General features: G+C 44.4%; 2 protein-coding genes across 2 annotated transcripts; one reads left to right on the forward strand and one right to left on the reverse strand.

Moving 5' to 3' along the window:
- Nucleotides 1-10,092: 10,092 nt before the first annotated feature.
- On the reverse strand, nucleotides 10,093-64,472 carry LOC148474913 (NACHT, LRR and PYD domains-containing protein 12-like). The gene is made up of 13 exons (XM_088457984.1): nucleotides 64,435-64,472; nucleotides 46,047-46,224; nucleotides 40,793-40,844; nucleotides 40,145-40,435; nucleotides 28,776-28,814; nucleotides 24,974-26,663; nucleotides 22,617-22,715; nucleotides 21,138-21,305; nucleotides 18,818-18,988; nucleotides 16,753-16,923; nucleotides 14,439-14,609; nucleotides 13,245-13,415; nucleotides 10,093-11,970 (listed from the first exon to the last, which is right to left on the reverse strand). The coding sequence occupies exons 3-13, from the start codon at nucleotides 40,812-40,814 to the stop codon at nucleotides 11,802-11,804; spliced, it is 3,162 nt and encodes a 1,053-aa protein (XP_088314110.1). The 5' UTR covers nucleotides 40,815-40,844; nucleotides 46,047-46,224; nucleotides 64,435-64,472; the 3' UTR covers nucleotides 10,093-11,801.
- A 23,984-nt stretch (nucleotides 64,473-88,456) lies between these two features.
- On the forward strand, nucleotides 88,457-112,696 carry LOC148474914 (NACHT, LRR and PYD domains-containing protein 3-like). The gene is given in 9 exon segments (XM_088457987.1): nucleotides 88,457-88,478; nucleotides 88,827-89,117; nucleotides 89,919-89,957; nucleotides 99,062-99,422; nucleotides 99,424-100,749; nucleotides 105,182-105,280; nucleotides 106,139-106,306; nucleotides 108,928-109,098; nucleotides 112,528-112,696. Coding segments are annotated over 9 exon segments (2,646 nt in total).
- Nucleotides 112,697-144,179: the final 31,483 nt, after the last annotated feature.

The raw sequence follows: 144,179 nt of genomic DNA on the forward strand, positions 1-144,179 counted from the left end.
AGAGGAGGCTTGGAAATCTCCGGCAAAAGGTTTCAGCCTCAAAAGAGGTTGACTTATGCTTATCCATTTGAGGATAATTTCTCTAAATGGGAAACTTCTCAGGTGGATTCTCACATTACACGCCTGGTAAAAAGTGCGACTACCTATGCCGTCCATGTCATCCTTAAAGGATGTTACGGATAGAAAGGTGGAGGTATGTTTAAAGTCCACTTATTCCCTTTCAGGAGGGGCTTCCAGGCCAGCTATGGCCATCTGCTGGGTGGCCAGGGCCATGGAACGGTGGGCGACCTCTGGAAGCGTCCTTACCTTTGGATGTTACCAGTGAGCAGATTGAACTGGTAGGTTATCTCAGGGATTCAGCCACATATGTCAATGAGGCTGCTTTGGATGTTAGCCTCCTAACATCCAGAATTTCAGCTGTGGATGTTTTGGCACGTCGCTCTCTTTGGCTGCGGTCTTGGAGGGCAGATGCAGAGTCTAAGAAAGGGCTGAAGTGTTTACCTTTCAATGGAAAGGTCTTGTTTGGTCCAGACTTGGACAAAATTGTGGACATGTTGGCAGCTGCGAAGTCTACGTGTCTCCCCTCAGCCCCGGTTCCTTCGGGATCTGGGACCTTGTCCTTTCGGACCTATCATCCTCAAGGAAAGTCTAAAATCCAGTCATTCCCTAGGCCTACAGGAACCAAGAAGGTTGCAAAGCCTAAGAAACAGGCTTGGAGCACTAGACGACCGGCGGCCAAGCCTAATGATAAGCCATCAGCCTGACGGGGTGGGCCTGCCGTTGGGGGATCCCAAGGTGGGGGGACGACTTCTTCAGTTCGCCCAGTGCTGGTGCCAGGCCACCACAGACACTTGGGTAAGGGAAATGGTCTCTCACGGGTATGCTCTCCTTCCGCAGGAGACCTCCTCATCAGTTTTTCACTATGGGACTTCGGGCACACCAGAACAAGGACTTGGAACTCCAGAAAGTTCTGTGCTCCAAGCGGAAGTCATAGTTCCGGTACCGGATCCTCAGAGGGGAACGGGCTATTATTCCAATCTCTTTCTGGTTCCAAAACCAAAGGGTTCTTACCGGCCTATACTCAACCTCAAGTCCCTGAACAGATTTCTCAGAGTTCCTCGGTTCAAAATGGAAACACTGCGGTCTATTATACTGGCTATGGAACTTGGGGACTTTATGGTTTCCCTGGATATTCAGGATGCATAGAGATAGGTGGTCGGAACATTTGTGTAATATTAGAAAAGGTTTCGATAAACACTCAGTATCACAGCATTTTAAAAATATTCATAATTGCTCAGTATCTAATATTAAATCGATGGTAGGGTTAAAAAAAATTAATGGTAACTGGAGGCCGAAATGAAATCTATTTATGATTTTAAAACGCTAGAACCTAAAGGACTTAATAATGAATTTGAAATTAAGTGGTTCTTATAATTTTTAATGTCTTTTTTTAGAATTTTTATTGCCATTACCTTGTATATATGTTTATAACCATGTCCCTATGTTTTACATGTTTTATATATGCGCTGCCATGTATAGGTTTTTATATATGAGCACTTTATCATTTGATCACTTAAGTACTGTAATAGTTGTAGGAACAAGGTTCCAAAGGAACTATATGTTATCATTTGTGTTCCCCATGGGGGACGCCTGGTCGACGGACTTGGTTGGCCACATGTCATCCGTATGTTATTTTCATAGGGAAGTTGTTGGCCCTTTCTATTTGACCACGTGATGTCTGGTAGGAAGTGCGCTCCATTCAATTTGACCAGCTAGTCACGCTAGCCACGTGATGACCCGCTGGAAGTGGATAGCGATGTGCGGTCACATCAGGGGGATGATTAGCACGCAGGGTGAAAACTGTCTGACTATAGATAAGCGCTCCACCGGAGGTAAATTTGAGTACTTCGGGTAGTTTATCAGCTGGTCACTGTGACGCAAGGTCACATCCGGTATACACAAGTGATGGCCATTAGCACACAGCTGATGGGATAATTACCTCTCAATTACGGAAGGGGTGTGTTTAAAGGTATTTAAAGCCAGCAAGTTCATCACACAGTCACACTTTGACAAAGGCAATTGGCCGAAACGCGTTAGTGTGATTGTGTGACTCCAAGGACCGTGGCCTGTTTGGGGACTGCATCAGATCTAAGAGGTATCATATAGATGTGGACTTCTATCCGGATTGGAAGTCCATTGGGTATATGCTGTTATCACCTGCCTTGGTCTGAAGGCTCCCTCTGGTACATGAGCATTTTTTTGTGTATTTGTGTCATAAATAAAGTTTGTTAAGATTTTACACTATGGGATATCCCTTTGCTTAATTTTTTTGAGGGACAACGCCTATCCACGCAGAATCTCGGTCTAGGAGAAATTCAGTTGATTGGGAATTTCAAGGAGAAACATATATTTCAAGTCCTAGATGTGAGTAAAGAATATCATATTTCCACTTTGATGAACCAGACCCACTGATCGGTTGATTTTCTCTTTTTTTGGAGGAAAAAGTGGAAGATATGTTAACATTGGATTGAAGAATTTGGAGACATATGGACCGTGTGATGTGATTATAGTGAACATTTATTCACATATTTATACCCTAGAGATTTTGCGCTTGGCACTTTTTGTTTATCTCATTTGTGTATTATTGTGGTGGGGACCACATTTATGGCTTAAGCAGCATTTTCCAGAGTTTGGAGCGCAGTTTTTATTTATTTTTTTAGTTTCACATATTCAGGATGCATACCTGCATATCCCGATTGCTTCGACTAACCAAAAGTTCCTCAGGTTTGCTGTGCTACAACAACACTATCAGTTTCAGGCCCTGCTGTTTGGCCTGTCTACGGCAACAAGGATGTTTACCAAGGTAATGGCGGCCCATCTGCGGATGCAAGGGGTCCGCCTGTTACCTTATCTCAACGACATTCTGCTCCTAGCCAGGTCTCCAAAGGTGCTTCTCCACCATCTCCAACTGGCAATCTCTGTACTGCAGTTTCACAGGTGGTTAATCAACTGAAAGAAGTCCTCCCTGACTCCCTCACAGAGGATGTTCCATCTCGGAGCGCTGTTGGATTCTCAGCAGCAGAGGATCTTTCTGACCAGGGACAAGATCTCCACCTTGCAGACACGGGTACGTAAATGCTTGCACAGTCGCCGAGTGTCAGAGTTCACTCAGCAATGCAGTTGCTGGGCTCCATGGTGTCGACGTTCGACATGGTGGAGTATGCCCAGTTTCATTCCCGGCCTCTGCAGACTCTAATCCTCTCCAGGTGGGACGTATCTTCTCATCGGATTCGGACGCAAACACTGGTGCTCTCCCCAGCAGTGCGTCTGTCCTGGTGGCTTCAGACGGATCACCTAACTAAATGGCGTCCTTTCTGGATTCCGGACTGAGTCCTGACAACGGACGCCTGTCTCCGCGGTTGGGTCGCAGTGATAAGTCCACACTTCCTCCAGGGAAGGTGACACAGGAGGAGTCCGCCTTCCCAATAAAGATATTGGAACTTCGGGCAGTCTTCAAGGCTCTACACAAGCCAGACTCATACTACACGGAAAACCCGTGCAGGTACAGTCGGACAATGCCGCAACTGTGGCTTACATAAACCGTCAAGAAGGAACTCGAAGTCGAGCAGCACTAACAGAAGTGTCTCGCATTCTAGCATGGGTGGAAGGCAATCTTCCAGCCATATCGGCGGTGTCCATACCAGGAATACTAAACTGGGAAGCGGATTTCCTCAGCCGTCACGGCGTGCATTCAGGGGAGTGGTCTCTTCACCAGGAAGTATTTCAACTCCTAGTGGACAAGTGGGGTCTTCCAGAGATAGACCTCATGGCATCTCATCACAATCGCAAGCTGCCAATGTTCGGGTCCAGAACAAGGGACACCGAAGCTCTAATGGTAGACGCTCTGTCGGTCAGGTGGACCTTCCAGTTTGCTTACCTATTTCTTCCGTTCTCCCTGCTTCCTCGAGTGCTTCGGAAATTCAAAGAAAACGGAACGATCCTACTAGTGGCTCCGGCTTGGCCCAGGCATCACTGGTACTCGGACCTTCAGTGTCTTTCCATCGACACTCCGTTAAATCAATGTCTGGACCTGTTGTCTCAAGGTCCTTGCCTTTACCCGGACCTGGGTTGTCTGTCTTTGACGGCGTGGCTCCTGAGACATCCCGCCTAAGATCAAAAGTTTTCTATAGCTCTGGTCAACACCATGCTCAGAGCACGGAAGCCGTCTTCGGCTAGGATTTACCATAGGGTATAGCATACCTATTTTCATTGGTATCGGCCTAGGGGTTATGACCCCCAGGTTTTCCGGATATCCAGAGTGTTGGCTTTCTTGCAGGCGGGTTTGGATCTTGGTCTCTGCCTGGCTACGCTGAAGGTGCATGTTTCTGCCCTTTCTGTTTGGTCCAGGCGCAGGATTGCTCCTCTTCCCGATGCCCGCAACTTTATGCAAGGTGTTCTTTGTATCCAGCCTCCCTTATCCCCTCCAGTGGCTCCTTGGGATCTGGCTGTGGTCCTGAGAGCTCTCCAAGGACCTCCATTTGAACCCCTGGGCACAGTGGGTTTTAAATGGCTTTCGGCTAAGACTATTCCTTCTGGCTATTGCTTCAGCTAGGAGGGTGTCAGATTTGGGGGCTCCTGTCGCCTTCCGTTTCTGATCTTCCACCAGGACAGGGCGGTGCTTCAGACTCGCCCTGGGTTCCTTCCCAAGGTGGTTTCTAGTTTCCATATTAATGATGAAATTATAGTACCGGCCTTTAATTCACCTGACTTATCAGTAGGTGAGGCCTCATTGGATGTGGTACGGGCTCTCAGGATTTATGTGGACCGTACCAGCTCCCTTCGGAAGTTGGACTCTTTGTTCGTTCTTTATGGGTTCCACAAGAAGGGTTGGCCAGCCACCAAGCAAACTTTGGCTCGGTGGATTTCTTTGCCGATTTCATAGGCTTATGCTCATGAGGGCCTTCCAGCACCGCTCTCTGTTTTACGGCTCATTCTACTCGGTCTGTGGGTCCTTCGTGGGCAGCTCGCTGTGGTGCCTCAGCTGTTCAGCTTTGTAAGGCAGCCACGTGGTCCTCTGTCCATACCTTTGTGCGGCATTATGCATTTGACACCTTTGCCTCTCAGGATGCTTCCTTCGGGAGGCGGATTCTCCTTTCTGCACAGGAGCATCCCCACCCTTGAAGGGACTGCTTTGGGACATCCCCAAGGTCTCATGTGGAGCCCTATGGACCCTGCAGTTGAAAATAAGAGATATAGTAAGAAGTTACCTTGGTTATCTCTATTTCAACAAAGTCCATAGGGTCCACAGGACTCCCACCCTGATGCCTCTGTGCTTAAGCTAGGTTGTGTTTTGGTCACCGGTTTTCCGTCTCATCCGGTGTGAGTGTGTGAGTATTTGATCCTTATGTGTTCCAGACTGTCGCTCTCTCTCTCTCTGTTTCTCCTCCGGCCATGGGCTTGTTACATAACTGAAGGTGCCTTGGCCTGGGGGCGGGTTATAGGAGGGGGACCATGATGCATCCTGGGAGGCAGATGTTTAACTATGTGGTGCCCGACGGCAGAGCCGTCTCCTGTGGACTCTATGGACTTTGTTGAAATAGAGATAACCAAGGTAACTTCTTACCATATCTCTTATTTTCTACCATATATCTTATTTCTTTCAGTTTTTTGGATCAACTACTCTTCTCTCTTGTCCCAGCTTAAGCTGGGTACACACTTTTTCGATTGCAGGCTGATCGGGTAAAACTGTCCCGAGCAGTCTGTCCCCAGTGTGACCCCCTGCCAGCTGCCTGTGATCCGCGTACACACTGTGCAGACATAGCACAGTGTGTACGGGCTTCTATGAGATCGGGAGGTCGAACCGATAAACATTAAACAGTATATAAGATGCGATATTCCGACCGTTGCAGGAGCGTTAAAAGCCATTTATCGGCTAAAGCTTCTGCATCAGGACAGCGTACACACCTATACAATCCAATGGCTATTCTCTCGATATTGGATGAACTGCCCAATGATTGTATAGGTGTGTACCTATACCTCGCTGATTGGAATGTCTATAGAGACTGGCAGAGCCTCCTGTTGATAGGTAAACAAGAGCTACAATAGCTTCTCATTATACGATAGAGAGGTTTGACTGGACTGGTGATCTAAATATCACTGAGAAGCAACTACTTTGGTTAAAACAGTCTAATACATTTCTTTAACCTTCACATTTTCAAATACAAGTGTCTGTATAGTTACATTAAACGGGGTATACTGTAATAACAGGGATGTTGCATGATGGCAAAATAGCATTGCCTATGGCAAACACATGACACAATAGTGACTAGGTTACAAAGTCCATGTCTGAGGCATAACACTACAAAATGGTAAAGTCTATAAAAGGAGCAGGTCTATAAAAATATCTTGGCTTTTAATACAATGAGGTACAAGGTATGGAGGCCGGAAGATTACTTCTTGTGTCATCACAACCCATTCAACAAATCCAGGCACTTGCTCCTCTGAAGAACTTGAGACCCAAAGGGCACATGAAACGCTCCACCGCTGAAAAACAAGACCAATCGCAACAAGCCAAGGTGTCTTGGTCAGATTCCGCTATTACAACTGTACATAGCAATACCGATATGCTCTCCTTGATGTACAGCTAGCACTGCCTCAAGGTATGTATCGACATATATTGTTAGACTTGGCTCCCTCAAGAACCACACACAAATATTTATATTACCTAATCACCTTGTAACCACAGGTTTACAAGGTTATTGATTAGGCGTTCTCGCTTTTGTGTTAAATATTGAAATGCTCAGGTTATCCAGTAACTTGTTCGCAAAGCAGAAGTATCTGTAAGTGGTTTAGACAGATATACTTTACTTAAACTGAAAACCTAAGGAATGTGACCACGGAGAAAGAGGGCCACATAGGATATTTGATTTTATATTTTATTTCCAAATTAAGTAATAAGTTTGGTCAAGTTACGTATATTCACATAAGAACTATTGGATCCTCCAACAAGAGATCCTACTATGGACCAATCAATCAGATAAGCTGTGACCGAATGAGCTCACTCGATGCCCGATCACAGATTGGGTTTGATCCCCACTGGATCTTGGGGTATCAGGGATTCCCTCTTACCGTTAATAACTGCCTGTTACTGACTCTGCCCACTGTGCCATGGGCATGTAACGTTGCCACCACCAAACTACCATCAGCATTCGGAACCCTTCTTACATACAACCAGGCTCATACCCCCGGCACCTGGAACCGCTTATGTTGTGTATGTGTTGACTAGCTACGGCTGCACCTCCTGATTGGTGTCGGCTGATTCCTCCTGATCCCTCGCAATACACCAGGCTCTACACGTTAGCTGGCAGAGGACTTGAGCTTGGAGGCAACTGAGCTCAATCTAGAAACATCCGTTTTGCGCAATTCTGTTGGTTGCAGGATTCAGATGCAGTTGTAAGGTGTTTATTGCTCGATAGTATTGAAAAACCTTCCCCTCAGCTTCAAAGTGGCACAGCATACAGATGTTCAAAAGATACATACAGGGCTCACATGCCCTTTTATGCCAATTCAATACACATTACCACAGGAGGTAAGTCCGCCCTGTGGTTTTCAATCAACTTAAGTGCATGTGCCTTGCATGCCCAAGGCATGCTCACCTTTAACATTGTTCCCTATGGACAGTGGCGAGTGGTCACTCCCCTGTGCCTGAGCCCACTTGCAGGGTTCAGCGACGGCTCCGTCCCATCTGAAAGGGACAAAGTTTTCTCTCTGAAACGGACTTCCAGGAATCGGCTAAGGGACCAAGCCTGCCGTCTCTCCAGAGGTGGGCAAGCAGGGTTTCCTGGCCACGGAGGGGAAGCTCTTTTTGGAGCTCATTGAAAACTATTAGCTACTGCAATAGCCAGCTTCCTATGCATCTCCTTATACCACTCTAAGGCATGAGACTGCATAGGAAGACATTTTATTTCTCTGGAAGGGGCTGGAAGATCAAGCAGCCCACTGAGGACTCTGGTTCCCCTGGGACTTCCAGGGAAACAAAGGTGAGTGCAATTTCCCTTTAAATTATACACTAACTTAAATACATTTATAATACATTTAAGCACATTTTAAATTACACCATGTTATGATATTTACACCTAGCCTGTGCCCTAGGCTTTACCTACCTACTGCAGCAATGTAGCTTGGGAGCTGCCATCCCAGCTCCGTGCTGCCCATACCTTTTGTAAATACATTGAATATATTTTACACTTTCTGTCAGTACCCTGTGCGGTTCTCATACCCCTGCAGCACTGCAGCCACAGGACTTTGGCTGTGAGCACTTCGTACTGCCATCTCAGCGCTGGGGCTTCAGGGAGCCAACTCTCCGTGTCCCCTCAGGTGAGCACTTTACCTTGGAGTGATGGGGCCCCGGGAGCTAAGCTCCGACCCACAGCGCCGTGCGGGGGGGCGGCTAGACCTGTACACTGCTTTCCTCCCACACTCCAAAAATTTACTGGTCAGTTAATTGGCCCCCAATAAATATTAATCCTAGTGTGTATGTGTGTGAGCATGTGGTAGGGAATATAGATTGTAAGCTCCATTGGGGCAGGGACTGGTGTGAATGGCAAAAATCTCTGTAAAGAGCTGCGGAATATGTGTGCTATTAAAATAACTAGTAATAAATATGTAAATATAGTTTGAAACCAACATAGGCCCCAGAAAAGTCCAGATTCAAAGTCTCAGACTATCACGCTAGCTGCTCCCAATGTGTAATTTTCTTTTTGTGCATCTAATAACTGAAATATGAATGTTAGTTTTTGATGGGAAAAAAAATTCTACCATGTGGCGATGATACCATTTATATGGTCTTTTATTCACCAGAATTCTGTATGCTGCCCAAGGTAGTCTTCAAACCATGAATTTATTTAACTGCTTCCCTGCGCCTCCTATATCATATTCCGTACCTCAAAAACACATAGATGGCACAGTATTAAGCCCTATCGACAGACTCTGGGCCTGATTCAGACCCGGTCGCAAGCGCTGAGCGCTCACAAACGGGTCGATGGTGGCCCAGAGCGCATGCGCACGACGGAGCCGGCTCCGTCGTGCGCATGCGCGAGACCCGGATAGCGACGGGCACTCCGTCGTTCCGGGTCTTGCAACAAAGGGGGCGAGCTGTCAATGTTGAGTGACAGCTCGCCCCCTTTGGTGGGCGGGCCGGGGGGGTGGCTGCACAAATGGAGGCGTTCCCATGAGAACGCCTGTCGTTTGGGGGTGGCCCCACTGACATCACAAGTGATGTCAGTGGAGAGCTTCCGGTTCTGTTAGAGCCGAAAGCTTTCTGGGGCTTGCGGCCACGAGACCCTACCACAAGGGTCTTGTCGCAAGCCCGATGGTCGTGATGGTCTTGACCATCGCGACCATCATGGCCGCTCGCTGTAGCTGTGGATGGTCACCCACAGCTATGCAAGCGGCCAGGAGGCCGTTATAAAAAATAAAAGCCCGGCCCTGATTCAGAGCGAGCGCTCTGTCAGAGCGACCGGGTCTGAATCAGGGCCTCTTTGTGCTGATATTGGGTGAGATAGTGTAACTCACTGCTTGTTGTGGAAACGCGTTTCGCTGGTCTCTGTAGGTGCTGCTTCCCCTGGCTCCTTCTAATGTGGGTGCGGGTAGCAGATAAAGTAGTGCACCGACTAATGTAATAACAAAACAAAATGATTACTTTATTCAGATCAAATAAATCTGACCAGGATACAGCAAATAAAGTAATGTATAGGCACATTTTAATGAACAATTGAGCATTAATAGCAAAGTGTAAAAGTAAATCAGGAAAAAGTAATGAGCAGACGCCTGATATAAAATGTTGCCAGCTGTAGTTTCCTCACCGCGGTGTATAGTTGAGCAGGGTGTGTAATGTGAGGTCTTAACCAACGCGTTTTACCTCATCCAATGACTTTAAAAGAGAAGGTTTAGGGAACCCAAGAGAAATAGAGAGATGGCGTTCTCTCGCACTGCCTCTCTAGACATTTTTTAGATAGATACAGTGGTTATAAAGGTGATACGGGTACAATCCATAGGGAAAAACCATCTTTTAGTAGATGGTCTCCAAATAATTTGTATTTTATTGTATCGTTGTTTCAATTTGCAATGTAACAGTGATACTTGTCGCAGTATACTAGTGAGAACTGGCTTTGATTGCTTAATTTCAAATAATAGAGCTTTCTATAATACACAGGAATACTACAACAGCTTTTGGCTGCTACTTAATTATTGAGTGGAGTGACATATGAGAGGAAGGTCTCCAGATAGTTAACTGGGAGTGATATTAACTACTATGACTAAACAAGAAGACGAAACGCGTCAGTTTGGGGGAATGTCATGCAGTACAATTCTAAGACGGTTGTCCATTGGCACAGCTTTGATGGCAATTGATGTGCTATGCTTACTGAAAAATTTCAGACCCAAGTGAAGTGGCTTCCGGATTGGCATGAAGTCAACATGATGAGAGGTACTGTTCATTTAAAATACCCAATTAGCTGTTTAGAGCCATTAACAGACTACCTAAGATTAAGGGGGTCATTCAGACCCGGTCGTTAGCGCCGATGCGCTCGGACTGGGTTGATGGCCCCCCACAGAGCATGCGCACGATGGCGCCGTCGTGCGCATGCGTGAGACCCGCTACGACCGACAGCGCCGGTCGTAGCGGGTCTCCATCCAAAGGGGGCGAGCTGTCGATGTTGATTGACAGCTCGCCCCTTTTGGAAAGCGGGCCGGGGGGGTGGCAGCCCAAACGGGGGCGTTCCCATGGGAACGCCTACCGTTTAGGGGCGGCCCCACTGACATCACTAGTGATGTCAGTGGAGAGCTTCCGGCTCAGACAGAGCCGAAAGCTCTCCGGGGCTTATGACAAGGGAGACCCTACCCTAGGGTCTCGTCGTAAGCCCCAATGGTCGCGATGGTCTTGACCATCGTGACCATCACCTTGGGCGGTCGTAAGGCTGTGGGTGTTAGCCCACAGCCTTACCACCGCAAAGGAGGACGTCTTGAAAATTCAAGATGTCCTCCCCTCATTCAGACCGACCGCACGCTCTGTGCGACCAGCTCTGAATGAGGTCCTAAGTCATCATAGCAGAAGAAGCATTGAGATAACATATTCCTAGGTCTGCTACGCTATTTGATTATTATTGGAAACACTTTCATTTAAAGAACCCAAATGTGTTCTATTTGGAATTGGACTTGAACTACCATATGAAACCAAGGGGTTTATGTATCAATCAGTGAAAAGCGTGGAGAAATGGACCAGTGGAGAAGTTGCCCACAAGCAAACCAATCAGCTCCTACCTATTATTTTATACACTGTACTTGATACATGCTACTTCAAAGCTGATTGGTTGCTGTGAGCAACTTCTTCACTGCTCCATTTCTGCAGGCTTTTCACCGCTCAATACATAAACCCCTTTTTTGGGAACTGTTCCCCTCATAATGTGCCATGAGTTGGTGGTCCAGAATCAAATCAAATTATTTATGGTCAAATGTGATAGGCAAAACCATTGCCGGTGGCTGGCAATCATGAAATATGTGGCATATAGAAGCACAACCCTGCCCACCATCACATAATAGCACCTAAGGGTGACCGGCGAGCACAACTAACTTAATATAATAATTTTTGCTGATTTTCTTAATAAGTAACTTTGGGCATAGGGGTGCCGCAAAAATTCTGCTCATACTCTAGCGTGCTGTGATTCAAGAAAGCTTGGGAACTACTGATGTAACACGTTCAGTATAAGTACACTTTTGCATAGAACACGTTTAACGAATGACGCTCAGTCGTGCAACACAAGCTCCAGGGGTGGCCTCACAACCTCCGCTAGTATTACTTCAGCCTCCTCCAACATGTTCCCCCTCAGGTCCAGTCTGGTCAGGGAGCGGTTTGTAGTAAGAGCAGAGCGGAGATCATCACAGCAGGATAAGGTCAGGCCGCAGCCCCAGAGCCTGATGGGAAATAAGGGATCTGGGTTAGGTAATTTCTCATCACTTCCTGATTTTATAACCAAGAATAACACCATATATTGTAGATAAATGTTATATATTTATTTTATACTGTAGGTGTATGTAACTGATAATGTGGTTACTGAATATAGAGGAGGGTAGGTGGATGTGTGGAGGGATAATGTCTCCTTAAGCTGGGTACCCACCAGACGATATATTGGACGATTTGTTGTTTTGAGGCGAATCGGAACGACAAATCGTCCGGTGTGTACGCACTATTGCGCACAACGTTCATCATATCTTCAGATCTGAATGTAGTGTGAGACCAACCTGAAAATCCAGGGTATAACAGCATGCTTCTGGATGCGACGGGGGAACGATATCTATTGGGTGGTCATGCACCAGATCGTGCAATGTGTACAGACCGCACGATATACCGTGCCATCGCTGGGTACACAAATCATTAGGGTGTACCCAGCATTAGGGCATTGATCAGAAAAAGGTAATTTGGTCTCAGAATAACTTATAAAGTCCTCTGAATGACTTTCCTCGAATTTCCGACGCTTCTATTATATTCCACTTTAAATTTGAATAAAGCATATATCAAAGTTAGGAATTTCTTTATTGAACCAAACCACAAAGAAAAAAAAAATTGTGTTTTGTGTGTTTTTTAGCTGGTTTTTAATGTATAACAACATAAAGTATGTGCAAAACAAACAAACAAAAAGACAATCAGCACATGGTAATTTTACCAATGATAGCAATACGGTGCCAAGATCTTTTTAATAAAAAATAAAATCTAACCAGAGAGGTCTTCTGGTAGATGGGAATGGCTCGGCACCCTAATGCATCTGAGATATTACAAATAATTTTCTTTACATAGTGGCGTCACTAGGTAGGAGGGTGAGGCCGCACTGGGTGACACCATCCAAGAGGATAACCCCAAAATAGCAGACTACCAAGTAAAATTTGTGCTGCCAATTTGTCTTGTTCACACACAACAGACCATGGCGTGAAAAACAGCTGTGGCCGCTGCATCATGACAGATTAAGACTCATTCGCACACAGGTGCTATACAAGTGTCGTATATCAAATTAATCAGTTTCATTAAGCAGTTTTGCAGCAGCCAGTTGCGTCCAACACATATGAGCAAAAAAGCCTCTTAGCGCAAATCACATGGAGGGATGTTTTGGCGCGACTGCGGCAATAGTGCATGAGGACACTTCTGTATGTCTGATACCCAAAGGGATAGTTAAAAATACAAAGACAGTTCTTACGCAAGATCTTGTAAGATGCAGTCCGGGTGTCTAAATCCCTCACACAGAAGTCTCATTCCACAGTCCTGCAGGTCGTTCACTGACAGATTCAGCGAGATCAGAGACCGGTGGGTAAGGATAACGCAGCGGAGATCATCGCAACAGGATGAGGTCAGACCACAGCCACATAAACTAATGGAAGATAAGGATTAGGTCATTTCTCAGCATTTTTAAACTTACGCACTCAGAAAAGTCATAACCTGAAAGAATAAAAAGTATAAAGCAGTTACAATTGTTGGTGCACATTTCAGTTGTTAGGCTGTAGGTACACATCACTGAAAAGCAGGGCCGTAACTAGGACGGTGCAACCTGTGCCAAGGCACAGGGCACAGCAGGGCAGGGGACGCTGTTGGGGCCTGTCAATCTTCCTGTTTATTATTATTCTCACTTGTTGCTTCCTCCTCGTTTATCCCCAGCATCTTCTGGCCTCCCCTATCTCTTCCCTGGCCCTTCCCCATGAGGCCATCGCCCTTTTTCAGTTGAACTATCTGATGTGCCTATTTAAAAAATGGGGGAGGGGGAGTGCCAAAGCTCTCTCTGGCACAGGGCACGAAAAAGTCTAGTTACGGCTCTGCTGAAAAGGTCATAGATTTATTCAGGATGAATGAGGGTGGGCGGATGTGTAGATGAACACTGGAATAAATCTAAGCAGAGCCTTTCAAAGCAACTGCAGCTGTCTGGGCTGCTGAATTTAAATGAGCAATTATATTCATTTGCAATATCTAGTCCATACCAGGCTTGCTCTGTACTGAATATAATTGCCCCTTTAAATCGAGCGGCTGAAATGATGAAGACTTGGCGGCTTTGAAAAATGCACAGTGCTTCTAAATCGGGGTACACAAGGCATCACAGCATATTACAAGGTTTATGACATTAATTTATTTTTAGTTCGTTGTTTTGACCTACAGTATACTTATAACAGACAAACGTAGGGGGCGATTCAATTCAACGCAAGGTGAATAGTGGCGGGAAGGAGTTCCCGGAGCTATTCAATTGACACTACGTTACAAAAAGATATAATTATTCGTGCCTGGGGTGATCTTTTCTACCTCTCTGGTGCATCAGCTGGTATCCTGTTGGGGTGTTACATTACACACCAAACATGAATAGAATGTTTCTATGACTTTGCCTTGTGCCGTCTATGTCAGATCTTACCAAATTTCTTGCAGGGTACAGTCTGGATGTCTTAGTCCCTCACACAAAAGTTGAATTCCCGAGTCCTGCAGATCATTATTTGACAGGTCCAGTCGTATGAAAGACCGGTGTGTAGCAATAACAGAGCGGAGTTCATCACAGCAGGAGAAGGTCAGATCACAGTTCTCTAACCTGATGAGAGATGCAGGATCTGCATTAGGTAATTTCATATCATTTCCAGCCTCACACTTAGCCTGACGTCGTAATTGAAACAATAAATCTGTATCACGTAGATACAGTTGTCACTGTATATTTCAATTATTTGTGTATATTTATGCATATTTATAGTATTTGTTACTCTGAATGTTATTGACATACTGCATATAGATAATGGTAGGTGGATGTATGGCTGGATAATCTCTTAGAGTGCTTATCCATAAAAGATTATGGGACTGATACGACCGCTTTAGCATTTTTGCTGTAGTCGTGCCTGCGACTCTATGCTAATACTAGTATCAACCTGTCCACTGGTTTACTAGCGTGCATCTGAATGAGCTAGGTCTGAGACCCTCTCTTACAGGGTCTTTAGACGTAACAATTGCACTTGGTGAATTTTTAGGCGCAACTATCAGCTGCACCATCGTAGGTAGGGGCAGACTTTCCATCAGAGTATGGCTCCCAATGTGAACAATTACGCATCTGAGTTGGGAACCACGTCACCGACACGCCCGCGTCACTTCCATAACCCACCCATGAGACAGACAATCTCCATGCTTCCGCTTAGCCGCCACCCAGGAACGTCCGATACATCTGTAACGCAATTCTGTGACCATACGTCTTAATCCTAGCTGCGACTCTGGACGCAATGCGCAATGTGACCTAGACGCAAACACAGAAGCAAAAAATTGCTTAATGGGGTCCAATGTCGACATAGCGGGCGTCTCATAATCCGGCCCTGCGTGGCCTCAGAATGACTTTACATAAACTGCAAGTGTTTTTATTATTAATCCCTTTAGAATCAAATAAAGTGTATATCCAACTGAGAGAACATCCTTAAAAGCATTCAGCCACATATGTAAAATGTATAAATGTAGTAAGGACATACAAATATAATATGATATATAATATAATAATATATAATGTGATATTTGCCTGAGCATTCACCAATCAAGACTTGTAATCTGCTGTCTTCAACCCATATTTGTATCAGAATGATGTTACACCCAACCTCATTGGCTGGTTTTCAAACCACACCAATCGTAGTAGACTTACCATTATCTATTGTCTTGCTAAGTTTTACACTCACCCCATATATTACAGGTTGCACCATCATTGACTGTCAGCATAGTAGATATTACATGGTAAGTAATTGAATCTGTATCTAGCTTTCTATTTTCCCAGCTGTGTAGGTAGAGAAGGATTTATTACCCTACAGGTGTGTCCTTTCTTTCTCTTGCTTCAGTTGCGCCAAATAGACCCTCTTAGCGCCCCAGGCGACTTGGCCTTGCCGAGCGTCTTTTTCGCTCAAAGTGTGCTTCTTGACCATATAATTATAGCACATAGAACTGACAACACGACTACATTGCTAGCGTACACTGATCATATAATCACACATAGAACTGGAATCCAACAAAGCAATGGTCTTGAAGCCTAAATTATCAACCCATACTTGAAATTGCAGGGAGCTGATTCACAATATCAACAGATTAATAATATTTCATTGATAGTGAATAGGAGAATGTAGACAACCAGCATGGATACACCCTCTGCAAGGAGCCTGGGACCTGGAGTTTTTCACAACTTTTGGATTCTTCTTATGGAGCAGACATTCCACTGTAAAATGATTAGAGCTAGTACAATACTTACATAGGTGTAACTCTCTTCTGTGAGACTTTTCCTGTACAGTTAGTAACCCACGCATTCCACCATTCTGCATAGGTTTTAATTTTAGAACTTCTGGTCTGGATGGAGAATGCTTAGTTACAAGGAGTGAGCTGGATGGGAGTGTAGGGCGCTGACTCTTGCCCATTTTGTTTGTGCTGCTCTGACAGCCGAGAGCAGATAATAATATAATAATCCATAAATTCTTCCAGGCACTGTGGTGGATTCAAACGAACCACCTCATCTTTGAGCCAGAAGTAAGACTACTAATGGGCAATGGTCGCTAGGGAGAAACTTCATTTTATAGGAAGTGGAGATGTAACTGTAATGCTCTACCCAAAACCTTGGGTACAAGATGGAGTAGAAGTTCTCCAATGTACATGGGCATGACAGGAATGCTGATCTATGTCTTATACGGAGAGCACAGTGATATAAATACTAAGACAGCTCTTACCGAAGTACTTGTACAGTACAGTCCGGGTGTCTCAGTCCCTGACACAGAAGTCTCATTCCCTCGTCCTGCAGATTGTTCTCGGACAGGTCCAGTGTGATCAGAGAGCGGTTTGTAGCGATCACAGAGCGGAGATCATCACAGCAGGAGGAGGTCAGATCGCAGCTCTGTAACCTGATGAGAGATGAGGTCATTTCTTATCATTTCCAGCCTCACACTCAGCCTGACGTCATCACTGACAGAGTAAAAATGTAGTTGATAAGTGGATGTAGGTATCAGCTGTAAGTGTTTGTAACTGATAATGTTATTGATTTGCTGAGTACAGATGACGGTAGATGAAATTGCACCCCGGTTTTGTTAGAATATTTATCAGTAAAAAGGTCATGTGGTCTTATAATACCGTACAGATCCAGATCTAATTACATTCCATGTATTGCAGTTGACGTGCGGTGAGGTAAATGGCTGGGGAGGCACTGGCTAGTATCACAGCCAGATTTACAGATACATATATGAACCAAAGGTTCATGTGGGCATTATACAAAGGTGCAGCAGTATATAGTGCTGGAAATTTGGTGCATTTTGATCAGGGATGTGCAGAAATGTAGACAGGGGAGGCAGTGCCTCACCTGCCATACCATTTTTACTCCAGAGTTTTGACTATAAAAATTATTGGAATAATGCAAAGAAGATATTTATAATATTTTCTTTACATTTTTCTTGTAAGATTTATAGTCAAAACTCTGGAGTATACCCAAGTATGACAGGGAAGGCTCTGCCTCTCCTGCCTCACCTGACCGCACATCCCTGAGTTGCAGGTTCAACTTGCTGAATTTTTTCAATATACTTGTATTGCATGGTTATTTGGGTTACTCAGCCTCTCTCTACCTGTCCTTTTTCACAAACAAGGTATTTTCTCTCTTAGAACTGTCACTCACTGGAACACATAGAACTGCCACGTAAAGCAAGATTGCGGTTGTGTTCATCATTCTCTGTAAATGCAAGAGACTGTTGTGTGTGAAGATCCCAGGAGATTAGCAATTTCTGAAATATAAAAAGCAGCCTGTCCACTCCATCTGGCACCAACAATCATTCCATGGTTTAAGTCACTTGGAGCATATTAGTTTCCCATTTTGGTGTGTGGTCTGAACAGCAACTTAACCTCTTGACCATGACTGAATTCTTTTAGAGATACTGGCACATGGTTGAGTGATGGGATATTTGTGTTAACGTGAAAGTGGCACTGAGTGTGTATAGGTTTCTTTATATAAACAAAAGTCATTAATCCACAGAACTCTAATTATCTGCAGTGTTAGAGGGACGAGATATCATTATTTAAATGAAGAATCACCTAGAACACCCTAAACTGTCTTCTATGTAAAGACAGGGAATGTTAGTTCCACAAATTGCAATATATCTTAAGATGGGCAACTGTATCAATGTCTTCCCATCTTGCCAATCCTAGAGAAATCGCACAGATTTTACACATAAGATATATTTTTTATATGGGTTAGGGACTATTTTTCCAAAGGTTTACAGAGACATGACTTCCCCAAAGCACAGCAATTAAGAGACACCTTTATATATACTGCATAGAACGTCCAATGTCTAGCACTCCTCTTGAGAAGAAACCAATTATTGCCTTGGTTCCTTTCCCAAGTTGTAGCATAACATACCTCACCTTCAGATGGCACTTACAAGACTCCTCCACAAGATAGTAATCACTTAACCTTTAGTTCAAGTTTTCAGTTTAATAAGACTTTCTTCAGGGATCCCGGAAGAAAGTTTTATAAAACTGAAACCTTAGTTTAAAGGTTGAGTAATTACTGTCTTATGGGGAAGTTCCCTGACTTTTTTTCTGCCCTCATCTCTCTACATCTCACCTATTTCTCTCTCTTAAAATTTTAGCTAGATTTTTTATTGGTAACTACGAGCAACATCTCCACATTTGTAAACAAAGCAAATGTTTATTTTTCCTTTGTGCGGCCCACGGTATGTTGTACTATGTTGTACTATGTTCTCCTGCCTTGCACTGACTGAATAGTTATGTAAGTGCTAAGACAGCGCTCACCTAAGTTCCTGCAGGGCGCAGTCCGGGTGTCTCAGACCGTCGCACAGAAATGTTATACCGCAGTCCAGCAGGTTATTCCACGATAGGTCCAGTGAGATCAGAGAGTGCTTTGTAATAATGAGAGAGTGGAGGTCATCACAGCAGGAGGAGGTCAGTTCACAATCCCGTAACCTGATGGAAGAGGGATCTGGGTTAATTCATGATTCATAATTTCCAGCTTCACGCACAGAATGACGTCACAACTGAAAGTATAAAATGACGTAAAGTAGTTACAGTTACATGTGTATATTTCAGCTATTGGTCTGTATGTGAAGGTCACTGATAATTCTGTTATCGAATTACTTAGTATAGATGAGGGCACAGGGCAAAAGAGGTCCTCTTCTGGCCTTCCATGTTGGCTGACCTAGACCGTGTCATGGCTGCTTGTGCTCCTTGCAATCCCACTTTGTGCTCATCAAGCCAAGGAACATCTCACTCTCCATGAAGTTCCTGATCTTTCCTGGTCCATTGTTGCAGCTGACATCTTTGATTGGAGGGGTAAAGAGCACCTTGTATTAGTGGATTGGTACTCTGGATGGTTTGAGGTGGACTATTTACAAGCACCCCAGTCATCAATAAGCTAAAGAGAGTCTTCTCGGTACATGGCTTCCCACAAGAACTTCACATCTCAATGTGCCATCACCCTCAAGGCAAACAGCCCTCAATACCCACCATCAAATGGGCATGCTGAAAGGGCAGTTTGCTCTGCAAATCACCTACTCGAGATGCGCTGAAGAGATGGTTCATACTAAGGCCCTGATTCAGAGCCGGATGCTCTGACAGAGCGCTCGCTCTGAATCAGGGCCGTCCTTCTCTTTTTTAGAGCGGCCTCCTGGTCGCTCGCATAGCTGTGGGTCAAGACCATCGCAACCATCGTGCTTGCGACGAGACCCTTGTGGTAGGGTCTCGTTGCCGCAAGCCCTAGAGTGCTTTCGGCTCTAACAGAGCTGGAAGCACACCCACTGACATCACTTGTGATGTCAGTGGGGCCGGCTCCAAACGGTAGGCGTTCCCATGGGAACGTCTCCGTCTGGGCAGCCACCCCCCCGGCCCGCCCACCAAAGGGGGCATGCTGTCAACATCGACAGCACGCCCCCTTTGTTACGAGACCCGGAGCGACTGTTTGGCTGTCGCTTGCCGGGTCTGGCGCAAGCGCACGACGGAGCCAGCTCCGTTGTGCGCATGCGCACTGGGCCACCATCAACCCGCTGGCGAGCGCATAGCGCTCGCGAGCGGTTCTGAATCAGACCCTAAGTTAGTTATAGTTCCGAGGAGCAGCAGTTGGACGGCCACGGACGCAGGAGCGGGGCTTAGAGTAAGTTTTTTTTGTGTGTGTGTGCGCGGCACTATTACCGGGGGCATTACTGCAAGGGGCATTACTATTGGGGGCATTGTTTCTAAAGGGGGCATTATTGCAGGGGGCATTATTTCTAAAGGGGTTTTACTTTTAAAGGGGTCATTACTATGGGGGGATTACGTCTGCAGGGGGCTTTACTGCAATGGGCATTACTACTACAGGGGGCATTACCACTGGGGCACTACCACAGGGGACATTACTACAGTGGGAATTACTAATGGATGCATTGCATGGGGACACTGCATAAGGGGCACCACTCCTGGGGGAACTGCATAAGGTGCACCACCACTGTGGGCTCTGCATAAGGGGCACTACCACTGTGGGCACTACATAAGTGGCACTACTACTGGGGGCACCACCACTGTGGACACTACATAAGGGGCACTACAACTGTGGGTACTGCATAAGGGGCACTACCACTATGGGCACTGCATAAGGGGCACTACTGCTGTGGGCATTATGTGTAAGGGGCACTACTGCTGTGGGCATTATGTGTAAGAGGCAATACTACTGTGGGCATTGTATAAGGGGCACTACTACTGTGGGCAGTTTGTGTTTTAGAGGCACTACTACTGTGGCTATTGTGTAAAACTGGCATTGCTGTGTGTCATAACATGAATAAGGGACACTACTATGTGGTGTAATGTGAATAAGACTGTGCTACTGTGTGGCATAATTTGATTTGGGAATACTATTGTGTGACCGCGCCACTTTCTTCTGAGACCACGCCCCCTTTTTTGGTGCATGCGCTGTGAAAAGCTCTTCCAACACTTCTCTACGACCACTTTAAGCACTGTCCCCTGCGTCTGCGGCATTGCATACTTTCACACATCCACTGCGTACAAAGGCAGCGGCGGTGGCATTAGTGGCCATCTCCTAATGAGGCCCTGTGTACAGTCATGTGAACACAAAGATCGTTCTTACACAAGTGTTTGTAGGGTACAATCCTGGTGTCTTAGTCCGTCACACAGAAGCTTCACTCCCCCCTCCAGATTATTCCAGGTCAGTTCCAGTTTCACCAGCGACCGGTTTGTAGTAGTGACGGAGCGGAGGTTATCACAGCAGGAGGAGGTCAGATCACAGTTATGTATCCTGATAAAACATGAGGGATCTACATTAGTTAAGTTCTCACCATTTCCACCCTAACGCGCAGCGTGGAGTCATTATCTGAAAGGACAAGTGTGTAACGTAGATAAAATCGTTATCATTGCGCTATAGATATATGTCGCCGACGATGATATTCAATTAGAATTAGACGGAAGTTGCTCTGATCATTACCGGACATGCTGGAAAATGCAGCACTAACAGGCCCTAGTGTCATGCTGGCCACACGTTGCCCGATTATCGTTCCAACTAGTTGGACCGATGCTGCCAAACTCCAGCCCGAAACAGTTGTTCGAACTCGTTGGCAAGATCAAACATGTTGGACTTCACCAAATCGGTTGGAACGATAATGGTTTCCATGCAGGGAGAAAGTTGGACTCACCCCCTTGCACAGTGTAAGAAGTAGGTGGAGACTTGTCACCCTAAATCTGCGTGTTGAAAAAGAAAAGTGAAAGAAGAAAAAAATGAGTGGAGGTCCCCGTCCCCACTTCTTAACCAGCCCTGGTCCTCACGAATCACCAGGCCAGTTATCACCAGAGCTGGTTTTCCCAGGTGGGTCGGACCTGCAAAAATCGTGCAGGACCCCTTCTTGTGTATAACCAGCCCTGGTGCCAATAGCACTGAAGCTCTTCCCCATACTCAGGTGCCGGTGGGTATGTGGATAATAAATACTTAATAGACAGAAGAACCATTTTGTCTTGTACGAACGGTAAGTCTCAGCAGTGCCTGCATGGCAGAGCAATCTAGCACTTGGAGAACCAAGATAAGTCTTTTAGAAGAATCAATAAGTCAAAGCCGTCATATGCTATAACGACAGACAAAATGGGATGGGGTCTATATATCGACAGAGTTGTCGACGTGATCACAATGAATGTAAATGTCGGCAAGTGAAATGGTGACTTTAGGGTGACGGGTTATGGACAACCCGATGCAACCACAGTTTTGTGACACTAGCCGCATACTGAAATATTAGTCACAATCGCCGGAACATTAGCTGCAGGTTAGGGTACTTCCCTCTGCCACAACCGGGGCAACCGCACCTTATTTTCACGTTGCCAATTTAAGCAAAAATATTATATTCCGTTTTAAAAATGTGGGTTGTGATAAATAACACAAGGCTCTGATCTGTGGGCAGAGGTTTATAGGCCGCTGGGGTCACATTTAAATATAAGTATCTGGACACATACACAGTAAGACATAGAAGCGTGAGCATGAAAAAAAATCCAACCAGGCCCCAGGTTACTAGACCTACTGTGAAAGGTTCTTCGTTCATCTTGTTCTACAATATCATCTACTTACTCCAGTTCCTCAATCTGACAGTGTTTAAACAACCCGGAAAAGTTGGATCCTGTCTCGAATCCGTCTTCCTCTTTATCGGGAAATCTGCATCCGGTGAAACTGCCGAGAACACAAAGAAGATTTACTTCAGGAAATCACATGTTCAGATGAAAGGCCTCAATGCACCCGAGCCGCAATTCTCATTCTGCACGCGCCGACCCGATCAGCCGAGCGGAAACCGAAACCAGGGACATCAATGATCAGGATTCTGTTGGCGGATGGGTAAAATTCAATATGTTAAAAATCCCCATCTTGCTGATTCTGACCATTTTACTGGTCGGGGAATCGAGATTTTTCAACATGTTGAATATTCACTATTGCACGACCCCGACATCGGCAGAACGGGGAATTGCTGCAATCCGTCACAGATGTATGGACCCCTTAAGACTTATAGGATAGGGAAGGGAATATTGCTATTTGTATACCACAAAGCAATACCGCAATCTTGTTACCAGGGCCATTGAGACATCCATGAGGCACGGGTATGGAGGGGGCATGGCCAAATCTGAGATGTGTGGCCACACCCTGTACACACTAAAAAAAAAAAATTGCCATTCAAAAGGCGTTTGTCAAGGGGGACATTTTTGCTCCTCAGCGGCTGGCCCTGACTCCCACTGTGCCCCGCAGCCAGGCTTGGGTAATTAGTACCCCCACTTGTTACATTACCTATTCCATCTTCATTAAAGAGATCAACCGTTAACATCCAAGATCACACAACTAATAATTATACACCGGATCACAAATTGCAGTCATACATATGTTTATACTTTTATAATGTTCACCTCACATACACTTAAGATATAGAGCTCCGTTATCTGCGCTATAATAAACCACACTGCATTAGGCTAACTAGTAGACTACTAATCCAATACAAATGACATGATCCAGTCCTCCAAGACAACGTTATATTACGGTAATCACAGTTAACCAGTCGAAGAGACACAAGTACCACTGGCTACTACGCAAACACACACTCCAGCCCTAATCCATGGCTCACAGAAGACACAGCACTGTTACTATAGGGGGGTCTATCTACTAAGCAGATAAAGTACCAACCAATCAGCTCCTAACTGTCATTTTTCAAACACAGCCTTTAAAGTGACAGTTAGGAGCTGATTGGTTGGTCCCTTATCTCCATCCACTTAATCTTTCTCAAAGGCTTAGTACATTGACTCCAAACTCCCTATTGTGGTTCCATACTTTGCTAGTTGTGTAAAGAACTCCATTCGCAACATGCAGAAAGTTTAAGAGCATTTTTTTTCCATATCTCTGTAGCGGTGTTTCCTAACTTCGGTCCTCAAGGCACATTAACAGGCCAGGTTTTAGTGATATCCATGCTTGAGCACAGATGGTTAAATCAAAATAACTGAGGTACTAATTAAGTCACCTGTGCTCAAGCATGGCTATCCTTAATACCCTGGACTGTTAGTGTGCCTTGAGGACCGTGGTTCTGAAGAGTTTGTGTGTGATTGATCAGGGTTTCTGGCTTTAGTGTGTTTAACACCTATATGTCTGGGAGGAGACCCGTGTAGTATGTGGCTGTAGTCTACTGAGTGGCTGTATTCCCAGGCGTTTAGCAAATGGTTATTTTGGTTGTCAACACTATGGGTTCTATTTACTAAGCAGTGTTAGGAGTGAAAAGTGATAAGAAAGTGATAAGGTGCCAGCCAATCAGCTCCCAAACAAAGGCTGTGAGATGACAGTTGGGAGCTGATTGGCTGGCACCTTATCACTGTCTTATCACTTTTCACTCTGTCTCCTAACACTGCTTAGTAAATAGCCCCCTATATCGTGTAAACTCAACTTGTTCAGATCTGGTTTGGTATAAATTGACGAATCCTATAAGACCGAATTTACATTCAAATTTATATTACAGGTCAATTCCATATTAAATGTATTTTAGCTAATATTCCCCTGCAGTACATCTAGCACAGTTTACACCCTCATTGAAAGCATGGAGAAGGGGAGATTCAAAAGCGCATTTCTATCTCTGCCAATGACGTGACGAAGCCGCGACTCTCCTCCATTCATGTCTGACACTGATCCAGCGCGGCTACATTATAACGGTTTTATAGGGAGGAAAGTTCCATTTTCATTCATTCATCTCATCCCTCTTTACTCTGTCAACTTTCTATTAGATGAATTATCTTCCTACAGATCTCCAAAATATTATTTGTGACCTCTCATATACAAAGTGTGGTAACCTCAATAATACTTCATAGTAGTTCATTAATGTTAGCATCAAACTGTTGATTTACTTCTTAAACCCCTAAAGCTCCTGCTGTAACCTTGTTCTCAGTAATACGGCAAATACTCACCAAAGTTTTACACACTTAGAAAGTGCTGGAGCAATAGCATCCCGAGCATTTGGTCCTATTATGTAGTCATGAAAGGAAACAGTATATTTGCTTGTGCTTGTCCCCAGGCAGTAGGCTACAGCTCGGTACCCAATGTTCTCCTGGTCACTGTCTTCTCCGTAAAGACCTTTAATTTGCATATTGAGGAGGTGAGATATCATTCTCTCCACATAGTGCCTATCCTGAGTCTCATAAAGGCAGCATAGTATCTCATTGTGGAAGTATGATGGACATCTCTTCAGCCATTCCTCCAAGATGGGTTTTTCTCCAAAGGAAATGGGACAGCCAATGGTCCTCTGAGCCTCCTGAATTTGTTTTTCACTGGAAAGGCCAAATAAGAACCGTAGAGTTAATTTCAGATGGGCCTGATCTTCTGAAGCCTTCAGTAAATCTGTCACTTTCGTAACTGTTTCCGGGGTTTCATCTAGGACATAGTAGAGAGCAGCGAAAAACTCCTGCACACTCAGGTGGATGAAGCTGTAGCAGCTAAAGATGTCAATGTCCCTTTGGAAGATGCTCTCATTCAGAAACACAGACTCCAGCTCCGACATAGAGATTCCATGTCTTACAAGATCCGACTCATCAAATATAATTCTCCTGTCCCAAACTCCTTCATTGGCCAAAGAACACAGCTTCTTTATACATGTGCCTATAGGCTGGGCAGAGTTCCTTCCATGAAACTTTGTTAGACCCTTTAGGTACAACAGGTAAATGGATGTGGTTGTCCTAGACTTAATTACACGTAATTCTCCTCTTAGTTGTTGTTTTATTACAGTACATATAATCCAACAAGTAATAGGGACAACACACAAGGTGAACAGAGTAGGATTGTCCTTAATTGCACTAAGAGCCAGGTCCGCTTGTTCTTTGGTTTCAAAGAAATGATAGAAATATTCCTCACGCTGATTCATGGAAAACCCCAGAATTTCCACATATCGGGGACTTTGAACAAAGCCCTTCAGCTTCATCAACGAAGATGATCTTGTGGTAATGATTAGGGAGCTGTCTGCAAGCAGCGTTTTCCTAAACAGACTGTTTAGAAGGATTTCTTTGGGGACCTCCTGAAACGGATCATCACAAATTTCCGTATCCTTCATCGGAGCCAATTTTAATTCATCAAACCCATCGACGATGAAAAGTATTCTCTCAGAGTCAACGCAGATTGACCGCAACAGATCAGGTGAACATTTCAGTCCACAAAACCTGGATAAATATCTCGCCAGGCTTATTTCAGAAGCAATGGCATTGACCTCTCTACAGTTGATATAAAAAGCAAAATGAAACTTGTCTTTATAGAGATTTCCGGAAGCCCAGTCCAGCATGATCTTCTGGGAGGTCATTGTTTTTCCGATCCCAGCAGGTCCTTGTAGAACCACAGTCTTGGGAATAATCCCATCATCAAGTGGCTGAAATAGAGCTTGTATACTGGTTGGGGAATATTTATGGGAAGATCGTTTATCCGTAATCAGTTGATGCTTTTGGCCTGTAGATGTTATTTCATGTTGTCTCTCCACTTCATCCCGATGATTCTTGACCAGTAAAAGGCTGGTGTATCGTTTCTTCATGTAGAAAGCCTCCCCAATCCTTGCGTTGCTATCTTCAATGCGATGGTATTCATGTACCATGTCATTCGCGTATCTTATTCTGCAGTCTGTATAGAATTTAAAAGTAAATATGTTAATAATAAGTTACTCTTAAAAACCATAGAGATATGTTTAGATAATTGTAAAGCTCATAGCTTCAGTGAGGCTTTGGGCAACAAGTACTTTATATAAAAGTCATTCCATGAAAATACTGCGTCGTCGACAGAAAATAAGAATAATCTGTGGCTGTGTTTTTGTTACCAAGTAATAGTCACTTTATAGTGTTGAAAATTGGTATGAGGGACAGTGGGCAGGACTGTAATCTGTCCTGTGCTGGCCCCATCCCTCGAACATGTGACATTATAAATAACCCCTAGTGACGTCCTTGATGTTGGGTCCCGATATAGACTTATCCGTCCATACTGATTATGGCCCTCATTCAGAGGAGGTCGCAAGAAGCGATCGCTCTCTCTGAATGAGGGCGGCCACTTCTATTTTTTAGTGCGGCCTCCTGGTCGCAAGCTAAGCTGTGGGTTACCACCGACAGCTTAGCTAGCGACCAGGGTGATGGTCGCGATGGACCATTGGGGCTTGCGAGGAGACCCTAAGGTTGGGTCTCGGCAACCACAAGCCCCAGGGAGCTTCCTGCTCTGATCGAGCAGGAAGCTCCCCACTGACATCACTGCTGACAGTGCGGCCGCCCACAAAGGCATGCGTTCCCAAAGGAACGCCTCCGTTTGTTCAGCCACCCCCCGGCCCGCCTACCAAACGGGGCGAGCTGTCGATCGACATCGGCAGCCGCCCCGTTGGTAGGGAGCCCCGGAGCGAGAGCATTTCTCTCTCGCTCCGGGGCTTGCGCGTGCGCAGGACCAAAACATCGACCCAGTTGTGAGCGCTTGCGACCGGGTCTGAATGGGGTCCTATGTCCTCTGGCTTCCAGGTTATGGACCCATTATGTTGGTGCAGATTTAGCTGATTAAAGAATCATCACCGCTCATTTGCTTATATGAACAACAGATCCCAGGCTAGACCGTCCGATTACATGATTTATAGTCACTCGAGAGACTTAAATGCTGCTACTTGTATAGCACAAGTCTAATAGGTGATTAGACACAGATTTATTACAATAGCCCACTTGGCTGTGCTTATTTCTCTTTGGCACTTGGCAAGCTATGTTGTCCCAAAAAAATGTGCCCATTATTGTTATACGGCTGATTTTTATATTATGTATTGATCCTTTTTTTTAAGGGTTATGTCTTTGTTTCTATTAACGGTAGCTTGATATCCAACAGTAATATGAATAAACTGAATAAAACATAAAAGGGAAGTGACTTCCTTAGGCAGAAATAGATAAGGCACCGAGCTGCAGCTTTTGCGACTACTGTCTATACCCTAGAGGACCAGAGTCCACCATGAATGAATGAGAAATCTCCTGTCTGTGCTGTAAACCTCACCGAGGCTGGGGTACACGCTGCACCATACAAGCTGAGTGAGAAGCCGAATAACGTCTTGAATAGTACCCATTGTACTTGGTGATAGCGCAATGGGGGTTATGGCAGAGTGTGTGTGACTCTGGCTATGTGGGCTGGATAGGACGCAGTCTACCTCAGCGTCCGCCCCATTGTAAGGTGACTGACTGGTGTGTATAGGTAATGTTTCCCCGACCCTACCCCTGTCAGGAATACATCATGGCCTGTGACCCCTCCTCCAAGTCAGGTGTGGATAGCGGCAGTGCGACCGCTGTGTGGCAACGCAAATCGCCAGCAACTGTGTCTGATGCTCTTCCTCAGCCCGCTAATACCCCTTTCATGCTGCCAGCAAATAACCCAGGTTACTGCACATGAACCTTGCAGCAACCTGGGTTCCTGCGCAGTGTGAAAGAGCCCAGTTGATATAACCCGGGTCGAGCAACCCAGCATTTCAAATCGGGTAACAAGCAGGGTTGAACACACAGGTCCCATTCACTGCGGCGCTTGAAGATGATCTCATCTCCAAGCGCTGGCTCAGCGGTGATGTCATCGACCTGGCATAATTGCCAGGTTGGGCTGCCAGTCTGAAAGGGGTCTCAGCCGGGTCGCACCCGGAATGGACGTGTGTACAAATCTCGGGAGCGACCCGGCATTTGCTATAGATACTTTTTTGCTCCTTGTTATAGCATGCAAAGAGGACACTTTACTGACCTTCCAATGTGATAGCTGAAGTCATCTCCTGTAATTTCACTGGAAAAATAGGAGACAGAGAATGTACTCAGTACAGCAGGTCACAGTTATAAGCAATCACTTATTTGTACAGTAGATGGCGCCACGTGCTCCCTGCTGTAAGATATACAGACATGAATCGTCTGCAAGGAGGTTCTGTGACCATATAGAGGCGCAAGGCGGCAGGTTGAGTTTTCCTATTGAGCCCTGAAGTGATAACATCAAAACTGACTATACAGATATATGTTATTTATATGCATAAACTGATGGACAGATGTGTGTTACACTGTGCATATAGTGATTACTGTAAGAAACACCTATGTACAATTAAATAACAATTTGACGGATCAGTAATGACAAGCTGGAAACTGTATATAAAATCCCAATGTCTGAGATTAAAACCCCACCCGATTTATACCTGCGAACCCTACACAAAGCCAAACCATTGCGATCGCAACGCAAACTCAGCACTACAAAAGGACACCCACTTTACCATACGCACATCTCAAATACTTATACAGAATAGTGAAACCATCTGTACAATCGAGTACCAACGCAGACCTTACTCCGATATTGCTAACAGCTACGTATGCTATGGGATAAATTTACTAAGGGTCGAGTTTGTGTGAGTTTGCAATCTCACATGAGTTTAGGCATTTTTTTCATCTCGCAAATATACTAAAGACAAACTGGAGTGAGTTTGAAGTGAGTTCTCTTTTTTCACCATTAAAACTCATGTGAGTTTGCAAACTCGAAAAAACTCACCATCGGCCAAATTAGGAAGTACTTTAGATTAAAAAGATGCAACTCGCAAATTTACTAAGATTCGAGTTTCCAATCTCGTGTGAGATTGTGGCAAACTCACTGTGAAATAGAAGTTTTAAACACTCACCTCCTGAGCTGCGAGTTTGGCTGAAACATACACAGATCATTGTGTTTTTTTTTTTTTTAACTTGTTTAAGTAGTGTTAATCGTTTAAAAAAAAAAATGACGTGAGGTCCCCCCCCAAAAGACTAACCAGCCCCGGACTTGCCAGCCTGTCCTGGTACCTAAAATTACGGGGAACAAAACGAGTAGGGTTCCACCGTAAATTAGGTACCAGCACCAGGCTGCAGGGCCAGTCTTGGTTTTAATTATAGGGGTAAAAAATTTGCATAGGGGTACCCCTAAAATTAAAACCAGCACTGGACCCTTTCTAGCGGGGGAGCTGATGCCACAGCCAGGGGTGCCCTTTCACCGGGCCCCACAGCATAAGCCCTCACCACTAGTCATCCCAGGCCAAGGATCCCTGGTGAGTTGGGGACCCCTCCAATAAAGGGGACCCTCTCCAGGGCACCCCTGGCCTAGGCTGATAGCCCAGGACTATGCCCGCCACCCGTGGGTGGCGGGTTGATAGTGTAGGTGTAGTGTTAAAAATTGAATTAACAACATTGTCTTTACAGTAGAACTGCAGGTCCCAGCAAGCCTCCCCTGCATGCTGGTACTTGGAGAACCACAAGTACCAGCTTGCTGGGTATTAAGAGGCCACTGAGACCTGTAGTTCACCTGTAAAGAAACACAACACACACCGTGAAAATAAAGATTTATTACTTACATACATACTACACACAAATACATACCTGCTCCCAGATGTTCACGTCCCCTTCTCTACGTAAAGTATCCAATGGTTCTATCTGAAAAAAAGATCCAATACTCACCTTTTGTCCCACAATGTTCTCCGCAGTATTCCAAAGAGGGCCCCAGAGACACTGTAACAAGACGCTACAGCATATTGTTACAGTATCGCTAATGACAGCTCCGGCCTTGAGCTATCATTAGTGCTGGGGCGTCAGCCAATCAGTGGCGGCTTCAATTAGTGGTCGCTGATTGGCTGGGACCCACGTGAGCTTAGCCAATGAGCGGCTCCTCCATGTGGGTCCCAGCCAATGAGCGACCACTAATGGAAGCGATACTGTAACAATATGTTGTAGCGTCTTGTCAGGGCCGTAGCTAGGGTAGTGCGGCCGGTGCCATCGCACAGGGCAGGGGGCGCTGTTTGGACCTGTCAAATTTCTGTTTATTATCAGTCTCACTTGTAGCTTCCTCTTATTTCATCCCCAGCATCTCCTGGCCTCTCCTATCTCTTCCCTGGCCCTTCCCCATGAGGCCATGGCCCTTTTTTGGGTGCATTATGAACCTTTGAAAAATGAGGGGGGCGCCAATGCTCTTTCTGGCACAGGGCACCAAAAAGTCTAGTTACGGCTCTGCGTCTTGTTACAGTGTCTCCGGGGCCCTCTTTGGAATACTGCGGAGAACATCGTGGGACAAAATGTGAGTATTGGATCTTTTTTTCCAGGTACAACCATTGGATACTTTTCTTTGAGAAGGGGACGTGAACATCTGGGAGCAGGTAAGTGTGTGTGTGTAGTATGTATGTATGTGTGTATGTATGGATGTAATAAATCTTTATTTTCACGGTGTTGTGTTTTTTCACACATTTCTTTACAGGTGAACTACAGGTCCCAGTGGCCCCTTCATGCCCTACATGCTGGTACTTCTGGTTCTACAAGTACCACCATGCGGGGGAGGCTTGCTGGGACCATCAGTTCTACTGTAAAGATGATGATGTTAATTAAATTTTTAACACTACACCTACACTATCAACCCACCACCCACAACCCAGGGGTGGCGGGGATAGCCCCGGGCTATCAGCCTAGGCCAGGGGTGCCCTGGAGAGGAGGTCCCCTTTATTGGGCTGACTAGAGGTCAGGGCTGATGCTGCGGCTGGGGGGGCCCGGTGGAAGGGCACCCCTGGGTGTGGCATCAGCCCCCCCGCTAGAAAGCGTTTAGTGCTGATTTTAATTTTAGGGGTGCCCCTACGCAAATTTTTTACCCCTATAATTAAAACCAGGACTGGCCCTGCAGCCTGATGCTGGTAATTAATTTACGGTGGAACCCTACTCGTTTTGTTCCCCATAATTTTAGGTATCAGGAAAGGCTGGCAAGTCCAGGGCTGGTAAAGCTTTAAGGGGGGACCCTATGTCATTCTTTTTTTTTTAATTATTAAACCCATTTTTTACAGGTCTTAACACACAAGCAGCTTACACATATCTCACTGATATGTGCAGGCTGCTTGGAAGAGAGAAAACACTGCAATCTCGGGTGAGTAATCTCACCTAAACTCTCCTTAAATTTACCTCTAAACTCTCCTCTAAACTCAACATTTTGGAAGAAAAAACTCCACCTGCTGCACCATCGAAAAACCCACTTTCAGCTAAACTCACTTCTTAGTAAATTTTCGAGTTTGATAAGGGAAAACTCACCTGAGTTTTGATGAAGCAAAGTGAATTTAAAAACGAATAAACTCGACCAAGCTTGAATCTTAGTAAATTTACCCCCTATGAGTCCTCACACTGCATATGGCTTCGCAGTGGATAATTTATGCACGCCCCTGAAATGGTGTGCGAATGCACTGGCACGCCTGCTTTCGGCCGACCAACCCCCGTAACCACCCACAAAGGGCACTTCCTGTCAATCACTCTGCGATGGGTCTGCATAGCCTCTGCCATCGCAATCCCAATCGCAGTGGCTGGTTCACGCACGTGCACTTTGATGCATAAGCATGCGCAGTACGTAACAATCGGCCATTTGCGTGCATATTAGCAACTGCGATCCTTGCTGAATCAGGCTCAGAGTTCTATGGATTGAACCACCCATGCCCCTATTAAATACACCAGCAGTGCCCCGAGTCATCAGACTAATACTATCCCTATTAATTACACTAGAATACCTCAATTGATAATGCAAGTACTATAGTGTTTTCTCTGTTACCTCTCCAGAATTAACTGCATTAGTATTATCCAAGAGGAAGTGCACAGTGATTATCCTGTGTGTGACATTTCCTCCTGCAGGCAGTATAAGAGGAAGTGCACAGTGATTGTCCTGTGTGTGACATCTCCTGCAGTCAGTATAAGAGGAAGTGCACAGTGATTGTCCTGTGTGTGACATCTCCTGCAGTCAGTATAAGAGGAAGTGCACAGAGATTGTCCTGTGTGTGACATCTCCTGCAGTCAGTATAAGAGGAAGTGCACAATGATTGTCCTGTGTGTGACATCTCCTGCAGTCAGTATAAGAGGAAGTGCACAGTGATTGTCCTGTGTGTGACATCTCCTGCAGTCAGTATAAGAGGAAGCGCACAGTGACTGTCCTGTGTGTGACATCTCCTGCAGTCAGTATAAGAGGAAGCGCACAGTGACTGTCCTGTGTGTGACATCTCCTGCAGTCAGTATAAGAGGAAGCGCACAGTGACTGTCCTGTGTGTGACATCTCCTGCAGTCAGTATAAGAGGAAGCGCACAGTGACTGTCCTGTGTGTGACATCTCCTGCAGTCAGTATAAGAGGAAGGGCACAGTGACTGTCCTGTGTGTGACATCTCCTGCAGTCAGTATAAGAGGAAGCGCACAGTGACTGTCCTGTGTGTGACATCTCCTGCAGTCAGTATAAGAGGAAGCGCACAGTGATTGTCCTGTGTGTGACATCTCCTGCAGTCAGTATAAGAGGAAGCGCACAGTGATTGTCCTGTGTGTGACATCTCCTGCAGTCAGTATAAGAGGAAGCGCACAGTGATTGTCCTGTGTGTAACATCTCCTGCAGTCAGTATAAGAGGAAGCGCACAGTGACTGTCCTGTGTGTGACATCTCCTGCAGTCAGTATAAGAGAAAGTGCACAGTGATTGTCCTATGTGACATCTCCTCCTGCAGTCAGGATAAGAGGAAGCGCACAGTGATTGCCCTGTGTGTGACATCTCCTGCAGTCAGTATAAGAGGAAGTGCACAGTGATTGTCCTATGTGACATCTCCTCCTGCAGTCAGTATAAGAGGAAGCGCACAGTGATTGTCCTGTGTGTGACATCTCCTGCAGTCAGTATAAGAGGAAGTGCACAGTGATTGTCCTGTGTGTGACATCTCCTGCAGTCAGTATAAGAGGAACTGCACAGTGATTGTCCTGTGTGTGACATCTCCTGCAGTCAGTGTAAGAGGAAGTGTGCAGTGATTGTCCTGTGTGTGATATATCCTCCTGCAGTCAGTATAAGAGGAAGTGCACAGTGATTGTCCTGTGTGTGACATTTCCTCCTGCAGTCAGTATAAGAGGAAGTGCACAGTGATTGTCCTGTCTGTGACATTTCCTCCTGCAGTCAGTATAAGAGGAAGTGCACAGTGATTGTCCTGTGTGTGACATTTCCTCCTACAGTCAGTATAAGAGGAAGCGCACAGTGATTGTCCTGTGTGTGACATCTCCTGCAGTCAGTATAAGAGGAAGTGCACAGTGATTGTCCTGTGTGTGACATCTCCTGCAGTCAGTATAAGAGGAAGTGCACAGTGATTGTCCTGTATGTGACATATCCTGCAGACAGTATAAGAGGAAGTGCACAGTGATTGTCCTGTGTGTGACATCTCCTGCAGTCAGTATAAGAGGAAGTGCACAGTGATTGTCCTGTGTGTGATATCTCCTGCAGTCAGTATAAGAGGAAGTGCACGGTGATTGTCCTGTGTGTGATGTTTCCTCCTGCAGTCAGTATAAGAGGAAGTGTACAATGATTGTCCTGTGTGTGATGTTTCCTCCTGCAGTCAGTATAAGAGGAAGTGCACAGTGATTGTGTTGTGTGTGACATCTGCTGCAGTCAGTATAAGAGGAAGTGCACAGTGATTGTCCTGTGTGTGACATCTCCTGCAGTCAGTATAAGAGGAAGCGCACAGTGACTGTCCTGTGTGTGACATCTCCTGCAGTCAGTATAAGAGGAAGCGCACAGTGACTGTCCTGTGTGTGACATCTCCTGCAGTCAGTATAAGAGGAAGCGCACAGTGACTGTCCTGTGTGTGACATCTCCTGCAGTCAGTATAAGAGGAAGCGCACAGTGACTGTCCTGTGTGTGACATCTCCTGCAGTCAGTATAAGAGGAAGCGCACAGTGACTGTCCTGTGTGTGACATCTCCTGCAGTCAGTATAAGAGGAAGCGCACAGTGACTGTCCTGTGTGTGACATCTCCTGCAGTCAGTATAAGAGGAAGCGCACAGTGATTGTCCTGTGTGTGACATCTCCTGCAGTCAGTATAAGAGGAAGCGCACAGTGATTGTCCTGTGTGTGACATCTCCTGCAGTCAGTATAAGAGGAAGCGCACAGTGATTGTCCTGTGTGTAACATCTCCTGCAGTCAGTATAAGAGGAAGCGCACAGTGACTGTCCTGTGTGTGACATCTCCTGCAGTCAGTATAAGAGGAAGTGCACAGTGATTGTCCTATGTGACATCTCCTCCTGCAGTCAGTATAAGAGGAAGCGCACAGTGATTGTCCTGTGTGTGACATCTCCTGCAGTCAGTATAAGAGGAAGTGCACAGTGATTGTCCTGTGTGTGACATCTCCTGCAGTCAGTATAAGAGGAACTGCACAGTGATTGTCCTGTGTGTGACATCTCCTGCAGTCAGTGTAAGAGGAAGTGCACAGTGATTGTCCTGTGTGTGATGTTTCCTCCTGCAGTCAGTATAAGAGGAAGTGCACAGTGATTGTCCTGTGCGTGACATCTCCTGCAGTCAGTATAAGAGGAAGTGCACAGCGATTGTCCTGTGTGTGACATCTCCTGCAGTCAGTATAAGAGGAAGTGCACAGTGATTGTCCTGTGTGTGATGTTTCCTCCTGCAGTCAGTATAAGAAGTGCACAGAGATTGTCCTGTGTGTGACATCTCCTGCAGTCAGTATAAGAGGAAGTGCACAGTGATTGTCCTGTGTGTGATGTTTCCTCCTGCAGTCAGTATAAGAGGAAGTGCACAGTGATTGTCCTGTGTGTGACATTTCCTGCAGTCAGTATAAGAGGAAGTGCACAGCGATTGTCCTGTGTGTGACATTTCCTGCAGTCAGTATAAGAGGAAGTGCACAGCGATTGTCCTGTGTGTGACATTTCCTGCAGTCAGTATAAGAGGAAGTGCACAGTGATTGTCCTGTGTGTGACATTTCCTGCTGTCAGTATAAGAGGAAGTGCACGGCGATTGTCCTGTGTGTGACATTTCCTGCAGTCATTATAAGAGGAAGTGCACAGCGATTGTCCTGTTTGTGACATTTCCTGCAGTTAGTATAAGACGAAGTGCACAGCGATTGTCCTGTGTGTGACATTTCCTGCAGTCAGTATAAGAGGAAGTGCACAGCGATTGTCCTGTGTGTGACATTTCCTGCAGTCAGTATAAGAGGAAGTGCACAGCGATTGTCCTGTGTGTGACATCTCCTGCAGTCAGTATAAGAGGAAGTGCACAGTGATTGTCCTGTGTGTGATGTTTCCTCCTGCAGTCAGTATAAGAAGAAGTGCACAGAGATTGTCCTGTGTGTGACATCTCCTGCAGTCAGTATAAGAGGAAGTGCACAGTGATTATCCTGTGTGTGACATTGTGTCCTGCAGTCAGCATAAGAGGAAGCACACAGTGATTGTCCTGTGTGTGATGTTTCCTCCTGCAGTCAGTATAAGAGGAAGTGCACAGTGATTGTCCTGTGTGTGATGTTTCCTCCTGTAGTCAGTATAAGAGGAAGTGCACAGTGACTGTTCTGTGTGTGACATCTCCTCCTGCAGTCACTATAAGAGGAAGTGCACAGTGATTGTCCTGTGTGTGACATCTCCTGCAGTCACTATAAGAGGAAGTGCACAGTGATTGTCCTGTGTGTGACATCTCCTGCAGTCAGTATAAGAGGAAGTACACAGTGATTGTCCTGTGTATGACATCTCCTGCAGTCAGTATAAGAGGAAGTGCACAGTGATTGTGCTGTGTGACATCTCCTGCAGTCAGTATAAGAGGAAGTGCACAGTGATTGTCCTGTGTGTGATGTTTCCTCCTGCAGTCAGTATAAGAGGAAGTGCACAGCGATTGTCCTGTGTGTGACATCTCCTGCAGTCAGTATAAGAGGAAGCGCACAGTGATTGTCCTGTGTGTGATGTTTCCTCCTGCAGTCAGTATAAGAGGAAGTGCACAGTGATTGTCCTGTGTGTGATGTTTCCTCCTGCAGTCAGTATAAGAGGAAGTGCACAGTGATTGTGCTGTGTGTGACATCTCCTGCAGTCAGTATAAGAGGAAGTGCACAGTGATTGTCCTGTGTGTGACATCTCCTGCAGTCAGTATAAGAGGAAGTGCACAGTGATTGTCCTGTGTGTGACATCTCCTGCAGTCAGTATAAGAGGAAGTGCACAGTGATTGTCCTGTGTGTGACATCTCCTGCAGTCAGTATAAGAGGAAGTGCACAGTGATTGTCCTGTGTGTGACATCTCCTGCAGTCAGTATAAGAGGAAGTGCACAGTGATTGTCCTGTGTGTGATGTTTCCTCCTGTAGTCAGTATAAGAGGAAGTGCACAGTGATTGTCCTGTGTGTGATGTTTCCTCCTGCAGTCAGAATAAGAGGAAGTGCACAGTGATTGTGCTGTGTGTGACATCTCCTGCAGTCAGTATAAGAGGAAGTGCACAGTGATTGTCCTGTGTGTGATGTTTCCTCCTGCAGTCAGTATAAGAAGAAGTGCACAGAGATTGTCCTGTGTGTGACATCTCCTGCAGTCAGTATAAGAGGAAGTGCACAGTGATTGTCCTGTGTGTGACATTGTGTCCTGCAGTCAGTATAAGAGGAAGCACACAGTGATTGTCCTGTGTGTGATGTTTCCTCTTGCAGTCAGTATAAGAGCAAGTGCACAGTGATTGTCCTGTGTGTGACATCTCCTGCAGTCACTATAAGAGGAAGTGCACAGTGATTGTCCTGTGTGTGACATCTCCTGCAGTCAGTATAAGAGGAAGTGCACAGTGATTGTCCTGTGTGTGACATCTCCTGCAGTCAGTATAAGAGGAAGTGCACAGTGATAGTCCTGTGTGTGATGTTTCCTCCTGCAGTCAGTATATGAGGAAGTGCACAGTGATTGTGCTGTGTGTGACATCTCCTGCAGTCAGTATAAGAGGAAGTGCACAGTGATTGTCCTGTGTGTGATGTTTCCTCCTGCAGTCAGGATAAGAGGAAGTGCAGAGCGATTGTCCTGTGTGTGACATCTCCTGCAGTCAGTATAAGAGGAAGCGCACAGTGATTGTCCTGTGTGTGATGTTTCCTCCTGCAGTCAGTATAAGAGGAAGTGCACAGTGATTGTCCTGTGTGTGATGTTTCCTCCTGCAGTCAGTATAAGAGGAAGTGCACCGTGATTGTGCTGTGTGTGACATCTCCTGCAGTCAGTATAAGAGGAAGTGCACAGTCATTGTCCTGTGTGTGATGTTTCCTCCTGCAGTCAGTATAAGAGGAAGTGCACAGCGATTGTCCTGTGTGTGACATCTCCTGCAGTCAGTGTAAGAGGAAGTGCACAGTGATTGTCCTGTGTGTGACATCTCCTGCAGTCAGTATATGAGGAAGTGCACAGTGATTGTTCTGTGTGTGACATCTCCTGCAGTCAGTATAAGAGGAAGCGCACAGTGATTGTCTTGTGTGTGATGTTTCCTCCTGCAGTCAGTATAAGAGGAAGTGCACAGCGATTGTCCTGTGTGTGACATCTCCTGCAGTCAGTATAAGAGGAAGTGCACAGTGATTGTACTGTGTGTGATGTTTCCTCCTGCAGTCAGTATAAGAGGAAGTGCACAGTGATTGTCCTGTGTGTGACATTGTGTCCTGCAGTCAGTATAAGAGGAAGCACACAGTGATTGTCCTGTGTGTGATGTTTCCTCTTGCAGTCAGTATAAGAGCAAGTGCACAGTGATTGTCCTGTGTGTGACATCTCCTGCAGTCACTATAAGAGGAAGTGCACAGTGATTGTCCTGTGTGTGACATCTCCTGCAGTCAGTATAAGAGGAAGTGCACAGTGATTGTCCTGTGTGTGACATCTCCTGCAGTCAGTATAAGAGGAAGTGCACAGTGATAGTCCTGTGTGTGATGTTTCCTCCTGCAGTCAGTATATGAGGAAGTGCACAGTGATTGTGCTGTGTGTGACATCTCCTGCAGTCAGTATAAGAGGAAGTGCACAGTGATTGTCCTGTGTGTGATGTTTCCTCCTGCAGTCAGGATAAGAGGAAGTGCAGAGCGATTGTCCTGTGTGTGACATCTCCTGCAGTCAGTATAAGAGGAAGCGCACAGTGATTGTCCTGTGTGTGATGTTTCCTCCTGCAGTCAGTATAAGAGGAAGTGCACAGTGATTGTCCTGTGTGTGATGTTTCCTCCTGCAGTCAGTATCAGAGGAAGTGCACCGTGATTGTGCTGTGTGTGACATCTCCTGCAGTCAGTATAAGAGGAAGTGCACAGTCATTGTCCTGTGTGTGATGTTTCCTCCTGCAGTCAGTATAAGAGGAAGTGCACATCGATTGTCCTGTGTGTGACATCTCCTGCAGTCAGTGTAAGAGGAAGTGCACAGTGATTGTCCTGTGTGTGACATCTCCTGCAGTCAGTATATGAGGAAGTGCACAGTGATTGTTCTGTGTGTGACATCTCCTGCAGTCAGTATAAGAGGAAGCGCACAGTGATTGTCTTGTGTGTGATGTTTCCTCCTGCAGTCAGTATAAGAGGAAGTGCACAGCGATTGTCCTGTGTGTGACATCTCCTGCAGTCAGTATAAGAGGAAGTGCACAGTGATTGTACTGTGTGTGATGTTTCCTCCTGCAGTCAGTATAAGAGGAAGTGCATAGTGATTGTCCTGTGCGTGACATTGTGTCCTGCAGTCAGTATAAGAGGAAGCACACAGTGATTGTCCTGTGTGTGATGTTTCCTCCTGCAGTCAGTATAAGAGGAAGTGCACACTGATTGTCCTGTGTGTGACATCTCCTGCAGTCAGTATAAGAGGAAGTGCACAGTGATTGTCCTGTGTTTGATGTTTCCTCCTGCAGTCAGTATAAGAGGAAGTGCACAGTGATTGTCCTGTGTGTGATGTTTCCTCCTGCAGTCAGTATAAGAGGAAGTGCACGGTGATTGTCCTGTGTGTGACATCTCCTGCAGTCAGTATAAGAGGAAGCGCACAGTGATTGTCCTGTGTGTGACAATTCCTCCTGCAGTCAATATAAGAAGAAGTGCTCAGTGATTGTGCTGTGTGTGATGTTTCCTCCTGCAGTCAGTGTAAGAGGAAGTGCACGGTGATTGTTCTGTGTGTGACATCTGCAGTCAGTATATGAAATGCAGTGACAATGGGAGGTACAACTACTGGCTGCAGGTCCTGCATAAATATCACTCAGATTCCCAGCACACTTGCAGCCACAAATACTGAGTGCACTCTCCATCATCAGCACCACTTGTGATTCCATAGGTTGTTTTACTCCTATCCTGTGTTAACAGTCACTGACTAGCCCTATGTGAGAAATCGTCCACTTTACCACCACACCGTAACAGAACTCACCATATTGTGTTACGTTGTGTTGGAGACTCTCTGCAGGTCCCATAAGATTGATCAGTGTGAAGACCTCTATGGCCACGTACAGGGCTGTCTCCTCTCCGTAGACATCTAAGAGAAGATTCTTGGTGGTAATGCGATCTGCCGAATCCAGATGTCCACGTAAGATGGGCGTTCGATCTTCATAGTAGAGGTCAGATAACTTGTCCTTAAATTGCGTGAAGTCATATTGCATGAGGTCTTCCAGAGACTCAGACAGAATATCTCCAGGTGTTCTGCTCCCCTCACACCGAGACCCTGATGAAAACAGAATAATGTCCTATTACAGTTACGCAGAGAAACACCTTCACCACCATCTGCTGCGTACAATACAGCCATAACCATACCGGCTGTATGACTCCTTTATTTCCGGTGCCCTGAGGTACAAATCCACCCAATAATATAAATACAGGGCTGAGAGCAAATCATAACAAGCAACGCATTTCGTAAAAGTTTTAGGAGGGTTCATACAAGACACCAAGGAAATTATCAGTAGGAAGCCCTATATAACGCCAGAGATGTGACAGTCAGAACCCCGAGTATAAAGGACTTATTACCCCAAAGGTATATATTATAGATTCAAACATTATTATAATAGTAAAAACTGTCACTCACTTTTTAAGGAGGAAGTGGCCATCGCACAGGAGACAATCGGATGCTACTTAGCCTAGTAGGGAATAAAAAAACAGATTATTCATGGTCAATCCGGTATTTTTTTTTTTAAATGTTTTTATTATGAAAACAAACAAAAACATCATACAATAACAGTTTGTATCATATATAAAATACAACATAACAATCATAAAGTCAGAAATAGAATTACAAATATCAATAGGGAGAAAATTATGGCTACAGGCAATATCGGGGGAGACCCTCTGGCAAACACTTCCATGTTATACCATGTGGACGGGATGTAATTAGGAAGCCGGCGGTCAAAATGCAGACCACCGGCTTCCCGACTGTGAAATCCCACCATGGGACTAATGATAGGCGTTTAAATACTGATGCCTATCATCAGCCCCACGCCGAAATCCCGATGCCCGGCATACCGATCGTAGGTTAGCCGGGCGTCTGGAAAGCTTAGCCACGGGGGAGGAGGGTTAGGATTAGGGACTCCCGGGGGTATATAGGGTTAGGTTTAGGCTAGGGGAAGGGGGGTTAGGGTCAGGCACCACTGAAGCAAGGTTAGGTCTAGGCGACCCCCACGGTAGGGTTAGGTTTAGGAAGCAGGGAGGGGGAGTTAGGTTTAGGCACCACTGGGGGGAGGTTAGGGTGAGGCGCCCTCCCTGGGAGGGTTAGGGTGCGGGGAGGTGGAGTTAGGTTTAGACACCCCTGGTTGGAGATTAGGGTTAGGCACTAGGAAGGAAGATTAGGGTTAAGCACCCCTAAGGGAGGCTTAGGGTTATGGGGAGGAGAGGGGAGGGTTGGGAGTATTACTTAACTTAGTCGGGATCTTCAGCTGCCAGCCTTCCAGCGCCGGTATTTCATCCGCCGGGTTTAGGTCCGGCGGTGATTCTTACCGATTCCATGTGGACAAACTAACCGCTTTTCTGACGTGATCTCTGGTAGATGGTGGAAGAGTGACTAAATTGGGAGCCAAATCATGAAAAATTTTGCTGCTCAAGATTCTACATCAATGGAGCACTCAGTCCAATCCATCTGGTATAAATAGGCAAAACGGGATAGCCTAAGGCAGATTGAAATAGGGTCGCAATGTATCCACCAAGATAAAAAATTTCTTGGTATCTGCTGCTATACGAGCTAAAAGTAATCCAACTCCCTTAAGAACCTGAGGCGTATCTAAAGGAGTATATTGGTCCTAAAACGCCCGGGATGTATGGACCCTGAAATGTATAACTAACTCTTGATAAATATAATTTTGCACATCCATCCAAAAAGTCTGCACCACTGAACATGTCCACATGCAATGTATGATATCAGTGTCAGGGGTGGAACACTTAAAACAATTAGAATGATCTAGACTCCAGTGAGAAATCTAAGTCTAGGGGGTCAATCCTATTAGGTGCAAATTTTGCGGTGCGAGTTGCGATTTTCACTTCAAATTCGCATAGCAAATTCATTTTGCAATCCAATTAGCAACTTGAAGTGATCAGTCAGACAGAATACGCAACTTTCCACTCGCACCTCCCTGAGAGACGGAAAGGAAAATCTTTATTTTAAGGTTAAAATGTCAGGACCCTGTGCTGAACCCCTTGGACACCCCCCTTAATGACCTTTTAGGCAATTGGAAGTTTCTAATTAGCTTATTTAGTCCAATAATTACAAATCATTTTTTGGGGTAAAAAAAAAATGTCCTCAAATTACCCCAAAATCAACTTTTTCGTTAGTTTAGGCACCCCAAATTTAATTACAATAATTTTTTAGTTGAAAAATAATTGTTTATATAATTTTTTTTTTACATTTTTCAAGGTGCTCTCAAAGTACCCCAAAACACCCTTTCCTATTTTTTGGGGCATTTTTAATTTAATTCGTTTGAGATTAAATTAAAAAAATATTTTTTTTATATAATTTTCTTGCATTTAAAAAAAAAAAAAAGCACAAATCAGCCATTTGACACCATTTCAAAACCTACAATAACTTTCTACACAAACAGCCGTCTGTACGGTCCTGCTAACGAAATTATCCATTTTGGGTGGTCCAGGATGGTCTCCCCACATTTTCATGCATTTCTCGCAAATCTCATTTGGCAGTTAATTCGCACCCCTCCGCTGCGAGTAGTGCGAATAGGCATTTTGAATTGGATTGGAGAATTCTCGGGAGCGCGCTTCGCGGTGAAGTGTGCGAGATTAAAGAAAAAAACTCGCTGCTTGCAATTTGCACCTAATTGGATCGAGCCCTAAGAGTATAATAAGCTCTGTGTAACAATTTATAATGATACCAAGTGCTTATTGAGTTGCATACAGGACTGAATAACAGTTCTGAAATCTATTTCTGCAAATGTATCTTTCCATTTAGCTAGCCCTGTAGTCACTTTAGATAAATCTAACCTTCGTCTAGTATAGTCGTAAAGCATCGATGTAGGGTGAGGGGATCTAGGTCTAAGCCTCACAATACCATCTAAAGAGCAGGACCAATCAGTAGGCGTCAGACCAGATAATAATTGTGCAATATAACTACGAATCTGAAAGTAAGCGAAAAGTGGGAAGACAAGAGAGGCGTACTTCTCTTTAAGCTGTGAAAGTGTAAGTACCAAGGAGCACTCCAGATCCAAAAATGTATATGCCAACCTGAGCCCCTGGAGGTGCCAAGTCCGAATCTCCGCGTTAGGCTCACCACACTGAAAAGTCGGGTTAGAAATTAGTGGTACAATTAATGAATGAGTCGGAAGTAATCCAATCCTTTTTCGGAGTGCTGCGTATGGGTCAGATGTTACTCAATGTTACCGATTGTTTAATACACTTCCTGGAGATGCCGTGTGTTACTTATACCCCTTTTACACCAGAGCAAAAACCTGGGTTTTTGCTGGGTCTACCAAGGTCGCAGCTCAGTGTAAAAGGGTCCCTGAAAAATAACCTGGGTCAAGTGACCCTGCAATCCAACCCAGGTAGCTACCAGGGTTGGACCCAGGATGGACCCGGGTAATGGTGCAGTGTAAACGGTGCAACCCGGGTTATCTGACCTGGATCATGCCTAAAATGAGCGGATTGGTGGTTGTGGAGCAGTCACCTCCCACTTTTGATGACCTCACTGGTTTAGCAGGGCAGACCTGAGTTCAGTGTGAACAGGGCTGACCTGGGAGTAACCCAGATGAAAGGTGCAGTGTAAATGGGTCTGACCTGGGTCTGACCAGGGTTGGAACCATGTCCAAAAACCCAGGTCGGACCTGGGTTTTTGGTGGAAAAGAGGTATAAGGGAAAGTGGGCATCTTGTGACAGGCTGGTGGGCGTCTAAATACATACTGCGATCGCACGCCAAGACATAGTGGGTGTGCTAAAGTCTTGCTGCACGATCGCGGAATTTGCATACCTAGGCAGCTGACGGCTGCGTGCGAACGCATCTAACGGCCGGGTCTGAATCGGGCCCTAAATGCCAAATCAAAAGCTGTACATACAAAATGATCTCCCCAATCCAACGCATATCTATAATTTGCTGTAAGGCGTAATCTTGTGGACAAGGAAGATTAACCCCGCCCAGAGACAACAGTTGCTGTAATTTAATTAAACAAAATGGCACCAGCATAAAGACACATCCGAGTCTGCGTATGACTTAGAATCAGCACGACAGCGTTTCACTGTACATATCGCTGCCGTTTTTAAATGTCTGCATTAAAGACACAAACTGCCGACTGTGGCAAACGCAGGATTTCTAGAGGGGGGTTTCCAAATGCTTAATTTTAGAGTGGGTGTGGCCAGTCCATGAAGAGGGTAGAATTAGTACTTAACCAGCTTTATGCATCATACAAAGTGTATTGTGTGTCATAAGTCCAGCATATACAGGACCAGTGATCATAGTAAGTCATTAGATGCGGCAGTATGGCCATCCTGCCTGAGCTGGATGTTTTTATTTTAGATGTGGGCACCATTCCAGACTATTGGAGCATGTCCGGGAGCCTAGAGGAGCAGCAGAAGAACCTAGCACTACCCTGGACATATATGTACATATTGGGCTCTATAGCAGTGCATGTTTTCCAGATCTCCTAGTTGGTGCACAGGTTATTTATAACTGACTGATACATGTTAAAAGATCCACAGGTGGTGCTAATTATTTCATTGGTGATACTGAGAAGAACATACAGCACTAGTAACCTTCTATTATATTACTATTTCTATTGTGGTCGTGGTGTGGGCTGGGGAGGGGGGTTTCTAGGCAGACGGAAACCCCCCCTGCGTTTGCCTATGGCCGATAAGTAAATTTACAACATGACATAGATTAATCGTGACCCTTCTTATAACTATTTCAGTAGAAAGATGAATATTTGGAAAATAGTTTAGGAACCATTTAAAGCTTAGGGGGGGGATGTAATAGGCTGCTAGGCGTGATTCTGGCGTATTTCCATCAAGTTTCCAGATGCTGTATGTAATAAAACGAGACTAAAGGCAAACTCGCCAGAATCACGACTTAATCAATCCTTACATGCCTACCCTCCCAAGTTTTCGCGGGAGGCTGACAATTTATCGGATAACCCCCCGCACCCCTGGAAGGGTAGCACTTCTCCTAGTGAATTGGACAAAATGGGGAAAATATTAGCAGGGATTGGTGGTTCTGAGCATTGGGGGCGGGGCCTAATAATGTGATTCTATGAGAATTGTGTCATTTAGTTCCGCCCCCTATTTTAATTATGCATAATCGCGGTGAATTCCCATGAGGGGCGGGACTTAATGATGCTCCCCAAGCCAGCCCCACCCCCAACTCCGCCTACCTGCTTCACCTCCCCAGCCTTCTTCCGGGGAGGAAGATTTAATAGGCGGCAAGTATGAATTAATCTCACGCACAACACACTTGCCCTCCAGAGGTTTTTAATGTTAAAGACAGAAATTGCCACATGTAATAGCCAGAATTTATCGCAAAACGGCCACAGGGCAGCGAGACGGCATAATTCCATGTTTTCTTTCTCTGCCATCTGTCCAGATGGAATAAGAAAATGGCCTTGCCACAACTTAATACTCAGTTAAGTGCCTCTAAACATAAAAAATATATCACTGAACCATCATTACTTGAAAAGTTTAATATGGGTGCCAAAAAATATTTTTAAATAAGAACATTTAAAATTATACAGACAATAATATTTTTCTGTCCATTGAGGTCATACAAAATGAAGTAATGATTACTAATAGTAATTACATCACATTGCCGCCATGGATAACTGGTCAAAATAGCACAATATATTACATGAACCCAGTCGTCTTACTTGTGTAATTTCAGAGATGAGACAGCAGGGGGCAGCGTTGTAGCATCTCAGAGTATATTTCCTCTCATCAAGCAAATGTGTATATTACAGAAGCAGGATGATAAAATTGCTGTGTCTGCTGTTTTGTCAGTGTGACAGTGTTAGTACATATCCTTCAACACAGGGATGGAGCTTGTCCCTATAGGAGAACACGGTATGACCAAGATTATTATTGCAATAGGATAATCCCTCTGTAAAAGGCTGAATAGTGCATATTACCTATATTATATACAGTCACTGTCTCCATATACGGTTCCTAGACTAATACTAAACTGTCTTACATGGTTCCTTATGAAATCTTCAGACCTTTCACCACGTAATACTCAGGGGTCTATTTACTAAGCAGTGTTAGGAGACAGAGTGAAAAGTGATAAGAAAGTGATAAGGTGCCAGCCAATCAGCTCCCAACTGTCATCTCACAGGCTGTGTTTGAAAAATGACAGTTGGGAGCTGATTGGCTGGCACCTTATCACTCTCTTATCACTTTTCACTCTGTCTCCTAACACTGCTTAGTAAATAGACCCCTCAGAGTTCTTTGTATGATATTACACATTACACATTTATATCAGCTATAAGTATATGATACCATATGCTCTCCTGTGATGTGATATGCCTCTATATACTACTCTGTAATACCATATGCTCTCCTGCGATGTGACATACATATATATACTACTCTGTGGTACCATATGCTCTCCTGTGATGTGACCTACCTCTATATACTACTCTATGGTACCATATGCTCTCCTGTGATGTGACATACCTCTATATACTTCTCTGTGATACCATATGCTGTCCTGTGATGTGACATACCTCTATATACTACTCTGTGATACCATATGCACTCCTGTGATGTGACATACCTCTATATACTACTCTGTGATACCATATGCTCTCCTGTGATGTCACATACCTATATATACTACTCTGTCATACCATATGCTCTCCTGTGATTTGACATACCTCTATATACTACTCTGTGATGCCATATGCACTCCTGTGATGTGACATACCTCTATATACTACTCTGTGATACCATATGCACTCCTGTGATGTGACATACCTCTATATACTACTCTGTGATACCATATGCTCTCCTGTGATGTGACTCACCTATACATACTACTCTGTGATACCATATGCTCTCCTGTGATGTGACTCACCTATATATACTACTCTGTGATACCATATGCTCTCCTGTGATGTGACATACCTATATATAGTACTCTGTGATACCATATGCACTCCTGTGATGTGACATACCTCTATATACTACTCTGTGATACCATATGCTCTCCTGTGATGTAACTCACCTATATATACTACTCTGTGATACCATATGCCCTCCTGTGATGTGACATGCCTCTATATACTACTCTGTAATACCATATGCTCTCCTGCGATGTGACATACCTCTATATCCTACTCTGTGATACCATATGCTCTCCTGCGATGTGACATACCTCTATATACTACTCTGTGATACCAGATGCTCTCCTGCGATGTGACATACCTCTATATCCTACTCTGTGATACCATATGCTCTCCTGTGATGTGACATATCTCTATATACTACTCTGTGATACCATATGCTCTCCTGTGATGTGACATACCTCTATATACTACTCTGTGATACCATATGCTCTCCTGTGATGTGACATATCTCTATATACTACTCAGTGATACCATATGCTCTCCTGTGATGTGACATACCTCTATATACTACTCTGTGATACCATATGCTCTCCTGTGATGTGACATACCTCTATATACTACTCTGTGATACCATGTGCTCTCCTGTGATGTGACCTACCTCTATATACTACTCTGTGGTACCATATGCTCTCCTATGATGTGACCTACCTCTATATACTACTCTGTGATACCATATGCTCTCCTGTGATGTGACTCACCTATATATACTACTCTGTGATACCATATGCCCTCCTGTGATGTCACATGCCTCTATATACTACTCTGTGATACCATATGCCCTCCTGTGATGTGACATGCCTCTATATACTACTCTGTAATACCATATGCTCTCCTGCGATGTGACATACCTCTATATCATACTCTGTGATACCATATGCTCTCATGCGATGTGACATACCTCTATATACTACTCTGTGGTACCATATGCTCTTCTGCGATGTGACATACCTCTATATACTACTCTGTGATACCATATGCTCTCCTGTGATGTGACTTACCTCTATATACTAGTCTGTGATACCATATGCTCTCCTGTGATGTGACTTACCTCTATATACTAGTCTGTGATACCATATGCTCTCCTGTGATGTGACTTACCTCTATATACTACTCTGTGATACCATATGCTCTCCTGTGATGTGACATACCTCTATATACTACTCTGTGATACCATATTCTCTCCTGTGATGTGACATACCTCTGTATACTACTCTGTGATACCATATGCTCTCCTGTGATGTGACATACCTCTGTATACTACTCTGTGATACCATATGCTCTCCTGTGATGTGACATACCTCTGTATACTACTCTGTAATACCATATGCTCTCCTGTGATGTGACATACCTATATATACTACTCTGTGATACCATATGCTCTCCTGTGATGTGACCTACCTCTATATACTACTCTGTGGTACAATATGCTCTCCTGTGATGTGACCTACCTCTATATACTACTCTATGGTACCATATGCTCTCCTGTGATGTGGCATACCTCTATATACTACTCTGTGATACCATATGCTCTCCTGTGATGTGACATACCTCTATATACTACTCTGTGATACCATATGCACTCCTGTGATGTGACATACCTCTATATACTACTCTGTGATACCATATGCTCTCCTGTGATGTCACATACCTATATATACTACTCTGTGATACCATATGCTCTCCTCTGATTTGACATACCTCTATATACTACTCTGTGATGCCATATGCACTCCTGTGATGTGACATACCTCTATATACTACTCTGTGATACCATATGCACTCCTGTGATGTGACATACCTCTATATACTACTCTGTGATACCATATGCTCTCCTGTGATGTGACTCACCTATATATACTACTCTGTGATACCATATGCTCTCCTGTGATGTGACTCACCTATATATACTACTCTGTGATACCATATGCTCTCCTGTGATGTGACATACCTATATATACTACTCTGTGATATCATATGCACTCCTGTGATGTGACATACCTCTATATACTACTCTGTGATACCATATGCTCTCCTGTGATGTGACTCGCCTATATATACTACTCTGTGATACCATATGCCCTCCTGTGATGTCACATGCCTCTATATACTACTCTGTGATACCATATGCCCTCCTGTGATGTGACATGCCTCTATATAGTACTCTGTAATACCATATGCTCTCCTGCGAAGTGACATACCGCTATATCCTACTCTGTGATACCATATGCTCTCCTGCGATGTGACATGCCTCTATATACTACTCTGTGATACCAGATGCTCTCCTGCGATGTGACATACCTCTATATCCTACTCTGTGATACCATATTCTCTCCTGTGATGTGACATATCTCTATATACTACTCTGTAATACCATATGCTCTCCTGCGAAGTGACATACCGTTATATCCTACTCTGTGATACCATATGCTCTCCTGCGATGTGACATGCCTCTATATACTACTCTGTGATACCAGATGCTCTCCTGCGATGTGACATACCTCTATATACTACTCTGTAATACCATATGCTCTCCTGTGATGTGACATATCTCTATATACTACTCTGTGATACCATATGCTCTCCTGTGATGTGACATACCTCTATATACTACTCTGTGATACCATATGCTCTCCTGTGATGTGACATACCTCTATATCATACTCTGTGATACCATATGCTCTCATGCGATGTGACATACCTCTATATACTACTCTGTGGTACCATATGCTCTTCTGCGATGTGACATACCTCTATATACTACTCTGTGATACCATATGCTCTCCTGTGATGTGACTTACCTCTATATACTAGTCTGTGATACCATATGCTCTCCTGTGATGTGACTTACCTCTATATACTAGTCTGTGATACCATATGCTCTCCTGTGATGTGACTTACCTCTATATACTACTCTGTGATACCATATGCTCTCCTGTGATGTGACATACCTCTATATACTACTCTGTGATACCATATTCTCTCCTGTGATGTGACATACCTCTGTATACTACTCTGTGATACCATATGCTCTCCTGTGATGTGACATACCTCTGTATACTACTCTGTGATACCATATGCTCTCCTGTGATGTGACATACCTCTGTATACTACTCTGTAATACCATATGCTCTCCTGCGATGTGACATACCTATATATACTACTCTGTGATACCATATGCTCTCCTGTGATGTGACCTACCTCTATATACTACTCTGTGGTACCATATGCTCTCCTGTGATGTGACCTACCTCTATATACTACTCTATGGTACCATATGCTCTCCTGTGATGTGGCATACCTCTATATACTACTCTGTGATACCATATGCTCTCCTGTGATGTGACATACCTCTATATACTACTCTGTGATACCATATGCACTACTGTGATGTGACATACCTCTATATACTACTCTGTGATACCATATGCTCTCCTGTGATGTCACATACCTATATATACTACTCTGTGATACCATATGCTCTCCTCTGATTTGACATACCTCTATATACTACTCTGTGATGCCATATGCACTCCTGTGATGTGACATACCTCTATATACTACTCTGTGATACCATATGCACTCCTGTGATGTGACATACCTCTATATACTACTCTGTGATACCATATGCTCTCCTGTGATGTGACTCACCTATATATACTACTCTGTGATACCATATGCTCTCCTGTGATGTGACTCACCTATATATACTACTCTGTGATACCATATGCTCTCCTGTGATGTGACATACCTATATATACTACTCTGTGATATCATATGCACTCCTGTGATGTGACATACCTCTATATACTACTCTGTGATACCATATGCTCTCCTGTGATGTGACTCGCCTATATATACTACTCTGTGATACCATATGCCCTCCTGTGATGTCACATGCCTCTATATACTACTCTGTGATCCCATATGCCCTCCTGTGATGTGACATGCCTCTATATAGTACTCTGTAATACCATATGCTCTCCTGCGAAGTGACATACCGCTATATCCTACTCTGTGATACCATATGCTCTCCTGCGATGTGACATGCCTCTATATACTACTCTGTGATACCAGATGCTCTCCTGCGATGTGACATACCTCTATATCCTACTCTGTGATACCATATGCTCTCCTGTGATGTGACATATCTCTATATACTACTCTGTGATACCATATGCTCTCCTGTGATGTGACATACCTCTATATACTACTCTGTGATACCATATGCTCTCCTGTGATGTGACATATCTCTATATACTACTCAGTGATACCATATGCCCTCCTGTGATGTGACATACCTCTATATACTACTGTGTGATACCATATGCTCTCCTGTGATGTGACATACCTCTATATACTACTCTGTGATACCATATGCTCTCCTGTGATGTGACCTACCTCTATATACTACTCTGTGGTACCATATGCTGTCCTGTGATGTGACATACCTCTATATACTACTCTGTGATACCATATGCTCTCCTGTGATGTGACATACCTCTATATACTACTCTGTGATACCATATGCTCTCCTGTGATGTGACATACCTCTATATACTACTCTGTGATACTATATGCTCTCCTGTGATGTCACATACCTCTATATACTACTCTATGGTACCATATGCTCTCCTGTGATGTGATATACCTCTATATACTACTCTGTGATACCATATGCTCTCCTGTGATGTGACATACCTCTATATACTACTCTGTGATACCATATGCTCTCCTGTGATGTGACATACCTCTATATACTACTCTGTGATACCATATGCTCTCCTGTGATGTCACATACCTCTATATACTACTCTGTGATACCATATGCTCTCCTGTGATGTGACATACCTTTATATACTACTCTATAATACCATATGCACTCCTGTGATGTGACATACCTCTATATACTACTCTGTGATACCATATGCTCTCCTGTGATGTGACTCACCTATATATACTACTCTGTGATACCAATCTGCTCTCCTGTGATGTGTCTCACCTATATATACTACTCTGTGATACCATATGCTCTCCTGTGATGTGACATACCTCTATATACTACTCTGTGATACCATATGCTCTCCTGTGATGTGATATGCCTCTATATACTACTCTGTAATACCATATGCTCTCCTGCGATGTGACATACCTCTATATCCTACTCTGTGATACCATATGCTCTCCTGCGATGTGACATACCTCTATATACTACTCTGTGATACCATATGCTCTCCTGTGATGTGACATACCTCTATATACTACTCTGTGATACCAGATGCTCTCCTGCGATGTGACATACCTCTATATCCTACTTTGTGATACCATATGCTCTCCTGTGATGTGACATACCTCTATATACTACTCTGTGATACCATATGCTCTCCTGTGATGTGACATACCTCTATATACTACTCTGTGATACCATATGCTCTCCTGTGATGTGACATATCTCTATATACTACTCAGTGATACCATATGCCCTCCTGTGATGTGACATACCTCTATATACTACTGTGTGATACCATATGCTCTCCTGTGATGTGACATACCTCTATATACTACTCTGTGATACCATATGCGCTCCTGTGATGTGACATACCTCTATATACTACTCTGTGATACCATATGCTCTCCTGTGATGTGACTCACCTATATATACTACTCTGTGATACCATATGCTCTCCTGTGATGTGACTCACCTATATATACTACTCTGTGATACCATATGCTCTCCTGTGATGTGACATACCTCTATATACTACTCTGTGATACCATATGCTCTCCTGTGATGTGACTCACCTATATATACTACTCTGTGATACCATATGCCCTCCTGTGATGTGACATGCCTCTATATACTACTCTGTGATACCATATGCCCTCCTGTGATGTGACATGCCTCTATATACTACTCTGTAATACCATATGCTCTCCTGCGATGTGACATACCTCTATATCCTACTCTGTGATACCATATGCTCTTATGCGATGTGACATACCTCTATATACTACTCTGTGATACCATATGCTCTCCTGTGATGTGACTTACCTCTATATACTAGTCTGTGATACCATATGCTCTCCTGTGATGTGACTTACCTCTATATACTACTCTGTGATACCATATGCTCTCCTGTGATGTGACATACCTCTATATACTACTCTGTGATACCATATGCTCTCCTGTGATGTGACATACCTTTATATACTACTCTGTGATACCATATGCTCTCCTGTGATGTGACATACCTCTGTATACTACTCTGTGATACCATATGCTCTCCTGTGATGTGACATACCTCTGTATACTACTCTGTAATACCATATGCTCTCCTGCGATGTGACATACCTATATATACTACTCTGTGGTACCATATGCTCTCCTGTGATGTGACCTACCTCTATATACTACTCTATGGTACCATATGCTCTCCTGTGATGTGGCATACCTCTATATACTTCTCTGTGATACCATATGCTGTCCTGTGATGTGACATACCTCTATATACTACTCTGTGATACCATATGCACTCCTGTGATGTGACATACCTCTATATACTACTCTGTGATACCATATGCTCTCCTGTAATGTCACATACCTATATATACTACTCTGTCATACCATATGCTCTCCTGTGATTTGACATACCTCTATATACTACTCTGTGATGCCATATGCACTCCTGTGATGTGACATACCTCTATATACTACTCTGTGATACCATATGCACTCCTGTGATGTGACATACCTCTATATACTACTCTGTGATACCATATGCTCTCCTGTGATGTGACTCACCTATATATACTACTCTGTGATACCATATGCTCTCCTGTGATGTGACTCACCTATATATACTACTCTGTGATACCATATGCTCTCCTGTGATGTGACATACCTATATATACTACTCTGTGATACCATATGCACTCCTGTGATGTGACATACCTCTATATACTACTCTGTGATACCATATGCTCTCCTGTGATGTGACCCACCTATATATACTACTCTGTGATACCATATGCCCTCCTGTGATGTGACATGCCTCTATATACTACTCTGTAATACCATATGCTCTCCTGCGATGTGACATACCTCTATATCCTACTCTGTGATACCATATGCTCTCCTGCGATGTGACATACCTCTATATACTACTCTGTGATACCAGATGCTCTCCTGCGATGTGACATACCTCTATATCCTACTCTGTGATACCATATGCTCTCCTGTGATGTGACATATCTCTATATACTACTCTGTTATACCATATGCTCTCCTGTGATGTGACATACCTCTATATACTACTCTGTGATACCATATGCTCTCCTGTGATGTGACATATCTCTATATGCTACTCAGTGATACCATATGCCCTCCTGTGATGTGACATACCTCTATATACTACTGTGTGATACCATATGCTCTCCTGTGATGTGACATACCTCTATATACTACTCTGTGATACCATGTGCTCTCCTGTGATGTGACCTACCTCTATATACTACTCTGTGGTACCATATGCTCTCCTGTGATGTGACCTACCTCTATATACTACTCTGTGATACCATATGCTCTCCTGTGATGTGACTCACCTATATATACTACTCTGTGATACCATATGCCCTCCTGTGATGTCACATGCCTCTATATACTACTCTGTGATACCATATGCCCTCCTGTGATGTGACATGCCTCTATATACTACTCTGTAATACCATATGCTTTCCTGCGATGTGACATACCTCTATATCATACTCTGTGATACCATATGCTCTCATGCGATGTGACATACCTCTATATACTACTCTGTGGTACCATATGCTCTTCTGCGATGTGACATACCTCTATATACTACTCTGTGATACCATATGCTCTCCTGTGATGTGACTTACCTCTATATACTAGTCTGTGATACCATATGCTCTCCTGTGATGTGACTTACCTCTATATACTAGTCTGTGATACCATATGCTCTCCTGTGATGTGACTTACCTCTATATACTACTCTGTGATACCATATGCTCTCCTGTGATGTGACATACCTCTATATACTACTCTGTGATACCATATTCTCTCCTGTGATGTGACATACCTCTGTATACTACTCTGTGATACAATATGCTCTCCTGTGATGTGACATACCTCTGTATACTACTCTGTGATACCATATGCTCTCCTGTGATGTGACATACCTCTGTATACTACTCTGTAATACCATATGCTCTCCTGCGATGTGACATACCTATATATACTACTCTGTGATACCATATGCTCTCCTGTGATGTGACCTACCTCTATATACTACTCTGTGGTACCATATGCTCTCCTGTGATGTGACCTACCTCTATATACTACTCTATGGTACCATATGCTCTCCTGTGATGTGGCATACCTCTATATACTACTCTGTGATACCATATGCTCTCCTGTGATGTGACATACCTCTATATACTACTCTGTGATACCATATGCACTCCTGTGATGTGACATACCTCTATATACTACTCTGTGATACCATATGCTCTCCTGTGATGTCACATACCTATATATACTACTCTGTGATACCATATGCTCTCCTGTGATTTGACATACCTCTATATACTACTCTGTGATGCCATATGCACTCCTGTGATGTGACATACCTCTATATACTACTCTGTGATACCATATGCACTCCTGTGATGTGACATACCTCTATATACTACTCTGTGATACCATATGCTCTCCTGTGATGTGACTCACCTATATATACTACTCTGTGATACCATATGCTCTCCTGTGATGTGACTCACCTATATATACTACTCTGTGATACCATATGCTCTCCTGTGATGTGACATACCTATATATACTACTCTGTGATATCATATGCACTCCTGTGATGTGACATACCTCTATATACTACTCTGTGATACCATATGCTCTCCTGTGATGTGACTCGCCTATATATACTACTCTGTGATACCATATGCCCTCCTGTGATGTCACATGCCTCTATTTACAACTCTGTGATACCATATGCCCTCCTGTGATGTGACATGCCTCTATATAGTACTCTGTAATACCATATGCTCTCCTGCGAAGTGACATACCGCTATATCCTACTCTGTGATACCATATGCTCTCCTGCGATGTGACATGCCTCTATATACTACTCTGTGATACCAGATGCTCTCCTGCGATGTGACATACCTCTATATCCTACTCTGTGATACCATATGCTCTCCTGTGATGTGACATATCTCTGTATACTACTCTGTGATACCATATGCTCTCCTGTGATGTGACATACCTCTATATACTACTCTGTGATACCATATGCTCTCCTGTGATGTGACATATCTCTATATACTACTCAGTGATACCATATGCCCTCCTGTGATGTGACATACCTCTATATACTACTGTGTGATACCATATGCTCTCCTGTGATGTGACATACCTCTATATACTACTCTGTGATACCATATGCTCTCCTGTGATGTGACCTACCTCTATATACTACTCTGTGGTACCATATGCTGTCCTGTGATGTGACATACCTCTATATACTACTCTGTGATACCATATGCTCTCCTGTGATGTGACATACCTCTATATACTACTCTGTGATACCATATGCTCTCCTGTGATGTGACATACCTCTATATACTACTCTGTGATACTATATGCTCTCCTGTGATGTCACATACCTCTATATACTACTCTATGGTACCATATGCTCTCCTGTGATGTGATATACCTCTATATACTACTCTGTGATACCATATGCTCTCCTGTGATGTGACATACCTCTATATACTATTCTGTGATACCATATGCTCTCCTGTGATGTGACATACCTCTATGTACTACTCTGTGATACCATATGCTCTCCTGTGATGTCACATACCTCTATATACTACTCTGTGATACCATATGCTCTCCTGTGATGTGACATACCTCTATATACTACTCTATAATACCATATGCACTCCTGTGATGTGACATACCTCTATATACTACTCTGTGATACCATATGCTCTCCTGTGATGTGACTCACCTATATATACTACTCTGTGATACCAATCTGCTCTCCTGTGATGTGTCTCACCTATATATACTACTTTGTGATACCATATGCTCTCCTGTGATGTGACATACCTCTATATACTACTCTGTGATACCATATGCTCTCCTGTGATGTGATATGCCTCTATATACTACTCTGTAATACCATATGCTCTCCTGTGATGTGACATACCTCTATATCCTACTCTGTGATACCATATGCTCTCCTGCGATGTGACATACCTCTATATACTACTCTGTGATACCAGATGCTCTCCTGCGATGTGACATACCTCTATATCGTACTTTGTGATACCATATGCTCTCCTGTGATGTTACATACCTCTATATACTACTCTGTGATACCATATGCTCTCCTGTGATGTGACATACCTCTATATACTACTCTGTGATACCATATGCTCTCCTGTGATGTGACATATCTCTATATACTACTCAGTGATACCATATGCCCTCCTGTGATGTGACATACCTCTATATACTACTGTGTGATACCATATGCTCTCCTGTGATGTGACATACCTCTATATACTGCTCTGTGATACCATATGCTCTCCTGTGATGTGACCTACCTCTATATACTACTCTGTGATACCATATGCTCTCCTGTGATGTGACATACCTCTATATACTACTCTGTGATACCATATGCTCTCCTGTGATGTCACATACCTCTATATACTACTCTGTGATACCATATGCTCTCCTGTGATGTGACATACCTCTATATACTACTCTATAATACCATATGCACTCCTGTGATGTGACATACCTCTATATACTACTCTGTGATACCATATGCTCTCCTGTGACGTGACTCACCTATATATACTACTCTGTGATACCAATCTGCTCTCCTGTGATGTGTCTCACCTATATATACTACTCTGTGATACCATATGCTCTCCTGTGATGTGACATACCTCTATATACTACATGATTATTACTAGCACAGGGTAACTAATAACACAGGGTAACTATCACAGGATTACTACTAGCACGGGATAACTAATAACACAACTTAATACTATCACAGGATTATTACTAGCACGGGATAACTAATAACATAGGGTAATACTACCACAGGATTACTACTAGCACGGAATAACTAATAACACAGGGTAATACTATCACAGGATTATTACTAGCACGGGATAACTAATAACACAGGGTAATACTATCACAGGATTACTACTAGCACGGGATAACTAATAACACAGGTTAATACTATCACAGGATTATTACTAGCACAGGATAACTAATAAAACAGGTTAATACTATCACAGGATTATTACTAGCACAGGATAACTAATAACACAGGGTAATACTATCACAGGATCAATACTAGCACGGGATAACTAATAACAGAGGGTAATACTATCACAGAATTATTACTAGCACAGGATAATTTATAACACAGGGTAATACTATCACAGGATTACTACTAGCACAGGATAACTAGTAACACAGGGTAATACTATCACATGATTATTACTAGCACAGGATAACTAATAACACAGGGTAATACTATCACAGGATTATTACTAGCACAGGATAACTAATAACACAGGGTAATACTATCACAGGATTATTACTAGCACAGGATATCTAATAACACAGGGTAATACTAGCACAGGATAACTAATAACACAGGGTAATACTATCACATGATTATTACTAGCACAGGATAACTAGTAACACATGGTAATACTATCACAGGATTACTACTAGCACGGGATAACTAATAACACAGGGTAATACTATCACAGGATAACTAATAACACAGGGTAATACTATCACAGGATTACTACTAGCACGGAATAACTAATAACAGGGTAATACTATCACAGGATTATTACTAGCACGGGATAACTAATAACACAGGGTAATACTATGACAGGATTATTTCTAGCACAGGATAACTAATAACACAGGGTAATACTAGCACAGGATAACTAATAACACAGGGTAATACTATCACATGATTATTACTAGCACAGGATAACTAATAACACAGGGTAATACTATCACAGGATTATTACTAGCACGGGATAACTAATAACACAGGGTAATACTATCACAGGATTATTACTAACACAGGATAACTAATAACACAGGGTAATACTATCACAGGATTATGACTAACACAGGATAACTAATAACACAGGGTAATACTATTACAGGATTACTACTAGCACGGGATAACTAATAACACAGGGTAATACTATCACAGGATTACTACTAGCATGGGATAACTAATAACACAGGTTAATTCTATCACAGGATTATTACTAGCATGGGATAACTAATAACACAGGGTAATACTATCACAGGCTTATTAATAGCACAGAATAACTAATAACACAGGGTAATACTATCACAGGATTATTTCTAGCATGGGATAACTAATAACACAGGGTAATACTAGCACAGGATAACTAATAACACAGGGTAATACTATCACATGATTATTACTAGCACAGGATAACTAATAACACAGGGTAATACTATCACAGGATTATTACTAGCACGGGATAACTAATAACACAGGGTAATACTATCACAGGATTACTACTAGCACGGGATAACTAATAACACAGGTTAATACTATCACAGGATTATTACTAGCACAGGATAACTAATAACACAGGGTAATACTAGCACAGGATAACTAATAACACAGGTTAATACTATCACATGATTATTACTAGCACGGGATAACTAATAACACAGGGTAATACTATCACAGGATTATTATTAGCACAGGATAACTAATAACACAGGGTAATACTATCACAGGATTATTACTAGCACAGGAAAACTATTAACACAGGGTAATACTAGCACAGAATAACTAATAACACAGGGTAGCTATCACAGGATTACTTCTAGCACGGGATAACTAATAACACAGGTTAATACTATCACAGGATTATTACTAGCACGGGATAACTAATAACACAGGGTAATACTATCACAGGATTACTACTAGCACGGAATAACTAATAACACAGGGTAATACTATCACAGGATTACTGCTAGCACAGGATAACTAATAACACAGGCTAATACTATCACAGGATTATTTCTAGCACAGGATAACTAATAACACAGGATAACTAATAACACAGGGTAATACTATCACATGATTATTACTAGCACAGGATAACTAATAACAAAGGGAAATACTATCACAGGATTATTACTAGCACAGGATAACTAATAACACAGGGTAATACTATCACAGGATTATTACTAGCACAGGATAACTAATAACACAGGTTAATACTATCACAGGATTATTACTAGCACAGGATAACTAATAACACAGGGTAATACTATCACAGGATCATTACTAGCACAGGATAACTAATAACAGAGGGTAATACTATCACAGAATTATTACTAGCACGGGATAATTTATAACACAGGGTAATACTATCACAGGATTACTACTAGCACAGGATAACTAGTAACACAGGGTAATACTATCACATGATTATTACTAGCACAGGATAACTAATAACATAGGGAAATACTATCACAGGATTATTACTAGCACAGGATAACTAATAACACAGGGTAATACTATCACAGGATTATTACTAGCACGGGATAACTAATAACACAGGGTAATACTATCACAGGATTATTACTAACACAGGATAACTAATAACACAGGGTAATACTAGCACAGGATAACTAATAACACAGGGTAATACTATCACATGATTATTACTAGCACAGGGTAACTAATAACACAGGGTAACTATCACAGGATTACTACTAGCACGGAATAACTAATAACACAGGGTAATACTATCACAGGATTATTACTAGCACGGGATAACTAATAACACAGGGTAATACTATCACAGGATTATTTCTAGCACAGGATAACTAATAACACGGTAATACTAGCACAGGATAACTAATAACACAGGGTAATACTATCACATGATTATTACTAGCACAGGATAACTAATAACACAGGGTAATACTATCACAGGATTATTACTAGCACGGGATAACTAATAACACAGGGTAATACTATCACAGGATTATGACTAACACAGGATAACTAATAACACAGGGTAATACTATTACAGGATTACTACTAGCACGGGATAACTAATATCACAGGGTAATACTATCACAGTATTACTACTAGCATGGGATAACTAATAACACAGGTTAATTCTATCACAGGATTATTACCAGCACGGGATAACTAATAACACAGGGTAATACTATCACAGGATTATTACTAGCATGGGATAACTAATAACACAGGGTAATACTATCACAGGCTTATTAATAGCACAGGATAACTAATAACACAGGGTAATACTATCACAGGATTATTACTAGCACAGGATAACTATTAACACGGTAATACTAGCACAGGATAACTAATAACACAGGGTAATACTATCACAGGATTATTACTAGCACAGGGTAACTAACAACACAGGGTAACTGTCACAGGATTACTACTAGCACGGGATAACTAATAACACAGGGTAATAATATCACAGGATTATTACTAGCATGGGATAACTAATAACACTGGGTAATACTATCACAGGATTACTACTAGCATGGGATAGCTAATAACACAGGTTAATACTATGACAGGATTATTTCTAGCACGGGATAACTAATAACACAGGGTAATACTAGCACAGGATAACTAATAAGACAGGGTAATACTATCACATGATTATTACTAGCACAGGATAACTAATAACACAGGGTAATACTATCACAGGATTATTACTAGCACGGGATAATTTATAACACAGGGTAATACTATCACAGGATTACTACTAGCACGGGATAACTAATAACACAGGTTAATACTATCACAGGATTATTACTAGCACAGGATAACTAATAACACAGGGTAATACTAGCACAGGATAACTAATAACACAGGGTAATACTATCACATGATTATTACTAGCACGGGATAACTAATAACACAGGGTAATACTATCACAGGATTATTATTAGCACAGGATAACTAATAACACAGGGTAATACTATCACAGGATTATTACTAGCACAGGATAACTATTAACACAGGGTAATACTAGCACAGGATAACTAATAACACATGGTAATACTAGCACAGAATAACTAATAACACAGGGTAGCTATCACAGGATTACTACTAGCACGGGATAACTAATAACACAGGTTAATACTATCACAGGATTATTACTAGCACGGGATAACTAATAACACAGGGTAATACTATCACAGGATTACTACTAGCACGGAATAACTAATAACACAGGGTAATACTATCACAGGATTACTACTAGCACCCGATAACTAATAACACAGGTTAATACTATCACAGGATTATTTCTAGCACAGGATAACTAATAACACAGGATAACTAATAACACAGGGTAATACTATCACATAATTATTACTAGCACAGGATAATTAATAACACAGGGTAATACTATCACAGGATTATTACTAGCACAGGATAACTAATAACACAGGGTAATACTATCACAGGATTATTACTAGCACAGGATAACTAATAACACAGGGTAATACTATCACAGGATTATTACTAGCACAGGATAACTATTAACACATGGTAATACTAGCACAGGATAACTAATAACACAGGGTAATACTATCACATGATTATTACTAGCACAGGATAACTAATAACACAGGGTAATACTATCACAGGATAACTAATAACACAGGGTAATACTATCACAGGATAACTAATAACACAGGGTAATACTATCACAGGATTATTACTAGCACGGGATAACTAATAACAGGGTAATACTATCACAGGATTATTACTAGCACAGGATAACTAATAACACGGGTTAATACTATCACAGGATTATTTCTAGCACAGGTTAACTAATAACACAGGGTAATACTATCACATGATTATTACTAGCACGGGATAACTAATAACACAGGGTAATACTAGCACAGGATAACTAATAACACAGGTTAATACTATTACAGGATTTTTACTAGCACAGGATAACTAATAACAGGATTATTACTAGCACGGGATAACTAATAACACATGGTAATACTAGCACAGGATAACTAATAACACAGGGTAATACTATCACAGGATTATTACTAGCACGGGATAACTAATAACACAGGGTAATACTATCACAGGATTATTACTAGCACGGGATAACTAATAACACAGGGTAATACTATCACAGGATTATTACTAGCACGGGATAACTAATAACACAGGGTAATACTATCACAGTATTATTACTAGCACGGGATAACTAATAACAGGGTAATACTATCACAGGATTATTACTAGCACAGGATAACTAATAACACAGGGTAATACTATCACAGGATCATTACTAGCACGGGATAACTAATAACACAGGGTAATACTATCACAGGATTATTACTAGCACGGGATAACTAATAACAGGGTAATACTATCACAGGATTATTACTAGCACAGGATAACTAATAACACATGGTAATACTAGCACAGGATCATTACTAGCACAGGATAACTAATAACACAGGGTAATACTATCACAGGATCATTACTAGCACGGGATAACTAAAAACACAGGGTAATACTATCACAGGATTATTACTAGCACGGGATAAATAATAACAGGGTAATACTATCACAGGATTATTACTAGCACAGGATAACTAATAACACAGATTAATACTATCACAGGATTATTTCTAGCACAGGATAACTAATAACACAGGGTAATACTATCACAGGATTATTACTAGCACAGGATAACTAATAACACAGGGTAATACTATCACAGGATTATTACTAGCACAGGATAAGTAATAACACAGGGTAATACTATCACAGGATTATTACTAGCACAGGATATCTAATAACACAATGCAAAACTATCACAGGATTATTACTAGCGCAGGATAACTAATAACACAATACAATACTATCACAGGATAACTAATAATTACATGGTAACTAGAAGTTAGTGAACCAGCAATCTAGGAAACAAAGTTCCCCTACACAGAAAGTTTTACCTGTTACTGTGGGTTAGAGACGCTCCCCTCACTGTTCCTATACTGTATAGAGATATAAATCCCAGTATCACAGTGACTGCACCTACATCTCACACTCGTATAAGGAAACGGAAGACAGAATGTGGCCAGTCTGGTCTGTTCTACTTTCTGAAAGTAAATATGACATTTTACACTTGTATTGACAAAGAGGACAGTGTGCTACACAGACCTGACACCTTATAAACACAGAAGGCAGGCCCCCCCACCCCAGAGTCAGGAATGGGAAAGGGAGAGAGAATAGTGCTTAGCAAGCTATAGGGACAGAGGTCTACCATACCCACTGCTATATTAGGGTAAACATGTTTAAGTATTGGTAGAACTAATTGGCATGTGTCTGTTATGACGGGCATGTCCGGTGGAATTTCGTTACGTGTCTGAGGCGTCTTTATGGAGACAGTCCCGGGGGAGTGTCATGCTGGTCCCTCAGGGCATGCAGGTGGGCAGTGTTAGAAGCCAGCCTCTGTAATAGAGAACCATGCAGTCTGTGCCAGGCAGGGAGAATAGCCAGGCCGGCTGGCCAATCATATCTACGGCATTTATCTCTGTAGAGACAGCCCGGCGCGACTGAGCTGCCAGTGTAGCGTCTTTTTCTTTCAATTTTGCATCTTATTCAGATGGCAGACGGTGCGAAGCACCACTCACAGAGCCCCAGAGAGGCTGGGCTGTGACTTTTTGCCGCTCAGGAATTAGTTTTGCAAACGTACCAAGACACAGATGAGGAAGAACAGAACTTAGTATGATGAGTAAGAGCCGCGGCCACGACTTCGGCGCGCTGCGTACACAGATTCATACTCCTCAGCACACAGATGTACAAATGTCGCACATTAACTGATCAGTGTAATCTAGCAGAGTAGTTTGTCGCTTCCAGTCGTTTTATTTATGTGAATAAGAGGCACATTTTGAGCGAGAAAGATGCTCGCTGCGGCCGAGAGCCCAGGACCTGGCGCCGAGAGGGGCTGTTTGGCGCAACTGAAACCACGGTGCATGAGGACACATCTGTAACTGTGCACCTTCGCCAAACCATGCTGCACTGCAGGGGGGGGGGGCAGGGGCAGATGCAAGATGTTTAGAGCAGGGATAGACATCAGGGTATGCAGAAGGGAAGCCGGCAGACCTAATCCCGACAGCCGGCTTCCCGTCTGTCATATCCCGGCAAGGGTCTAAAGACAGGTATCGCCGATGCCTGTCATTAGACATACCCTGGGAGCCCAACGCCCGGCATCCCAATCGAAGGGACGCCGGGTGCCGAGCACGGATAGCCGCGGGGGGTGGAGGGTTAGGTTTAGGGTTCCCGGGGGGGGACTTAGGGTTAGGCACCCCCCCCGGGAGGTTAGGGTCAGGCTAGGGGAAGGGGGACTTAGGGTTAGGCACACCCCCGGGGGACTTAGGATTAGGCTTCAGGGAAGGGAGGGTTAGGTTTAGGCACTTAGAGAGGTATTAGGGTTAGGCACTGAGGGTGAAGGTTAGGGATAGGCACCCCTAAGGGAGGGTTAGGGTTAGGGGGTAGAAATAGGTTAGTATATACTTACCTTTGACGATCGGGATTTCCTCCTCTGCCGGGATGCCGCTGTCGGGATTCCAACCACCGGGCATGGGTCCGGCGGTAAATCATACCAATTCCGACATCAGAAGCCCACCATCATATGATGGCAGTGCTTCCACCATTGAATCTTTCGATGCAATGGTAACTAACCATCACATCAAAAGCATTCAATGGTATAAACTATTCATATGAATAGTAAAGGGGCTGGGTGGGGGAGGGGCACGGACACGAAGCAACAAAAAAAAACCCAGGCAAGGCACTGGCAGAGCTGCCTGAGGACGAGGAGGAGAATGAGAAACACTGTCACTGCTACGCTGCTGCTGCTGTGGGCACTTAAAGCAACAATGAATAAACTGGAGCCTAAACATGTCTAAAATATACTTATAACACAAAGAAAAGGAACCTCTTACAGCACCAGCAGAGAAATCACTCTCCTTCTCTGCTGGTGTAAACATTGTTATCTGTCACTCTGTGGGGTAAATTTACTAAGATTCGAGTTTGGTCGAGTCTTGTTGTTTTTAAACTCACTTTGCTTCATCAAAATTCGGGTGAGTTTTCCCTTTAACAACTCGGAAATTTACTAAGAAATGAGTTTAGATGTAAGTGAGTTTTTCAATGGTGAAGCAGATCGAGTTTTTTCTTCCAAAATGCGAGTTTAGACGTGAGGTTAGAGGAGAGTTTAGACGTGAGGTTAGAGGAGAGTTTAGAGGTGAGGTTAGAGGAGAGTTTAGACGTGAGGTTAGAGGAGAGTTTAGAGGTGAGGTTAGAGGAGAGTTTAGACGTGAGGTTAGAGGAGAGTTTAGACGTGAAGTTAGAGGAGAGTTTAGACGTGAGGTTAGAGGAGAGTTTAGACGTGGGGTTAGAGGAGAGTTTAGAGGTGAGGTTAGAGGAGAGTTTAGACGTGAGGTTAGAGGAGAGTTTAGAGGTGAGGTTAGAGGAGAGTTTAGACGTGAGGTTAGAGGAGAGTTTAGACGTGAGGTTAGAGGAGAGTTTAGACGTGAGGTTAGAGGTGAGGTTAGAGGAGAGTTTAGACGTGAGGTTAGAGGAGAGTTTAGAGGTGAGGTTAGAGGAGAGTTTAGACGTGAGGTTAGAGGAGAGTTTAGAGGAGAGGTTAGAGGAGAGTTTAGATGTGAGGTTAGAGGAGAGTTTAGAGGAGAGGTTAGAGGAGAGTTTAGACGTGAGATTAGAGGAGAGTTTAGAGGAGAGTTTAGACGTGAGGTTAGAGGAGAGGTTAGAGGTGAGTTTAGACGTGAGATTAGAGGAGAGCTTAGACGTGAGGTTAGAGGAGAGGTTAGAGGAGAGTTTAGACGTGAGATTAGAGGAGAGTTTAGAGGAGAGGTTAGAGGAGAGTTTAGACGTGAGATTAGAGGAGAGTTTAGACGTGAGGTTAGAGGAGAGTTTAGACGTGAGGTTAGAGGAGAGTTTAGAGGAGAGTTTAGACGTGAGGTTAGAGGAGAGGTTAGAGGTGAGGTTAGAGGAGAGTTTAGAGGAGAGGTTAGAGGAGAGTTTAGACGTGAGATTAGAGGAGAGTTTAGAGGAGAGTTTAGACGTGAGGTTAGAGGAGAGGTTAGAGGTGAGTTTAGAAGTGAGATTAGAGGAGAGCTTAGACGTGAGGTTAGAGGAGAGGTTAGAGGAGAGTTTAGACGTGAGATTAGAGGAGAGTTTAGACGTGAGGTTAGAGGAGAGTTTAGACGTGAGGTTAGAGGAGAGTTTAGAGGAGAGTTTAGACGTGAGGTTAGAGGTGAGTTTAGACGTGAGATTAGAGGAGAGCTTAGACGTGAGGTTAGAGGAGAGGTTAGAGGAGAGTTTAGACGTGAGATTAGAGGAGAGTTTAGAGGAGAGTTTAGACGTGAGATTAGAGGAGAGTTTAGACGTGAGGTTAGAGGAGAGTTTAGAGTAGAGGTTAGAGGAGAGTTTAGAGGTAAGGTTAGAGGAGAGGTTAGAGGTGAGGTTAGAGGTGAGGTTAGAGGTAAGGTTAGAGGTAAGGTTAGAGGAGAGGTTAGAGGTGAGGTTAGAGGTGAGGTTAGAGGTAAGGTTAGAGGTGAGTTTAGACGTGAGATTAGAGGAGAGTTTAGACGTGAGGTTAGAGGAGAGTTTAGAGGAGAGGTTAGAGGAGAGTTTAGACGTGAGATTAGAGGAGAGTTTAGACGTGAGGTTAGAGGAGAGTTTAGACGTGAGGTTAGAGGAGAGTTTAGAGTAGAGGTTAGAGGAGAGTTTAGAGGTAAGGTTAGAGGTATGGTTAGAGGAGAGGTTAGAGGTGAGGTTAGAGGTATGGTTAGAAGTGAGTTTAGAGGAGAGGTTAGAGGTGAGGTTAGAGGAGAGGTTAGAGGTGAGGTTAGAGGAGAGTTTAGATATGAGATTAGAGGAGAGTGTAGAGTAGACGTGAGGTTAGAGGAGAGTTTAGACGTGAGGTTAGAGGAGAAGTTAGACGAGAGTTTAGCGGAGAGTTTAAGGAGAGTTTAGGTTAGATTACTCACCCGAGATTGCAGTGTTATCTCTCTTCCAAACTCACCGAACAAGCAGCCTGCACATATCAGTGAGATATGTGTAAGCTGCTTGTGTGTTAAGACCTGTAAAAAACGGGTTAAATAATAATAATTAAAAAAAAATGACATAGGGTTTCCCCCCTAAAGCTTAACCAGCCCCGGATTTGCCAGCCTGTTCTGGTACCTAAAATTACGGGGAACAAAACGAGTAGGTTTCCACCGTAAATTAGGTACCAGCACCGCACCGCTCATGGGGGGAGATGTATGAAGCCCAGAAACGGTATTAGCGTACGTTAGGTGCGCTGATACCGCTTCTCCCCGATGTATGATCGGGGGTCTGGGCAGCAAATGACTGATGCGCTATGCGCCCCTGTCATTATCGGCGCTGCTATCTACAAGATATCGACAGTTACAGCCTGGCGCTAGCCTATCCCCACAGCAGGGACAGCGCTGTCCCTGTTGCGGTGGCTGCCGGCTCCAGGCTGCACGCGGAATCTTGCGATACTTGCGAGATCCCGCGCATGTTCAGTGGAGCCGGCCGGAACAGAGACACAGCACGTCAGCACTAGGCTGATGCGCTGTGGTCTCTAGCGGGTAGAGCCGGAGGGGGGAGTTAACGCTCCCCCTTCTCTTGCCGATGAGATGTTCTTACATCTCATCAGTAGTGCTTCCTGCTTCGCCTCGGTAAATACATCTACCCCATTGGCTGGGACCCACGTGGGCTTGGCCAATGAGCGGCTCCTCCATGTGGGTTCCAGCCAATGAGCGGCCGCTAATGGAAGCCGCCGCTGATTGGCTGGCCGGCCGCCACTAATGATAGCTCAAGGCCAGAGCTGTCATTAGCGTTACTGTAACAATATGCTGTAGCGTCTTGTTACAGTGTGTCCGAGGCCCTATTTGGATTACTGCGGAGAACATCGTGGGACAATAGGTGAGTATTGGATCTTTCTTGTGTTTTTTACACATTTCTTTACAGGTGAACTACAGGTACAAGTGGCCCCTTAATGCCCGGCATGCTGGTACTTGTGGTTCTCCAAGTACCAGCATGCGGAGAAGGCTTGCTGGGACCTGCAGTTCTACTGTAAAGACAATGGCCCTGATTCAGAGCCACTCGCTATTTGCGGTCGTTCGTTCTAAAACAAGGGGTGGCTATTCAAATGAACCGTTCGCTGTTTGCGGTCTGTTCACGCCTCTATGTCTGAACGAGCGAACAAAACTTGCGTTCGTTTTTTTGAAAAATACGCCCCCTGTCCGCTCGCACCCAACGTCATGTCCGCTATTTATTAGATTAATCGAGTACATCGACCAGGGTATGAACTGCTCGCTATTCTTGTGGTTGGTTTTTGCTACCACAATTTTGCGAGCAGTTCTGACTATAAAATAACCCAGTGACGTGGTCAATGACGCTGCTGTTTTAAATATGCACACCCATAAAACGCCTGTTTTGACCTTTAAGCACGCCTGCGATCGGATCTCCACTCCCCGTTTTCAAGCACCTTCCCCTGTTACCACCCACATACGCCTCTTTCTGTCACTGAAATTATCAGGCATTCGCTATTTTGCGAGCACATGAATTTCGGCCGCACTGAGTGGTTCGCGCATGCGTATTACGATCCGTACGCATGCGCAGTTGGGCAAACATCGCTCGGAGCGAACGAGCAGCCACTTGCGTCCGGCTCTGAATCAGGGCCTATGTTGTTAATTCTATTTTTAACACTACACCTACACTATCAACCCGCCACCCACCGCCCAGGGGTGGCGGGGATAGTCCCGGGCTATCAGTGTAAGCCAGGGTTGCCCTGGAAAGGGGGACCCCTTTATTGGAGGGGTCCCCAACTCCCCAGGGATCCCTGGCCTGGGCTGACTAGCGGTCAGGGCTGATGCTGCGGCTGGGGGGCCTGGTGAAAGGGCTCCTCTGGCTGTGGCATCAGTCCCCCGCTAGAAAGAGTCTGGAGCTGGTTTTAATTATAGGGGTACCCCTATGCAAATTGTTTACCCCTATAATTAAAACCAGGACTGGCCCTGCAGCCTGGTGCTGGGACCTAATTTAAGGGGGAACCCTACTCGTTTGGTTCCCCGTAATTTTAGGTACCAGGACAAGCTGGCACGTCCAGGGCTGGTTTAGCTTTAAGGGGGGACCCTATGTCATTTTTTTTTTAACAATTAACCATACTTAAACAAGTAAAACAAAAAATATACACAAATCACAATGATCTGTATATGTTTCAGCCAAACTCGCAGCTCAGGAGGTGAGTGTTTAAAACCTCTATTTCACAGTGAGTTTGCCACAATCTCACACGAGATTGGAAACTCGATTCTTAGTAAATTAGCGAGTTGCATCTTTTTCATCTAAAGTACTTCCTAATTTTTGGCCGATGGTGAGTTTTTTGGAGTTTGCAATCTCACATGAGTTTTAACAGTGAAAAAACAGAACTCACTTCAAACTCACTCGAGTCTTTGGGCCTGATTCAGAGCCGTTCGCTATTTGTGGTCGTTCGTTCAAAAACAAGGGGTGGCTATTCAAATGATCCGTTCGCAAATTGCAGTCTGTTCCCACCTCTAAGTCTGAACAAGCGAGCAAAACATACGCTCGTTTATTTGATAAAAACGCCCCCTGGCCGCACGCACCATACGTCATGTCCGCTATTTATTAGATTAATCGAGTACATCGTACAGCGTATGAACTGCTCGCTATTCTTGTGGTTGGTGTTTTCAACCGCTATTTTGCGAGCAGTTCTGAGTTAAAAAAAACCAAGTGACGTGGTCAATGACGCTGCTGTATTAAATATGCACTCCCTTAAAACGCCCGTTTTGACCTTTAAGCACGCCTGCGTTCGGATCTCCACTCCCCGTTTTCAAGCACCTTCCCCTGTTACCACCCACATACGCCTCATTCTGTATTGCGTACCAACGATTTTCGGCCGCACTGACTGGTTCGCGCATGCGTACTAAAAACCGTACGCATGCGCAGATGTGCGAACATCGCTCGGAACGAGCGTACTGCCGCTAGCGAGTGGCTCTGAATGAGGGCCTTTGTCTTTAGTAAATTTGCGAGATGAAATAAATGCCTAAACTCACGTGAAACTCAACACAAACTCGACCCTTAGTAAATTTACCCCTGTTGTCTGTGAGTGACTGCTGCTGCAGGGCCAGGGCTGCACACTGATTGGCTCTCACTGTCTCAGAGAGCCAATCAGAGCTAGCAGAGAGGGGAAGGGGGGGAGGGACTGAGGGCCAGGTCTGAGGCAGTGAGAGACAGCCTTCAACGATCCCAGCAGCATGAGTCAGGAAGGTTATCAGAGGCAGAGACACAGCACACAGGGGAGGCAGAGCTTTTAGGTAGAACAGAAGCCACCATCGGAACACCATCGAATGACCACCATTCGATGGCAGCAAACATCGGAATGCTACCATCGAATGGTAAAAACACTAACATCGGGAGGAAAACATTGATGGTCGTCAAACATCGACCATCGATGTCCATCCCTAGTGTAGAGAGATTTAGATTTGCTCAGATCTAAATTGCAGCTCAGATTTAAATTGCAGTGTAAGGGTAAAGCCGCCCAGCATTTGTGGGCTACATGCAAAATCAGCCAGAGTTTACCCTGCATGCAAACATAATAAATGTATTTGCCCCCACTTGCAGTGCAGCATGGTTTCTCCAGGTGCTCTCACCTCAGAATCAACCCCCTAGGTGCCCATAATGCAGAAGTCACATGATGTTTACAGTAGAGTAACAACAGCCACGTTCTGCAAGGAAACTATAGGAGTAGAATGTGGCTGGACCGATCCGCGCTGCGCTGTACAGTTATCCCTCCAGGTGAATCTGACTTGATTTTGACAATGGACTCGTGTCTCTAAAGCATTAGCTGAAAACAGTTATATAAACTATTCTAGAGAGAATTCCAAAGCTAGTTGTAATGCTCTATGCTTCAGTTCGTATAATACTGATTTTAATAACTAGCCAGGGGCAGATCGGGACGCCGGGCCGTTTCCCGCTGGGCCGGTCCCTTTGTTCCCCTTTTGTGGCCGCTACCCTTTGCTCACCCCTGCACCGCTGGCCGGGCTGCCGCGATCGGATCGGGCAGCTCACTGAAGTAAAGAAAAAAAATGGCCGACGGGGGAGCTGCTGCGCATGCCCAACTGCAGCAGCTCCTCCCATAGGCCATTGCGGAGTCCGTCAGTAATCACTGACGGCTCCGCTTGCAGCCCGCCCTCTCTCCGGCTTGTACATCAGCCGCTCTCCTCTCTCTGGCAGCTACATCAGCCCGCCCACCTCTCCGGCATTTGCATCAGCCCGCCCCCCTCTCCGGCATTTGCATCAGCCCGCCCCCCTCTCTGGCATTTGCATCAGCCCGCCCCCCTCTCTGGCATTTGCATCAGCCCGCCCCCCTCTCCGGCGTCTACAGCAGTAGCGGCAGCTGTCCCCTGCACAGTGCAGAACACACAGAGCACAGGGTCAGGAGGAGCCGCCATTCTGCCAATAAGTAAGTAAACTAAACTTTGTGTGTATATATATATATATATATATATATATATATATATGTGTGTGTGTGTGTGAAAATCTACCTGCCTGTTTATGATGGGTTCAGCTACTGTGGCAAGAAAAGTAGTGTGTGTATATATATATATATATATATATATATATAAACACATACTACTTTTCTTGCCACAGCAGCTAAGCTATTATATACTATATTAAAAAAAAATATATATATCTATATATATGATTATATATATATATATATATATATATATATATATATATACATATAAATACACACACACGTCCAGTGCCGCCCAGCCATTTGCTATATATATATATATATATATATACACATATACATGGCCCCCCTCCACAGACCCCACCCCCTCAACAGACCCGCCCCCATTAGGGCTGCTACCGGAAATTTCCCGGGCTGGTTTTCGATCCCAATCCGCCCCTGTAACTAGCTATGAGTATTTGAAAGAGAGGGATCCCAATCAGGGTCTGCGTAAGGTTTCTTAGTGCCCAGGGCAAGAATTCTCCCCCATATGCACTTCCCAGCCCTTCACATGCAGTCTTGACACCTGTAAAATAAAGATAGTAACTTCTATCTCCTCCTGACTGGCTGCCAAGGCTGCAGCCCAAATGCACTGATCACTGATACAGATGATGTGTATGGTAATTGCTGTCCAGGCTCCACTACTGCCTGTGGGCAAAATTATTTCACATTGGTTGTTGCTGTAATAAAGCTATGTATTATATTTTAACACAATATTACTGTTTTTATCCATATAGTGAATTTATATGCCTGTGAAGCTGGTGGACATCAAAATATGGGTTTAGCTGAGTGACTTAAATTTTTTTCCAAACAATTAACAACCAAGTGAAAGTTGCTGTAGTTATTTTTGTAAAATACGTTTCCAGGAATCACACGGATGTATGGCGCTGGGGAATACCTTGTGGCTCATAATAAATGAACATTGTTAATATATACTATAGAGACTGGCCCAGTGGCGTATCTATAATACCCTGCACCCATATTATTTTCAACTTACCTGTCCGTGGTCCCGCTGCGGCTGTCAGCGCTGCTTAGAACACCGGATGGCCGCCGTGGCCATTTTTCTGGTGTTCTGCGCATGTGCAGTAGACTCTGGACGCACTCTAGTGCCCGGAGTCTACTAATGCTCCGGTGGCTGGCCAGCCGCTTCAGTCAGAGCCACTTACTACTGTATACAAACAGCACATCTCTGTATAGTGCTGCAGAATATGTGTGCGCTATATAGGTAACTGCTAATAACTAAGGGTCTCATTCAGACCCGCTCGCAAGCTCTGTACGCTCGCAAGTGGGTCGATGTTACCCAAATGCGCATGCGCATTATGGAGGCGCCTCCGTCGTGCGCATGTGCGAGACCCGAATAATGACGGGATAGCCGTCATTATGGGTCTCGTACCAAAGGGGGCATGCTGTCGATGGTGAGTGACAGCACGCCCCCTTTGGTGGGCGTGCCAGGGGCGTGGCTGCCCAGACGGAGGCGTTCCCATGGGAACGCCTTCCATCTGGGGCCGGCCCCACTGACATCACATCACTAGTGATGTCAGTGGGAGTGTTTTTGGCTCTGATAGAGCCAAAATCACTCCAGGGCTTGCGGTCACCGAGACCCTACCGCAAGGGTCTCGTCGCAAGCCCGATGGTCGTGATGGTCTTGACCATCGCGACCATCATCATGGACGCTCGCATAGCTGTGGGTGGTAACCCACAGCTATGCGAGCGTCCAAAAGGCCGCTTCGCAATTAAGAAAAACACGCCCTGATTCAGAGCGGGCGCTCGTTCAGAGCGTCCGGCTCTGAATCAGGCCCTAAATACACACACAGAAATCCGACGCTGTGTGAGAGCTGGAGTAGCGCTCAGATGGGTCAATCCAATTAGCCGCAAGATCACTTGCGGCGTGAATAACTGTGGCTGTATGCCGCACTTACTGTACCTCCGGACTCACAGAATTTTGTACAATGCCCCATAGAACTGCGTACAATAATCTACGAGCCCAGGGCGAGATCAGGCTGTGAGGGTGCCAGCTGAGGTGCCATTGCCGGTGTATCTATGCCGTTGCAACGCCAAACTCCCTTCGCGGCTGATTGGGTAGACCTCAGAGAGTAGTGTTGATGTCAGCACGTAACAGTATGTGCAGTATATTGATACAACGTTATGTATATATGTCTGTGACAGGCCTTGGAGCAGCTCACCGTTTATTGCACCTGCAGCGTTTGCTACAAGTAGACGTGGTCAGCGGGACAAAATCCCCCAACACATCATACAAGGAACTTGGAGGTATATGTATTATTAATGGCCATTTTGTCTCGCCGTTTTGCACATGTGTGAGGCGTCCATTATGCGCCTGGTTCATTACGGATCACAACTGCAACAGCGCACAAAGTCGGCCGATTGTTGCGTAATGTGCATGTGTATGCATTGCAGTGCCCGTGCATGCCGGCATCATTGCGATCACGAGTGACGGGTAGTCAGCGTTTGTGGTGGTGACGGGGGAGTGTCAGGGAAACGCAGGCGTGCCAGCCCGTTTGAACGTCGTTGCAGGGTCGTGCATTGATTAGCCACTGCGACGGCATACGCAGCTTGTGTACTCGCTGCGTGCGACCAGGTTAGCAATCTCTGGGTAAGGTCAGACCTGCTGTAATTGAGGGTGAGGGGCCGATGTTACTCGATGTTCCCGATGTGTACGCAGGACTGCAAGGTATTACACATGTGAGATAGGGGAAGTGGGCGTCTTTAAATCGCATGGAACTTCTGTGTCTTGCAGGAGTGTCCTGGGCGTGTAAGCTACAACAAGCGCCGATATGGTTGTGGGCAGAAAAACAGTGGGTGGAACATGGGACTTGGGGCCTCATTCAGAGCCACTCGCAAGCGGCTCGATGTTTGTGGTCTGCGCATGGGAGAGCCCCGACGAGCAAATGAGCTTCAGTCGCTGTGTGGCTCGCTACAAGACGGGGCGGCTACAAATTGTCATCTAATATTGGATCGTTATTTGTAAATTTTTTCACTCGCAACTTTAACCCAATTATAGGGTATCTTTATACATTCTTTCAATACAATTAATAAATAAATAAAAAACTTAACTGACCAGCGCCCCATTTTCTATGTGTATATTTTTATCATTGTTATTGGGGTATCCAGTTTTCCTCAATTGCGTGGTGGCAGCTGTCGGTTAAATTAGCGTGCTAATATCTGATTGCCCAACAGGTTAGCGCCTGTTTTCTTTTGTGTCTCTTTCGTAGACCATCTGCTTCCAGAGTGAAGTGCCGTTCTGGGTAGCTGAAGCCCTGCTCCCCAATACTGGCAGTTGCAGCATTATGTAGCGGGGGATGGATCACGATGCCACATACTCGCGCCATCACACCCCCATGTGCTGCCTCACCCCCCTCCCCTGCATCGCACACTTTGCTACACCGTGATCTCTTAATTGCTGACCTGTAGGCGACATCTAGAAAGTTAGCAAAGATGGCACTCATGGCAACAGAAGTGTGGGGTACAGCCCAGCTGGCAGGGATAGACCCTCCATATATCAGGACTCGTTAACAAATGAGGAGTTAATGGAAAGGAAAGTTGTGTTCTTGGAACCTGGAGATGCATAGAGCACAGTTTCTGTGTTGCCATAAAGGGGGCGCCCCTGCTGATGGCTAACTGTATACTGAGGGAGGCCAAGGATGTAGCTGTCTCCTGCTGACTCTCCATGTAGTCAGAGAGCTCTTAAAGCCCGGGGTCAGTGCTGGGGATACCCCCACTACTCCCTGAGTGTCGGGATGGCGTTCGGTGGGGTGTCCATGGATGGGCCCAACAGTGATTACCATCGATGGTACAAAAACATCTATGGTGAACCTTCAATGGTTTGCTCCCCCTCTATGGCCACCGCAGTTGGGGGCACGCCGGGTGGTAGACCAATCAACAAATGGAGGCGGAGCTAAGCTCCGCACTGTCAAGGAAAAAAAAAACATCGGCTCCCACTCATCCATCGATGGCGGAGAGCCATTGGTTCTCTGCCATCGATAGAAAAACTAGTTAACATCGGCTGGACAACATCAATGTTTTGAAAACATTGATGGTCGATGGCCACCCCTACCTGCATGTTACTCCAGCTCTCACACAGCGTCAGATTTCTGTGTGTGTCACAGTTACTGGCTGGCATCTTAGATTCTCCTCTTATCTCCCTGGAGGATTTCTTTGTACTTTGGATGATTGTGTGAAGCAGAGATTGTGTAACAGACAGTCAGCACTAATCCCACACACACAGTAATGGTGACATGTCAGATCGCTGCATCACTGACCGCAGAGACAGCAGCACAGCGCGGGGAGGTGAGTCTCAGCCTGACTCGTGTGCAGCCTCCTCAACTCCCCCATGTCCTAACACAGCCCTGCTCAGTCTTTATGTACATCAGTGTGATTCCTCTGTACCTTCCCCCCCTCCGCTCTATCCTATATGGCCAGTCTCTACAGTATATATTAACAATGTTCATTTATTAGGAGCCACAAGGTGTCCTCAGCGCCATACATCTGTGTGATTCCTGGAAACGTATCTTACCAAAAAATAGTAAGAGGCTTACTCAGCTGGCCGGCGGCCCGGCACCGCCCCACCATCGCGGCTGCAATTACGTACGTGGGTCTGATGCGAAAATATGCTAATAATTGCAATTGCAAAGCCATAGCACAGCCAGCATAGAGACTCCCACTACCGCTATCTCACATCCGTAATACCTTGCAGTCCTGCGTATACATTGGTACCATCAAGGAACATCGGGCCCTCACGTACAATCACAGCAGGTCAGAGCTTACTCAGAAATTGCTAACCTCATCGCACGCAGTAAGTACTCAAGCTGCATATACACTGCGCAACAATCGGCCGTCTGCGTACACAGTTGCAAATTGTGATCCATAATAAATCAGGTTGTAATATCTAGTATTATTACAGCAGAAAGCACTTTTACATAATATTGCCCACAGTCAGAAGTGGAGCCTGGACAGCAGTTGCCACACACATCATCTATTATCAACGATCAGTGCATCTGGACAGCAGCCTTGCCAGCCAGCCTGGAGAAGGTTAAGAATTACTGGGAGCATTGGGTGGGTATTGGGGAGGAGGTTGAATTCTTGCCTACACATCAAAAAATCTTGCATAGACCCTGATTATGATCCCTCTTGTAACATAAAACTTTCACATACTCATAGCCAGGGGCGTAGGGAGGGCAGTTCCAGCAGAGCGCGAGCTCCAGGCGCCGAAAAAGTCAGAGGGTGCTGGCTTAAGTCTTACTCCGGCAGGTGTCTATTTGCTGACAGACTGCCATGCCGGGCACACACTAATCATGCTCCTGGCCTGGGTCCTAACAGATTGCGTTACATTCGCGGACGGGACACGATCGTGCCCGCCGCAAAGCCACAACCCCTTGCAGTGATGATGCCTATCTAGCCCTCTATACCTGCACTCTGAGTCTGGAGACTGACGGCAGATGTCAAACGGGAGGCGCGGCTTAGTTAGGACCGGCAGCAACGGGACGGGGCTTGGGGCTGGGGGCGGAGCTTAAGGCCTGATCTGCCGGGTACTGCACACACAGAAAAGCCACAAATGTACCCACCACAATGTATAAAAGAATAAAGAAAAGAGGTGCGTGCTGGTTGCTCCTGTAATATATAATTGTTGTTTATATACAGTATATATATATATATAGATCTATATATATATATATATACATACACACAGTATATATATGTATATAAAGTCTGCTTGCTATTCGGCACTCAGGATAATAGGATGAACAGGCTGCCCTCCTAGATAGTTGAATAAATAGTGTTCCTATAGCGTGACATGGCAGCCCCGCAGAGGTAAGGAAATAAAGCGGCACGTCTGGATTTAGTATCAAAAAAGTTTGTTGATCACTGGAATACGTACAAGCGTTTCTGATACTAATGGCCGTATTCAATTAGTGGCGAAGACTGAAGTTTTTTTTGTCATTGGCGAAAATCCAGGAGTGCCACCTCATTTCCTTACTTCTCCGGGGCTGCCATGCAGTGGCGTCCCTCCCCGCGTTGACACCCGTGCGCAGCTGAAAAGGGGGCGTGGCCTCACAGATAGGGGTGTAGCCCCGCGGACATAGTTCGTACTAAATATTTCAAACATCCGCCCATAAAACAGTCTCTCTCCCTCTCTACACAGCACGTGTGTGTATGTATGTATGTATATATGTATATAGATATACACACATATATAAATTTAGACTGTAGCACCTCACTAACTTTATGTATTGTATTTATAAATAATACAACAGAGCGGTTCTGTCGTGAATGTTGGATTTTTTTCCTTTCAAATGCTCACATGCCCCCACATGTTGGCCACGCCCCCAAGTCAGTACAGGTGAGGGGGGGGTGACACAACTTACCCTTGCTCCGGGCACCATGGCTCCTAGCTACGCCTCTGCTTATAGCTAGTTTATAAAATCAGTATTGTGGGCCTAATTCGCGAAAGCGAATGCAGCAGCGCCTATTGGCAGTCGTCCGTCTCCGAGCTTATGTAAATGCCACTATAGAATCCTTCCTTTGCGTACATTGTGCAGACGGATGTCCAAGGACTGTGGCACCCACTTTTAGCACCCGAGCACGCTGTAACACCAATTGGTGCAGTGGTTTCACACATTTAAGCTATTGAATCCGCGTACAAGGATGCAGCCATTGTCTTCAACGCACCCAGAAAACGCCCCCCCCCCCCATTTTCTAGGACGCTGCCTGATGTCGCCCCCAAACAGCCACAGCCTGTTGAAAAACACATACAAATTCCCACAGCACACTGCAAAGGCCAGCATATGAGATTCTCATCCTATACTGTATATATAATGTGAGTTCTCTGTATTGCTGTTATTATATAGGATGCTATATGTGCTGGTCCTTTGTGTTTTTCTCGTGTAGATTAGCCCCTCCCTTACACGCACCTGTGATGGACCAATTCAGCAACCCCCATTCTGTGTATCCCTCTACCTCAGGACTCAAGCGCACAGCATTAAACCTAGCTTTGGGATTCTTTCTAGAAATGTTTGCATAACTGTTTTCAGCTAATGTTTTAGAGACACGAGTCCATTGTCAAAAAAAAGTCAGATTCACCTGGGGGGATAACTGTACAGCGCAACGCTGACCAGTCCAGTCACATTCTACTCCTGTAGTTTCCTTGCAGAACGAGGCTGTTGTTACTCAACTATAATAAACATCATGTGACTTCTGCATTGTGGACACCAAGAGGCTCAGGCAGGTCGACATAGTGGAGGGAGAGTTAGGGGCCGATATTAACGGCATTATAAAGCAAGGGGCAGGGCTGCAATGACGCAATTCAATGCAGATCACATCATCTGTCCTCCCGTAGACGGCTGCAGGTGGGTAGTGGCCGGCTCCGAGAGGCAGGCGATTTTCAGGAGACTCCAGGCCATTCCAGGAGAGTAGGCAAGTACGTCCAGGGGCTGATTTCGGAGGTGGGAGCAACTTTAGCACCTGGACAAACCATGCTGGACTGCAAGGGGGGCAAATACATTTATTATGTTTGCATGCAGAGTAAACTCAGGCTGCTTTTGCATGTAGCCCACAAATGCTGGGCAACTCAGCTGCAGCGTGTCTCTTCCTCGCTCAAAATTTGCATCTTATTCGCATAAATAAAACAACTGGAAGTGACAAAATGACTCTGCTAGATTACACTGATCAACTTTATCTTTCACTATATTATCTCGCGATCTCCATGCTTTCATGAATCCCCCCTATGTACTAAGCCTTGGTGAGAGATAAGGGACCAACCAATCAGCTCCTGTCATTACAGCTAATAAAGTGACAGGAGTTGATTGGTTGGTACTTTACCTCAGTCCAACTATAGCCATACTAGTAACACGGCAGGAGGCGTCTTGTGTGAATAGAAGTCTCCTGCCGGCTTCTGTGATCCCCTGCAGTGTCGGTGGATGCAGCATCAGGTTGCTTAAGACGGCAGCTGAAGCCGACACGCCCCCATTTTCTGCCTGGCACCGCCCCCAAATGCTGCATCCTGTCACTCTGGTGGCGGATCCCGGGCACTGCGGGCGAGCTCACAGAAGGAGATCTGCACGTGGGCAGTAAAGATCCCAGGTAAGTGCAGGTGTTCATACAGGAGTTTTACGCTTAGTGTCATGAACTATGGACCTCATTCAGAGCCGCTCGCAATTAGCGCTCGCTCGTTCAAAAAAAGGGGGTGGCTATTCAAATGAACCGTTCGCTCTTTGCGGTCTGTTGCCGCCTCCATGTCTGAACGAGCGAGCAAAACATACGCTCGTTTATTTGATAAAAACGCCCCCTGGCCGCTCGCATCATACGTCATGTCCGCTATTTATTAGATTAATCGAGTACATCGAACAGGGTATGAACTGCTCGCTATTCTTGTGGTTGGTTTTTTCAACCACAATTTTGCGAGCAGTTCTGACTATAAAATAACCCAGTGACGTGGTCAATGACGCTGCTGTATTAATTATGCACACCCATAAAACGCCCGTTTTGACCTTTAAGCATGCCTGCGTTCTGATCTCCACTCCCCCTTTTCAAGCACCTTCCCCTGTTACCACCAACATACGCCTCATTCTGTCACTCAAATTAGCAGGCACTCGCTATATAGCGAACAAACGATTTTCGTCCGCACTGACTGGTTCACGCATGCGTACTAAAAACCGTACGCATGCGCAGATGTGCGAACATCGCTCGGAACGAGCGTACTGCCGCTTACGAGTGGCTCTGAATGAGGGCCTATGTGCTTGATTCAGATGTGGACGATAATGTAATCGCAATTGCAAAAATATAGTAATCACTCACTCGGCGTCCATTGCATAGAGACGCCCACAAAAAGCATCTCACATCCACCGCTCACGGAGAAAACCGGAGGCATGGAACGCAGATCAGGTGGCCAATCAGCTCAGTCTGGAAAGAGCACGTTTTACTGGTAAATTACTGATAACGGTCGGCAAGCCGGCTGATTGTTACCGTACACTAGCAATCTACAGCCCTGATTGGTCGGCGAAATCCAACATGTTGTAAAACCTGAATCACCAACTACAATCACTTTCGGTCAGAATCGATAATCGGTGAACCCCATAACGTTGCCAATATGTTTTATACAATCATCTACAAAACGCAGAATTACGCCAATTCATAAGGCTGTATGGGGCCCCATTACTTGTGCATGGAAAGGAAGAATTTGCTTTTATTGTTAGACCCCTATCAGAGTACAGGCTGCATCCGATACACACAGAGGAGCTCAGGGGGTCATTCAGACCCGCTCGCGAGGGAAGGTCGCTCGCAAGCGGGTCGATATTGGGCGAATGCGCGAGACCCGGCGAGCGACGACAAATACGTCACTCGGGGTCTCGCACCAAAGGGGGCGTGCTGTCGATGGTGAGTGACAGCACGCCCCCTTTGGTGGGCGTGCCGGGGGCGTGACTGCCAGACGGAGGCGTTCCCATGGGAACGCCTACCGTCTGATGTCAGTGGGAGTGATTTTGGCTCTGATAGAGCCAAAATCACTCCTGGGCTTGCGGAAGCGAGACCCTACCGCAGGGTCTCGTCGCAAGCCCGATGGTCGCGATGGTCTTTGACCATCGCGACCATCATCATGGACGCTCGCATAAGCTGTGGGTGGTAACCCACAGCTATGCGACCGTCCAAAAGGGCGCTCCACATTTAAATAGGATGGCCCTGATTCAGAGCGAGCGCTCTAGTCAGAGAGTTCAGCTCTGAATCAGGCCCTCAGTTCCCGAAATATGAACTATTTTAACCTTGTCAATTGTAGAAATGTGCATTATGCACAGCAGACAGGGCAATCTAAGTATACCCGTCCTTACTTACTGAGCTGTTCCCAAGACCACTTCAGGAGTTAGGAAAACTTTGGTGCCATAACATCTCACAGGAGAGCATATGGTATCACAGAGCAGTATATAGAGGTATGTCACATCACAGGAGAGCCTATGGTATCACAGAGCAGTATATAGAGGTATGTCACATCACAGGAGAGCATATGGTATCACAGAGCAGTATATAGAGGTATGTCACATCACAGGAGAGCATATGGTATCACAGAGCAGTATATAGAGGTATGTCACATCACAGGAGAGCATATGGTATCACAGAGTAGTATATAGAGGTATGTCACATCACAGGAGAGCATATGGTATCACAGAGTAGTATATAGAGGTATCTCACATCACAGGAGAGTATATGGTATCACAGAGCAGTATATAGTGGTAAGTCACATCACAGGAGAGTATATGGTATAACAGCGTAGTATATAGAGGTAAGTCACATCAGAGGAGAGCATATGGTATCACAGAGTAGTATATAGAGGTATGTCACATCACAGGGGAGCATATGGTATCACAGAGTAGTATATAGAGGTATGTCGCATCACAGGAGGGCATATGGTAGCAAAGAGTAGTATATAGAGGTATGTCGCATCACAGGAGGGCATATGGTATCACAGAGTAGTATATAGAGGTATGTCACATCACAGGAGAGCATATGGTATCACAGAGTAGTATATAGAGGTATGTCACATCACAGGAGAGCCTATGGTATCACAGGGTAGTATATAGAGGTATGTCACATCGCAGGAGAGCATATGGTATCACAGAGTAGTATATAGAGGTATGTCACATCACAGGAGAGCATATGGTATCACAGAGTAGTATATAGAGGTATGTCACATCACAGGAGAGCCTATGGTATCACAGAATAGTATATAGAGGTATGTCACATCACTGGAGAGCATATGGTATCACAGAGTAGTATATAGAGATATGTCACATCACAGGAGAGCATATGGTATCACAGAGTAGTATATAGAGGTATGTCACATCACAGGAGAGTATATGGTATCACAGAGTAGTATATAGAGGTATGTCACATCACAGGAGAGCATATGGGATCACAGAGTAGTATATATAGCTATGTCACATCACAGGAGAGCATATGGTATCACAGAGCAGTATACAGAAGTATGTCACATCACAGGAGAGCATATGGTATCACAGAGTAGTATATAGAGGTATGTCACATCACAGGAGAGCATATGGTATCACAGAGTAGTATATAGAGGTATGTCACATCACAGGAGAGCATATGGTATCACAGAGTAGTATATATAGGTATGTCACATCACAGGAGAGCATATGGTATCACAGAGCAGTATACAGAAGTATGTCACATCACAGGAGAGTATATGGTATAACAGACTAGTATATAGAGGTATATCACATCACAGGAGAGCATATGGTATCACAGAGTAGTATACAGAAGTATGTCACACCACAGGAGGGCATATGGTATCACAGAGCAGTATACAGAAGTATGTCACATCACAGTATGAGGGTGTATAGGAATGCATAGTCATCCCCCTTAGTTACACATATGATAGTATCAGATACCTTGGGCTTTGTTCTAGTAGAACCAGTTCTGGGTGTTGTGTCCTGTGTGTTCCACTCATATATCACAGGCAGGTTACCGTTACCGTTGTGTTATCTGATGCTCAGTGTAGATAGACCTGTATACTGGTAACACATACATACACGCAGGACACAGAGGAGGAGAGCAGGCTCTAGTTTGCGCTGTTGGGTCTGAATCAGGTCCAATGTTTATAAAGTAATTTTACACTACAAGTCACTAACCTACATTGTTCACAAACAGAGACAGATTATTGCACAACTGCAGAGAGGGGAAGCCCGCACAGATATTTATAAGTGTAAAATGAAAGAAAAAAATACTATCACTTTCACACGGAAAAACAGCAGATAATTACATCATCCTCCTTCTGTGATGTACACATTACACATTACACATTACACATTACACATTACACATTACAGATATAGCCCAGTCCTCGGTGTACTAGCTGTGAGGAAAGATGCTCTGAGATGCTCTAAAGCTGACCCCTCCTGTCTCATCTCTGCAATCACACAGGTAAGAGTAAGGGGGAGATGTATCAAGGCTTGGAGTGGGGTAAAATGGAAAATGTACCCAAAAGCAATCTATCAGCTTCTAACTGTCATTTCGTAGATGGTGCTAGATAAGTGACAGAATCTAATTGGCTGCTTCTGGGATTCTTGGCCATTTTATCTCCCTTTAAGCCTTTCCTGAGTTGTCTTCTAATGAATTCATCCTTTTACTGAAATAGTTATATAAAGACTTACAACTAATCCATGTCATGGGGGGGGTAAATTTACTAAGCGGCGGCTTGCTTCTTTAAATGTAAAGCGGCAGTGATATTAAACGCAAGACGCGCTGTGTCAATGTCATTGCCATTTTAAATGTACGTATTAACATGTTGTGAATTGGCTGTTTGCAAAAGCTATTGGCACGGGATCATGTCTCGCGATAGTATGCAGGAGGGGGGTACAGGCGGGAGCGACCACTCTCCCAGCTGAAAATCGTCTTCTAATTGGCGCTCGTGCCGGTGCAAACAGCAAAGTGCACAGTAGCTGCAGTACCCTGTTCCGGCAGAGGGGGCAGCACAGTACAGAAATTCATAGAAATGAGGGACTACAATACGTACAGATGATGGGAGGGGGAGATCGCAATACAGGATATACAGTTGTTGTCTTTTTTGTGGGGGGGCAGATATAGAATATAGGGCCTGATTCAGAGTCGATGCGTGTGCACTGCGCATGCGCGAGCCACGCAGTGAGTGAGAATTTCACTCGCTCCGGGGCTCGCTACAAACAGGGTGGCTGTCGATGTTGATCGACAGCTCGCCCCATTTTGAAGGCGGGGAAGGAGGGTGGCTGGATAAACTGAGGCGTTCCTGAAGGAACGCTTGCCGTTTGTGGGCGGCCCTACTGACATCACCAGTGATGTCAGTAGTTAGCTTCCGGCTCTATTAGAGCCGGAAGGTCACTGGGGCTTGTGGCAAATGAGACCCTACCACAAGGGTCTCGTCGCAAGCCCGATGGTCGCGACCATCGCGACCATCACCTGGACGCTCGCAAAAGCTGTGCGAGCGGCCAGAAGGACGGACCACCCCCAAAAAAAGCCCTTCAGACTAGAGATGAGCGGTTCGGATTCTGTGGAATCCGAACCGCTCCGAACATTGGGGATCCGAGTCCTCCCGAACCCTGTTCGGGTGTTCACCGCCTGACTCGGATCCCCGTTCGGGGCCGAACGGCGGCCGCCTGATGTCGGATTCTCACTAGAGAATCCGACATCAGGTCTCCTCGCGTGTAGGGCAGAGCGCAGTGATAGCGCTCTGCCCTACACAGACACAGACACACAGCCGCCAGCGGCAGCTGTGTGTTTGTTACAGCAGCCAATGAGAGTCACACAGACTCTCATTGGCTGCTGCACGGAGGGAGCCGGCTGGAGCTCACACATGAGCTCCGTCTTCCGGCTCCCTCCTCAGCGTGTGACAGAGCGGATGGCGCGGGAGCGGGGATACAGGTAAGTTTTATTTTTTTTATTTTTTTACTTGTCAAAGGTCCGGGGGCGCTACTGGGGGGGGGGGTCTGCACTACTGGGGGGGTCTGCTACTGGGGGGGGCTATACTACTGGGGGGGCCATACTACAGAGGGGCCTGCTACTGGGGGGGCTATACTACTGGGGGGGGGGTCTGCACTACTGGGGGGGGTCTGCTACTGGGGGAGGCAATACTACTGGGGGGGCCATACTACAGAGGGGCCTGCTACTGGGGGGGCTATACTACTGGGGGGGTCTGCTACTGGGGGGGCCATACTACTGGGGGGGATCTGCACTATTGGGGGGCCATACTACAGAGGGGCCTGCTACTGGGGGGGGGCTATACTACTGGGGGGGTCTGCACTACTGGGGGGGGTCTGCTACTGGGCAGGGCTATACTACTGGGGGGCCATACTACAGAGGGGCCTGCTACTGGGGGGGGCTATACTACTGGGGGGGGTCTGCTACTGGGGGGGCCATACTACTGAGGGGCCTGCTACTGGGGGGGGCCATACTACTGGGGGGGCCTACTACAGGGGGGGCCATACTACAGGGGGGGCCCATACTACAGGGGGGGCTACTACTGGAGCAGCCTACTACTGGGGGGGCCTGCTACTGGGGGAGCCATACTACTGGGGGAGCCATACTACAGGGGGGGCCCATACTACAGGGGGGGCTACTACTGGAGCAGCCTACTACTGGGGGGGCCTGCTACTGGGGGAGCCATACTACTGGGGGAGCCATACTACTGGGGGGGCATACTACTGGGTGGCATGCTAATGGGGGGCATACTACTGGGGGGGCCTGCTAATGGGGGACATACTACTGGGGGGGCCTGCTAATGGGGGGCATACTACTGGGGAGCATTCAACTGGGGGCACTGCATAGTGGACCGTACTACTAAGGGGACTGCATAGGGGGCACCACTGCTGGGGGACATTGTGTAAGGGACACCGCTACTGTGGGCATTGTGTAAAAGGGTCACTACTGTGGGCATTGTGTAAAAGGGGCACTACTGTGTGTCGTAACATAAATAAGAGACACTACTTTATGGTGTAATGTGAATCAGGCCCTATGTGCGGTGTAATGCTAATAAGATTGTGCACTGTGACTCCTAGGGCCGTAGCCCACTTTGTAAACAAGTACTGTGACTCTGCTGGCCGTACCCCACTGGGTGGGTGCACTACTTTTCATTTCTGCCACTGCTGTGTGGCAATGTGTCATAGATGTGCTTTATACTGTGGTGTCTGTGTCGTTGTGCCGCTGCTTTGTCGCTTAGTAACCAGTCAGCTCACTGCAACCTTTGGCCAATAATGTTGAAAACAATATTATAAGCTGTGATATGGTCTAAATTGACTGGAAATTAATGTTATTGAGGTTAATAATACTCTAGGAAGAAAAAAAAGACCAATTTATGTGATTTTAGCTTTTTTTGTCAATTTTTGTAAAAAAATCCAAATCCAAATCCAAATCCAAATCCAAAGCCAGTCACCGCAGTTTGGCAAATCCAAATCCAAAGCCGGACGACGAATTAGAACCAAATCCAAATCCAAATCCGGCAAAAATGGTCCGGCGCACATCCCTACTTCAGACCTGCGAGCTGCATCCAGCAGTGAGCGGGTCTGAATCAGGGTTATAATACAGTACAAACAGGTAAGGAGGGACTAGAATATATGATATACAGAATGTGGGGTGCACAGTATTAGACATATAAAACAAGACATATGGGAGGCCTATGTGGGGTCTGATAGGCCATTTAAGGTGCATGTGGGAAACACCTGGACCTTGGAAGTATATTTTTCCATGTTCGCTCCCCATCTTGTTAGAGCTGGCTACGCCACTGGTCACATAACCGCCTCTGCGACAGGTCAGTGATCCATGAAAAACCCCAAAGACATTTGGAAAGAATCCCAGATTGACCATGAATAATCTGCTTTATTCCCTACTAGGCTACGTAGTGTCCGATTGGCTCCTGTGCGATGGCCGCTTCCTCCTTAAAAAGTGAGTGAGTATTATACTTGTGATTGAATCTATAGTATATACCTGTGGGGTAATAAGTCCTTTATACTCGGGGTTCTGACTGTCACTTCTCTGGCGTTATATAGGGCTTCATACTGATAATTTCCTTGGTGTCTTGTATGAACCCTCCTGAAACTCTTACGAAACGCGTTGCTTGTTATGATTTGCTCTCAGCCCTGTATTTATGTTATCGGGTAGATTTGTACCTCAGGGCACTGGCAATAAAGGAGTCATACAGGCGGTATGGTTATGGCTGTATTGTACGCGTCAGATGGTGGTGAAGGTGTTTCTCTGCGTAACTGTAATAGGACATTATTCTGTTTTCATCAGGGTCTCGGTGTGAAGGGAGCAGAACACCTCGAGATATCCTTTGTGAGTCTCTGGAAGACCTCATGCAATATGACTTCAAGCGATTTAAGGACAAGTTATCAGATTTCTTCTATGAAGGGCGCCCCCCCATCTTACGTGGACATCTGGATTTGGCAGATCGCGTTACCACTAAGAATCTTCTCTTCGATGTCTACGGAGAGGAGACAGCCCTGTACGTGGCCATAGAGGTCTTCACACTGATCAATCTTATGGGACCTGCAGAGAGTCTCCAACACAATGTGACACAATATGGTGAGTTCTGTCAGTGTGAGGTGGTATTGTGGACTATTTCTCCAATGGGGATTGCCAGTGACTCTTTACATAGGAGAAAACAACTTACGGAGTTTGGGAGGCGGAGCTGGAGCGTGGCAGGTTGCCATTCCCAGGGATAAGGCGATTTCCTGGCCTTACAAGTGACCAGGACCCGGCCAGGCTGTGACTTTGGTCACAGCGCTGGGATCGTAGGAGCAGCAAGGAGGTGACTGTTTCCTACTGACATCTCCCGCTTCATTAGTATTATAGATGTACTAAATTACACGTCCGCTTGTGTGCAGCTCTGCAATTCTATCCATCTCTGAATCAGGCCCCCTGGTGGAGACATCAGTAGATGGAGCACCATCAATCAGCAAGCTCCCAAGTGAATCATAACATATAGCATGAATTATCTTTTTATTCTCTTGAATTAGGAGAGGTGTTTCCTTAGAGTATATACATTAATGCTCTACTTTTATTAGCAGCAGGGGGCAGTATTGCCTCAACTATGAATTATTATATTAACTCATTTTGATTACCTACGTGAAATGTCAAGGCCACCAGCCTTGTTTATTAATAATTTGTTAAGCTCAATAACAACTACTTGACCAGCACATATTTATAACAACATCTGCTGAAACAATCCACAAAGCTTACATGAGCAGATAAATGTGGGACAACTACCATTACCCCACTAGTTACACATGATGCCATGTATAAATGCCTGTAGTATATATACAATAAGTGATAACTGTTACTTTCAATACTGAATACATTTTCTTTCTACTTTTGTCGTTTTAGTTAACTTAAAGGAGATTTATTCAGCCATAACACTGGAAGGTCAGTAAAATGTACTCTTTTCATTCTATACATAATGAGCGAAAACGTATCTACACTAATAAGATAGAACACTGTGGGACTGAGGAAGAGCTGCCTGTGAGTCAGACATACTTGCTGCCGCATTGCATTGTTTGTATCTGTGCAGTGGCACTGCCACTATCCACACTTGACTTGGAGGAGGTGTCCCAGACCAGGAGGGGCTGAGAAACATTCCCTATACACACCAGGCAGTCATGGGTAAGGGTTGCCTGTCATAATAGCACCATAATAGGCTTAAGGAGGCCAATGCAGCCCATCCCTACATGCTGGTCCCTGGGGCTGGTGCATCCCTTCAGCACTGCTTCCAGAGACCCATTTTCCATGCCCATCAGACAGGACACAGCAGCCATCTTAGGGTGCAGCCAGCAGCAGCTGCACCTCCATCTTCTCCCCGTCACTTTCTCAACTCAAGGTAGCAGGGGTAAAGGGAATTGGCCTTTCTGTAGGTCTGTCTTTCTGTGTTGTACAGCTGTCTTCTCATTTTCTTCCCTAATTTATGCCTGGGAAGGTCAGTCCAGGGCCAGATCCATAGAAGGGACATTGGCAAATTGCTTTACTTGCATCTTGCCCAGTCTGGGTTCCATGATTTGTGTGCACATTAGAACTGCAAGCCCTTACTCTGATTTTCTGCACTTGTATCCTGCAGTAATCATGCCTACCACTAGGATTGCTGCAGCCTTACCTCATCCTGTTCAGCACTGAAGCAGTTACTTACACCTCTGTTCTAGGGATGGTCATTGGTGGGCTGTCCATTGATGGTTACCATTGATGGTTCCATCGGTGATTACCATCGATGGCACAAAACCATCTATGGTAAACCATTGATGGTTTGCACCCCTCAATGGCCACTGCTGCTGGGGCCAATCAGAATTGGGGATGGGGCTTAGCAGGCTTAATGGGCAGGACTAAGCTTTGTGCCATCGGGAAAGAGAGAAAACCTCTAGGGTCCCAGTCTGCCATTGATGGCAGGGAATCATTGGATCTCTGCCATCAATGACAAAACCATTGGCCATTGGTAGGTAACTGTCGATGGTTGTTAACTATCAATGGCCATCCCATCCCTGCTCTGTTCCTGGTGGCTACCTCCTCTTGTGCTACAGCCTGATAGGGCTGCTTCTCTCTGTAATCTCATCCACAATGATTATAAATTCTACACACCATATTTAACAATGTGCTTGGACTGCCTAATGCTTAATACCTATGTGCTGTGCTATGTAGTTGATCATTAGTGATATGTAGGGGGGTGTTCATGATGTTACACTCCCAGAAAGGGATTATGCAACGGGTTATGTACCCAGAATGTAGCCACCATTTCAGACAACATACATTGCAAAGTACCAATTAGAATAAAAGCACAGCCAAGTGGGCTATTGTAATAAATCTGTGTCTAATCACTTATTAGACTTGTGCTATACAAGTAGCAGCATTTAAGTCTCTCAAGTGACTACAAATCATGTAATCGGACGGTCTAGCCTGGGATCTGTTGTACCTATAACAAAAAGGAGTAGTAACGTTGCTTTAATCAGATAAATCTGCACCTACATAATGGGTTCAGTACCTGGAAGCCAGAGGGTATAATCAGTATTTACGGATCAGTCTATATCGGGTCCCAACGACAAGTGTGTAACTAGTGGTTGTGATGTCACATGTTCGAGGGATGGGGCCAGCACAGGACAGATTACAGCCCTGCCCACCATCCCTCATACCAATCTTTAGCACTATAAAGTAGGGGTGAGCGGGTTCGGATTTCTGAAATCCGAACCCCCCCGAGCCCCCCCGATCCGAGTCCGATCCGAGTCAGGCTCGACTTTTCCCGCCTGACTCGGATCTGAAATCGAGGCAAAACGTCATCTTCCCGCCTTCCGAGTCTCGCGGGTTTTGGATCCTATATAAGGTACACACGTCGGCGCCATTTTCTCACTCGGCTGTGGACAGTGAAGAGGGAGGGTGGGAGTTAGGGCTGTGTAGTGTAGTGTAGTGTAGTGCTGCTGTTGTCCACTACTTCAAAGTCCATAGGGGCTGGCTGTGTTGTGCTGTGCTGCTGTTGTTAATAGGGGCTGTGTCCACTACTTCAAAGTCCATAGGGGCTGGCTGGACTGTGTTGTGCAGTCAGTTCTCCATAGGGGCTGTGTCCACTCCAAAGTCCTGTGCAGTGTCCCAGTCCTAAAGGAGTGCTGTAGTGTTGTCCAGGGGGTGCTCTGTCCATCAGGGGTGCTCCCCCCAAGTGCTAAAAAAATAATATATTTTCTGTGTTTGTGAATTGTGTGCGCAGTAGCCGCACGTGCATCAACAAAGTAGTGCCAAGCGTGCGCCTGTGTCATAAGTAAAGGGCCGGCTGGCTTGACCGTTAAGGGTGCTGTAACCCCCGAAAGTACACTCCAGTCCAAACCAAAAAAAAAATTATTTTCTGTGTTTGTGAATTGTGTGCGCAGTAGCCGCACGTGCATCAACAAAGTAGTGCCAAGCGTGCGCCTGTGTCATAAGTAAAGGGCCGGCTGGCTTGACCGTTAAGGGTGCTGTAACCCCCGAAAGTACACTCCAGTCCAAACCAAAAAAAAAATTATTTTCTGTGTTTGTGAATTGTGTGCGCAGTAGCCGCACGTGCATCAACAAAGTAGTGCCAAGCGTGCGCCTGTGTCATAAGTAAAGGGCCGGCTGGCTTGACCGTTAAGGGTGCTGTAACCCCCGAAAGTACACTCCAGTCCAAACCAAAAAAAAAAATATTTTCTGTGTTTGTGAATTGTGTGCGCAGTAGCCGCACGTGCATCAACAAAGTAGTGCCAAGCGTGCGCCTGTGTCATAAGTAAAGGGCCGGCTGGCTTGACCGTTAAGGGTGCTGTAACCCCCGAAAGTACACTCCAGTCCAAACCTAAAAAAAAATTATTTTCTGTGTTTGTGAATTGTGTGCGCAGTAGCCGCACGTGCATCAACAAAGTAGTGCCAAGCGTGCGCCTGTGTCATAAGTAAAGGGCCGGCTGGCTTGACCGTTAAGGGTGCTGTAACCCCCGAAAGTACACTCCAGTCCAAACCTAAAAAAAAATTATTTTCTGTGTTTGTGAATTGTGTGCGCAGTAGCCGCACGTGCATCAACAAAGTAGTGCCAAGCGTGCGCCTGTGTCATAAGTAAAGGGCCGGCTGGCTTGACCGTTAAGGGTGCTGTAACCCCCGAAAGTACACTCCAGTCCAAACCAAAAAAAAAATTATTTTCTGTGTTTGTGAATTGTGTGCGCAGTAGCCGCACGTGCATCAACAAAGTAGTGCCAAGCGTGCGCCTGTGTCATAAGTAAAGGGCCGGCTGGCTTGACCGTTAAGGGTGCTGTAACCCCCGAAAGTACACTCCAGTCCAAACCAAAAAAAAAATTATTTTCTGTGTTTGTGAATTGTGTGCGCAGTAGCCGCACGTGCATCAACAAAGTAGTGCCAAGCGTGCGCCTGTGTCATAAGTAAAGGGCCGGCTGGCTTGACCGTTAAGGGTGCTGTAACCCCCGAAAGTACACTCCAGTCCAAACCAAAAAAAAAATTATTTTCTGTGTTTGTGAATTGTGTGCGCAGTAGCCGCACGTGCATCAACAAAGTAGTGCCAAGCGTGCGCCTGTGTCATAAGTAAAGGGCCGGCTGGCTTGACCGTTAAGGGTGCTGTAACCCCCGAAAGTACACTCCAGTCCAAACCAAAAAAAAAAATATTTTCTGTGTTTGTGAATTGTGTGCGCAGTAGCCGCACGTGCATCAACAAAGTAGTGCCAAGCGTGCGCCTGTGTCATAAGTAAAGGGCCGGCTGGCTTGACCGTTAAGGGTGCTGTAACCCCCGAAAGTACACTCCAGTCCAAACCTAAAAAAAAATTATTTTCTGTGTTTGTGAATTGTGTGCGCAGTAGCCGCACGTGCATCAACAAAGTAGTGCCAAGCGTGCGCCTGTGTCATAAGTAAAGGGCCGGCTGGCTTGACCGTTAAGGGTGCTGTAACCCCCGAAAGTACACTCCAGTCCAAACCAAAAAAAAAATTATTTTCTGTGTTTGTGAATTGTGTGCGCAGTAGCCGCACGTGCATCAACAAAGTAGTGCCAAGCGTGCGCCTGTGTCATAAGTAAAGGGCCGGCTGGCTTGACCGTTAAGGGTGCTGTAACCCCCGAAAGTACACTCCAGTCCAAACCAAAAAAAAAATTATTTTCTGTGTTTGTGAATTGTGTGCGCAGTAGCCGCACGTGCATCAACAAAGTAGTGCCAAGCGTGCGCCTGTGTCATAAGTAAAGGGCCAGCTGGCTTGACCGTTAAGGGTGCTGTAACCCCCGAAAGTACACTCCAGTCCAAACCAAAAAAAAAATTATTTTCTGTGTTTGTGAATTGTGTGCGCAGTAGCCGCACGTGCATCAACAAAGTAGTGCCAAGCGTGCGCCTGTGTCATAAGTAAAGGGCCAGCTGGCTTGACCGTTAAGGGTGCTGTAACCCCCGAAAGTACACTCCAGTCCAAACCAAAAAAAAAATTATTTTCTGTGTTTGTGAATTGTGTGCGCAGTAGCCGCACGTGCATCAACAAAGTAGTGCCAAGCGTGCGCCTGTGTCATAAGTAAAGGGCCGGCTGGCTTGACCGTTAAGGGTGCTGTAACCCCCGAAAGTACACTCCAGTCCAAACCAAAAAAAAAATTATTTTCTGTGTTTGTGAATTGTGTGCGCAGTAGCCGCACGTGCATCAACAAAGTAGTGCCAAGCGTGCGCCTGTGTCATAAGTAAAGGGCCGGCTGGCTTGACCGTTAAGGGTGCTGTAACCCCCGAAAGTACACTCCAGTCCAAACCAAAAAAAAAATTATTTTCTGTGTTTGTGAATTGTGTGCGCAGTAGCCGCACGTGCATCAACAAAGTAGTGCCAAGCGTGCGCCTGTGTCATAAGTAAAGGGCCGGCTGGCTTGACCGTTAAGGGTGCTGTAACCCCCGAAAGTACACTCCAGTCCAAACCTAAAAAAAAAATATTTTCTGTGTTTGTGAATTGTGTGCGCAGTAGCCGCACGTGCATCAACAAAGTAGTGCCAAGCGTGCGCCTGTGTCATAAGTAAAGGGCCGGCTGGCTTGACCGTTAAGGGTGCTGTAACCCCCGAAAGTACACTCCAGTCCAAACCAAAAAAAAAATTATTTTCTGTGTTTGTGAATTGTGTGCGCAGTAGCCGCACGTGCATCAACAAAGTAGTGCCAAGCGTGCGCCTGTGTCATAAGTAAAGGGCCGGCTGGCTTGACCGTTAAGGGTGCTGTAACCCCCGAAAGTACACTCCAGTCCAAACCAAAAAAAAAATTATTTTCTGTGTTTGTGAATTGTGTGCGCAGTAGCCGCACGTGCATCAACAAAGTAGTGCCAAGCGTGCGCCTGTGTCATAAGTAAAGGGCCGGCTGGCTTGACCGTTAAGGGTGCTGTAACCCCCGAAAGTACACTCCAGTCCAAACCAAAAAAATAATTATTTTCTGTGTTTGTGAATTGTGTGCGCAGTAGCCGCACGTGCATCAACAAAGTAGTGCCAAGCGTGCGCCTGTGTCATAAGTAAAGGGCCGGCTGGCTTGACCGTTAAGGGTGCTGTAACCCCCGAAAGTACACTCCAGTCCAAACCAAAAAAAAAATTATTTTCTGTGTTTGTGAATTGTGTGCACTGTGGCTGCACGTGCATCAACAAAGGAGCAGCACCAAGCGTGCGCCTGTGTCCCATAAGTAAAGAGCCGGCTGGCTCATTTCTTAAAGGGTGGTGTAACCCACAAAGTGCACTACTCTCCAGCAAAAATAAAATAATATTTTCTGTGTTTGTGTGCGCTTTAGCCGCACGTATATATATCAATATAACATAAATGGAGGACCAAACTTTCTCCGATAAAAATAAAATAGGGAAAGATCAAGAACCTCTTCCTCCTAGTGCTGTTGCTGCTGCTGGGAGTTGTTCATCATCCCAGAGAGGAAGTAGGAACATCACTACTTTTACTAAACAATTGACCCTCCAACAGTCCCTAGCGATGAGGATGAAGTACGACAGCAGTCATCCTGAAGCAAAACGTATAACTGAGGCCTTGACTGCTATGTTGGTGTTAGACGTGCGTCCGGTATCCGACATTAGTGCAGTGGGATTTAGACAATTGATGGAGGTAGTGTGTCCTCGGTTCCAAATCCCGTCTAGATTCCACCTGCATCCTCAAAGCAGCAGCGACAAGCGTGCGTCTGTCTGTTAAAGGGTGGTGACACCCTCAAAGTGTTCTACACAAACAATTAAAATATTGTTCTTTTTTTTTCGGTCTTTGTGAAATGTGTGGGCTGTAGCCTCACCTGCATCCTTAAAGCAGCAGCGACAAGCGTGCGTCTGTCTGTTAAAGGGTGGTGTAACTCTCAAAGTGTTCCAAAAAATAAAAAACTATTTTTTTAATGTGTTTGTGACTTGTGTGCGATGTAGCCACACTTGCATCCTCAAAGCAGCAGCGACAAGCGTGCGTCTGTCTGTTAAAGGGTGGTGACACCCTCAAAGTGTGCTACACAAACAATTAAAATATTGTTCTTTTTTTTTTGGTCTTTGTGAAATGTGTGGGCTGTAGCCACACCTGCATCCTTAAAGCAGCAGCGACAAGCGTGCGTCTGTCTGTTAAAGGGTGGTGACACCCTCAAAGTGTGCTACACAAACAATTAAAATATTGTTCTTTTTTCTGTCTTTGTGAATTGTGTGGGCTGTAGCCGCACCTGCATCCTTAAAGCAGCAGCGACAAGCGTGCGTCTGTCTGTTAAAGGGTGGTGACACCCTCAAAGTGTGCTACACAAACAATTAAAATATTGTTCTTTTTTCTGTCTTTGTGAATTGTGTGGGCTGTAGCCGCACCTGCATCCTTAAAGCAGCAGCGACAAGCGTGCGTCTGTCTGTTAAAGGGTGGTGACACCCTCAAAGTGTGCTACACAAACAATTAAAATATTGTTCTTTTTTTTTTGGTCTTTGTGAAATGTGTGGGCTGTAGCCGCACCTGCATCCTTAAAGCAGCAGCGATAAGCGTGCGTCTGTCTGTTAAAGGGTGGTGACACCCTCAAAGTGTTCTACACAAACAATTAAAATATTGTTCTTTTTTTTTCGGTCTTTGTGAAATGTGTGGGCTGTAGCCGCACCTGCATCCTTAAAGCAGCAGCGACAAGCGTGCGTCTGTCTGTTAAAGGGTGGTGTAACTCTCAAAGTGTTCCAAAAAATAAAAAACTATTTTTTTAATGTGTTTGTGACTTGTGTGCGATGTAGCCACACTTGCATCCTCAAAGCAGCAGCGACAAGCGTGCGTCTGTCTGTTAAAGGGTGGTGACACCCTCAAAGTGTGCTACAGAAACAATTAAAATATTGTTCTTTTTTTTTCTGTCTATGTGAATTGTGTGGTCTGTAGCCGCACCTGCATCCTTAAAGCAGCAGCGACAAGCGTGCGTCTGTCTGTTAAAGGGTGATGACACCTCAAAGTGTTCTACACAAACAATTAAAATATTGTTCTTTTTTTTTTCGGTCTTTGTGAAATGTGTGGGCTGTAGCCGCACCTGCATCCTTAAAGCAGCAGCGACAAGCGTGCGTCTGTCTGTTAAAGGGTGGTGACACCTCAAAGTGTTCTACACAAACAATTAAAATATTCTTCTTCTTTTTTCTGTCTTTGTGAATTGTGTGGGCTGTAGCCGCACTTGCATCCTCAAAGCAGCAGCGACAAGCGTGCGTCTGTCTGTTAAAGGGTGGTGTAACCCTCAAAGTGTGCTCCACAAACAATAAAAATATTCTTTTTTTTTTTCTGTCTTTGTGAATTGTGTGGGCTGTAGCCGCACTTGAATCCTCAAAGCAGCAGCGACAAGCGTGCGTCTGTCTGTTAAAGGATTACATCGGTGACAGCATCCAAGTAGGCATGTCAGACAGTCCGTACCTGTACTGGCAGGAAAAAGAAGCAATTTGGAGGTCCCTGTACAAACTGGCTCTATTTTACCTGAGTTGCCCCCCCTCCAGTGTGTACTCCGAAAGAGTGTTTAGTGCAGCCGGGAACCTTGTCAGCGAAAGGCGTAGGAGGTTGCTTCCACAAAATGTGGAGAAGATGATGTTCATAAAATGAATTATCAACTCTTCCAGGGAGACCAGCCTCCAGAACGTACAGAGGGACCTGTGGTTCCAGCAGGGACGAATTAATACTCTGTGAGGATGAGGATGTACACACTGAAGAGGGTGAGGAATGGATGAGGATGACATCTTGCCTCCGTAGAGCCAGTTTGTGCAGGGACACATTAATTGCCAGCTTGTTTTGTGGGGGCCCAAACGAACCAATCATTTCAGCCACAGTTGTGTGGCAGACCCTGGCGCTGAAATGATTGATTTGTTAAAGTGTGCATGTCCTGTTTATACAACATAAGGGTGGGTGGGAGGGCCCAAGGACAATTCCATCTTGCACTTCTTTTTTTTCTTTGCATTATGTACAGTTTGGGGCCTAGTTTTTCTAACTGCCATCCTGTCTGCCACTGCAGTGTCACTCCTAGATGGGTCATGTGTTTGTGCCGCCCACTCGTGTCGCTTAGCATAGTCATCCAGCTACCTCGGTGCAACCTTTTGGACATGAAAACACTATTGTGAGGTGTGAGGTGTTCAGAATAGACTGGAAATGAGTGGAAATTAAGGTTATTGAGGTTAATAATAGCATAGGAGCAGAGAAACCAACAAATTCTGTGATTTTAGCTGTTTTTATGCTTTTTTAAAAAATACAGATCCAAAACACAAAACCCAGAACCCAAAACACGGAAGGGTGGTTTTGGCAAAACCAATCCAGATCCAAAACACGAAGAAAGATCCAGATCCAAAACCAAAACACAAAACACGAAAAGTGGCCGGTGCACACCCCTACTATAAAGTGACTATTATTTGGTAACAAATACACAGCCTCAAATTATTTATATTATCTGTCACCGACCCAATATTTTCATGGAATGACTTTTATATACAGTACTTGTTGCCCAAAGCCTCACTGAAGGTGAAGAGCTTTGCAATTATCTAAATATTTGTGGATTTTAAGAGTATTTAGAACTTATTATCAATATATACTTTAATTTCTATACAGACTGCAGAATAAGATATGCAAATGACATAGTACATGAATACCATCATATTGAAGACAGCAACGCAAGGATTGGGGAAGCTGTCTATATGAAGAAACGATACACCAGGCTTTCACTGATCAAGAATCATCGGAATGAAGTGGAGAGACAACATGAATTAGCATCTACAGGCCAACGGCATCTACAGGTTATGGCAAACAGATCTTCAGAGGCGTATGCCCCAACCACCATACAAGCTCTGTTTGATCCTGATGATGGTGGAAATGTTCCCAAGAGTGTGGTGCTACAAGGACCTGCTGGGATTGGAAAAACGATGACCTCCCAGAAGACCATGCTGGATTGGGCCTCCGGGAACCTGTATAAAGAAGTTTAATTTTGTGTTTTACATGAGCTGTAGAGAAGTCAACACCATCACTGGTAATATAAGCCTGGAGAGATATTTATCCAGGTTTTGTGGGCTGAAATGTTCATCTGATCTGTTGCGGTCAATCCTCAGTAACAGTGAAGGAATTCTTTTTATTGTTGATGGTTTCGATGAATTAAGATTCTCATCACTGAAAGATATGGAGGTCTGTGAAGACCCATTTCAGGAGGTCACCAAAGAAATCCTTCTAAACAGTCTGTTTAGGAAAACGCTGCTCACGGACAGTTCTCTAATCATCACCACAAGACAATTCTCAATGATGAAACTGAAGGGCTTTGGTCAAAGTCCCCGATATGTGGAAATTCTGGGGTTTACAAGGAATCAGCGTGAGGAATATTTTCATAATTTCTTTGAAAGCAAAGAACGGGCGGTCCTGGCTCTTAGTGCAATTAAGGACAATCCTACTCTGTTCACCTTGTGTGTTTTTCCTGTAACTTGCTGGATTACATGTACTGTAATAAAACAGCAACTAAGAGGAGAATTACGTGTAATAGATTCCAAGACACCCACATCCATTTACCTGTTGTACCTAAAGGTCTTAATAAAGTATCATGGAAGGAACTCTACCCAGCCTATAGGCACATGTATAAAGATGCTGTGTTCTTTGGCCGTTAAAGGAGTATGGGACAAGAAAATTCTGTTTGATGAATCGGATCTTGTAAGACATGGACTCTCTATGTCAGAGCTGGAGTCTGTGTTCCTGAATGAGAATATATGTCAAATAGGCATTGAGACCCGCACCTTCTACAGCTTCATCCACCTGAGTGTGCAGGAGTTCTTCGCTGCTCTCTACTATGTCCTAGATGAAACCCCGGAAACAGTTACGAAAGTGACAGATTTACTGAAGGCCTCAGAAGATCAGGCACATCTGAAATTAACTGTACGGTTCTTATTTGGCCTTTCCAGTGAGCAACAAATTCAGGAGGCTCAGAGGACCATCGGTTGTCCCATTTCCTTCGGAGAAAAACCCATCTTGGAGGAATGGCTGAAGAGACATCCATCATACTTCCACAACGAGATACTATGCTGCCTTTATGAGACACAGGATAGGCACTATGTGGGGAGAATGATGTCTCACTTCCTCAATGTGCAAATTAAAGGTCTTTCTGGAGAAGACAGTGACCAGGAGAACATTGGGTACCGAGCTGTAGCCTACTGCCTGGGGACAAGCACAAGCAAATATACTCTTTCCTTTCATGACTACATAATAGGACCATATGCCCGGGATGTCATTGCTCCAGCACTTTCTAAGTGTGTAAAACTTTGGTGAGTATTTGCCGTATTACTGAGAACAAAGTTACAGCAGGAGCTTTAGGGGTTTAAGAAGTAAATCAACAGTTTGATGCTAACAGTAATTAATAACTATGAGGTATAATTGAGGTTACCACACTTTGTATATGTGAGGTCAAGTGGGAGCCCTGATGGGCGTGGACACAGTGATGCCTAGCGTGGTTAGGTAAGTACTGTGGGCTACTTTAGGTGGCACTGCATAAGGGGCACTACCACAGGAAGCACTGCATAAGGGACACAACTACAGGTGGCACTGCATAAGGGGCACAACTACAGAGGGCACTGCAGAAGGGGCACAATTACACGTGGCACTGCATAAGGGGCACTACTACAGGAAGCACTGCATAAGGGGCACAACTACAGAGGGCACTGCAGAAAGGGCACAATTACAGGGGGCACTGCATAAGGGGCACTACTACAGGGGGCATTTCATAATGGCCACTACTACAAGGGGCATTGCATAATGGCCACTACTACATGAGGCACAGCATAATTGGCACTACTACAGGGGGCACTGCATAATTGGCACTACAACAGGGGGCATTGCATAATGGGCACTACTACGGGGCCATTGCATAATGGCCACTACTACCTACTACAGGGGGCACTGCATAATGGACACTACTACAGGGGGCATTTCATAATGGGCACTACTACGGGGCCATTACATAATGGCCACTGCTACAGGGGGCACTGCATAATTGGCACTACAGGGGGCACTGCATAATGGACACAACTACGGGGGCATTGCATGAAGGGCACAACTACAGGGGGCATTGCATAAGGGGCACAACTACAAGGGGCACTGCATAAGGGGCACTTACTTGATACACGCAGAGTTTACAGGTTCTAAGCAATGTTCTTAAAAATCTGGTGCTACACGGACATAGAAACTATGCAACCTGTCTTGAGCTGAGGAGAAAGACTGGCAGGAGCGAAGAGGAGGATTGGTGAGGAAGATCTTTCAGGGTGGGATGTAATGTGGCATAATGTGTAATGGGCATTACTGCATGGCACAATGTACATAGGCACACTGAGAGCCATGCCGGGCCTGGGTGAAGTAGCGTGACCTAATCGTGGGAGGCGCGGCCATGCCCCTTAGAATTAAAAAAGGGAAAAAAAAGTTTTGCAGCCGCTGGGTAGGGGGTGCTGTGAGCCCCTTAGCCTGGTGCAAAGATGGGGGGAGCGTGATAAGTGTGATCGCTCCCCCCCACAGGCATAGGAGACTGCTGTGGCTGCTGCTCAGCAACCGCGAGCAGTCTCCCACTGCAGCTCAGCACACAGCAGTCTTACCTCACAGCGTGTGCTGGGCTGCGGTGAGGTAAGAGGGAGGGGGGGGTGCCGGACCCAGGCCCCCGTCGAGCCCCTCCACAAGCCCGGGTAATTAATACATAATCCCCTCCTCTCGGTGCCCCTAAATGTACTATAAGGGGTATTACTTAGTGTGGCATAATGTGTTTTAAATGGCATTACTGTGTGGCATGTGTTATAAGAGGCATTATTGGGTGGCATAATGTGTAAGGAGTATTACTGTGTGGCACAATGTGCTATAAGGGGCATTACTGTGTGGCATAATGTGTTGTAAGGGGCATTACAGTGTGGCATAATGTGTTATAAGGGGTATTACAAAGTGTGGCATAATGTGTTACAAAGGGCATACAGCAATGTGTTATTAGGGACCGAAAAGATACGATTGACTGGTGGTCGGGATGCTGGCGGTCAGAAGACCAACAGTAGCATCCCAATGTTCAGGATCCTGACAGGGGCCAGTAAATAGCCAAACCCTCCCCTCCTCCCTAACCCACCCCCGGTGGTGCATAACCCTAACCTCCCCTGGTGGTTCCTAACCCTAACCTCCCCCCGGTGGTCCCTAACCCTAACTTTACCCGGTGGGGCCTAACCCTAACCTCACCCTGGTGGTCCCTAACCCTAATCTTCCCCTGTGGTGACTAACCCTAACCTCCCCCAGTGGTCCCTAACTTCCCCCGGTGGTGCTTAACCCTAACCTCCCCCAGTGGTGCCTAACCCTAACCTACTCCTGGTGGTGCCTAACCCTAACCTCCCCCGGTGGTCCCTAACCCACCCTTCTCGCCCCCTAAACCTAACCCTCCCCGGGTGGTGCCTAACCGTAACTCCCCCTCCCCGCAGCCTAACACTAACCCTCTCCGGTCGGTGCCTAACTCTTACCCACCCCGGGAGGTCCCTAAACCCCCATCCCCGGCCTAACCCTAATCCACATACTTACCATCGGGTTGCCGTTGTCTGTATCTTGATCTAGTCGGGGTGGCGGCGTTGGTATTTTGGCGGGCGCCGGCCTCCAGTCCGCCAGCATCCTGACTGCCTCCCATAAGGGACATTATTGTGTGGTATAATGTGTAAGGGGCATTACTGAGTTGCACAATGTGTTATAAGGGGCATTACGGCATGGCATAATGTGTTGTAAGGGGCTTTACTGTGTGCCATATTACTATTACTATGTGCTGTAAGGCACATTACAGTGTAGCATAAAGTGTTATAGGGGCATTATGGTGCGGCATAAAATGTCATAAGGGGCATTACTTAGTCTGGCACAATGTGTAAGGGACATTATTGTATCACAAGCAAAATGTATTGTTTCGCCCCTGGGTTTTGACAAAACACAATGATGATTTAGAACCAATACCAAAAGACGGGGGTCTGCGGAATTGCAGAGCCGCACACAGGGTCTGATTCAGAGCCGGACGCTATTTGCGCTCGCTTGTTCGGAAAAAGGGCCTGGCTATTTAAATTGACCGTTCGCACTTTGCGGTCTGTTGACGCCTCTATGTGTGAACGAGCAAACAAAACATGCGGTCGTTATTTTGAAAAATACGCCCCTTGGCCGCTCGCATCATACGTCATCTCCGCTATTTATTAGATTAATCGAGTACATCGAACGGCGTCTGAACTGCTCGCTATTCTTGTGGTTGCATTTTCCTACCGCAATCATGCGAGCAGTTCTGGCTAAAAGACAACCAAGTGACGTGGTCGATGCTTTGTTAATTATGCACACCCTTAAAACGCCCGTTTTGACCGTTTGGCACGCCTGCGTTCTGATCTCCACTCCCCGTTTTCAAGCACCTTCCCCTGTTACCACCCACAAACGCCTCATCCTGTCACTCAAATTAGCAGGCATTCGCTATTTTGCGAGCACACGATTTTCGACCACTCTGACTGGTTCGCGCATGCGTACTAAAAAAAACCCATACGCATGCGCAGATGTGCGAACATCGCTCGGAGCGAACGAGCGGCCGCTTACGAGCGGCTCTGAATGAGGTCCACAGGCGGCTGTATGATTCCGTTCTTCTTAAATGCAAATGTAGCACCTCCTTACTGCATCAATGGATTTGCAAAGCCGCAGGTGGGCGTCTCAACACATCTCTCGATTTCTATGACATTTGCAGATTTCCACACAGTAGCTACGTACAAATTTGCAGCTGCGATGGCATTGGCGTACACCTCTGAAGGAGGCCTTATGTACCTGTCTCCTCTCTACTAATTTGGCTTTAATTTTGTAAATTTTGCTCTGAATCTGCTCATGTTGGCTTATAGGCAGTCTGCTAGTGCACCAAACAAGGCTTGCTGGCCATCTTTGTGGCTTATCGGCAGTCCGCTAGTGTACCAAACACGGCTTGCTGACCATAATATTGTCCCACCGGGCTTATCGGGAAGATCACTAGTGCACCAAACACGGCTTGCTGACCATAATATTGTCCCACCGGGCTTATCGGGAAGATCACTAGTGCACCAAACACGGCTTGCTGACCATAATATTGTCCCACCGGGCTTATCGGGAAGATCACTAGTGCACCAAACACGGCTTGCTGACCATAATATTGTCCCACCGGGCTTATCGGGAAGATCACTAGTGCACCAAACACGGCTTGCTGACCATAATATTGTCCCACCGGGCTTATCGGGAAGATCACTAGTGCACCAAACACGGCTTGCTGACCATAATATTGTCCCACCGGGCTTATCGGGAAGGTCACTAGTGCACCAAACACGGCTTGCTGACCATAATATTGTCCCACCGGGCTTATCAGGAAGATCACTAGTGCACCAAACACGGCTTGCTGACCATAATATTGTCCCAACGGGCTCGTCGGCAGTCCGCTAGTGTACCAAACACGGCTTGCTGACCATAATATTGTCCCAACGGGCTCATCGGCAGTCCGCTAGTGCTAGTGTACCAAACACGGCTTGCTGACCATCCTTGTGTCCTGCTGAGATGTCAGACCTTGAGGCAGCCAAGCCCAAACCTCCTTTTTGGGTTCATGAATGTGCTTTCTAAAGCTTACATGATATATTATTTTGCTTATTATAGGCTTTAAAATGATCATGTGATTCCCTGTAGTACATATTGTTTGTGTTTCTGTGTTCTCGGCAGTTTCACTGGATGCAGATTTCCCGATAAAGAGGAAGACGAATTCGAGACAGGATCCAACTTTTCCGGGTTGTTTAAACACTGTCAGATTGAGGAACTGGAGTAAGTAGATGATATTGTAGAACAAGATGAATGAAGAACCTTTCACAGTAGGTCCTAGTAACCTGGGGCCTGATTGAGAGGTGGACGCTAATGCATGTGTGCGGCTGCGATTTCTTTCAGTTTCGCTGCTGCGATGATATGTAAATGCTAAGTCTCAGCCTTCGCCTTGCGTACTTGAGAGCGTCGGACTTTGCTTGCCCTGAGGCGCCCACTTTCAATGTCTGTGGACACTGACAGTGGAAATCCACCGGTGGACTCAAACACTCCACCATTGATGCACCATCGACATTGACACTTATGTCACCCTGTTGAAGGCGCAGTGTCTCCTTCTGTAGCCGCGTCTACTGACACGCCATAACACGCCCATGAAATGGACTTTTCTTTGCATTCCAGTCACTGCCGCCAGCTCTATTACAAGCGAGTTCGACCGCAACAGCGATCTCTGCAACTCACATGTCCCTTAGGGGTTTCTGTGACTTTTCGCACTTAATCGCTAAACTGTGCAAACATCAACGATGCGTCCACCTCAGGGCCCTACTGGGGTCCTAAATACTACTGTACACACAATAAGGTATATTCTATAAATCACGTGCCCCCAGTGGTCTGGAAACCTCTGCCCACAGATCCAGAACCGGATCACGGACAAGACGGTACAGGCGGCCGCTATCATGTTGTTTAAGTAGTATTTTTTTATTGAACAGTATTCTTGCCCATTGCAGCTTGCAAGATGTACAGAGATGATGCACCTTATTCGGGAGTGGCGGGCGTGCTGCTGAGACTGGCTGCGTTCACAGACGCAGAATGTGAGGGTGGAAATGGTGAGAACAGAACTAATGCAGATCCCTCATCTCTCACCAGGTTACATAACTGCGGTCTGACTGCCTCCTGCTGTGATAATCTCCACTCCGTCATTATTACCGACCGGTCGCTGGTCACACTGGTCCTGTCGGGGAACCATCTGGAGGGGGGAGTGAAGCTTCTGTGTGACGGACTAAGACACCCAGATTGCACCCTACAAACACTTGTGTAAGAACGGTCTTTGTGTTCATGTAAATGTCCGCTTAATAAAATATAGTACACTGGGCCTGATTCATGTTTGTACGTAAATGCAATCGCAGTTGCAATCGCTCACGGATCGCAATTGCAAAACTATGCTAATGACTCCCCCTGCCGCCCAGCGCTTAGAGACGCCCACTGCAAGCATCTCACATCCGCCACTCATGCACAAAACTAGAAACATGGAATGCAGACCAGGCGGCCATCAGCCTTCTGAGCAAGTCTAGCCTGCCGCAGACACGGCGGCCTCCAGACAGGGAGAGGGATCTCCTGCTGCCAGCCAGGACAGCGTGGATAATTTACGAACGCCCAGAAAACAGTGTTTAAAAGGACCTGACACGTCTAAGTTTCTCTAAACAGGCCCCCCCACCCCGTTACCTCGCCCAGACGCTGACACTCACTTTGCAAATGAATTCTCTGTGCGAGTATAATTGCAAAACAATCTCTAAACCCCCGCAGTGCGGTTTACACGCATGCACAATGGCTACCAATGCATCAATCTGTGTAAACGGCGGCATTTGCGGACAGACATGAAACAGACCCACAGTCCACACAGGGAAAGATAATACAAGCAGATGCCGTCATTTCCTTTTATGTCATGCGACTGTATGATATAGAAAATCGTCTATTTATTGTTCAGTGGCCGATTGGGGACGGGGGCAGCGCTGCGCTTCCGGCATTCCCAGATTTCGGCTTTTTTTTTACGACAGACGCTTCCTGCCGGCATTACCATATATTCACACAGCAGCTGCTGTGCAAAACCGTCCGTCTCTGAATCAGCCGCATAGAGTGTAAGCTCCATGGGGCAGGGACTGATGTGAATGAATGAAATATTCTCTGTAAAGCGCTGCAGTATATGTATGCGCTCTATATGTAACTGGTAATAAATAGACTGAATACAGAAGTCCTTCACCAGCTTAGGGCGCAGTTGGGGCAGTCATACAAAGTCACCCAGCAGCCGTACAGCGCAGAGCACACAGCAGTAGCACCACGGATAGAGGGAGCAGCTGGCCGAGCCAGCACACACACACACACCGGGTCACTGCCACCGGGGCGTCACGCAGCCTCCTCCATCTGACGGTTACACGCACGCTAGAGATTTTTATATCTCAAACCCTGGTGGAAACCAGTAGCAAGGTGACGCCTTAACGCCCATATCCACTACACGATTTGCTCCATGAGCGATATCGTCTATCGTTTCCCCGGCAGTGATGTGCTCAATGTCATTAACGACATTGTGCACCACCACGGAACGCTATATATCGTTCAGTGCCGTCACACTCACTCATCCCTGTACTTGCAGAACCTGACAATATCGTCAGGTTGCCCTTCAAGTACGAGCGATGATAGATGTCGTCAACGACCAGCGGGAGACCGCATCGCTGGTCGTTGACGGCATATCCACTACACGATAAATTGGACGATGAACGATAACGATATCGTTATTGTTCATCGTTGAATTTATCGTGTAGTGGATATGCCGTCAATGACTGGTAATGTACGCTCCCGCTGGTTGTTGACGACATCTATCATCGCCCGTACTTGCAGGGCAACCTAACGATATTGTCAGGTTCTGCAAATACAGGGATGGGGGAGGGTGCCGTAACTGAATGATATATCGTTCAGTGGTGGTGCACAATGTTGTTAATGACATTGAGCACATCACTGCCGGGGAAACGATAGATGATATCACTCATGGAGCAAATCGTGTAGTGGATATGGGCCTGTAGAGGTATCGCTGGTGTGGATCTAGGAAAAGACACAATATCAAATGCCTATTAAGTTAGGTTAATATGGTACGCATTCTATTATCAAGCAGTGTGCCGGTATTCTGTTAATTATACTACACTATAAGGCGCTTGTTCTCACCATTTCTATTTCATATATATATTATTTATATATACAGTATATATTATATATATATATATACACAGTATATATATATATATATATATATATATATATATATATATATATATATGAGAAAAAGGGGGGATTGACTTAGGGCGACAATACCGCTATTAGCATATATTGAAAAACAACTTATAGTCTAAATAAAGTGCATATTATTGACACATTAACATGTAAAATATTAAATAACTCCAGTTTAAAACCAAACACTAATTTGAAAGCATAAACCCTGCCATTAATATGCATAGGCTAAATAGCCTTATATCAATTAGTTTAATGGCTAGTAAAAGTGCTTATTGCCTAAAGTGCATAAGTGAAAATAAATAAAGTGTATATACCAATATATAAATAAGAGATAATTTATTCTAAACACAAAAAGTTCATGACAGATGGTTCCCCCATGCACATTGGGGCAAACCTGATAGCATAAATACAATAAATTAGTAAAAGATGAGGAGAAAACTGCTTATCTGATTAAAAGATATAGAGATTCTGCATAAGTCCTTAGGGAAAGAGCTAGGTCCCAACGCGTTTCGTCCGCTGACTTCTTCCTATATATAAAAATACAGCCACTATTGTATCTGCTTCACAATTTTATTCTCCCATTGATGACATCAGGCTAGGTGTGAGGCTGGGAATGATAAGAGATGACCTAATACAGATCCCTCATCTCTCATCAGGTTACAGAGCTGCGATCTGACCTCCTCCTGCTGTGATGATCTCCGCTCTGTTATCACTACACACCCGTCTCTTATCAGACTGGACCTGTCCGAAAACAATCTGCAGGACGAGGGAATGAGACTTCTGTGTCAGGGACTGAGACACCCGGACTGTACCCTGCAAGAACTCAGGTAAGAGCAGTCTTAGGCCCGTATTCAATTTGAGGCGAAAAGTCCAGACTTTTCGCCTCCTTTGCCTGTTTTCCAGGTGGAAAAGTATCGCGCCTGTGCCCGCTATTCCCCGTATTCAATTTCAAAGGACGCGAAAAACGGGAACAGGCGAAACTTGGAGCGGCAAAAAAATAAGGGAATTTATGGGAAATAATCCTAGGACCCCCCTAAAGATGTCCAGACATGGGGGATCACTATGGGTACCGCCGTTTTGCATGCAGAAGGGAAGTCGGGTTTTTAAATAGCCGCGGCAGGTGCATAAATGCGGCTTTGAAGAAGGTGATGCAGAAGAGCATTTAGCAGTTTTTTTGGGGATAAATAACTATGCCCATAAAATTTGGGGTACGTGAAAATGGGTGCAAACATATTTTTAAGTCCCTAAAATGATTTTTAACAATTTTTCAAAAATGCACCTGCCGCTACTCTCCGCAATGAAGAAAACACCTGCCGCATATAAGGGAACCCCTCTGGAATCAATTTGGTATTTTTGAAGTGTGCTCCCTTTTTCTTTTTTTTTTTTTAACCCAAAAATGTTAAAAAAATAAAAAATAAAAAATAGGGACACCCCAAAAAAATATTTTACTTTTTTTGACACACATTGTTTTTAGGGACCATTGCCAGGGGTGCAGGCTATTTTTTTTTAAGCCTGCACCCCTAAACCCCAATTCTGCACTTTTTTTCGCCAGCTAAAGGCTGGAAAAAAATTATCCCTGTTTTTTTTACATTCAGTTTTCGCACCGGCGAAAAGTCAATGTAATTGAATATGGGGATAATTCAAATAGGCGAAAATGATGTCATCGGTGATAAATTATCGCCGATAACGGCTTTTTGCCTTAAATTGAATATGACCCTTAGGGGTAAATTTACTAAGAATCGTGTCTGTCTGAGTATTACACACGCTGGGCATCACAGGAACACCAATGAGTTTTCCCCAGTCAAACGCACAAATTTACTAAGAATTGCGTTTCACTGAATCGTGTTTTCCGATGGTGTATGGAATCGTGTTTGCAAGTGTGTGTGTTCAGTCATATTTGGACTGCAATAAATAGACCTTTCTGTCAGCGGATAAGTGTGATCTGTGCTATGCCTCTGTATTCTATACTGTACTGAAAGGTTTAAAAAAAAAGCCCAGTCTGGTACAGGAAAAATGGGGGAAAAACTCAACCCAGGGTTCCCCCTATTTTCCTATAACCAGCACTGGGTTGAGCAAGCCGGGGTGGTAAAGGCACAGCGGTAGAACACACAGTGCGGGGTCCCCCTGCCAAACTATACTTCAGCCCCAAACTGGTCAGCCCAGGGCTGGCAATCCTCAGAAAGTGGGGACTCCCCCCAAAAATATGGGGTCTCCCGAGGCTCTTCCCTGCACCCCTGGTGGCAGCGGCTGCAGGGGTAATGGGTTAATTCAAGCACTAATATTGTTCTTCACAGTGGGACTACAAGTCCCAGCCAGCCTGCCCTTGGCACTTGTACAACCATAAGTGCCAGCAGACCACTGGCACCTGTACCCCCACTTGAAATTTTTTTTTGAAAAGTAATGGAAATTTAACTCACGCAGAATTGAGGGATGTGTGGGACACTGGGCGGGATGTACTAAAGTGAAAAATGCTGTAAAATCCCCGAAAATGCAGTTTTCAGGGGTTTTTACCATAGTTTCCATTTCCATATATCAATTAAATATCATTAATAAGCTCCCTGAATATTATGTGACTGTGCAGCTTCAAAATGGGGGTTAATAGTTAAAGCTTCGTGGCCATTGGTTTGTTGGATTCCAGCTCTAAGGGCAATTATGTTGGTGCAGGCCTGGTAGAACAACGTCTTTAGAGATTGTAGAAAGTTTGCCTATAATTTTAGGACCTTTTGAAAACAAGACAATGTCGTTAACTCTGGAAACTACTCGTGGTCTCCATGAAACCATTGTTCTTGGTGTTGTTCAGTCCCCAAAATTTCCCATTATCCTAGAGATGGCACGGTGAGTCAAATGCACGATGTAGACAAAAGTGATTGGACACTGACAGCTAATAGATCAACGAGATGTTGTTGACGTCGGTCACTGTACGCGATGGTCCCACTAGGTACTAACTGTGACACTGAAGGAGGACGACTCGGCCTAGAACGCACCCGGCTCTCCAATTCGTCCCAGAGGTTCTCAATGGGGTTATGATCTGGACCCTGAGCTGGCCAGTTCATCCGGTTTATCACATTTTCTGTATACCAGTCCAGTGTTGCCCTGGATACATGACAGGTGGCATTGTCGTCCTGATAAAAACATTCATTGTTTCCATAGAACTGCCACAATGTAGGGAGCACAGAGTTATCGAGAACCTCTCTATACTCCTCAGAACTTCAAACCAGCTGAAACAGCCCCACGGCGCAGCACACTATGGACCTCATTCAGAGTCGGTCGTTGCGGCCACACGATCGTACAGGAAAAGGGGCCGGATATGCAAATGATGCACACGCAAGTTGCGTCCCTAAGGTCGGATCGTTAGCTGGCCGACCAAGGGGAGGATGCGGTCAGATCGCTAAAAAAACGCCCCCATCTCGTACGCATTACATGTCATCTCCGGCCATATAAGGATTAATCGCGAGCATCGGAAACCATCGGAACTGGTCGTAGAGCTTAAGGTTGACCATACCCTCTCTTAAGCTCTACGATCAAGTCAGTGTAAAACCTCCCATGTCACGTGTGCCATGACACTACTTTGTTAATTATGCACTCCCATAAACCGTATGCACTCCCATAAACCGCCGTTCGCATAATTAGGCACGCCTGCGTTCGGATCTCCCCCCCCCCGTTTTCAAGCACCTTCCCCTGTTACCACCCACAAACGCCTCATCCTGTCACTCAAACTACCGACCTGGCTGTGTTCAAGGAGAGAGAAATTTCTGATCATAGCCGCTAGTTTGCGCACGCGCATTGCGAACTTTATGCATGCGCAGTTTAGTGAACATCGGTGGCGTACGACCGTGTGGCCGCAACGGCCGACTCTGAATGAGGTCCTATATCACTTGCACGGGGGTGGAGCACCAGGTGGGTTCTAGGCCGATTCGACCTTCTTCAGTGTCACAGCTGGTCACTGTACATAAGGCGGACTGGCAAAACATACCGGCTGCTCTTGTCCAGGAACTTGTGGACAGTTTGCCAAGAAGGACGTCTGCAGTAATCACTGCACGTGGTGGACCTACAAAGTACTGACGTCCATAAAATCTTGTTGATCTATTTGCGGTCAGTGTCCAATCACTTTTGTCTACATAGTGTACATTCAGTAAGTCAATCAGAGGGATGCACCTACACTATAATGGATTATTTATACATCAGCATTACACGGCATTCTTGCAGTCATGAAATACTGAGAAATGACCTAACCCAGATCCCTTATTTCCCATCAGGCTCTGGGGCTGCGGCCTGACCTTATCCTGCTGTGATGATCTCCGCTCTGCTCTTACTACAAACCGCTCCCTGACCAGACTGGACCTGAGGGGGAACATGTTGGAGGAGGTTGAAGTAATACTAGCGGAGGTTGTGAGGCCGCCCCTGCAACTCGCGTTGCACGACTGAGTCGCATTCATTAAACGTGTTATATGCAAAAGTGTCTATAGAATGATCAAAGGCCCTCATTCAGAGCCGTACGCTCTGAGCAGAGCGCACGCTCTGCATGAGGGCCGGGCTCCTTTTTCATGGAGCGTCCTCCTGGACGCTCGTATAGCTGTGGGTCACCACCCACAGGCTATACGAGCGTGCATTTTGATGGCCGCGATGGTCGTGACCATCGCGACCATCGAAATTGCGAGCCGGAGCCTGCGGTTGAGGTTTTCAACCGCAAGCTCCGGAGTGATTTTGGCTCTATCAGAGCCAAAATCACTCCCACTGACATCACTAGTGATGTCAGTGGGCCGGCTTCTGACGGGAGGCGTTCCCGTGGGAACGCCCCCGTCAGGGAGGCACGCCCCCGGCACGCCCACCAAAGGGGGCGTGCTGTCAATCAACATTGACAGCACGCCCCCTTTGATCGGACACAACGAGCGAAGGAAAGTCCTTCGCTCGTCGTGTCTGGCGCATGCGCACGACGGAGCTCCCTCCGTCGTGCGCATGCTCAGTGCAGACCATCGACCCACTTGCGAGCGTACAGCCGCTCGCGAGTGGGTCTGAATCAGGCCCAAAGACTCTGCGCTGGTGTAATAACTGGTTCACATATATTTGTATAAAAAAATTTTTTTTTACATTTATTTAAAATGTACAAATCCAATAGATAATTCATAAAAAAAAATGTAGACAACTTGAATACATCTATAACAGTAACAGTATAACAGTAACAGTGCACTGTTACTAGATACGATTAATTCCAGGTTACTATGTAACAATAAGCTTTAGAAAAATAACTAAGGGTTCTATTTACTAAGCAGTGTTAGGAGACAGAGTGGAAAGTGATAAGGTGCCAGCCAATCAGCTCCCAGCTGTCTTTTTTCAAACACAGCCTGTGAGATGGCAGTTGGGAGCTGATTGGCTGGTACCTTATCACTTTTCACTCTGTCTCCTAACACTGCTTAGTAAATAGACCCCTATGTATCAACTCTTGCAATAACGTTCATGTAAAATTGTAAACGAGTTCCGATTTCACAATAAATTGTTGCCTTGGTTTGTGATATGGATTTGTCTTTACCAAGAGCAAATATTGGGGCAAGCAAAGTCCAGCTGCTCTGACACTGAGCACAGCTCCTCGGACGCCGGGGAAATGATCCAGTGTTGAGCGGTTGGAAAAGGTTGACAGCTGCAACTGCGGTCTGCGTCGGCCGATCGTAACGGATCTTTTTCCAGCGATGATGTGCTGACCTTTTTCAAGTGGATTGCGCCTTCTCAAAGCGTGCCTCCTTACATAGCAAGGTCCTTCATTTCATTGGAGGATTCCAGACTGAAGATAGACATTCGTCTCATTAACCCCTTCAGTGTATGTTATAACATATTCTAATCCTACATAATAACGATAAATTAGCGGTTCCAAACGACCTTCATATTGTCATACCCATCACATTCACACACGTCTATCCCAATATTAAGATTATACAAACGTAGCAAACTGCTAAAATACATATATATTAGTACTGAATTAAGAAATATTTAATCCATATTACATATATATAAATAGTTATTTTCTTTATTATATTTAATTCCCGATACAGTTGTCAGCTCATTACCAAGGGGTATTAAGGTGGTCATCTAGTGCACCGTACAAAAAAAATATTACTTTTATTCCTCTTATTTATCTTTAACTTCTAAGAATGCGGAACTGTGCGTTCTCGTCATAGATATATGTCTTCATGACAGGATGCTGCTAGTGTAAGCGAACTTCTGCATCCTGTAACGTTTCCTGTAACTGCGACCAGTTGTGTCAGAAATAATCTTAAACTGCATAAACAAAATGGCTGACAGCTGATTGAGTTTCCTTATCACCACCGGTAATTACCTGGTAGTCATGTGATCAAGCTGTACCCACCCTCTGCTGTGGTCAAGCTGTACCCACCCTCTGATGTGATCAAGCTGTACCCACCCTCTGATGTGATCAAGCTGTACCCACCCTCTGATGTGATCAAGCTGTACCCACCCTCTGATGTGATCAAGCTGTACTCACCCTCTGTTTCTGTTTCCAATCATTCCACTTTCCTCCTAAGGATAATGCATATGGATACACCAAAAAGAGAAAAACATTGGGTTTATGTCCAAATCTAAATGAGCCCCTATATGTTATATTAAATGACGTGATGGAATTAGCTCTCACCAGCAGTAATGCAAAGCCGCTGCTCGCACATTTGCTACTGAAAGCACCATCTCCTGGCACTGGTCGCTGCTTTTGGCCCATTGCAGCATTGTGGCCCATCCCCCTCACAGCCACGATTTTCGGCATTGTGTAGCAGGGAACCGCCGACTTCATTAGGGAAGTGAGTGGCAGCGAGAGGTCTCCAGGAGACTTGCCCACTTTTCTAGGCATCTGCATGAGTTATCCTAAATTTGGGAAAAAACATGAGAGAAAATTTACCATAAGAGCCCATGGGGAGGCAACAAAAATACTCTCTGGAGCAATCTGAGAAAGTGGCGTTTGTAACACACACAAATGTGTTGACTTTTTAGGGGGTTGAATACTTGTACAAGCCTCGATAACGGAAACAATGAGCAGAAAGTTACTAGACTGGTCTGTACTGTTTCCTGGAATCCGTGCAAGTAAACCTGACACTTTCAGTGAGAACTTGGCCCCGCAAAATGGTGCTAATAAATGCTTGTGAACAGATGACCTAGCCTCGCTAGCCGATCACAGATCATTTTTTTAATCCCACTGGATCTTGGGGTATTAGCTCGCTTACCGTCAGTAACTGCCTATTACAGACTCCACCCACTGCGCCGTGAATGGGTAACAGGCTGCCACGCCCAAACGCCTATGATCAGCGTTTGGAGCCACTTCTATTAACCCAGGATCCTACATTGGCACCTGGAACCGCTTACTTCTGGGTATGTGTGGGCACTTCCTGGATAGTGTCGGCCAGCTTACACTGGTCCCCCAGCATAGACCAGTCTTTGCATGGTAGCTGGCAGAGGGCTTTACCATGGAGACACTGGGCTGAATCCAGAAAAGCCGACGGAACTGCGTTTTGCGCTATTCTGGAGGTCGCAGGAAACAAGCGTCTTCAAGCAAGTAGATGTTGCTCAGTATTCAAAAGACCATTACTCCACAGCATACAGGTGATCTTCAGAAGTACAGACCTCTCTGAGAGTCAGAGGATATATACGTTTTCAGAGGACGCAGGTCCGTCTTTTATCTGGTTTAGACTCAGAATACCACAGGGGGCAAAAACCCGCCCTGGGACCCTTAACCAATCAAACTATCTCACAAAATATAAATACATATATCTTACATTTCAAAGGAGTTGACCAAATTTCCTCCTTCTTTTTAATACACCTGCCACCCAAAACCAGTTGGCTTTCCTAAAAAACAAACTGATTTAGCATACAGTACAGTGATGTGCGGTGAGGTCAAGGCTGGGGAAGCACACATGGAGATGGGTCTGAGTGCTGGACGCCTGTCTCACCCTCTACTCGCTGTAACTCTACCCTAATGACACAAAACCCGCATACTCCATGAGCGATATCGTTCAGTATTTCCCCTGCACTGCCAGGCTCAATGTCGTTCCTGACATTGAGCATACACACTGAACGATATCATTAACGATATCGTCCAGTGACGGCACCCTCCCTCATCCCTGAACTTGCAGAACCTGACGGTATCGTCAGGCCGCCCTGCAAGTACGGGCGATGAAAGACATCGTTAACGATCCGCAGAAGCGCGCATCCTTAATATCATGCATTCACACTGGACGATACTGGACGCCGTGAACGATAACGATATCATTATAGTCCATATTGTTCAATTTATCGGCTAGTGTGTATGCGGCTTAAGCTTCAGTGTCCATTGATTCTCCTAACTGCATCAGTGTCTTATCTTGCTGCTGCTGACTGAGCTCTGATCTCTAAACACTGCAGAGCACTTCCTGGTCACATGACACATCCAAGGTGTCCATTAGTGCTCAAGGCATGGCTTCCATACTCAGAGCAGAGGCATGCCTCTATTTTATCTCTGTTTCTGTGCAGCTTACTGCCTGTGGTGTGGCACAATCTGAAACTTAGGTCCTAATTCAGACCCGCTCGCGAGCAGGTCGATGTTGGCCCAATGCACATGCACACGATGGAGGCGGCTCTGTCGCGCGCATGCGCGAGACCCGGATAGCGACGGGCAAGCCGTCGCTCCGGGTCTCGCTACAAAGGGGGCGTGCTGTCGATGGTGAGTGACAGCACGCCCCCTTTGGTGGGCGTGCCGGGGGTGTGGCTGCCCAGACGGAGGCGTTCCCATGGGAATGCCTACCGTCTGGGGCCGGCCCCACTGACATCACAAGTGATGTCAGTGGGAGTGCTCTCGGCTCTGATAGAGCCAAAAGCACTCCAGGGCTTGCAGCAACGAGACCCTACCGCAAGAATCTCGTCGCAAGCCCGATGGTCGCGATGGTCTTGACCATTAGTAACAATAATAAATGAGAAAAAAGATAGAAAAATAGAATAGAAAAAAATATATTAGAGCTCTCAGGTAATGAAAAATTCAGTGTCGAATTGACATCGCCAACTTCTATGTGCAGGGATGGAAAGACCCCTCCCCTTATAATCTATGTTATATGTAATAACAGTCATAAATGTTTTCTCTCCACAAACCAGATGGGTTCTTGTTATTTCTGGTGTAAGTGGATATACTTTAATAGGAGGGGGAGGATAAGAGCAAGGGTTTAATAAAAAAAATGCAGTAATCTGTAAATATGCAGAAGCCCTGGTAGTACCCAAGTACCGGTAAGCATACAGTATAATGCTTTATGGGAATGCTGCCTGTTATAGATGAAGCAATTAGATCTGGATCTACAGACTTATGTGTGAAGTGTGAAGGCAGCGTGACAGTCAGCAAGCAGTATGAGTGTCAGCTCTTGTGACCAGTTGTGTGACCTACTGTATACCAGCCTAGTTTTGACTTGTATTTGATGCTTTGTGTCCAGTGGCTAAATCTCTGACATTTGGCAGGTGCCTGAAGACTTTTACATACACCCCATAGAGATGAGCTATGCTGGGAGCCACTGGCACAGAGGTAGGTATCTGAGGGAGAAGCCCCAGCACCACCACAGCCAGTGTAGATGGTGCCTCTAGTAGATCTTCCTTATTGGCTGTATACTGCAACTGCGACCTTTGACAGCAGTGAGACTGCTTCTTTATGCTAATACCGCGGCCGATGGATTTAGTTCAGAAACGCCCACTGGCTGAGGCTCTAATACACCGCTCTCTGTATTAAGGTCCTTCTTTCATACTGTTCTGAAGCAGGCACACTGTACACTAGGGATAGCCATCAGCCATTGATGGTTCGCCACCATGGCCAATGGTTTTGCCAACGATGGCAGAGATCCGATGATTCTCTAGGATCAATGGCAAAGAATAAGCTACTTTTAAGTTTCCACCTGGGGCAGGGGGCATGGCACTAAGCCCCGCCCACATTGCACAGCACAGTCCCACCCCTTCCCTGATTGGCCTGCCTCTTAGCCCCACCCTCTGAATCGCGCCACTCAGCCTACCCTGATTGGTTTCATACCATCAATGTTAAGCACTGGTGGCACCATTGATGGAGGCCATTCATGAATGACCCTTCGATGGCCAGCCCCACTGCATGCTGGTTAAGCGCTCATCAGACACGAACTGTAAAACGAGGATACATTGGTGTAATGGGAGATGAGGCTAATGAGCCTGGCACATAGAGACCCCGTATTACTCTGCATTTTACACTGGCACTCCAAATACTACAGAGGTCACTGCACAGTCTGCCAGGCGGGTCCCATGCAAGACACTGTATGCCTGCTTAAGCAGGGGCACATACAATGCAAGGCTGACATCAGTCGGCCATAGGCTGCAGAACTGCATCTCAATATTCCAACGTTTTTAATACACAAAGCAGTTGAACAACAAGTATCAGCATGTCCAGCCTCGCACATACACACACATGTCCGCCATCTTCTCAGGCCTGTGACAATTAGAATGCTTCTTCCTTGCTGCAGAAATGCTTTGTGTATAGTGCCGCTTCCTCGTGCGCCAGCCTAGTGCTAGTGCTCGCACGAATCTCTCTTCATTGGCGCAAACTGCAAGTTTCACGCATCCAGCGCACGAGCCATGCAGAACTCGGACAGATCTGTCCCTCCTTGAAATACGGTGTTTCTGGGCATGAACCGGGTGGTGTCAAATCGAGCGCACGTCACCACCCTGACTGGGCGGAGCGGCTTTTTTAGATGCACAAACGAAACCCCCCCCTCCCCCGCATTAGTTAAACGGTTTCTCTCATTAGCATAAGGTAGTAAATCTGGCATCCGTGACTGCCCGCAACTACGACGCCTTTTGTGTGCAACTAAGAATCAGCCCCAATGTGGTTAGACCCTTATGAGGTTCCTGGGTCCTATAATCTAACAAGGGTAAGAAACCAACTACGCCAGCAAAACATTGTCCTCGCCCCATTGATGAAGAAACCATCGTGTATCGATTGCTTGACACAGATGAGAATCTTTCTGCTCGGCTGTTTGGGGTAATTAATATGTATAGAAATACTGAGTCCTTTCGGTCATATACCATGCTTTACGAGGGCGTGTTATTTATTGCTGCACACTAAATGCCTTATTGCTTGAAGCTTATCTTGTGTACAAGCCTGAGATATCTGTATAGATATATTTATCAGTTGTAGATCATTTTCTTTTCCAGTGTTTTTACCCCAAAAAACCCCAAAGCAAACAGGCTTAATAGCCCATTATCAAGAGGCGTGATGTGGGAAAGGAAATTATATAGAGCGCTGTTCTCGCAGGGAATAATACAATATAAATATAATAAAATATTTAATAAAACAATTCAAAGCATAAAAAAGAAAATACATTATCCATTAATTAAGTATTCAGAAATAGAACACATTCGGTATGAATTACCGCTGGCCGCCCCCGCGCGGCTTTCTGTGCTTGCCGCCCGGTATCCCTTTGATCAGGATGGCGAGTGCCGGTTTCCCGGCGTTGATAAAATGACAGGCGTCTAGATTTAGATGCCTGTCAATTAATCCTCCCCGGGATTAAGCAGTCAGGAAGCCTGCGGTCGGCATAGCATCTGCCGGCTTTCTGAACGTACACCGTATATAGAAGCATGTCACATCACAGGAGAGCAAATGGTATCACAGAGTAGTATATAGAGGTATGTCACATCACAGGAGAGCATATGGTATCACAGAGTAGTATATAGAGGTATGTCACATCACAGGAGAGCATATGGTATCACAGAGTAGTATATAGAGGTATGTCACATCACAGGAGGGCATATGGTATCACAGAGTAGTATATAGGAGTATGTCACATCACAGGAGAGCCTATGGTATCACAGAATAGTATATAGAGGTATGTCACATAACAGGAGAGCATATGGTATCACAGAGTAGTATATAGAGGTATGTCACATCACAGGAGAGCATATGGTATCACAGAGTAGTATATAGAGGTATGTCACATCACAGGAGAGCATATGGTATCACAGAGTAGTATATAGAGGTATGTCACATCACAGGAGAGCATATGGTATCACAGAGTAGTATATAGAGGTATGTCACATCACAGGAGGGCATATGGTATCACAGAGTAGTATATAGGAGTATGTCACATCACAGGAGAGCCTATGGTATCACAGAATAGTATATAGAGGTATGTCACATAACAGGAGAGCATATGGTATCACAGAGTAGTATATAGAGGTATGTCACATCACAGGAGAGCATATGGTATCACAGAGTAGTATATAGAGGTATGTCACATCACAGGAGAGCATATGGTATCACAGAGCAGTATATAGAGGTATGTCACATCACAGGAGAGCATATGGTATCACAGAGTAGTATATAGAGGTATGCCACATCACAGGAGAGCATATGGTATCACAGAGTAGTATATAGAGGTATGTCACATCACAGGAGAGCATATGGTATCACAGAGTAGTATATAGAGGTATGTCACATCACAGGAGTGCATATGGTATCACAGAGTAGTATATAGAGGTATGTCACATCACAGGAAAGCATATGGTATCACAGAGTAGTATATAGAGGTATGTCACATCACAGGAGAGCATATGGTATCACAGAGTAGTATATAGAAGTATGTCACATCACAGGAGAGCATATGGTATCACAGAGTAGTATATAGAGATATGTCACATCACAGGAGAGCATATGGTATCACAGAGTAGTATATAGAGGTATATCACATAGGAGAGCCTATGGTATCACAGAGTAGTATATAGAGGTATGTCACATCACAGGAGAGCATATGGTATCACAGAGTAGTATATAGAAGTATGTCACATCACAGGAGAGCATATGGTATCACAGAGTAGTATATAGAGATATGTCACATCACAGGGGAGCATATGGTATTACAGAGTAGTATATAGAGATATGTCACCACAGGAGACCCTATGGTATCACAGAGTAGTATATAGAGGTATATCAAATAGGAGAGCATATAGTATCACAGAGTAGTATATAGAGGTATGTCACATCACAGGAGAGCATATGGTATCACAGAGTAGTATATAGAAGTAAGTCACATCACAGGAGAGCATATGGTATCACAGAGTAGTATATAGAGGTATGTCACATCAAAGGAGAGCATATGGTATCACAGAGTAGTATATAGAGGTATGTCACATCACAGGAGGGCATATGGTATCACAGAGTAGTATATAGGAGTATGTCACATCACAGGAGAGCCTATGGTATCACAGAATAGTATATAGAGGTATGTCACATAACAGGAGAGCATATGGTATCACAGAGTAGTATATAGAGGTATGTCACATCACAGGAGAGCATATGGTATCACAGAGTAGTATATAGAGGTATGTCACATCACAGGAGAGCATATGGTATCACAGAGTAGTATATAGAGGTATGTCACATCACAGGAGAGCATATGGTATCACAGAGTAGTATATAGAGGTATGTCACATCACAGGAGGGCATATGGTATCACAGAGTAGTATATAGGAGTATGTCACATCACAGGAGAGCCTATGGTATCACAGAATAGTATATAGAGGTATGTCACATAACAGGAGAGCATATGGTATCACAGAGTAGTATATAGAGGTATGTCACATCACAGGAGAGCATATGGTATCACAGAGTAGTATATAGAGGTATGTCACATCACAGGAGAGCATATGGTATCACAGAGCAGTATATAGAGGTATGTCACATCACAGGAGAGCATATGGTATCACAGAGTAGTATATAGAGGTATGCCACATCACAGGAGAGCATATGGTATCACAGAGTAGTATATAGAGGTATGTCACATCACAGGAGAGCATATGGTATCACAGAGTAGTATATAGAGGTATGTCACATCACAGGAGTGCATATGGTATCACAGAGTAGTATATAGAGGTATGTCACATCACAGGAAAGCATATGGTATCACAGAGTAGTATATAGAGGTATGTCACATCACAGGAGAGCATATGGTATCACAGAGTAGTATATAGAAGTATGTCACATCACAGGAGAGCATATGGTATCACAGAGTAGTATATAGAGATATGTCACATCACAGGAGAGCCTATGGTATCACAGAGTAGTATATAGAGGTATATCACATAGGAGAGCCTATGGTATCACAGAGTAGTATATAGAGGTATGTCACATCACAGGAGAGCAAATGGTATCACAGAGTAGTATATAGAAGTATGTCACATCACAGGAGAGCATATGGTATCACAGAGTAGTATATAGAGATATGTCACATCACAGGGGAGCATATGGTATTACAGAGTAGTATATAGAGATATGTCACCACAGGAGACCCTATGGTATCACAGAGTAGTATATAGAGGTATATCAAATAGGAGAGCATATAGTATCACAGAGTAGTATATAGAGGTATGTCACATCACAGGAGAGCATATGGTATCACAGAGTAGTATATAGAAGTAAGTCACATCACAGGAGAGCATATGGTATCACAGAGTAGTATATAGAGGTATGTCACATCAAAGGAGAGCATATGGTATCAGAGAGTAGTATATAGAGGTATGTCACATCACAGGGGAGCATATGGTATTACAGAGTAGTATATAGAGGTATGTCACATCACAGGAGAGCCTATGGTATCACAGTATAGTATATAGAGGTATATCACATAGGAGAGCATATCGTATCACAGAGTAGTATATAGAGGTATGTAACATCACAGGAGAGCATATGGTATCACAGAGTAGTATATAGAAGTATGTCACATCACAGGATTGCATATGGTATCACAGAGTAGTATATAGAGGTATGTCACATCACAGGAGAGCATATGGTATCACAGAGTAGTATATAGAGGTATGTCACATCACAGGAGAGCCTATGGTATCACAGAGTAGTATATAGAGGTATGTCACATCACAGGAGAGCCTATGGTATCACAGAGTAGTATATAGAGGTATGTCACATCACAGGAGAGCATATGGTATCACAGAGTAGTATATAGAGGTATGTCACATCACAAGAGGGCATATGGTATCACAGAGAAGTATATAGAGGTATGTCACATCACAGGAGAGCATATGGTATCACAGAGTAGTATATAGAGGTATGTCACATCACAGGAGAGCATATGGTATCACAGAGTAGTATATAGAGGTATGTCACATCACAGTAGAGCCTATGGTATCACAGGGTAGTATATAGAGGTATGTCACATCACAGGAGAGCCTATGGTATCACAGAGTAGTATATAGAGGTATGTCACATCACAGGAGAGCCTATGGTATCACAGAGTAGTATATAGAGATATGTCACATCACAGGAGAGCCTATGGTATCACAGAGAGCATATGGTATCACAGAGTAGTATATAGAGGTATGTCACATCACAGGAGAGCCTATGGTATCACAGAGTAGTATATAGAGGTATGTCACATCACAGGAGAGCATATGGTATCACAGAATAGTATATAGAGGTAAGTCACATCACAGGAGAGCATATGGTATTACAGAGTAGTATATAGAGGTATGTCACATCACAGGAGTGCATATGGTATCACAGAGTAGTATATAGAGGTATGTCACATCACAGGAGTGCATATGGTATCACAAAGTAGTATATAGAGGTATGTCACATCACAGGAGAGCATATGGTATCACAGAGTAGTATATAGAGGTATGTCACATCACAGGAGAGCATATGGTATCACAGAGTAGTATATAGAGGTATGTCACATCACAGGAGAGAATATGGTATCACAGAGTAGTATATAGAGGTATGTCACATCACAGAAGAGCCTATGGTATCACAGAGTAGTATATAGAGGTATGTCACATCACAGGAGTGCATATGGTATCACAGAGTAGTATATAGAGGTATGTCACATCACAGGAGAGAATATGGTATCACAGAGTAGTATATAGAGGTATGTCACATCACAGGAGAGCATATGGCATTACAGAGTAGTATATAGAGGTATGTCACATCACAGGAGTGCATATGGTATCACAGAGTAGTATATAGAAGTATGTCACATCACAGGGGAGCATAAGGTATCACAGAGTAGTATATAGAAGTATGTCACATCACTGGAGAGCATATGGTACCATAGCATAGTATATAGAGGTATGTCACATCACAGGAGTGCATATGGTATCAATGAGTAGTATATAGAGGTATGTCACATCACAGGAGGGCATATGGTATCACAGAGTAGTATATAGAGGTATGTCACACCACAGGAGAGCATATGGTATCACAGAGTAGTATATAGAGGTATGTCACATCACAGGAGAGCATATGGTACCATAGCATAGTATATAGAGGTTTGTCACATCACAGGAGTGCATATGGTATCACAGAGTAGTATATAGAGGTATGTCACATCACAGGAGGGCATATGGTATCACAGAGTAGTATATAGAGGTATGTCACATCACAGGAGAGCATATGGTATCACAGAGTAGTATATAGAGGTATGTCACATCACAGGAGAGCATATGGTATCACAGAGTAGTATTCAGAGGTATGTCACATCACAGGGGAGCATATGGTATCACAGAGTAGTATATAGAGGTATGTCACATCACAGGAGAGCATATGGTATCACAGAGTAGTATATAGAGGTATGTCACATCACAGGAGAGCATATGGTATCACAGAGTAGTATATAGAGGTATGTCACATCACAGGAGAGCATATGGTACCATAGCATAGTATATAGAGGTATGTCACATCACAGGAGTGCATATGGTATCACAGAGTAGTATATAGAGGTATGTCACATCACAGGAGGGCATATGGTATCACAGAGTAGTATATAGAGGTATGTCACATCACAGGAGAGCATATGGTATCACAGAGTAGTATATAGAGGTATGTCACATCACAGGAGAGCCTATGGTATCACAGAGTAGTATATAGAGGTATGTCACATCACAGGAGAGCATATGGTATCACAGAGTAGTATATAGAGGTATGTCACATCACAGGAGAGCCTATGGTATCACAGATTAGTATATAGAGGTATGTCACATCACAGGAGAGCCTATGGTATCACAGAGTAGTATATAGAGGTATGTCACATCACAGGAGAGCATATGGTATCACAGAGTAGTATATAGAGGTATGTCACATCACAGGAGGGCATATGGTATCACAGAGTAGTATATAGAGGTATGTCACATCACAGGAGGGCATATGGTATCACAAAGTAGTATATAGGAGTATGTCACATCACAGGAGAGCCTATGGTATCACAGAATAGTATATAGAGGTATGTCACATAACAGGAGAGCCTATGGTATCACAGAGTAGTATATAGAGGTATGTCACATCACAGGAGAGCATATGGTATCACAGAGTAGTATATAGAGGTATGTCACATCACAGGAGAGCATATGGTATCACAGAGTAGTATATAGAGGTATGTCACATCACAGGAGAGCATATGGTATCACAGAGTAGTATATAGAGGTATGCCACATCACAGGAGATCATATGGTATCACAGAGTAGTATATAGAGGTATGTCACATCACAGGAGAGCATATGGTATCACAGAGTAGTATATAGAGGTATGTCACATCACAGGAGTGCATATGGTATCACAGAGTAGTATATAGAGGTATGTCACATCACAGGAAAGCATATGGTATCACAGAGTAGTATATAGAGGTATGTCACATCACAGGAGAGCATATGGTATCACAGAGTAGTATATAGAAGTATGTCACATCACAGGAGAGCATATGGTATCACAGAGTAGTATATAGAGATATGTCACATCACAGGAGAGCCTATGGTATCACAGAGTAGTATATAGAGGTATATCACATAGGAGAGCCTATGGTATCACAGAGTAGTATATAGAGGTATGTCACATCACAGGAGAGCATATGGTATCACAGAGTAGTATATAGAAGTATGTCACATCACAGGAGAGCATATGGTATCACAGAGTAGTATATAGAGATATGTCACATCACAGGGGAGCATATGGTATTACAGAGTAGTATATAGAGATATGTCACCACAGGAGACCCTATGGTATCACAGAGTAGTATATAGAGGTATATCAAATAGGAGAGCATATAGTATCACAGAGTAGTATATAGAGGTATGTCACATCACAGGAGAGCATATGGTATCACAGAGTAGTATATAGAAGTAAGTCACATCACAGGAGAGCATATGGTATCACAGAGTAGTATATAGAGGTATGTCACATCAAAGGAGAGCATATGGTATCAGAGAGTAGTATATAGAGGTATGTCACATCACAGGGGAGCATATGGTATTACAGAGTAGTATATAGAGGTATGTCACATCACAGGAGAGCCTATGGTATCACAGTATAGTATATAGAGGTATATCACATAGGAGAGCATATCGTATCACAGAGTAGTATATAGAGGTATGTCACATCACAGGAGAGCATATGGTATCACAGAGTAGTATATAGAGGTATGTCACATCACAGGAGAGCATATGGTATCACAGAGTAGTATATAGAGGTATGTCACATCACAGGAGAGCATATGGTATCACAGAGTAGTATATAGAGGTATGTCACACCACAGGAGAGCATATGGTATCACAGAGTAGTATATAGAGGTATGTCACACCACAGGAGAGCATATGGTATCACAGAGTAGTATATAGAGGTATGTCACACCACAGGAGAGCATATGGTATCACAGAGTAGTGTATAGAGGTATGTCACATCACAGGAGAGCATATGGTATCACAGAGTAGTGTATAGAGGTATGTCACATCACAGGAGAGCATATGGTATCACAGAGTAGTATATAGAGGTATGTCACATCACAGGAGAGCATATGGTATCACAGAGTAGTATATAGAGATATGTCACCACAGGAGACCCTATGGTATCACAGAGTAGTATATAGAGGTATATCAAATAGGAGAGCATATAGTATCACAGAGTAGTATATAGAGGTATGTCACATCACAGGAGAGCATATGGTATCACAGAGTAGTATATAGAAGTAAGTCACATCACAGGAGAGCATATGGTATCACAGAGTAGTATATAGAGGTATGTCACATCAAAGGAGAGCATATGGTATCAGAGAGTAGTATATAGAGGTATGTCACATCACAGGGGAGCATATGGTATTACAGAGTAGTATATAGAGGTATGTCACATCACAGGAGAGCCTATGGTATCACAGTATAGTATATAGAGGTATATCACATAGGAGAGCATATGGTATCACAGAGTAGTATATAGAGGTATGTCACATCACAGGAGAGCATATGGTATCACAGAGTAGTATATAGAGGTATGTCACATCACAGGAGAGCATATGGTATCACAGAGTAGTATATAGAGGTATGTCACATCACAGGAGAGCATATGGTATCACAGAGTAGTATATAGAGGTATGTCACACCACAGGAGAGCATATGGTATCACAGAGTAGTATATAGAGGTATGTCACACCACAGGAGAGCATATGGTATCACAGAGTAGTATATAGAGGTATGTCACACCACAGGAGAGCATATGGTATCACAGAGTAGTGTATAGAGGTATGTCACATCACAGGAGAGCATATGGTATCACAGAGTAGTGTATAGAGGTATGTCACATCACAGGAGAGCATATGGTATCACAGAGTAGTATATAGAGGTATGTCACATCACAGGAGAGCATATGGTATCACAGAGTAGTATATAGAGGTATGTCACATCACAGGAGAGCATATGGTATCACAGAGTAGTATGTAGAGGTATGTCACACCACAGGAGAGCATATGGTATCACAGAGTAGTATATAGAGGTATGTCACATCACAGGAGAGCATATGGTATCACAGAGTAGTATATAGAGGTATGTCACACCACAGGAGAGCATATGGTATCACAGAGTAGTATATAGAGGTATGTCACATCACAGGAGAGCATATGGTATCACAGAGTAGTATATAGAGGTATGTCACATCACAGAAGAGCATATGGTATCACAGAGTAGTATATAGAGGTATGTCACACCACAGGAGAGCATATGGTATCACAGAGTAGTATATAGAGGTATGTCACACCACAGGAGAGCATATGGTATCACAGAGTAGTATATAGAGGTATGTCACATCACAGGAGAGCATATGGTATCACAGAGTAGTATATAGAGGTATGTCACATCACAGGAGAGCATATGGTATCACAGAGTAGTATATAGAGGTATGTCACACCACAGAAGAGCATATGGTATCACAGAGTAGTATATAGAGGTATGTCACACCACAGGAGAGCATATGGTATCACAGAGTAGTATATAGAGGTATGTCACATCACAGGAGAGCATATGGTATCACAGAGTAGTATATAGAGGTATGTCACACCACAGGAGAGCATATGGTATCACAGAGTAGTATATAGAGGTATGTCACATCACAGGAGAGCATATGGTATCACAGAGTAGTATATAGAGGTATGTCACATCACAGAAGAGCATATGGTATCACAGAGTAGTATATAGAGGTATGTCACACCACAGAAGAGCATATGGTATCACAGAGTAGTATATAGAGGTATGTCACATCACAGGAGAGCATATGGTATCACAGAGTAGTATATAGAGGTATGTCACATCACAGGAGAGCATATGGTATCACAGAGTAGTATATAGAGGTATGTCACATCACAGAAGAGCATATGGTATCACAGAGTAGTATATAGAGGTATGTCACATCACAGAAGAGCATATGGTATCACAGAGTAGTATATAGAGGTATGTCACACCACAGGAGAGCATATGGTATCACAGAGTAGTATATAGAGGTATGTCACATCACAGGAGAGCATATGGTATCACAGAGTAGTATATAGAGGTATGTCACATCACAGGAGGGCATATGGTATCACAGAGTAGTATATAGGAGTATGTCACATCACAGGAGAGCCTACGGTATCACAGAGTAGTATATAGAGGTATGTCACATCACAGGAGAGCATATGGTGTCACAGAGTAGTATATAGAGGTATGTCACATCACAGGAGAGCATATGGTATCACAGAGTAGTATATAGAGGTATGTCACATCACAGGAGAGCATATGGTATCACAGAGTAGTATATAGAGGTATGTCACATCACAGGAGAGAATATGGTATCACAGAGTTGAATATAGAGGTATGTCACATCACAGGAGAGCATATGGTATCACAGAGTAGTATATAGAGGTATGTCACATCACAGGAGAGCATATGTTATCACAGAGTAGTATATAGAGGTATGTCACATCACAGGAGAGCATATGGTATCACAGAGTAGTATATAGAGGTATGTCACATCACAGGAGAGCATATGTTATCACAGAGTAGTATATAGAGGTATGTCACATCACAGGAGAGCATATGTTATCACAGAGTAGTATATAGAGGTATGTCACATCACAGGAGAGCATATGGTATCACAGAGTAATATATAGAGGTATGTCACATCACAGGAGAGCATATGGTATCACAGAGTAGTATAGAGAGGTATGTCACATCACAGGAGAGCATATGGTATCACAGAGTAGTATATAGAGGTATGTCACATCACAGGAGAGCATATGGTATCACAGAGTAGTATATAGAGGTATGTCACATCACAGGAGAGCATATGGTATCACAGAGTAATATATAGAGGTATGTCACATCACAGGAGTGCATATGGTATCACAGAGTAGTATATAGAAGTATGTCACATCACAGGAGTGCATATGGTATCACAGAGTAGTATATAGAAGTATGTCACATCACAGGGGAGCATAAGGTACCATAGCATAGTATATAGAGGTATGTCACATCACTGGAGAGCATATGGTACCATAGCATAGTATATAGAGGTATGTCACATCACAGGAGGGCATATTGTATCACAGAGTAGTATATAGAGGTATGTCACATCACAGGAGAGCATATGGTATCACAGAGTAGTATATAGAGGTATGTCACATCACAGGAGAGCATATGGTACCATAGCATAGTATATAGAGGTATGTCACATCACAGGAGTGCATATGGTATCACAGAGTAGTATATAGAGGTATGTCACATCACAGGAGGGCATATGGTATCACAGAGTAGTATATAGAGGTATGTCACATCACAGGAGAGCATATGGTATCACAGAGTAGTATATAGAGGTATGTCACATCACAGGAGAGCCTATGGTATCACAGAGTAGTATATAGAGGTATGTCACATCACAGGAGAGCATATGGTATCACAGAGTAGTATATAGAGGTATGTCACATCACAGGAGAGCCTATGGTATCACAGATTAGTATATAGAGGTATGTCACATCACAGGAGAGCCTATGGTATCACAGAGTAGTATATAGAGGTATGTCACATCACAGGAGAGCATATGGTATCACAGAGTAGTATATAGAGGTATGTCACATCACAGGAGGGCATATGGTATCACAGAGTAGTATATAGAGGTATGTCACATCACAGGAGGGCATATGGTATCACAGAGTAGTATATAGAAGTAAGTCACATCACAGGAGAGCATATGGTATCACAGAGTAGTATATAGAGGTATGTCACATCAAAGGAGAGCATATGGTATCAGAGAGTAGTATATAGAGGTATGTCACATCACAGGGGAGCATATGGTATTACAGAGTAGTATATAGAGGTATGTCACATCACAGGAGAGCCTATGGTATCACAGTATAGTATATAGAGGTATATCACATAGGAGAGCATATCGTATCACAGAGTAGTATATAGAGGTATGTCACATCACAGGAGAGCATATGGTATCACAGAGTAGTATATAGAGGTATGTCACATCACAGGAGAGCATATGGTATCACAGAGTAGTATATAGAGGTATGTCACATCACAGGAGAGCATATGGTATCACAGAGTAGTATATAGAGGTATGTCACACCACAGGAGAGCATATGGTATCACAGAGTAGTATATAGAGGTATGTCACACCACAGGAGAGCATATGGTATCACAGAGTAGTATATAGAGGTATGTCACACCACAGGAGAGCATATGGTATCACAGAGTAGTGTATAGAGGTATGTCACATCACAGGAGAGCATATGGTATCACAGAGTAGTGTATAGAGGTATGTCACATCACAGGAGAGCATATGGTATCACAGAGTAGTATATAGAGGTATGTCACATCACAGGAGAGCATATGGTATCACAGAGTAGTATATAGAGATATGTCACCACAGGAGACCCTATGGTATCACAGAGTAGTATATAGAGGTATATCAAATAGGAGAGCATATAGTATCACAGAGTAGTATATAGAGGTATGTCACATCACAGGAGAGCATATGGTATCACAGAGTAGTATATAGAAGTAAGTCACATCACAGGAGAGCATATGGTATCACAGAGTAGTATATAGAGGTATGTCACATCAAAGGAGAGCATATGGTATCAGAGAGTAGTATATAGAGGTATGTCACATCACAGGGGAGCATATGGTATTACAGAGTAGTATATAGAGGTATGTCACATCACAGGAGAGCCTATGGTATCACAGTATAGTATATAGAGGTATATCACATAGGAGAGCATATCGTATCACAGTATAGTATATAGAGGTATGTCACATCACAGGAGAGCATATGGTATCACAGAGTAGTATATAGAGGTATGTCACATCACAGGAGAGCATATGGTATCACAGAGTAGTATATAGAGGTATGTCACATCACAGGAGAGCATATGGTATCACAGAGTAGTATATAGAGGTATGTCACACCACAGGAGAGCATATGGTATCACAGAGTAGTATATAGAGGTATGTCACACCACAGGAGAGCATATGGTATCACAGAGTAGTATATAGAGGTATGTCACACCACAGGAGAGCATATGGTATCACAGAGTAGTATATAGAGGTATGTCACACCACAGGAGAGCATATGGTATCACAGAGTAGTGTATAGAGGTATGTCACATCACAGGAGAGCATATGGTATCACAGAGTAGTATATAGAGGTATGTCACATCACAGGAGAGCATATGGTATCACAGAGTAGTATATAGAGGTATGTCACATCACAGGAGAGCATATGGTATCACAGAGTAGTATGTAGAGGTATGTCACACCACAGGAGAGCATATGGTATCACAGAGTAGTATATAGAGGTATGTCACATCACAGGAGAGCATATGGTATCACAGAGTAGTATATAGAGGTATGTCACGCCACAGGAGAGCATATGGTATCACAGAGTAGTATATAGAGGTATGTCACATCACAGGAGAGCATATGGTATCACAGAGTAGTATATAGAGGTATGTCACATCACAGAAGAGCATATGGTATCACAGAGTAGTATATAGAGGTATGTCACACCACAGGAGAGCATATGGTATCACAGAGTAGTATATAGAGGTATGTCACACCACAGGAGAGCATATGGTATCACAGAGTAGTATATAGAGGTATGTCACATCACAGGAGAGCATATGGTATCACAGAGTAGTATATAGAGGTATGTCACATCACAGGAGAGCATATGGTATCACAGAGTAGTATATAGAGGTATGTCACATCACAGGAGAGCATATGGTATCACAGAGTAGTATATAGAGGTATGTCACATCACAGAAGAGCATATGGTATCACAGAGTAGTATATAGAGGTATGTCACACCACAGGAGAGCATATGGTATCACAGAGTAGTATATAGAGGTATGTCACACCACAGGAGAGCATATGGTATCACAGAGTAGTATATAGAGGTATGTCACATCACAGGAGAGCATATGGTATCACAGAGTAGTATATAGAGGTATGTCACACCACAGGAGAGCATATGGTATCACAGAGTAGTATATAGAGGTATGTCACATCACAGGAGAGCATATGGTATCACAGAGTAGTATATAGAGGTATGTCACATCACAGAAGAGCATATGGTATCACAGAGTAGTATATAGAGGTATGTCACACCACAGGAGAGCATATGGTATCACAGAGTAGTATATAGAGGTATGTCACACCACAGAAGAGCATATGGTATCACAGAGTAGTATATAGAGGTATGTCACACCACAGAAGAGCATATGGTATCACCGAGTAGTATATAGAGGTATGTCACATCACAGGAGAGCATATGGTATCACCGAGTAGTATATAGAGGTATGTCACATCACAGGAGAGCATATGGTATCACAGAGTAGTATATAGAGGTATGTCACATCACAGAAGAGCATATGGTATCACAGAGTAGTATATAGAGGTATGTCACATCACAGAAGAGCATATGGTATCACAGAGTAGTATATAGAGGTATGTCACATCACAGGAGAGCATATGGTATCACAGAGTAGTATATAGAGGTATGTCACATCACAGGAGGGCATATGGTATCACAGAGTAGTATATAGGAGTATGTCACATCACAGGAGAGCCTACGGTATCACAGAGTAGTATATAGAGGTATGTCACATCACAGGAGAGCATATGGTGTCACAGAGTAGTATATAGAGGTATGTCACATCACAGGAGAGCATATGGTATCACAGAGTAGTATATAGAGGTATGTCACATCACAGGAGAGCATATGGTATCACAGAGTAGTATATAGAGGTATGTCACATCACAGGAGAGAATATGGTATCACAGAGTTGAATATAGAGGTATGTCACATCACAGGAGAGCATATGGTATCACAGAGTAGTATATAGAGGTATGTCACATCACAGGAGAGCATATGTTATCACAGAGTAGTATATAGAGGTATGTCACATCACAGGAGAGCATATGGTATCACAGAGTAGTATATAGAGGTATGTCACATCACAGGAGAGCATATGTTATCACAGAGTAGTATATAGAGGTATGTCACATCACAGGAGAGCATATGTTATCACAGAGTAGTATATAGAGGTATGTCACATCACAGGAGAGCATATGGTATCACAGAGTAATATATAGAGGTATGTCACATCACAGGAGAGCATATGGTATCACAGAGTAGTATAGAGAGGTATGTCACATCACAGGAGAGCATATGGTATCACAGAGTAGTATATAGAGGTATGTCACATCACAGGAGAGCATATGGTATCACAGAGTAGTATATAGAGGTATGTCACATCACAGGAGAGCATATGGTATCACAGAGTAATATATAGAGGTATGTCACATCACAGGAGTGCATATGGTATCACAGAGTAGTATATAGAAGTATGTCACATCACAGGAGTGCATATGGTATCACAGAGTAGTATATAGAAGTATGTCACATCACAGGGGAGCATAAGGTACCATAGCATAGTATATAGAGGTATGTCACATCACTGGAGAGCATATGGTACCATAGCATAGTATATAGAGGTATGTCACATCACAGGAGGGCATATGGTATCACAGAGTAGTATATAGAGGTATGTCACATCACAGGAGAGCATATGGTATCACAGAGTAGTATATAGAGGTATGTCACATCACAGGAGAGCATATGGTACCATAGCATAGTATATAGAGGTTTGTCACATCACAGGAGTGCATATGGTATCACAGAGTAGTATATAGAGGTATGTCACATCACAGGAGGGCATATGGTATCACAGAGTAGTATATAGAGGTATGTCACATCACAGGAGAGCATATGGTATCACAGAGTAGTATATAGAGGTATGTCACATCACAGGAGAGCATATGGTATCACAGAGTAGTATTTAGAGGTATGTCACATCACAGGGGAGCATATGGTATCACAGAGTAGTATATAGAGGTATGTCACATCACAGGAGAGCATATGGTATCACAGAGTAGTATATAGAGGTATGTCACATCACAGGAGAGCATATGGTATCACAGAGTAGTATATAGAGGTATGTCACATCACAGGAGAGCATATGGTACCATAGCATAGTATATAGAGGTATGTCACATCACAGTAGTGCATATGGTATCACAGAGTAGTATATAGAGGTATGTCACATCACAGGAGGGCATATGGTATCACAGAGTAGTATATAGAGGTATGTCACATCACAGGAGAGCATATGGTATCACAGAGTAGTATATAGAGGTATGTCACATCACAGGAGAGCCTATGGTATCACAGAGTAGTATATAGAGGTATGTCACATCACAGGAGAGCATATGGTATCACAGAGTAGTATATAGAGGTATGTCACATCACAGGAGAGCCTATGGTATCACAGATTAGTATATAGAGGTATGTCACATCACAGGAGAGCCTATGGTATCACAGAGCAGTATATAGAGGTATGTCACATCACAGGAGAGTATATGGTATCACAGAGTAGTATATAGAGGTATGTCACATCACAGGAGGGCATATGGTATCACAGAGTAGTATATAGAGGTATGTCACATCACAGGAGGGCATATGGTATCACAGAGTAGTATATAGGAGTATGTCACATCACAGGAGAGCCTATGGTATCACAGAATAGTATATAGAGGTATGTCACATAACAGGAGAGCATATGGTATCACAGAGTAGTATATAGAGGTATGTCACATCACAGGAGAGCATATGGTATCACAGAGTAGTATATAGAGGTATGTCACATCACAGGAGAGCATATGGTATCACAGAGTAGTATATAGAGGTATGCCACATCACAGGAGAGCATATGGTATCACAGAGTAGTATATAGAGGTATGTCACATCACAGGAGAGCATATGGTATCACAGAGTAGTATATAGAGGTATGTCACATCACAGGAGTGCATATGGTATCACAGAGTAGTATATAGAGGTATGTCACATCACAGGTAAGCATATGGTATCACAGAGTAGTATATAGAGGTATGTCACATCACAGGAGAGCATATGGTATCACAGAGTAGTATATAGAAGTATGTCACATCACAGGAGAGCATATGGTATCACAGAGTAGTATATAGAGATATGTCACATCACAGGAGAGCCTATGGTATCACAGAGTAGTATATAGAGGTATATCACATAGGAGAGCCTATGGTATCACAGAGTAGTATATAGAGGTATGTCACATCACAGGAGAGCATATGGTATCACAGAGTAGTATATAGAAGTATGTCACATCACAGGAGAGCATATGGTATCACAGAGTAGTATATAGAGATATGTCACATCACAGGGGAGCATATGGTATTACAGAGTAGTATATAGAGATATGTCACCACAGGAGACCCTATGGTATCACAGAGTAGTATATAGAGGTATATCAAATAGGAGAGCATATAGTATCACAGAGTAGTATATAGAGGTATGTCACATCACAGGAGAGCATATGGTATCACAGAGTAGTATATAGAAGTAAGTCACATCACAGGAGAGCATATGGTATCACAGAGTAGTATATAGAGGTATGTCACATCAAAGGAGAGCATATGGTATCAGAGAGTAGTATATAGAGGTATGTCACATCACAGGGGAGCATATGGTATTACAGAGTAGTATATAGAGGTATGTCACATCACAGGAGAGCCTATGGTATCACAGTATAGTATATAGAGGTATATCACATAGGAGAGCATATCGTATCACAGAGTAGTATATAGAGGTATGTAACATCACAGGAGAGCATATGGTATCACAGAGTAGTATATAGAAGTATGTCACATCACAGGATTGCATATGGTATCACAGAGTAGTATATAGAGGTATGTCACATCACAGGAGAGCATATGGTATCACAGAGTAGTATATAGAGGTATGTCACATCACAGGAGAGCCTATGGTATCACAGAGTAGTATATAGAGGTATGTCACATCACAGGAGAGCATATGGTATCACAGAGTAGTATATAGAGGTATGTCACATCACAGGAGAGCATATGGTATCACAGAGTAGTATATAGAGGTATGTCACATCACAGGAGAGCATATGGTATCACAGAGTAGTATATAGAGGTATGTCACATCACAGGAGGGCATATGGTATCACAGAGAAGTATATAGAGGTATGTCACATCACAGGAGAGCATATGGTATCACAGAGTAGTATATAAAGGTATGTCACATCACAGGAGAGCATATGGTATCACAGAGTAGTATATAGAGGTATGTCACATCACAGTAGAGCCTATGGTATCACAGGGTAGTATATAGAGGTATGTCACATCACAGGAGAGCCTATGGTATCACAGAGTAGTATATAGAGGTATGTCACATCACAGGAGAGCCTATGGTATCACAGAGTAGTATATAGAGATATGTCACATCACAGGAGAGCCTATGGTATCACAGAGAGCATATGGTATCACAGAGTAGTATATAGAGGTATGTCACATCACAGGAGAGCCTATGGTATCACAGAGTAGTATATAGAGGTATGTCACATCACAGGAGAGCATATGGTATCACAGAATAGTATATAGAGGTAAGTCACATCACAGGAGAGCATATGGTATTACAGAGTAGTATATAGAGGTATGTCACATCACAGGAGTGCATATGGTATCACAGAGTAGTATATAGAGGTATGTCACATCACAGGAGTGCATATGGTATCACAAAGTAGTATATAGAGGTATGTCACATCACAGGAGAGCATATGGTATCACAGAGTAGTATATAGAGGTATGTCACATCACAGGAGAGCATATGGTATCACAGAGTAGTATATAGAGGTATGTCACATCACAGGAGAGAATATGGTATCACAGAGTAGTATATAGAGGTATGTCACATCACAGGAGAGCATATGGTATCACAGAGTAGTATATAGAGGTATGTCACATCACAGGAGAGCATATGGTATCACAGAGTAGTATATAGAGATATGTCACATCACAGGAGAGCATATGGTATCACAGAGTAGTATATAGAGGTATGTCACATCACAGGAGAGCATATGGTATCACAGAGTAGTATATAGAGGTATGTCACATCACAGGAGAGCATATGGTATCACAGAGTAGTATATAGAGGTATGTCACATCACAGGAGAGAATATGGTATCACAGAGTAGTATATAGAGGTATGTCACATCACAGAAGAGCATATGGAATCACAGAGTAGTATATAGAGGTATGTCACATCACAGGAGAGCATATGGTATCACAGAGTAGTATATAGAGATATGTCACATCACAGGAGAGCATATCGTATCACAGAGTAGTATATAGAGGTATGTCACATCACAGGAGAGCATATGGTATCACAGAGTAGTATATAGAGGTATGTCACATCACAGGAGAGCATATGGTATCACAGAGTAGTATATAGAGGTATGTCACATCACAGGAGAGCATATGGTATCACAGAGTAGTATATAGAGGTATGTCACATCACAGGAGAGCATATGGTATCACAGAGTAGTATATAGAAGTATGTCACATCACTGGAGAGCATATGGTACCATAGCATAGTATATAGAGGTATGTCACATCACAGGAGTGCATATGGTATCAATGAGTAGTATATAGAGGTATGTCACATCACAGGAGGGCATATGGTATCACAGAGTAGTATATAGAGGTATGTCACATCACAGGAGAGCATATGGTATCACAGAGTAGTATATAGAGGTATGTCACATCACAGGAGAGCATATGGTACCATAGCATAGCATATAGAGGTTTGTCACATCACAGGAGTGCATATGGTATCACAGAGTAGTATATAGAGGTATGTCACATCACAGGAGGGCATATGGTATCACAGAGTAGTATATAGAGGTATGTCACATCACAGGAGAGCATATGGTATCACAGAGTAGTATATAGAGGTATGTCAATCACAGGAGAGCATATGGTATCACAGAGTAGTATTTAGAGGTATGTCACATCACAGAGGAGCATATGGTATCACAGAGTAGTATATAGAGGTATGTCACATCACAGGAGAGCATATGGTATCACAGAGTAGTATATAGAGGTATGTCACATCACAGGAGAGCATATGGTATCACAGAGTAGTATATAGAGGTATGTCACATCACAGGAGAGCATATGGTACCATAGCATAGTATATAGAGGTATGTCACATCACAGGAGTGCATATGGTATCGCAGAGTAGTATATAGAGGTATGTCACATCACAGGAGAGCCTATGGTATCACAGAATAGTATATAGACGTATATCACATAGGAGAGCATATGGTATCACAGAGTAGTATATAGAGGTATGTCACATCACAGGAGAGCATATGGTATCACAGAGTAGTATATAGAAGTATGTCACATCACAGGATTGCATATGGTATCACAGAGTAGTATATAGAGGTATGTCACATCACAGGAGAGCATATGGTATCACAGAGTAGTATATAGAGGTATGTCACATCACAGGAGAGCCTATGGTATCACAGAGTAGTATATAGAGGTATGTCACATCACAGGAGAGCGTATGGTATCACAGAGTAGTATATAGAGGTATGTCACATCACAGGAGAGCGTATGGTATCACAGAGTAGTATATAGAGGTATGTCACATCACAGGAGGGCATATGGTATCACAGAGTAGTATATAGAGGTATGTCACATCACAGGAGAGCATATGGTATCACAGGGTAGTATATAGAGGTATGTCACATCACAGTAGAGCCTATGGTATCACAGGGTAGTATATAGAGGTATGTCACATCACAGGCGAGCCTATGGTATCACAGAGTTGTATATAGAGGTATGTCACATCACAGGACAGCCTATGGTATCACAGAGTAGTATATAGAGATATGTCACATCACAGGAACGCCTATGGTATCACAGAGAAGTATATAGAGGTATGTCACATCACAGGAGAGCATATGGTATCACAGAGTAGTATATAGAGGTAAGTCACATCACAGGAGAGCATATGGTATTACAGAGTAGTATATAGAGGTATGTCACATCACAGGAGTGCATATGGTATCACAGAGTAGTATATAGAGGTATGTCACATCACAGGAGAGCATATGGTATCACAGAGTAGTATATAGAGGTATGTCACATCACAGGAGAGCATATGGTATCACAGAGTAGTATATAGAGGTATGTCACATCACAGGAGAGCATATTGTATCACAGAGTAGTATATAGAGGTATGTCACATCACAGAAGAGCATATGGTATCACAGAGTAGTATATAGAGGTATGTCACATCACAGGAGAGCCTATGGTATCACAGAGTAGTATATAGAGGTATGTCACATCACAGGAGAGCCTATGGTATCACAGAGTAGTATATAGAAGTATGTCACATCACAGGAGAGCATATGGTATCACAGAGTAGTTTATAGAGATATGTCACATCACAGGAGAGCCTATGGTATCACAGAGTAGTATATAGAGGTATGTCACATCACAGGAGAGAATATGGTATCACAGAGTAGTATATAGAGGTATGTCACATCACAGGAGTGCATATGGTATCACAGAGTAGTATATAGAGGTATATCACATAGGAGAGCCTATGGTATCACAGAGTAGTATATAGAGATATGTCACATCACAGGAGAGCATATGGTATCACAGAGTAGTATATAGAGGTATGTCACATCACAGGAGAGCCTATGGTATCACAGAGTAGTATATAGAGGTATGTCACATCACAGGAGAGAATATGGTATCACAGAGTAGTATATAGAGGTATGTCACATCACAGGAGTGCATATGGTATCACAGAGTAGTATATAGAGGTATGTCACATCACAGCAGAGCATATGGTATCACAGAGTAGTATATAGAGGTATGTCACATCACAGGAGAGCATATGGTATCACAGAGTAGTATATAGAAGTATGTCACATCACAGGAGAGCATATGGTATCACAGAGTAGTTTATTGAGATATGTCACATCACAGGAGAGCCTATGGTATCACAGAGTAGTATATAGAGGTATATCACATAGGAGAGCCTATGGTATCACAGAGTAGTATATAGAGGTATGTCACATCACAGGAGAGCATATGGTATCACAGAGTAGTATATAGAAGTATGTCACATCACAGGAGAGCATATGGTATCACAGAGTAGTATATAGAGATATGTCACATCACAGGGGAGCATATGGTATTACAGAGTAGTATATAGAGATATGTCACCACAGGAGAGCCTATGGTATCACAGAGTAGTATATAGAGGTATATCAAATAGGAGAGCATATGGTATCACAGAGTAGTATATAGAGGTATGTCACATCACAGGAGAGCATATGGTATCACAGAGTAGTATATAGAAGTATGTCACATCACAGGAGAGCATATGGTATCACAGAGTAGTATATAGAGGTATGTCACATCACAGGAGAGCATATGGTATCAGAGAGTAGTATATAGAGGTATGTCACATCACAGGGGAGCATATGGTATTACAGAGTAGTATATAGAGGTAAGTCACATCACAGGAGAGCCTATGGTATCACAGAATAGTATATAGAGGTATATCACATAGGAGAGCATATGGTATCACACAGTAGTATATAGAGGTATGTCACATCACAGGAGAGCATATGGTATCACAGAGTAGTATATAGAAGTATGTCACATCACAGGATTGCATATGGTATCACAGAGTAGTATATAGAGGTATGTCACATCACAGGAGAGCCTATGGTATCACAGAGTAGTATATAGAGGTATGTCACATCACAGGAGAGCCTATGGTATCACAGAGTAGTATATAGAGGTATGTCACATCACAGGAGAGCCTATGGTATCACAGAGTAGTATATAGAGGTATGTCACATCACAGGAGAGCCTATGGTATCACAGAGTAGTATATAGAGGTATGTCACATCACAGTAGAGCCTATGGTATCACAGGGTAGTATATAGAGGTATGTCACATCACAGGAGAGCCTATGGTATCACAGAGTAGTATATAGAGGTATGTCACATCACAGGAGAGCCTATGGTATCACAGAGTAGTATATAGAGGTATGTCACATCACAGGAGAGCCTATGGTATCACAGAGAAGTATATAGAGGTATGTCACATCACAGGAGAGCCTATGGTATCACAGAATAGTATATAGAGGTAAGTCACATCACAGGAGAGCCTATGGTATTACAGAGTAGTATATAGAGGTATGTCACATCACAGGAGTGCATATGGTATCACAGAGTAGTATATAGAGGTATGTCACATCACAGGAGAGGATATGGTACCATAGCATAGTATATAGAGGTATGTCACATCACAGGAGTGCATATGGTATCGCAGAGTAGTATATAGAGGTATGTCACATCACAGGAGAGCCTATGGTATCACAGAATAGTATATAGACGTATATCACATAGGAGAGCATATGGTATCACAGAGTAGTATATAGAGGTATGTCACATCACAGGAGAGCATATGGTATCACAGAGTAGTATATAGAAGTATGTCACATCACAGGATTGCATATGGTATCACAGAGTAGTATATAGAGGTATGTCACATCACAGGAGAGCATATGGTATCACAGAGTAGTATATAGAGGTATGTCACATCACAGGAGAGCCTATGGTATCACAGAGTAGTATATAGAGGTATGTCACATCACAGGAGAGCCTATGGTATCACAGAGTAGTATATAGAGGTATGTCACATCACAGGAGAGCGTATGGTATCACAGAGTAGTATATAGAGGTATGTCACATCACAGGAGGGCATATGGTATCACAGAGTAGTATATAGAGGTATGTCACATCACAGGAGAGCATATGGTATCACAGGGTAGTATATAGAGGTATGTCACATCACAGTAGAGCCTATGGTATCACAGGGTAGTATATAGAGGTATGTCACATCACAGGTGAGCCTATGGTATCACAGAGTTGTATATAGAGGTATGTCACATCACAGGACAGCCTATGGTATCACAGAGTAGTATATAGAGATATGTCACATCACAGGAACGCCTATGGTATCACAGAGAAGTATATAGAGGTATGTCACATCACAGGAGAGCATATGGTATCACAGAGTAGTATATAGAGGTAAGTCACATCACAGGAGAGCATATGGTATTACAGAGTAGTATATAGAGGTATGTCACATCACAGGAGTGCATATGGTATCACAGAGTAGTATATAGAGGTATGTCACATCACAGGAGAGCATATGGTATCACAGAGTAGTATATAGAGGTATGTCACATCACAGGAGAGCATATGGTATCACAGAGTAGTATATAGAGGTATGTCACATCACAGGAGAGCATATGGTATCACAGAGTAGTATATAGAGGTATGTCACATCACAGAAGAGCATATGGTATCACAGAGTAGTATATAGAGGTATGTCACATCACAGGAGAGCCTATGGTATCACAGAGTAGTATATAGAGGTATGTCACATCACAGGAGAGCCTATGGTATCACAGAGTAGTATATAGAAGTATGTCACATCACAGGAGAGCATATGGTATCACAGAGTAGTTTATAGAGATATGTCACATCACAGGAGAGCCTATGGTATCACAGAGTAGTATATAGAGGTATGTCACATCACAGGAGAGAATATGGTATCACAGAGTAGTATATAGAGGTATGTCACATCACAGGAGTGCATATGGTATCACAGAGTAGTATATAGAGGTATATCACATAGGAGAGCCTATGGTATCACAGAGTAGTATATAGAGATATGTCACATCACAGGAGAGCATATGGTATCACAGAGTAGTATATAGAGGTATGTCACATCACAGGAGAGCCTATGGTATCACAGAGTAGTATATAGAGGTATGTCACATCACAGGAGAGAATATGGTATCACAGAGTAGTATATAGAGGTATGTCACATCACAGGAGTGCATATGGTATCACAGAGTAGTATATAGAGGTATGTCACATCACAGCAGAGCATATGGTATCACAGAGTAGTATATAGAGGTATGTCACATCACAGGAGAGCATATGGTATCACAGAGTAGTATATAGAAGTATGTCACATCACAGGAGAGCATATGGTATCACAGAGTAGTTTATTGAGATATGTCACATCACAGGAGAGCCTATGGTATCACAGAGTAGTATATAGA

This window comes from Taudactylus pleione, unplaced genomic scaffold (genome assembly GCF_031769625.1).
Source record: "Taudactylus pleione unplaced genomic scaffold, aTauple2 ptg000800l, whole genome shotgun sequence".
In the NCBI taxonomy this organism is placed as follows: Eukaryota; Metazoa; Chordata; class Amphibia; order Anura; family Myobatrachidae; genus Taudactylus; species Taudactylus pleione.

Bases quoted from the DNA above. Each gene is read 5' to 3' on its own strand.
- LOC148474913 (XM_088457984.1), bottom strand. From the start codon at position 40,814: ATGGCCACTTCCTCCTTAAAAA. The intron at 28,815-40,144 runs GTGAGTTCTGTT...CTATTTTTCCAG, and splicing joins ACACAACGTAACACAATATG to TGAAATTACAGGAGATGACT. The intron at 18,989-21,137 runs GTAAGAACGATC...CTCTTCCATCAG, and splicing joins TGTACCCTACAAACACTTGT to GTTACGGGATTGTGAACTGA.